Source organism: Pteronotus mesoamericanus, unplaced genomic scaffold, assembly GCF_021234165.1.
Source record: "Pteronotus mesoamericanus isolate MK-2021 breed Mesoamerican mustached bat unplaced genomic scaffold, CSHL_Meso_final contig_20, whole genome shotgun sequence".
NCBI classification, from domain to species: Eukaryota; Metazoa; Chordata; class Mammalia; order Chiroptera; family Mormoopidae; genus Pteronotus; species Pteronotus mesoamericanus.
The window spans coordinates 4,896,107-5,003,408 of record NW_026555085.1 but is presented as its reverse complement, the minus strand read 5'-3'; the positions used below and the strand labels follow the sequence as shown (position 1 = coordinate 5,003,408).

The 107,302-nt window shown below is 40.1% G+C and overlaps 2 protein-coding genes and 1 pseudogene across 4 annotated transcripts; 1 reads left to right on the top strand and 2 right to left on the bottom strand.

Annotated features, from left to right (window-relative positions):
* Nucleotides 1-1,266: 1,266 nt before the first annotated feature.
* On the bottom strand, nt 1,267-65,232 carry BLTP3A (bridge-like lipid transfer protein family member 3A). Of its 3 annotated transcripts, XM_054569242.1 has the most exons (21): nt 64,889-65,232; nt 39,735-39,897; nt 39,610-39,648; nt 38,585-38,676; nt 31,698-31,887; nt 31,240-31,380; nt 30,657-30,827; nt 29,769-29,961; nt 20,282-20,368; nt 19,351-19,521; nt 16,527-16,666; nt 15,988-16,129; nt 15,538-15,731; nt 13,921-15,377; nt 9,824-10,020; nt 6,019-6,173; nt 5,784-5,934; nt 3,915-4,177; nt 3,392-3,500; nt 3,159-3,265; nt 1,267-2,737 (listed from the first exon to the last, which is right to left on the bottom strand). In XM_054569242.1, the coding sequence occupies exons 1-21, from the start codon at nt 64,930-64,932 to the stop codon at nt 2,612-2,614; spliced, it is 4,332 nt and encodes a 1,443-aa protein (XP_054425217.1). In that variant the 5' UTR covers nt 64,933-65,232; the 3' UTR covers nt 1,267-2,611. The 3 variants fall into 3 exon arrangements, with proteins under 3 accessions (XP_054425217.1, XP_054425218.1, XP_054425219.1); XM_054569243.1 differs by lacking the exon at nt 30,657-30,827; XM_054569244.1 differs by lacking the exons at nt 38,585-38,676; nt 64,889-65,232 and having other exon boundaries at nt 39,735-39,753.
* A 15,638-nt stretch (nt 65,233-80,870) lies between these two features.
* LOC129067934 (double homeobox protein B-like) lies at nt 80,871-82,049 on the top strand (annotated as a pseudogene).
* Nucleotides 82,050-84,127: 2,078 nt separating this feature from the next.
* SNRPC (small nuclear ribonucleoprotein polypeptide C) lies at nt 84,128-96,870 on the bottom strand. Its single transcript, XM_054569254.1, has 6 exons — nt 96,808-96,870; nt 96,426-96,468; nt 92,419-92,527; nt 89,563-89,652; nt 87,365-87,469; nt 84,128-84,730 (listed from the first exon to the last, which is right to left on the bottom strand). Exons 1-6 carry the CDS (start codon nt 96,813-96,815, stop codon nt 84,606-84,608), a joined length of 480 nt encoding a protein of 159 aa, XP_054425229.1. The 5' UTR covers nt 96,816-96,870; the 3' UTR covers nt 84,128-84,605.
* Between the last annotated feature and the right edge of the window lie 10,432 nt (nt 96,871-107,302).

Sequence of the window (107,302 nt, the reverse complement as noted above, 5' to 3'; positions counted from 1 at the left end):
ACAAAGAGAATGTACACCAGGCAATGCCTATTAGACATGTTCCTTGCATGGAAGGATGCCAGAGAGAGACGGTGGGTCAGGGAGGAGAGGAAGGGAAGAACAATCAGTGTGTGATTTTAATCTAATTCAGGTGAGCCTAAGGTTGAATACTTCCACTTTCCAGCTACTGAATCTCCTTTCTTCCCTTCCAAGAATGTTATAAACTCCGTATTTGAGAGGACCAGAGATCTATTTTGCTCACCATTCTGCCTTTGAAAGAAGCATTAAGTTAATGGGGAGTTTGTGGACGGAAACCTCTTGAGTTTGACCAAATAGCCCTAGTGGTCTGTTTCTTTTGAGAGGCGTAAACCATACAAGGACTCTTACCCCTCTTGCACCCATGCATAGTTTCTGCCAGTGCCACTTTCTGGACAAGGAATTCCTTAAGTTTCTGATTTACTATGAGAAGGGCTTTCTTTTACCTAAGGCTATGAGGTAGAGCTCTAGAGCTCGTAATTAAGGACCTGGTGAGCATGTCCTTCCTCTTGACTATATTTTTGATCAAATACTACTGTCAGCTTTCATCATTCCAGAATTGGAGCCCTCATCTAAATGCCATTAACCTGGTAACTTTTGCTGTTGTCTGGATCTGTATTTTATAAGTAAGATTGTCCAAAGTGCACAGATAATTTAAGATACTAGTATGGTTCTGTGTGAGGTCTGTTTTCTGTGTTGTCTCCATGTGCCCTTCCTGATGAGGCAGTTGGGCTTTTGGCCACAGCAGCACACTGACCCCACCCCCTCCCAGCAACGGAATGCCTAGGTTTCCTTCCTGGGTTCTAACAGAGCTCACTGCTTCATTGGCTGCTGGTTTTTCTCTAAGTGCATCACTTCACATTTACCTACACCAAACCTCATCTGTCACTTTCTTTAGTATCCACAGTTTGGCTTGTGGCCCTTCTGCAGTTTTGCTTTTTTTTTTAAGTCTCTTCTGGTTTACCTTTCAATGCCCGGAAGTAGTGACATATAAAATTGCATTATAATTTCCTACTTTCAGGTTATTTATAAAAATCTTAAGTAAGGTTAAACCAAGCATCAACCAGGAGGAAACTTCCCGTTAACATTCTCTCCAAAAAGATGTTTATTCTTAAGTTTCTAAGTATGACAAAATATTCCCCACAATCTCATAGTAACTGCTGCTTTTAAAATTGCCTTAATGAAGAACTTGACAAAAGTTCTTCAAAAGTCTGAACAAATTAGATCTTGTTCCTTCTTGAACACGTTTATCATCAAAAATCTACAATATACAAATCAAGCAAAATTTCCCCATAGGGAAAACATTGTATCTTTCCTTCAATAGGTCATATGTGATTAAGACTTTACTGACACTACTGAATCACTAGTTTACAATCCTGCCAGTTCAAGGTGACTTAGCTGATGAATTTCTGTCCAATTAACACAGCTTGAAGTATACAAAACATTACAGATGAAGTTAGAGCATTAGGGAAGAATTAGGTTTAAAAAAAAAAGGAGGATGAGGAAGAGGAAGTTGTACTTTTGGGGGGCAGAGGCAAAACCTTCATAGGTTGAAGGGTATTTTTTTAACTTACATCAAAAATTGCATGATTTTAAAAAGCCACAGTTATAGAGGGGAGTGAGACGCAAAGATTGAGATGTTTGTTACAGTTTAAAACTCATTTTCAGATCCCAAACCAAGTTCTAAGGAGAATGCTGGTAGAAAGTCATCGTGCTGGGGAAACAGATGTGCTAGGGACCCCAGGAAGACAGAAGAAACCACCCCTGAGGTACAGCCATGGAAGACAGACAGGACTCTAGGGGGGCACCTGGGGCTCAGAATCAAGCCCCCTATTGATCCCTACCATGTCGTGCCTTCAACCTAGCTCAGAATGAATACTTTTTTCTTGACTTAAATTTCAAATACATTGTGTTGTAGAAGGGAAAGATGATACAACTGAATCACTACTGTTGTTTACTTTCTACGACAGCATCACAATAATGAAAGCAGAACAAAGGAAGCTTCACCCTGAAAACTCTGATTGTAATATCAGCCAAGATGATATGAGCTTGGTTCCCTTTCTAAAACAAGCAGGGTCCCAGTACCCCTTATTCTTGTGCCTCTGCTGGCTGTTTCCCGTTCGACTCTACGACCATGGTCAGAGTTCAGGCCAAAGACTGTTTAGGTCTGCTACAGGAAGCTTTAGGATATAGAATCTTTGGTGGCTCTGTGGGTGACTGAGGTGGTGAGTACTTTCCCTTGTTCACACAGGTTGTGGAGGCGGCAAATGTCTCTCATGAAACCAGGTGGTGAAATGGCTCTATAGTGTGGAGAAAATTCCACCTGGTGTGTAGAGGACCAAAAGGCTTTATCTAGGCAAGACATGATGCTTGAGCCACACACAAAGCTGCCCCCAATTTCCTGGAACTTGGCCGTGCTTTGCCCTATATGCCATCCAAATTAGAACAGCTGGCAGAAAGGAGTGAGTTAAGCACTCCCAGGTTCCTCTGGCATCCTAGGCCTACTCATTCAACACTGGAGGCTGCCTTCTGTCATAGGTGGTGGTATTGCTGGTGATCTCCTTTCTCCTTGGCACAGATGGCTGAGCCACTGCTATCAGAGCTCAAAGAGGGGGTTATATTTCCTAATCTCCTGAAGAAGTTTTTCTTTATCCTGGTTGGCATTGGCCAATGCTTGTTTAGTTTCTATCAGTTCCTTTTGTAGGGCAGTCAGTTCTTTCACCTGAAGAACAATAAGTAATTCACAGTTAATAAGGTAACACACCTTAAAAAAAAAAAAAAAAAAGAAAGAAAAGAAAACAACACTCCGTAAGGGAACAAGGTGGAAGAATTCAGGCAGAAAGATCTGTACGTTTGGCCAATGGTCAACAGAACCCAACTAGATTTTTTCCTAACAGCCTAATCCCCTCTCCAGAGTTCATTGGGTACAGGAACAACAACAGGTGGAATATATGATCAGCAACCATCCACCTCCAGCTTCTGATTCACATCCTCTATTCACCACTTCTGGAGGCTGCTGCTAGGTGACAAAAGCCCATCTGTACACAGCACAAGAAACCTTCTGAGCTTCTGCTTTTTATCAGCTTCTGTGATTACAGCCCCTAAGGGTTTATGGGAAAGATATTATTCAGTTAGGTCCTCACCTGCTGTCCCAAAGCCTCCCCTGTGGGCATCAAAAACACCTGTTCTTTTGGGGGCTGTCTCTTCTCACTTTTAGACACTTCAGCTGATGTTCTGTCCTGAGCAGCACCTGGAAAAAAAGTAAAGGTTCTAAATAACAAATTGCTGTCAACATGCAGACAATTCCTAGCTGTCACCTATCCCCTCACAGGAGAAAAAAGGCAGAGAAGCCAGGGGGCTGACAAGCCCAACTCACCGCCTACATGGAATACACCATCGTCACTCCGCTTCAGCACAACATGCTCCATGGCCAGAGTGATGGGGATGGGGCCTGGAGACGTAGGATAGATGGGGGGGATATCATCCTATAGGAAAGATGAAAGCACGTGATGCCCCCAACCAAGTTAGAGCAATTCAAATAACAACCCATGCTTCTACCTTTCAGTCTGAAGCATTTTTATGTCATTGTTTATCCATACATTCTTGTAAGGTGTAAGACACATAACTGATCCTGTCCCATTCTAGAGATGCAAAACACATAGTCAGGTGGCATGCCAAAGACAAGGTTAGGGCTACAGAAAAGGTCTGATCTGAACCCAGGATTTTTTGACAGCAGCATATATTTATGTATTGTTATAACACTGACGAAGAATGCTAATAGGATTTCCTCACTCAATCCTCAGCCCCTTTTACAATAAGAAGTCAAGAGGTTAAGAGCTGTCACTGCCAGAATTCCTTGCCTGACAAAATCTAGGGTAAAAGCCAAAATTTCCTCTTACCTTTAGGGTGATCCTGGAGTTCAGGAGCTCAAGCTGCATGGGAACTACCACTGGCATCTCCTCATCCTCTAAGAAGGGCCCCAGACCACTGAGCACAGAGGTGACCAGCTCAAGATCACAGCCTTGAAGCAACAAGTGCAGAAAGCCATTCTTTGTGGCCAGCGGGGAATGAACAGCTGCACCAGGCCCCACCTCAAAGCGAAGGCCCACAGCTGGCCTGATGTGGCAAGTCTTCAAAGTTGAGGATTCTTGAAAGCTCGTACCTTTGAGAAGACAGAAGGAAAACATTAATTAACAGGGACTGTTCTAAACACTTTACATATATTTAATATTCATAACAACCCTATTCCAAAAGTATTATCATTCTTTTCATCTTAGGGGTGAAGGAACTAAGACACAGAGAAAAACTTGTCCAAAGTTACACAACTTATAATAGCAAAGATAAGCTTTGAATACAAACTGCCTAATTTCACAAACCATGGGCTTAGCTACTTCGCTGTAGTTCCCATGGTGGAAGAGAAATTAAGGATGAAAAAAAGCTGGCCTTGCTAATAATGGCCAACAAGAAGCTCTGAAAACACAGAATCCTCAACTCTGCAAAATTTGAATGTCTCTTCCTTTCTTCAAGTCTTGGTCTTCTCATAGAAAGTCAAGTCTCTCTGATAAAGCCAAGCAAAATCTATGCTAATCTCAAAACTCCATGAAGACCAATCTCAGGTGTAGCCAAGGATATGGAACAACTTGAAATTGTACCTCAAAAAAGCTGTTTTTAAAAAGAAAAAAAGAGGCCCTGGCTGGTGTGGCTCAGTGGATTGAGTGCCAGCCTGCAAAGCAAGGGTTGTTTGTTCGATTCCCAGTCAGGGCACATGCCTCATTTGCCATCCAGATCCCCAGTAGGGGGCTCACAAGAGGCAAGCACACATTGATGTTTCCCTCCCTCTATTCCCCTCTAAAAATAACTAAATAAAATCTTTAAAAAAAAAAAAAAAGCAAACAACCTTTAAAAAAATAAAAAAGCTAAAAAAGTTGTATATTTATACAATAAAATATTATGTAGTGAAAATGATTTATAGCTAACTTAACAACCTAGACTATAAAGAATATCATGTTACTCGAAAGAAGCAAATCACAAAAGAATATAAACTATAATTCCATTTAAAATAACTCAAAACCCTCCAAAGCTAAATAATACATTGATACAAACACATGTGGAAGAATTGTAAAGCAAGAGAATGGTAAATACAAACTTCAGGATGCCATGATTCCCTGTGACAGATGAGAGGCAGAAGAAGGTTCAGGAGATAGTTCCCAGGGCTTCAAAGTTAATGGTACTGTTTTATTTATTAAACTAGGTGTTTTATTTATTAAACCTGGGTTCATTGTATTATTATTTTTTATGCCTTACATACAGTTAAAAGTATTCTTTAGTATATACTCAATATTTTGAAAAAAATGTTTTTAAGTGAAGCATGTAGCACAAGCCCAGATTTTTCCTGTCATCTTCTAAAGTATAAACGATAATTTGCAACAAAGGATTTAATCTGAATGACAGATGTTCCCTGGTCAGTTATTTGATGTTAGCTGCCACACATACAATAAGTGGACACTATCCTCATGTAGAAGCTTAAGGAGCATGCAGGAAATAAACATAGAGAATAACCTATTGAATGCAAAACCCCAGAAAGACTTGGGGAAGTTTCTTGTAAGAAAAAGGCTTTGTTAGAGTTCTTCCTCCCCCTAATGGCTACTGGAGAGAAGGGCCACAGGCTTGGCTAGGGCAGCTGCCTCTACAGCAGTGATAGGAGCCAGTTAAGCTGTGGCTGCCCCAGACAAATCCCACCAGCTCTCCTGCAATGGCGCCATCCTCACCCAGGCACTGTCCATGCAGAAACTGCCAGAGTCCCACGGTGCCCAGCTGCTGGAGGCTCAGTTCCTCTGCTTGCAGGGCCACAGTCAGGTCCTCCCCACGTACCTCAATCCCAAAACATACTTCATCCACTTTGAGAACCAGAACTGAGACCTGCAAAAGGAGACACTGTTAGCTGAGTCCTGAGCTTCCAGCCTAGAGCCTACCCTCTGCAGAGAAGAAGAGAGAGCAGCTGACCGGGTGAAAATTGAGGTCTTCCCCACTGGGTGAGACCAAACTGTTGGCCTCCGGTGACCCCTGGTCATAACTATCCACAACAGGGCTCCCTTGAACACCAGCACTATACAAGGCATTTGGAAGAGATCCTGGTGGAAGAGATTCTGGGCCAGACTCTGCGTAAGAAAGACAGCAAAAGAGTTTGAAAGTCAAAAACTTATGTTCAAATACAATCTGTAAAACAATAAAACTGTAAAAACAAAACTTTTATGACACGAGACAACTGGAATATGAAGGCTGACTACATATTTGATTAACTTAAGGGATTACTATTAATTTTTAAGCGTGATAATGGTATTTCACCTAATTTTTTAAAAGTCTGTAAATATAAGCAACCCAAGTGTCCATGGATGGATATATGGATTAACAAAATGTGAAGAAAATTGTGACATACTACAATGTGGATGAAGTTTGAGGACATCACATTAAGTGAAAAAAGCCAGTCACAAAATGACAAGTACTGTATGCTCCCACTCATGAGGCACCTAGGATGGTCATATATTCACAGAGAAAGTAGAATGATGGTTAACAGGGACTGGAGAAGGAGGGAATAACAAACTATTGTTTAAAGGGTAGAGTTTCATTTTTTTCAAGATGAAAAGAGTTCTGGAGCCCTCAGTGGACTGAGCACCAGCCTGTGAACCAGAGTCACTGGTACGATTCCCAGTCAGGGCACATGCCTGGGTTCCAGGCCAGACCCCCAGTAGGCAACCACACACTGATGTATTTCTCCCTCCCCTCTCTTAAAATAAAATCTTTTTAAAAAGGAAGCAAGGGAGGGAAGGAGGGAGGGAGGAGGGTAGGAAAGGAGGGAGAGATAGCAGAAGGGAGGGAGGGATTGAGGAAGAGAGGGAGGAAGGAAGGAGTTCTGGAGATGTGTAATGGTGATGGTTACACAAAATTTGAATGTACTTAATGCCAACTGAATTATAGTTAAAAATAGTTAAGATGGTAAATTTATGTATATTTTATAATTAATAGTCTGTATTCTCCAGAGATGCATAATAAAAATATTTATGGATAAAATGTTATGCTGGGGATTTGCTTCAAAATAATATGGGAAGAAGGGAAGTGGGCAAAAATATGTGTGAAAAAAGAATGACCCCATGAGTTCTTTTTTTAACTCTATGCATCACTTTATTATTTTTCTTCTTTTAATTATATTTGATTGATTATGCTATTACAGTTGTCCCAACTTTTCCTTTTCCCCCCTCTACCCAGCACCCCCTACTCCTCCAGGCAATTCCCACACCATAGTTCATGTCCATGGGTAACGCATATAGGTTCTTTGGCTACTCCATTTCCTGTACTGTACTTTACATCCTGAAAGCTATTCTGTAACTATCTATCTGTACTTCTTAATCCCCTCACGTCTTCATCCATTCCCCATACCCACACCTAATCTGTCAACCATCAAAACACTCTCTCCTTATCCATGTTTCTGTCTCTGTTCTTCTTGTTTGCTTAGTTTGTTTTTTAGATTCAATTGCTAATAGATACGTATTTTTTGCTATTTCATTGTTCATAGTTTTGATTTTTTCTTTTTCTTAGATAAGTCCCCGTAACATTTTGTATAATAATGGTTTGCTGATGATGAACTCCTTTAGTTTTTTCTTGTCTGGGAAACTCTTTATCTGCCCTTGGATTCTAAATGATATCTTTACTGGATAGAGCAAACTTGGCTGTAGGTCCCTGCTTTTCACAACTTTGAATATTTCCTGCCAATCCCTTCTAGCCTGCAAAGTGTCTTTTGAGAAATCAGCTGACAGCCTTATGGGAATTCCCTTGTAGATAACTGCTTTTCTCTTCCTGCTTTTAAGAGTCTGTCTTTATCTTTATCCTTTGCCATTTTAATTATGCTGTGTCTTAAGAGTGTGCCTCTTTGTATCCATCTTGTTTGGGACTCTGAGCTTTCTGAACTTGCATGTCTATTTCCTTCACCAAATTAGGAAAACTTTTTTCACTATTTTTTCAAATAGAGTTCCAATTCTTTGCTCTTTCTCTTCTCTTCTGAACTGATATGATGTGAATGTTGGAATGCTTGAGGTTGTCCCAGAGGTTGCTGACACTGTCCTCATTTTTTTGGTTTCTTTTTTCTTCTTGTTCTGCATGGTTGTTTTTTGCTTCTTTATATTCCAAATCATTGACTGGATTCTTGGTTTTATCCATTCTACTGTTGTTTCCCTGTAAATTGTTCTTTATTTCAATTAGTGTATCCTTCAGTTCTGACTTGGAGATCTTCTTTGTGCTATTGAGGTCTTCACTAAGTTCCTTGAGCATCCCTATAACAAATGTTTTGAACTCTGCATCTGACAGATTGCTTATCTCCATTTTGTTAGTTCTTTTTCTGGAGTTTTGATCTGCTCTTTCATTTGAGCCATGTTTCTTTGCCTCCTCATTTTGGCAGCCTTCCTATGTTTATTCTATGTATTAGGTAGAGCTAATACCATGGACAAATGAACTATGGTGTGGGGATTGCCTGAGGCGGGGGGGGCGTGCTATGTGGAGAGGGGCAAAGGGGGCGAAATGGGTACAAATGTAATAGCATAATCAATCAAATATAATTTTAAAAAAGAAAAAGAAAAAGGATAATGGCCTCTGCCCTCCTTTCCATCTGGGAGAAAAATGTCCCCCAGCTTCTGCCTTGATGCTAGACACTTCAGTTTCTCCATTTGCCGCTGGTGCCTTTCAAGCTGCCATCCCAGCACCGGAGCTCAGAGGGGGTGAGTCTGTGTAGGTGAGTCCATGTGTGGGTTCTGTAAGAGGAACTGCTTGGGATTCCAGAAGTTTCTTCCATCAACTCAATCCCCACTGGTTTTTGTAACCAATGGTTATGGGGACATATCTTTCTGACACTGGAACACTGGGCTGGTGGCCCAGTGTGGAGTTGGGACTCTCCACTTCTGAGGTTTCCCTACTGAATTTTTAGCCACCACAGGTGGATGTGGGATCAGCCCATTCTGCATCTTGGCACCTCCTACAAGTCTGAATGAATGTGGTTTCTTTAATTCTGTACTTGTCAGACATCCATTCAACTCGATTTCTGACGGTTCTGACTGATGGCTGCTCTATATTTTAGTTGGAATTTTGATGTATTTGTGCAAGGAGGTGAGCTGTGTTTACCTCTGCTGCCGAATGTCTCTGTGACCATGCATACTTAATACCTGAAGCTACGTATACAAGGATTCACTACTTCATTCTGTCTACTTTTATATATATTTGAAATTTTCTATAAGAAGTTAATAATAATAAAACAAGGGCACTTACCAGCCAGATTTTATTTTATAGTCTTTTTATTTTTTCATTTAGATATTTAAGGGACACCTTTAAAATCTTGCATTTCAATAAACTGAAAGAACTAATGTAATTTCCAGTGGTAATTGATCTAATTCCTAAAAGCTATTCATTTTATCATAGACAAAAAGCTCCTACTTGTTTTCCAATTATAACATAGTTAGGCAATAACCAGACAATAAACACACACACACCACTGACACCAGCAATAAATGAATCCTACCACTGCAACTAGGTGGCTGTAAGACTACTCTTGCTCTGTGATAAAGGTCAAGCACTAAACAATAACCTAGAAGATGTGGGGATACAGCTGAAGTCACAAATCCATTAAACTTCTGTTTTTAGTTTTGGTTAAGAAAAGATTTACTTCATCAAATGTCAGCTCCTTCTGCATCCTGCCCATCTGAATACAGGCAGCAGAAGGAACCCTTTCTGGAGTTCTAGAATGTTGGCTGGCTCTGCTTCCACTTACCAGACTCCAAGAGCATCACAAAGTTATCACTGCCATCGCTGTCTACTGAAATCCGGTCATCAGGGCCACTGCTATCCAGTGAGACACCATCAAATGACTGCTGAGATACTGTCCTCTTCATGGACATAAATCGGAATCGCGCAGCACCTCCACTCACTGGGGCTGCCACCCCTTCATCTATCTTGGCAATGGGTTCCCTGTTTACAAAACAAAAACAAAACCCACTGTGGCTTCAGAAACACTGTCCCATCCCTTTGCAATACCCATCCCTTTCAGCCCAGTTATTATATACACAAACTTTGATTTCAACTATTACCTGCCATAGGGAGTCACCATTTTTCAACAGCTGGACTTTCTAAATCCTCATATTCCAGCATTTCAAACTGTATAACCAGCTCAACAATAAATGTCAAGGTTATTTAAGGTCATCCCATACAGAGAAGAGACCATATACAACCCTGTGCTAATGAATGGCACCTGAATCCACCCACATTCATTCCACAAGTATTTACTGAATAACTCCTGTACACAAGGCACCATACTAGGCACATGGCAGAGTGATGAATAAGATATCCCCGTCCTTGAAAATTTATAATCTAGAAGGAGAGAGGAGACTCATACATATATAACATTATATGGGAGTAAGTTACACACACCAAAAGAGAGGGACAGAGGTACAAGCCAAAGGCTAGCCAATATCAGAGAGGGGAAAGAATGAGAAGGGAGTCAAGAATGGCTTTGTGGAAGGAGACAGCATTTGAGCTGGTCCCTGAAGGACTGTGAAAGAGATAGGGAAAAGGACATTTAATAAGGAAGAAAAAGCATAAGCAAAGGCACTCCAGAAAACAAAGAGTACCTCTAGAGACTAGTAAGTAACTCAACCCAGCTGGAACATAAATTTTGTTGGAGAAAGTAATGGAAGGTAAAGTTAGAAAGGCATAACATAGTGAAGAGAAGCCTTCAAAGACCTTTTAATTGTACCCTCCCATTTTACAGATGAAGAAACTGACTCAAGGTCACAGTTAAAGGTGGAATTAAGAAAAAATGAAGTCTACTACCTTCTTGCAAAGTACTCTTTTCATTTTACCACATTGCTTGCAGCCAAATTATAGAAAGCCCTAGATAAAAGATTATATATGAAGGTGTTTGGAAAACTATAAAGTGCAAGAGATATATGGGAAATCTCTGTACCTTCTGTTCAATATTACTATGAACCTAGAGCTATTCTAAAAAATAAAGTCTATTATTTCTAAAAAACTGTGAAGTACCATGTAAATATAATAATTGATTTTGCCACACTAAAAAGATCAACTAAATTCAGGGGGTAAAAGGAAAAAACTTGAAAATTTTAGAGTAGGGAAAGAACAAGCTCATACCTGTTTTAGGAAGTCTGGCCTGGCCTCTTCAAACAAGTTAGAAAGGAAAGGCTTCCAATGAGGAATTCAATTAATAGTTTTCTAAAATAATTGACATGTGGGAACAGATAGGAACTGATAGGAGATTCCATAAATAAGGGATTCTCTGGACAGGGTTCAGCAATGCATGTTTTAGCAAGCCCTCCAGCTGATCTTGAGGCATGCTGAAGTTTGAGAATCCCTGCTCTAAGAATTGCGGTCAGAACTTAACAAATGACTGGAAGAGCAAAAATGTAGAACTTGAATGAGCAGACTGATGCTACCAAAAAAAGAAAGGCTGGTCTGGGGAGAGATAAGAAATTTAGTTTGATACATGTGAGGTTCCAGGCACCCCTGGGACATCCATGTGGAACTATGTGCAGTAGATAGTTTTAAAACAAGAGCAGAGGAGGGGGAAGAAATCAGAACTAAAAATATGGAATATGGCAGAAGTGAGAAAACTCACTTCTGGATAAAATAACGTGGAGAAAAAGTATTCAAAAGCACAGACTGATATAAACCTTCTGAAAATTTGGCACATGCGATCAAGAACCTTAAAAATGTTTATAATGTTGGACCCAATAATTCTTTTTCTAGATTTTTATTTTGAAGATTTAGATTTTCATGAACAGTAATGTTCACAAAAATAAGGACATTTAACACAGCGTCACTTATACCTGAGAAAAACTGGAAACATTAAGTGATGGAATGAATGAATAAATTATGATACATTCATTTTCTAGAACATAATAGAGCAATTAAAAATTAAACGCCTAATGAATGGGAAAATATTTACAACAAAATATTAAGTGAATAAAACTGGATATTTTCTACACCCTATAGAAATATTACAATCCCACTGTAAAAACAATATTTGTGTATAAATCTGTATACACATATAAGCATTCACATGGATACACAAATATACGTATAAACATTGGAAGAAACTAGATCCAAATGTAAATAGTGGCTATCTCTGGATAGTGTCATAACAAGTGACTTTCATGTTTTCTTCTTATTTTCTATTTTCTACATTATCAACAATATCATAAGCACAGTCAGTTTTATAACTTAAAAAAATTATGACCAAGGTGATGAGAACATGGACAACCTAGCCCTGTGGAATAGTTACATTTATAGGATACAAGGAAGAAGAGAGCAGCCAAGAAAGAAAAAAAGGTTCCTTCTTCCCAAGAGTAGCTGGGCAGGTCACACATGCTCAGGATGAGCTGACTGGTGGGAGAAACTGCCACAGGGGAGTCCAGCGTGTAAGGAGGGCTGAGAAAGGGCCACTGGCCTGAGCATAGAGGAAGTCATTGTTGGCCACTGTTTAAAAAAGAGCTTGTGTCACACATCTGTCTTGCCTCTTTTCCACCTCTCCTCTTTTCCCATCTCCCTTACTCTTCTACATTTAGAAAAGGCAGCAGTACATTTGGTGACTGGAAGTCCAGGCTTTCAACCCTCACCCTACCACTCACATGCTGTGTGGTCTTAAGCAAGTTTCTTACCTCTCTGAGCCTCAGCTTCCTCATCTGTAAAATGGGGAGTGATATCAGTACCTGCCTTATAGGGTTGTTACAAGAATTCAATGGATTAATATTCTAAGTATTTAAGACATTTCCTGACACATGGAAAGCACTCAATAAATATTGGCTAGAATTCTTATAACATTCACCCTTCTAAGTTTTCCTCTCTCCTTCCTCCTAGACTACCTATGCCTAGCAGGTTCTAGTACACCCCCAATAAATGTTGAAAAACCCACTTAAGACAATCCATTTACACAAAAATGCTATAGCCACTAGTTTTCCTATGGCCCACAAACCACAAAGTGCCCTAGCAAAGATTTCCCATACTCTTCATTATCTTTCCTAAAACCACAAGGCACCCAATGGAAAAAATCTGTACCTTTCTACTCTTCTGTTTTTCTGCTTACTCCCTACTTATCTCCAGTGCCTAACACAGAGAATGACACAAAGTAGGGCTCAAAAATTATTGCTGAACAAGTGGGTGAAACTATTCCTTTTCTATTCCTCCAGCAGGTGTTGATAAGGTATTCCAGAAGGAGCAAATCCAAAGCCCCAGGTTTTTACCCACAACACGGGACTCATGGGCACATTCTCCAAGGACTCAGTTTTCTCAGCTTAAACTAAGAATGCAAATATCTGTAGCTACCTCACCAGGCTGCTGTGGGGATCAAATCAAACTAAATGCTACACTAGAGCCCACTGAAAAGAGTAAAATAGCATACAGATGCCAGGAATTATTATTCTGATATAGCATATCTATATCAATAACAGTGAATTAGAGAAAGAGGAGACAATTTAATTCTAAGCAGCAATAAATATTGACTTGAAAACTGCCCAGAGAACAGGTTACAGTATGTGGAAGCACAAGAAAATACATGGGATTTTGTGTTATTTTAATTTCAGATTCTTCCCCTACCACAGAATTAAATGTAGCCTGAAAATGAGTCTCTCAATTAGTGTTCCTGTATCCTCCAAGTAACCTGAAAATTCCCCCACTGCCCTGTAGGCAGCTCTGAAAACCAAAGGCTTTGCCACATTAAATAGGCTATTCTACACATTCTTCTGGACTATAGAGTATGTTCTAATCTAAAAATGTTCACAGTAAGAGACTCTAAGTCCAATTACCACAACTAGGAGGAAGAGATAGGGCAATTCAAGGAGGCAAAGAACCACTTACTTGGCTGGGGGCAGGGACAACATCTTGTGCATGGTGGAGGTCATTCGGTCTCTGCCCAGACTGAAGGCATCTTTAGTCAAAGACACAGCTTCCTTGGTGAGGTCCATGGTGGCATAAAGAGCCTCCTTGGTGGCATCCTTGGTCATGTGAATAGCACTTGACAATTCTCCCTCAATGTTCTTCAAGGGCAAAATCTCACCCTGTCCATTCGCAGCAATATCCCTAACGCCTGGGGACTTCAGAGCAGCTGATGAGCTAGACGCTTCGGCTCTGCTCAGTCTCTTGGCCTGTAGGGAATCGACCGCCTCACGGCCCTTTCCTGCCAACTGCTGTGCAACAGAATCTGAGTCCTGCAATTCTCCATTACTATGGAGAAACAATGGCCTATCCTGGGATGCATCTGGATTTTCAATGCCACTATCCTCCAGAACCTTCTCAGGGCTCGCTGGGCCCTGGTCTGAGGAGGCATCAGACTTCAGCTCCCGATCCTCTGAAGGAGACAGCTCTGAATCTATAAGGCTGGTGGTATCTGAACCTGCAGAGTCAGCTTCCGCAGCACCAGGGGCAGGATGCATGAGCAGCGCCACCTCAGCAGTAGGGAAGAGGACCCCAATGCAAGCTGTCTGGTCCTGCAGGGGAGACCCAGTCATGGCCTCTGTATCCTTAGTCAGCTGCTCCTGAAGACCCTGTAGCACCTCCTTCAGGCGGAGCAGAGCCAAGTACTGGTAGTGGTCAAGCCTCACACGGACATGTTCAGGGGAATGTACAAGAACGTGAACATCTGCCACATCCTCCTGCTCTGTCAGAAGCTCTTTGTTGTCCGCGCCACCACTGCCTTCTCTCAGAATTTCCATGTCTTCCATAAGGCCTACCAGGCTTTTCAAATCATGCTCAGTCTTTGATCTCAGATGGGACACGGTATTAGGGGCAAGGGCCTCGGACTGAACAGAACTGCCAAAGCTGGCTGAAGGTTTCAGCCTCCCTTCTGCAGCCAAAAGGAGCTTTTGTGCCTGGGCTTGCTGCCAGCGAAGGGGCAGGCAGGCCCAAATGGACAAGGGGAAGGGTGCCACAAAATTAAAGGTACGGCCTTTGAAGTTCTCTGTTCCCTCAAAGTCCAAGGAGATCTGGGGGAAGTGGATGGACCAAAGATCCTGGGAAGCCTTAGGCCTCTGGGGAGGTAAGGTATTAGGATGAGGGAGGCTGGAATCCATCTTGAAGGCATGATGTGAAAAAAGCATGTGCAGGAGGCTGAAGCCACCTGGAACCTTGGGGAACTGAACATAACTGGAATGGAAGAACTCAGCAGCATCAAATCCCTGGAAGAGACTGCGGAAGTCTGGACAGCTACAGTGTGGAGCATGACGTGTATTGGTGGCAGTCATACCTGATGCAGAGAAGACAAGGGCCTGGGGCCGATACAACCCAGCCTGCTCTCTCTTCTCTAGCGGAAAACTCACCTTCAGAGAGAAAATGAAACCCAACTCAGAATGGCCATATGAGTATCTCCACACCCCACCATTAACACACAATGAAAGACCATTTAGGCTGCAATGGGAGAAATGCATCTGTGGCTGTTCTGAGGGAACAAGAGGAACAAAAATCCCACTTTCTCCCTACCTTCAACCAGAGGGCATCCAGTCGGATGTCCAAGTGTTCATCTTTCTGATTTGAATTTTCCAGTTTGTAGATAGCTTTGAACTGCTCCAAGCTACGGTATAAATCCAGGCAGAAGAGGTTTCCCCAAAGCAAGCTGACAGGATCCATAGTAAATGTCAGACCATTTAACTCAATGTAGAGATTGGGACAGGGAACTGGAAAGCAGAGAAAAAAGAATCCCTATGTACAAAGTAGCAGCTTGACTCCTACTTACCAGCTACCATTCCTTTTACTATCAAGAGAGCAAAGGTACATATTTATACAGGGCAGAGTTTGTAACAAAGGTGTGCTAAGCTAACACAAACACCCTAAACTCCTAATAACAAATGAGAATATAAGTAGTAGCTCCAAGTCTGACAAATGGGAAGAACATGCCTTCGACAGTAAGAAATGACCAGCTCCAGTGCTTACCTGGAAGCTCCTGATTATCAGGGAAATAATATTCTGTGAACTCAATATGAATAGCAGAGACCTGAGTGGGTAGGTTGTGAAGTTTCCGACTGCAAGAAAGGAGTGTAGATGGCTTCTTACTGGGCTGTCCAGCTGTAGAAACCTATGCAATCACAAATTGCTGTTAGCATCTATGCTGTGCCCAGAATACAATTTTCTCAATTTCCTCTACTATCCATCCAACATCTGTTCCAGGGAGCATAGTGTTTTTATACATATTTCACACGTATTCCAGGCATTGTCACACCTGCCTAATGTTATCCACAAGTTCATTTTTTCAAAGGAAGGTTTGTACAGTTTGTAGCAGGGTATTCAAAGGAAACTGGGGGAATCTCAAGTCCTGAACTCAGCAGCTATGCTCAGAAGGAAACAAGAGGAAATGTCCACCTATCCCAGAAGTCAGGGAGACAGCCCGCACAACTTTGTTCACACTTGTTGCCTTCCAAATGAACTGCCCCACCACTTTCCAACCACATTTACCTGTGTCCTAGGCTCCTCACCTGGTGGATGTCCAAGTCGTCCACCCGTATTAGCATGCAGCTAGAACGTAAGCGATTCCATGCTGGAGGCTGAAAGGCAGCATGCCGGCCTTGAGGGGGGCTTCTCTCAAGGGGGTTCTTTCGAGGACTGGAGAGAGAATCTAAATAAAAATGAAAAGGTGGGAAAGATTCAGACACATTCATCTCTCTTATTAATAGAATTAGGAAATAAAAATCCTAATTAGGATTACAAAGTAATGATCCTAAAATCCTTAATGCTACAATATACATAGAAAAGATTGCTCCATCTAGCTTCTGGATAGAACTCAAAAATTGTATTCGCCTTAAAACCAGAGCAACAGCCTACTGAATAGAGGTGATAACAACCTCTCTCAACACTGCAGCCATCCCTGGAGACAAACACAACTCCATAAAGAAAAAAGTCATCCAGTCAAGATGGAGGCATACATAGACACACTTCACCTCACTGCACAACCATAAAAAGGATCACAACTAACCTTAAAACAAAAAACACCCAGAACAGCCAAAAAATCGAACTGTATGGAAGTCCAACAACCAAGGATTTAAAGAAGCCATATTCATCCAGACAGATAGGAGAGGTGGAGACAGGCGGCGAGGGTAGAGAGGATATGGTGCAGCCACAGCGAGGCAGTAAGGTGGTGGCAGCGGCAGGTGGAACGGGCGGTCTCGCGTTCACATGTGGCAGATAAAAATCTAGAGGGATAACTGGGGAGCAGGCAATCCCAGTCCCAGGCCAGACTGCACAGCCCAGAGTTCCAGCACCAGAGAAATAAAGCCTCATAACTTCTGGCTGTTAAAACCAGTGGGCGGTGGGGCAGGGGAAGAAACAGCCAGTCTCTCAGGAGAGTCTGTTTAACTAGCCTACACAGTCCTAGAATGGACGCAAACCTAGGCACTCTAGGAATCACTACTAGGGCAATGGCTAGAGGGGCTCAAGTAGCATACAGGACATGGGTGAAGTGACTAGAAATGGGGTAAGTGCCGGGAAAGCCTCCAACAGCCAGGCAGTGGCACTGTCCCTTCTCTGACTCCTTCCCCACCTACATAACCACAAAGCAGTGAAGCAGGCCAGGCACATACCTAAGGTTCTGCCCCACACAACTTAACAAGTGCAATAAGACAGGGAGTCAAAGCAGCTCTATCTAATACACAGAAACAAACACAGGAAGGCTGCCAAATTGAGGAGGCAAAGAAATAAGGTCCAAATGGAAGAACAGGACAAAACCCCAGAAAAAGAACTAAATGAAACAGAGAGACCCAACCTCCCGGCTGCAGAGTTCAAAGCACTGGTGATAAGGATGCTCAGAGAACTGAGTACAGCAAACACATAGGAGAAGAAATGAAGGCTACACGAAGTGAAATAAAGAAAAATTCACAGGGAACCAACAGTGAAGGGAAGAAAGCCAGGGTTCAAATCAATGATTTGGAACATAAGGAAGAAATAAACAGTCAACCAGAACAGAATGAAAAAATAAGAATTAAAAAAAAAGAGGAGAGAATAAGAAGACTCTGGGATATCTCCAAATATGCCAACACCTGAATCATACAGGGAGGCCAGAAGGAGAAGAGGAAGAGCAAGAAATTGAAAACTTATTTGCAAAAATAAGGACAGAAAACTTTCCTAATTTAGCAAAGGATATAGACATACAAGTCCAAAGGCACAGAGTCCCAAACAAGATAGATGCAAAGAGGCCCACTCCAAGACACATCGTAATTAAAATGCCAAAGGTTAAAGATAAAGACAGAATCTTAAAAGCAGCAAGAGAAAAGTGAAGAGTTACTACAAAGGAGTTCCCATAAGACTATCAGCTGATTTCTCAACAGAAACTTTGCAGACAAGAAGGGACTGGCAAGAATTATTCAAAATGATGAAAAGCACAGACCTCCATCCAAGATTACTCTCTCCAGCAAAGCTATCATTCAGAATGGAAGGGCAGATAAAGTGCTTCCCAGACAAGGTCAAGCTAAAGGAGTTCATCATCACCAAGCCCTTATTATATGAAATGTTAAAGGGACTTATTTAAGAAAAAGAAGAAAATCAAAACTATGAACTTTAAAATGACAATAAACTCACAACTATCAACAACTGAATCTAAAAAAACAAAAACTAAGCAAACAACTAGAACAGGAATAAATCATAGATATGGAGATCATTTGGAGGGTTATCATCAGGGAAGAGGAAGAGGGGTAATGGAGGAAAAGTACAGGGATTAAGAAGCATAACTGGTAGGTACTGAATAGACAGGGGGAGGTTAAGAATAGTATAGGAAATGGAGAAACCAAAAAACTTATATGCATGACCCATGGTCATGAAGTAAGAGAGGGACTGCTGGAAAGAAGGAGAGTACCAGGTGGAGGGGGGCAAAGGGGAAAAATGAGGACCCTCGGGTGCCAAGGAGATGCAACAGTCAATGGACATGCTCTAAAAGGTCAAAAACAGTATATTCTGTCTCTGTATATGGCTGCCAAATTTCCAGAAAGCAAAAGAAACTGCAAAACTCAGGATTTAGGGATTCCAATCCTATGTCTCCCACAGACACACTTTACAACCTTGATTGCTTTGTCCCCCCAAACCTAACAATACTAACAAAACTAACAAAATTGATTAATAGCATAATCAATAAAATATACTTAAAAAAAGAAATAAAAAAGTCACCAATGATTCTCAATGGGATAAGAATGTGAAAATTACCTAGGAATAAGATGAGATGATTAGCTAGTCCAGTGCTTTACTTCCACTGGATATTCATAGGTAAATGGCCAGAGACTGACCACCGGAGTCCTCCAGCTCCTCATAACCCACCTGCTTTCCTCCTGAAAGGAGAGTCTACCCTCGGGTGCCAAGGAGATTTCAGACCCATCTCTTCATGCCAATTCCCCATTTTATTCTGAAATTCCGTCACCAGTTTCTGGGCCCACTGGCCTCGGGTCTCCATGGCTTCACAGTGTCGTACCCAGTGTTTGCAGCTATCACCTGTGCAACAAAGAAAGCAAAAAGATTCTAGTCCCAGATCATGTTCCAATGTTCCATTTTTTCCTTTCCACTGGTATAGTCATAGTTCAGATTCTGATCCCTCATCCCCAATCCAGAATTCTCTGGGAAAAGTAAAAATTATCCAGTGAGAGCACTCAAGTTATTCTGGATTCTATATGTGATTTTCCCCTAAGGTTCCTAAAGGCCAGCTTCTCACTGCTGCCATCTTTGACTATACACTATGAGAGAGGCTCTAAAACCGGGGGAAATAAGGGGAAGAGGGTAGAATCAAAAGCAACATCTTTGCCCTGGCTGGAGCGGCTCAATGGATTGAGTGCCAGCATGCAAACGAAAAGGTCACCAGTTTAATTCCCAGTCAGGGCATATGCCTAGATTGCAGGCTGGGTTCCCAGTTGGGGACATGCCAGAGGCAACCAACCAATGTTTCTCTTGCACATTGATGTTTCCCTTCCTCTCTTTCTCCCTCCCTTCCCCTTTCTCTAAAATTTAAAAAAAAAAAAAAAAAAAAAAGGCAACATCTCAGGCTCTATATCCCCTCCCTACATGCTCTCATCAGTGATAAAGAATCATCAATAGACCCTGAAAGTTTCCAGAAGACATCCTCTTGAAGAGGGCTATTTCCAAACCTCATGTGCTGCAATCCCTCACATCTTCCTGTGGGGCATTCAGGGATGAACCCAGGGATCTGCTTTCAATACCTGGACCATGCTAGAACTGCCCCCATTCAGAATTCTCATACCTGCCCAGTGGAAGGGGTAATAGTCAAATGCCATCTTGCGGAAGGTAAGCTGCATGGCACCACCCATGAGTCTGTTTGCAGAGACACCTATAAAAGAAAGATGAAGGAGCTAGCAACAAAAGGAACAAAGACTAAACACTGTTTGAAGCATTAAAAGTTCTTTTGAGGATCTGATACATGGTGCACCTAAAAGGCCATGATATCAGGTGATTTTCAACACTGAGTCTCTCCTTTTTTAAGTTGCAACAGTCAATGGACATGCTCTAAAAGGTCAAAAACAGTACATTCTGTCTCTGTATATAGCTGCCAAATTTCCAGAAAGCAAAAGAAACTGCAAAACTCAGGATTCAGGGATTCCAATCCTATGTCTCCCACAGACACACTTTACAACTTTGATTGCTCTGTCCCCCCAAACCTAACAATACTATATACTGTCCCTCAGCACAATACCTGCAAAAGCAAAAGTCAGATTCCTCAAAAAACAGGACCCATATTATTTCCTCTCATATCTTGGCCTCAGAGCAAAAGCCGTGATATTAGGAAAGCTTTAACTGTACATACAAAATATCATGGAATAGTAAAAGTACTGAACTTAATAAGAACACTATAAAATAAACATACAGAGTACTGTAGGTAAATTGGAACTTTCAGCAATAAATCAAATATTGTATTTTGATCAAGATGGTGATATAGGTAAACAGAATGCTCCCATTTTCCCACAACCATATCAGAATTACAACTGAATTACAGAACAACAATCATTCCAAACTGTCTGAAACCTAGCTGAATAGAAGTCCTACAACTAGGGACTTAAAGAAGCCACATCGAGACTGGTAGGATAAGCGGAGATGCAGAACAGGCTGGTCCCACATCCACATGTGGTGGTTAAAAACTGGGAGGAATATCTCAGCTGCGAAGATCCCCCCTGAGAAGCAAGGGATTCCAGCCCCACACCAGGCCCCCCAAGTCCAGGGTTCCAGTGCTGGGAAGATAAGTTCCTGTAACTTCTGGCTGTAAAAACTAGTGGGGATTGAAGCTGAGTGAGATTGAGGGCTTCCGGAGTCCCAGGCAGTTCTTCTTAAAGAACCAAGGCGTGGACTTACTCTGACTCACTCCCTCTGAGCCCCAGCACTGAGGCAACAGAATAAAAGGCACCTGGGACTTACAGGAAAAAAGTGAATTGTCGGGCAACAGGGTGAGAGCTGGGGTGGGGAGCAGCTTTCTTCCAGAGAAAAGTGCTGGCAGAGATCATTGTTCCTTTGATGAGCCCCTCTCCCCAACAGAGCCAGAAGACAGGTGCTATATCTGAGTCTCCATCAACCTGGCTCACACTGTTGGCCTGCCCTAATAATTCCCTGAGACCCCACCCCACCAAATTTGCAGGCCCACCCAAGCTGTTTCCAGTAGCTTTTCCATAGAAAAGGCCTGTCTTGGCTCATGCTTCAGAGTTTCCTAAAATCTCTCAAAGAAGCATCTGGACTCAGCATGCCCCATACCTATCACTAAGTGGTCTCAGGCCTGGCACAAGCAGCAGCCAGCCTTAGTTTGCAGCTTGGCCTCACCTGGACACCTCCAGCACAAGTAGCAACCACCTGCAGATTGCTCTGTAGCTTAAGCTGTGTGGCCCCTGGCAGAACACTGGTGGCGGCTGACCTTGGCCTGCACCTCCCAGCAGGCCCCAGAGCCAGCACACCCAGCGGACTGCTTCAGACCATGTCAAAGCACCACCCAACCACCTCCACAGCAACACACTGAAGAGGCGGACTCAGCAGGCACCAAAACCCCACTGAAGGAAGTCCTGCTCTGTGGGGTGGGCCCCCACCACACAGCTGATCCTCCATGGTCATTGGTGACCGCAGCCAGGCCTTGCAGCCAATCAGCATGGGGGTAAACACCTCCCATTGACAGGCCAACAGCAGTCAAGGCTGAACTACAACAGGAGGGTGTACAGAACCTAGGGGGCAGGGTAAACCTAGAGTGTCCAGCTTGGGGTAATTAGGGAGACTGTGCCACTGGACCCTACAAGACACTTACTACATTAGGCCACTCTACCAAACCAGGAGATGTAGCAGCTCTCCCTAATACTTAGAAACAAACACAGGAAGGCAGCAAAAATGAGGAGACAAAGAAACATGTCCCATCTGAAAGAACAGAACAAAATTCCAGAAAAAGAACAAAGTGGAGACAAGCAATCTATCAGATGCAGAGTTCAAAACACGCATCTTTTCAACTAGACCCTAAGAACTATAACAGCAGGGAATAATCTGCATACATGTAATGTCTGACCCGTGTTCTGAACTTCCACCCTGTCCCTTACCAGCATAAAGGGAAATACCATGAGATCCTGTAGGTATAAGCTGGTACACCTACAACCAGAAGGGTTCTTTCCATCCAATCTACATCTTACAAGTATTGAACTAATCAATATCCTGCCAAGGAATACACCCATACCAGTGTTTCCGTTTCTCAATCTTTTTTTCATAATTGCCCTAAGGAGTCTTTTTACACACTTTTCCCTAATTGAACCCTCCATAAAATGTTAATACTTCAGATATACTGTATATCTGTTCATATTCTATATGTCTACCTATGTTTTATACATAAAAAGAAAAAATATAAAGTTTATTCCTTTTATTCGATGCAAGGTTAAGAAAGTTAAAATTTAAGTTAAAAGTTAAATTTAAAAATTTAAAGCTAATATTTAACTTTGTATTTGCTGAGTAATTTTTAATGTAATTTACTTATATAAACTATAATTTATCAAATTACATATGTAAATTTCACTTTATATAAATATATAACAGCAATATAATCAAATGTTTAATTATTCAAAATTATTTTTAGCAAAATAAAACTGAAAATTTCAAATTAATTTCATTAAAACTAAGTGATCTGAATTTTAACCTTTGATATGCAAAAATAATCTTTAACTTAACTAGCTGCTAGATATTCATTCAGATATTGTCAGTATTTTTTCTTTTCAGCACTTGACTAAATGATGGGTTGAAAAACACTTGTAGAGTCAAATAATAAAATATAAACTATTTTATTTAGTCCTCAAAGCTCAAACCACAGAAGTACTGAAGATCAAACATAAACAACACTGACAAGGCAGCCAGTGACAGCCAGCAGGCATGTGCAGGCCATCTCACCATATGCTTTAAGATCAAACAATTAACTGAAAGAAATACTTCTAATCATGGCCATCTATTCACCAGTTTGCAATTTTGATCTTCCATACACTTGTGTACCTTTCATGAATTCAATGTCAATGTTACTCATTGTGATAGCCAAGCAAACCCAATGAGAGAAATTAAATACTAAGGAATAAAATCTTGTCACACAGGGTTAAGCTTTGGAGGACCACAAACCATTGTTATTACATAAGATTCTTTTCACCATCCACCAAAAAATGAATTTTCAATGTCTGGAGTAGGCAAACAGCAAGATAGAAAGTATATTGGTGTATGCTTAGGGCTGTGAAATGGGGAATGACAGCTAATGGATACAGGATTTCTTTAGGAGGGATAAAAATGCTCTAAAATTGGACTGTCGTGCTGATGCAAAACCCCAAGAACACACTGAAAAACAGTGAGTTGTATATTATAAATGGGTGAATTATATAGTATTTGAATTATATTTCAATATAGCTGTTCAAAAGAGGAGTCAATTTCCACCTGCTTGGGGGAAATATTAAAATGCAGGAGTTAGGCTACTGGAAGGAGAGGGTTTCACAGCCATGCTCCCTCTGTTGAAGTCACTTGTAGCTAAAAGAACAGCAAATACAGACTGAGCATATAAAAACAGGATCTTGAAATGAAATCAAATATAATTACCAATCATCAACATACTTAATTGTAAACACATAATTATATATGAGACATAAATGATAGTGTACATAAATGGCTAATTACAATTCTTCAACGAGCTGGTGGAAAAGGATGGCCTAGATTTAAGAGACAAAGTTTTGGGCTCACAGGCCTTATCCTGAAGTAAAACAGTTAAAATGAGTCAGGTAACACTCTTCCCCATCAACCATCAACCTCCTCTCTGAAGCCTTTGAAGTGTGAGATGCTCCAGTTTGATTTCTTTTATTGAAATGTAATTGACATATAACATTACACTGATCTCAGTTGTACAATGTAACGAATAACTCAATGTTTGTATAGATTGCAAAATGATCATCACAGTAAGTCAAGTTCACATCCATCGCCATAGTTATAAAATTTTTTCTTGTAATGAGAACTTTTAAGATCTACTCTTTTAGTAACTTTCAAATAAACAATACAGTATTATTAACTGTAGTCACCATTCTATACACTATATCTACATGACCTATTTACTTTATAACAGGTTTGTACCTTTTGACCCCATTCATACATTTTGCCCCCTCCCTCTGGAAACCACCAATCTGTGTTCAATATCTATGAGTTCAATATTTTTTGCTGCTTTTTAGATTCTACATTTAAATGAGATCATACAGTATTTGTCTGTCTCTGACTTGTTCTACTTAGCATAATGCCCTTAAGGGCCATCCATGTTGTCACATATAGCAGAATTTTCTTCTTTGTTACGGTTGAATAATATTCCATTGTGTCTATATATATATATATATATATATATATATTGGTGTGTGTGTGTGTGCGCGTGTGCGCATGCCTTTATCCATTCATTGATCAACAGACATGTAGGTTGCTTTATCCATTTTCTTTATCTACTCATTCATCAATGGACATTTAGGCTGCTTCTGTATCTTGGCTATTGTAAATAATACTGCAATAAACATGGGGATGCAGATATCTTTTTGAGTATTTTCATTTCCTTTGGCTAAATACCCAGAAGTGGGATTGCTGGATCATATGGTAGTTCTATTTTTAATTTTCTGAGGACCCTCCATACTGTTTTCCAGTGGCTGCACCAATTTACATTCCCACCAACAGTGCACAGGGTTTTTTCTCCACATCCTTACCAATACTTAATTCTTGTTTTTTTGGTAATGGCCATTGTAACAAGTATGAGGTGATATCTTAATGTGGTTTTGACTTACATTTCCCTAAAAAGTAGTAATGTTGAACATCTTTTTATGTACCCATGTGCCATCTGTATGTCTTCTTGGGAAAAATGTTTATTCAAATCCTCTGCTCTTTTTAATTTGATTATTTGGGATTTTTGCTATTGTATTGTATTATGTTTTGGGTATTACCCCTTAACAGATATATGATTTACAAATATTTTCTCTCATTTGGTAAGTTGCTTTTTCATTGTGTTCATGGTTTCCTTTGGTATGCAGAAAATTTTTAGTTTGATGTAGTCCTACTTGCTTATTTTTGCTTTTGTTGCCTTCGCTTTGGTATAAAAAAAAAAAAAAATCACTGCCAAGACCCATGTCAAGGATCCGCTTTGATTTTAAGAGACAGTGCTGCCCTAACTCAAGCCAAGCTGTCCCCAACAACCTACCCAGTATCCAATAATTTCATCTCTAATACCAAGGGCTACATGAGCGTGTGAGTCAGGGTCCCCAATACCCAGGCTATTGTGTCCCTTAATGAAAAAGAAGGTAAATGGAGCCTTCAAGGAGTCCCTACAGCAGCACTGTCCAAAAGAACTTTCTGTGATGGTGGACATCTTCTATGGTCTAGAGATTATATTGAGTACTTGAAATTTGGCTGGTGCAAATGAGGAACTCATTTAATTTTTATTTTAATTAAATAACCACATGTGGCTAGGGGCTACAATACTGGACAGTTATATAGTACTACTATCCAACAGAAAGAGAATGTGAGCCACAAATAAGTTTAAATTTTATAGTAGCCACATGAAAAGGAAGTTTTTTAAAAAGTGAAATTGATTTTAATAATACATATTTTGTATTATTAAGTATACCTAAAATGTTATTTCAACATGTAATAAATATAAAAATAATTATCAAGGTATTCTACACTGTATTTTTGTACTATATCTTCAAAATCCTGTTTGCATATTACCCTTGCAACACATCTCAATTTGGGTCAGCCAGTGTTTGAAGTGTCCAACAGTCCCATGGACAGAAATACTCAAGAAAGTCTTTTTTTTTAATATATATTTTATTGGTTATGCTATAACAGTTTCCCATTTTTTTTCCTCCTCTTTATTCCCATCCACCTTGCACTGCCCCTCCCACCAGCATTCCTCCATTTTTTGTTAATGTACATGGGTTGTACATATAAGTTCTTTGGCTTCTCCATTTCCTATACTATTCCTAACCTCCTCCTATCTATTTTGTACCTACTATTTATGCTTCTTATTCCCTGTACCTTTTCCCCTATTCTCCCCTTCCCCCTCCCCTCTGATCTCCATTTCTGTGATTCTGTTCCTGTCCTAGCTGTTCTCTTTGTTTGTTTTTGTTTTTGTTGTTAGGTTCAATTGTTGATAGTTGTGAGTTTGTTGTTATTTTAATGTTCATAGTTTCTGATCTCCATCTTTTTCTTAAATAAGTCCCTTTAACATTTCATATAATAAGGGCTTGGTGATGATGAACTCCTTCAACCTTACCTTATCTGGGAAGCACTTTATCTGCCCTTCCATTCTAAATGATAGCTTTGCTGGAGAGAGTAATCTTGGATGGAAGTCTTTGCCTTTCATGACCTTGAATACTTCTTTCCAGCCCCTTCTTGCAAGGTTGCTTTTGAGAAATCAGCTGATAGCCTTATGGGAACTCCTTTGTAGGTAACTGTCTCGTTTTCTCTTGCTGCTTTTAAGGTTGTCTACTTATCTTTAATATTGGGTAATGTAATTATCATGCACCTTGGTGTGTACTTCCTTGGGTTCAACTTCTTTGGGACTCTCTGAGCTTCCTGAACTTCCTGGAAGTCTATATCCTTGCCCAGATTGGGGAAGTCTTCCTTCATAATTTTTTCAAATAAGTTTTCAATTTCCTGCTCCTCCTCTTCTCCTTCTGGCACCCCTATGATTCGGGCATTGGAACATTTAAAGTCATCCCAGAGGTTCCTAAACCTCTCATTTTTTTTGAATTCTTGTTTCTTCATTCTGTTCTGGTCGAATGTTTATCTCTTCCTTCTGCTCCCAACCGTTGATTTGAGTCCTGGTTTTCTTCCCTTTAATGCTGGTTCCCTGTATATTTTTCTTTATTTCATTTTGAATAGCCTTCACTTTTTCCTGCATTTTGTGTCGGTACGCAAATCAATTCTGTGAGCATCCTGATTACCAGTGTTCTGAACTCCGCATCTGATAGTTGGCTATCTCTTCATGGCTTAGTTCTATTTTTGGAACTCTGATGTGTTCTTTCATTTGGGCCATATTTCTTTGTCTTATGTTGGAAGGGGCTGAATCTTAGGTATTCACCAGGGCAGGGCAACCCAGGTCACTGGGTTGTGAATCTGTATGTGGGGGAGGGGTCCTCCCCAGCTGTTCCTCACGGTTTATCCACATGCAAATGTGGGACCACCTGGACCTCCAGCTGCCACCTCACCCACCTGGTCCTCCAGCCTCCACCTTCTGCTTGCTCTCCACCCTGGCTGCCTGGCTCCACCCCTCCTACTGGTCTGGATAAATGTTTCTTTACTCCTTAGTTGTTGGACTTCCATACAGTTCGCTTTTCTGTCAATCTGGTAATTTTTGTTTTTAAATTTGTTGTTGTCCTTCTTTTGGCTGTGCAAGAAGAAAAAGTGAATCTACCTACGCCTCCATCTTGGCCAGAAGTTTCAAGACAGTCTTAAAGCTCTTTCTGCACCACCTAGTTCTCCTTTTTCCTTTCTTCCTAAATCCAAGGAGAAGAGTCGAAGTCACAAGGACTCTACTTCTTCCTGCTCCTTTATCATCATGTACCACACCTGGGTATAGTAGGCTAAGAGTTATCCCCAGCTAAAAATATCTCATCCAAAACTTCCATAAATTCCACCGAGTAATTTAGTTTAATAAATAAATGGAGGCTGCAGGGAAGGCTACAGTCATTCACATCACAGTGATTAAAGAGCCCTGCCACATGAAAAGCACAGTGCTCTACACTCCTCATCAAGCAAGAGAATGAAACTTTCAAGTGTACTCTTAATGAAGACGTCTGAAAGAATTAAAAATAAAATAGCAACAAAAACAACAACAACAAAAACCAAAGCCTTTATAGTAACACTTGGAAGAAATAGCCACCAAATAAAAGTGATTGTTTTAACATAGAAATTCCAAAACAAACGGGTAGCAAACCAGGGAGCAATTTATTTCCTATGGTGGCAAAAGCAATCCTTATGCGTTCACTGTTCCTTTCAGCTTTCTGAGTAGGAGCAGAGGGGAGTTGAAGTCACCTCAAGACCAAGGAATAGCCAAGCTAGAGAGACAATGCTGCCTGGGTGCCTTGAGAAGCAAAGAAAAGGTAAGTTTCCCCAAGGAAAGTTAGTCTAGGTCTCATTAAAAGGCAAACATAACCTTCAGAGAAAATAAGGCAGCAAGAGACAAATCTACCGTATGAGAGCATGTAAAACCAAGAACTGGTAGCAAAGGGAAGTATAAAGGAAGAACACTCAGAGTACGGAAGAAATAGGCATTAATATTTGCCTATAATTAAGGTTCTCGAAATTCAGTATATATCTCATTTGAGCCTGACAACAACCTGGGAGGTAAACTAGATGTAATTTAACTCAAGTTCACAAATGAAGAAACCCAAAGAGGTTAAGCGAGCAGCTAAAGTGATTTCCCCAAGGCTCATGAAGGAAAGAAATGGGTCGATTACTTTTTCATTCTGAATAAACATATATGTGTACATAATACCAATTGCTCTAATGAACATAAAAGCAAGACAAGAACACAGCATAACTTCTCTGCCTCGGAAGAGCACATATACACATAAAAATTAAATTGATTTAAAAATCTGAAAATTCTGCCCTGGCCAGGTGGCTCAGTTGATTAGAGTGCAATCCAGTATACCAAGGACTGCAGGGTCATTTCCTGGTCAGGGCACATACCTAGGTTGCAAGTTCAGTCCCCAGTCAGGGCACATACATAAGACAACCAATCAATGTTTCTCTCTCACACTGATGCTTCTCTCTCTCTCTCTCCCTCTCTCCCCCTCTCTTTCCCTTACTCTATTCCTAAAATCAATAAACATATCCTCAGGTAAGGATTTTAAAAAATCTGAAAATTCTGAGGTTTCCTAGTTGAATTTCCTTTCCTAACGTTTACATCAGTGGTTAGCATTGCCCAAGGGACTTTTGGAGAAAAAAATAAAGTATGTACTGCTGGGACTACAGTCCTGAAGTTTCTGATTTTAAGGAGCCTGGGGAGAGCACCAACATGTGTATTTTATCAAGTGTTATAGGTGGTCCTGTTGCACCCTAAAGGCTGAAGAGCACTGCTTACACTGGCAGAAAAAGCTACCACGGGACAGCTGAGGCTCCAGGAATGCCTGTGATTAAGGAAAACCAACCAAAGTACTCCACAGTGTCTCTGGAAAAAAGCCTTCCTCCCCCAGCTTTGTCCAGGCTCAGGCCTCCCGGAGTACCTGGCTCTCGGGACTGGCTATCATCACAAATGTGCAGGTCCAGGCGGGAGATGAGCAGATGGTAGGAGGACTCTTTCACATCAAATTTCTCAAAGTACTGGCTGAGTCGGTTGCTGCTGCTGCTGCTGCTGCCCTGGCTGCCACCAAATGCCTGGGCCCAGGACTGCTGAGCACTGGGAGCAGGCGGGGTGATCTACATGTGACAGAAAGAAAAACAAGACATCCACACCCTGAGACTCCTCTGCAGGCTTTTTTAAGCTTTAGTCCAGCCCGAAGAAAAGTACAATTCAGCAAGATCCCCTTCCTCTTGTAACTCTTCACCTGACAACTCAGGTCTGTGCCGCCTAAATTACCCAAATTCCAAAAAGCCTAATTATAACTAGTCTAGTAACTATCATAGTTCTGCTCTGTTCTGAGGTCTGAATTGCCCTCCAAACTCTTAGATCCCAGGACTGGGCTGACAGATGCTAAAACACTTCCTTGGGAACTCTTTCCTAAACGCCCTCTAGCAGCCCAGATAGTTAGATGCCTTGTCTTCGTGCTCTCATAGCATAGTGTTTATCTCTGTTACAGCACTTTTCACACCATATTGTAATAACTTGTTTATGGTCCATATTTCAAGACAGGAGAGCTCCAAGGACAGGAACAAGGGGCTTATTCCTCTTTTCCTCTCCAGTAGCTAGCACTGTATACCTAACACACCAGAGGCACCCAATGAACAGAATAAATGAATAAATCAGAGGCCTAAGCAAAGCCTGTGCACATCGAGAAGTAAATGACAAGTCCCTCAAATAAGCCAAAAACGTCTAGACTCCTCCTATGTTTGTATAAATTAGGTCTGGCACCATTTCCCCAGCCCCACCAAGGGTATCTGTTTTGTCTCTTAACCTGTACAGGTTCAGGGGCCAGGCTCTTTCTCTGCTGGGCTGACTTCTCCATGGCCTCACTCAGTGACTCTGCATACTTCATCATAGCCTTGAGTTGCGAGTCAGTCAGCACCCAGAGCAGGTCATCCAACAGGAACATCAGCTTGGAGGCTACCACATTGCAATCTTTGGTCTGAAGGGGCCACACAGAACACAGATTCAATATCTTGTATCATTCCAACTCCTCAAAATGACTATCACCAAATCAATTTCAAATATGGCTTTCTAATCCCCAGGACATGAAAGTAAAGTATCAAGCACTCTGGAGAGTCAATTTCTTAAAACTTATACTAAGCAGCAAAAGACAACTGCCAGGTACCTATGTCAGTGTCCCTATATATGTGTAAAAACTGTGGTTTCCAAAATTAAGATTACAGGGAGATAGAAATGTTCTCTTATTAGTGGATACTTTGCAACACTGAAGTGCAGGACCTGCTTTTTCAACTGTCATTGCAGTAACGTCAACAAAAGAGGGTACGCTAATTCCCAAGCTGTTTAGGAGAATGGAAAATGGGAGTTTTCATGAGGGCAGAGAACACACTCACTCTTCTCTTGAGGGCTATCTGGATCCTGCCTTGGTTGGTAATGAGCCTCAGGGGGGTGGTAACCAGGTCCTGATCACCACTGTCTGTTGCATCTGCCTCAATCCGAAGTGTTTGCCAAGTTATTTCCTTAAATGTTAAAACCTGGAAGGAAAGAGAATAAAATCCCTTAATTCTGTGGATAAAATTAAGCAAAAGGTGGGACATCCAAGGGGAAAAGACTGGCAAGGCAGAGACTTCCACCATTCTCAGGTGGGATTTTACCAATAAAAGGCAGTAGACGAAAGATCCATAATTGAGGAAAGGATATAGCAATAACCCTGGGCAGAGAAGTGAAGTTCCTACATTCCCAGGAACCGGGAATCTTTGAGGAAATCCGCAACACAGGAATACTATCCTTTAAGAAGTAGTCCTACTTTAAATCCCCCCATTCTCCCCTCTTGAAATGCTAGGGCTGTCACCTCTCCTCGGTGGGGGTCGGTGATGCGGGTGAGGCGGAGGTCACTCTGCTGCCAGTTGGGGTTGACACTATAGCCCTGGAGCTGCCACAATTCAAAAGAAGCGTGGAAGGCCTTGGAGTGAATCTTGATAGTGATGGAATTGACGATGATGAACATCCCTTCCACCACCTTTTCAGCAAAGCCATACTCACTACAACAAACAAGGTAGACCAATGTTCAAAATCATGTGCAACCATACACACTCTTTATACTGAAGACATCAGACAAGACTATTAACAATGCCCACCTTTGGGTGCTAAAACTATACATGATTTTTTTTTCTTTATTTCTCTCCTCCCATTTCTACTTTCTGGTATTTTTTAAATTTCCATTAAAATTTTATGATACAGTACTCTTTCTAATAAGATTTTTTCAACATTTTATTTTTTTAATTTGTTTTAGAAAGAGGAGAAGGGAGGAAGAAAGACAGGGAGAGAAACATCAATGTGAGAGAGAAACATCAATTGGTTGCCTCCCCTATGTACCCAACCAGGGACGAAAGCTGCAATCCAGGCATATGCCCTGACCGGGAATCGAACTGGTGACCTTTCACTTCGCTGGATGATATTCAAGCAACTAAGCCACACCAGTTATGGTTTTTAATGGGATTTTTTTTAATAAAGAAATAAAAGAAAAAGTTTACCTGAAAACAATCTCTCTCCCCTTTCAAAGAATTGAAAAAAATTTTTATAGTCCACCAATTAACTGAAATAAACATTTGAGTATTTCTGTGAGGGGACTATAACTACAGAAAGGAAACACTAGGATTGTATAAAATTTTCAAAGACAGAGCATACCTTGCAAAGATATGGGAAAGAGAAAAGAAATACACTAAGTGAACGAGAGGTATAATACTATAAAATCTATTCAAAAGTAGCCCCACCTTTACACTATCAAATATATCCCGAAGACCACAGCTGTACTTCCACAGTGAGAGGACAGAAATGGCAAGGAGAGGAATGAAGGCCATCTTAAAGTATTTCTGGATGTGGAAAACAAAGACATTCTTGACATGTAGGTGAAATCAATTCTCATTACAAGATGAAAAAAAGGTCAGAAAATTATAAACTAAAACAAACAAACATACACAGTTGACTCTTGAACAACACAGGGGTTAGGAGCACTGACTCCCCCATGCCGTCAAAAATCCACAAAACCCCATGTATAATTTTTGACTCTTCCCAAAACTTAACTATTGGAATATTAAGAGTGTGCTGTTGACCAGATGCCTTACCAGTAACATAAATGGTTGATTAACATACAGTTTGTATGTTATATGTATTATATATTATATTCTTAAAATAAGTAAGATAAAGAAAATAAAATGTTATTAAGAAAAGCATATGGAAGAGAGAAAACATTTACAGTATTGTGCATATTTATGAAAAAATTCCGGAAAGAAAGCTAAAGTGGTGACCTAGGTAAATAAGGCTCACCTCCTCCCACAACCACATTAAAATTACAACTAAACTACAAAACAACTATTATTCAGAACCACCAGAAATTGAGCTGAAAAGAAGTCCTACAACTACAGAATTAAAGAAGGAACCACACCGGGACTGGTAGGAGGGGCAGAGGTGTACAGTGGGCTGGTCCCACACCCATGTGTAGTGGGTAAAAATAGGGAGGGATATGTTGGAGCAAGGGATCCCAGCCCCACACCAGGGCCCCCAGCCCAGATTTCCAGCCAGGATGAGAAGTCCCTATAACTTCTAGCTGTAAAAATCAGTGGAGATTGAGGTTGTGGAAGACAGAAATTGCTAGATTCCCAGGCAGTTACTCTTAAAGGGCCCATGCACAGACTTACTCAGACTCACTCCCTGTGAGCTCCAGGACTGGAGCAGCAGCTTGAAAGACACCAGAGGCATACAAGGAGGAACTCAAGTGTCTAACATCAAGTGAGAACTAGAGGATAACTTTTTCCCAGACAGAAACACTGGCAGAGGACACTGTTCCTTTTCTGAGCCCTCTCCCCACAGAGCGAGCAGCAGGCGCCATACCTGAGTCTTCATCAACCTCGCTCCCACCGTTTGCCCCACACTGGTGATTCCCTGAGCCTCTGCCCCACCCAACCTTCAGGCCCACCCAAGCTCTTTCCAGTAGCTTTTCCATACAAGTGGCCTGTCTTGGCTCACACTTCAGATTTCCCTCTAAAATCTCTCAGACAAGCAACATCTGGCCTCAGCATGCCCCACACCTCTCACTAAATGGCCCCTGGCCTGGCACTAGCAGAGCCAGCCTTGGTTCAAAGCTTGGCCTTGTCTGGACATCTCCAAACCCAGCACAAGAAGCAGCCATCTGCAAATTGCTTTGTAGCTCATGCCACATGGCCCCTGGCAGAACACAGGTGATAAATGACCTTGGCCTGCACCTCCCAGGACGCCCCAGCACCAGCATACCCAGTGGACTGCTTCAGACCATGTTAAAGTACCACCATCCAACCACCTCCATAAGTGACACACTCAAGGGGTTGGCTCAGGGGGCACCTGAGCCCCACTGAGTAAGTCCTGCTCTGTGGGGTTGGCCCCTGCACGGCTGATCCTCCATAGTTATCAATGGTCACAGTGAGTCCTTGCAGCCAATTGACCTGAGAGTAAATGCCTCCCATTGACATGCCAACAACAATCAAGGCTCAGCTACAACAGGAGGGTGTACACAACCCATGGGGAGTGGTGTCAGTGCACACAGAGTGCCCAGCTTGGGGTGGTCAGGGACACTGTTCCACTGGACCCTACATGACACCTACTACATTAGGCCACTTTACCAAACCCAAGAGAGGCAGCAGCTCTACTTAATACTTAGAAATAAACACAGGGAGGCAGCCAAAATGAGGAGACAAAGAAACATGTCCCAAATGAAAGACAGAACCAAACTCTAGGGAAAGAACTTAAAAAGACATGGAGACAAGGAATCTACTAGATGCAGAATTCAAAACACTGGTTATAAGAATATTCAAAGAACTTAGTGAAAAACTCAACAGCATAAAAAAGGACTGGTCTGAAATGAAGAACCTATCAACTGAAATTAACTGTTGACTCCCTGTAAGAATAATTTACAGGGAATCAACAGTAGTTGAGATGAAGCCAAGAATCAAATCAGTGATCTGGAATATAAGGAAGCAAAAAAACACTCAATCAGAACAGCAAAAAGAAAAAAGAATCCAAAAAATGAGGATAGTATAAGGAGCCTCTGGGACAACCTGAAGCATACCAATGTTCGCATCATGGGGGTATCAGAAGGAGAAGAGAGAGCGCAAGAAATATATTTGAAAACGTATTTGAAAAAATAATGACAGAAAACTTCCTTAACTTGGTAAAGAAAATAGACATAGAAGTCTAGGAAGCTCAGAGAATCCCAAACAAGATGAACCCAAAGAGGCCCACACCAAGACACATCATAATTAAAATGTCAAAAGTTAAAAAGTAGATATTAAAAGCAGCAAGAGAAAGCAGTAGGTTACCTATAAGGGAGCTCCCATAAGAATGTCAGCTGATTTCTCAACAGAACCTTTGCAGATCAGAAGGGACTAGCAAGGAATATTCAAAGGGAAGAAAAGCAAGGAACTAAAGCCAAGATTACTCTACCCAGCAAAGCTATCACTTAGAATCAAAGGAGAGATAAAGAGCTTCCCAGACAAAAAAAAAAAAAAGCTAAAGGGGTTTATCACCACCAAACCAGTATTGTATGAAATTGGGCCTTCTTCAAGAAGAAAAAAAGAATAAAAATATGGACAATAAAATGGCAATAAATACATATCTATCAGCAACTGAATCTAAAAAACAAACAAACAAACAAGCAGAACAAAAACTCATAGATACAGAAAACATTTTGACAGTTGCCAGATGGGAGGAATTTTGGAGGAATGTGCAAAAAGGGTGAACAGATTAAGAAATACAAATTGGTTGTTACAGAATAGTCATGGAGATACAAAAAGTACAGCATAGGGAATATAGTCAATACTATTCTAATAATTATGTATGGTGTTGGATGGGCGCAAGATTGATGAGGACGATCGCTTAGCAAGTATGTAATGTCTAATCACGGGCATGTACATCTGAAATATAGTAATGTATTCCAACTGTAATTGAAAAATTAAAAATGATTTAAAATAAAAAATAATAAAATTAATATGTAAACACTAATTATTAATTAAATAAAATATTATAACTCTCAAAAAGCAAACACATAATCAGGATAGTGTCATGATTTATTTTTCCTTTTCTTGAAAATAACTTTTCCCTAGATCTGAACACTAAAAAGGCTTTTAAGCAATGGCCACTCAATGAATACCATTTTGCCCAGACTATAGTCTCTAAACATTTCTCAGTAAAAGGAATCAGGGTCTCTTAGAGAAGGGTCTCAGATAAGGATGTATAGAGACACCTGAAGCATCTTGTACTACCTAAAAGCAGAAAAATTACCAGGATCTTGTCCAAAGGACATAGGTGGTGATTTTGAAGGTTCTCACTGGCCAATGATAGGGACATCTGAACATCAAAAAGAATAATGACTGTAAAAGTATGACATACAACAAATATATTTAAAAAGTAAATATAAATGTAGGATATAAAAATATAAAATGTGAAAGCATGTAAATAAAATATAAAATGTAAAAGGAATGTAAAATAGTAAACCACTCTGGAAAAGTATGACAATTTCTAAAAAAGTTAAATCCTTACCTACCATACCACTCTACCATTTCATTCCTAGATATTTACTCAAGGGAAATAAAAGCACATAACCACACAAAAACTTGTATATGAATGTCCACGGCACCATTATTCACAATAGTCAAAAACTGAAAATAAAACATCTGTCAACAAGTGAATGGATAACAAGCTGTGCTATATCCACACAATGGAGTATTATTACTCAGCAATGACAGGAATAAACTATTGATACACTCAACGAAATGGATGAATCTCAAGATAATTATGCTGAATAAAGGAAGCCAAACCAAGCTCTGGCTGGTGTGGCTTAGTGGACTGAGTGCTGGCCTGCAAATCAAAGGATCGCTGGTTCGATTCCCAGTCTAGGGCACACACCTGGGTTGTGGGCCAGGTCCCTAGTTGGGGGCGTGCAAGTGGCAATCACACATTACTGTTTCTCTTCCTCTCTTTCCTCCTCCCTTCCTCTTCTCTAAAAATAAATAAAATCTTTATAAAAAAAAAAAAAAGCCAAACCAAAAAAAAGTGTATATATTATATGATTTTATTTATATAAAGTTATAGAAAATGCAAACTAACCTATAGTGACGAAGGCAATGTTTGGGGATAGGAGGGAAGTGGGAAAGGGAAGGGAGGGGATACAAAGGAGACCAACAATGTGTGGGGATGATGGATATGTTCATTATCATGGATTGTGTTGACGGTTTCATGGGTATAGCATATTCCAAAACTTATCAAATTGTATACTTTATATATGTGCAGTCCATTTTATGCCCATTATACCATAATAAAGCTGTAAAAAAAAAAAAAAAGTCCATGGATTCAAAAATAAACCTCTTCCTCCCTCTCCCCACTCCCAAAAAAATCTCTTTAGAGATTATTAGGCTATCAGCTCATAAGTATTTTTCTATTTTTATATATAACATTGTGTTAAGTTTTCGATATACATGATTATTATATTTGATAAAGGTCAAGAATCCAGCATTTATCCTAACATACCTGTACAAACTATATTTCAGCGTATTCAAATAGCTGGTTAAAGAAAATGATCTTTTTTAAATTTATTTATTTATTTTCAGAGAGACGGGGAGGGAGGGAGAAAGAGAGGGAGAGAAACATAGATTGATTGCCTCTCACGCACCCTCAACCAGGGACCTGGTCTGCAACCCAGGCATGTGCCTTGACTGGAATCAAACCAGTGACCCTTTGGTTCGCAGTCCAGCACTCAATCCACTGAGCCATAACCAGCCAGGGCAGGTTAAAGAAAATTCTTTATAGAAAATCACAGCAAATAAATGCAATAGGAAGAAAATAATTATAAAATCCCTATTTTGCATCCCACGATAAAACAAAAGATTTAGGCAACTATCATCAATGCTCCTTAAACCATGAGGTGAAAGGTTGATGAGGATCTCATCATAATGAACAAATCAGGCCAACATCATTTAAATCCACTAATTAACCTTAATCAAAGGAATATCATGTTTCTCCAGATATGTTACAACAGGAAATACACAGTACTATTTCTGAAATATTCTTTAAAAAAAATCAAATCAAGCCTTTAAATCTAACTACCAGACTAAATGAGAAACATTTTAAATGACACTTTGAGAATGTGGGAAATTCTTTATAAAAAGTAATCTAGTTTCTACAAAGAATAAATAGAATAGTAAAAAGTGGAGTGGAGGGTAGTGTTTAGAATTAAAAAGTTTTAAAACTCTTATCACCCAAATAAAATGTACAGAGCTCTTAGATCCACATTGTATTGTAAAAAATATTTTAGAGACAATTCAGGAAAATTGAATATGAAATAGATATAGATAATATTAAGGAATTCCTGTTAATTTTATTAATTGTGATAATGGTATTATGGGTTCTTTTTTCTTCTCAGTTCTTGTCTGTTAAAGATACATGATACCAAAGTTCATGTATCAAGGGCAGAATTCTGTGGTGTCTGGGATTTGCTTTCAAGTGCTATAGCAGAAGCACACACGCCACACAAAATAGCAAGAGAAAGGTAAAAAAATGGCCGAATGTTAATAATTGAAGTTAGATCTTGGGTGCATGGGGGTTCATTACCCTATTCTCTCTACTTCAGTGTATGTTTGAAATTTTCAATAATAAAAAGTTTTTATTTTTTAACTAAAAGGTGATCTGGACAAGTTAATGTTTCCAACTAACCTCTGTCCTGAAGCGAGGGCTATGGGAGACTGTCCATTGGGAGGCCGAGGCTCCTCACATGTCTTCATCTCCACCTCCACCTTATCCAGACACTGAAACAAAAGCCATGAAGAGCTAAGCATCTGCACAAAAACCCACATAGTACAGGCTGCTTCTTCTTCATCTCTGTGCTCCAGTGCCTAGTTAAGTGCTATGTTCACAGTGGGAAGACAATATCTGTTGAACGAATGAACAAACAAACTGAAATACAACGAGAGGTTTCATCTTTCCCTCTTTGTTTCCATTAGCAGCAGAACTCCATGACAAGCACAGGATTAGCTCACAACAGAAAACTAAAACATAAATCCAAGTCACAGAGATACTACCATTCCTCTCGGGTTTCCAGTCTTTGGCATAAAGGTACACGTGAATCAGTTCATAAAGAGCTGTCATTTGATAATCATCCAATAGTCAACATGAACTAAACTTCTAATCTTCCCTCCTTTAGGATTCTAAGGGAAAATAAGGAAATCTAAAGGAAGTACCTGGGCAGCAAAACTTGTCATGAAAAACAATAAAACAAAACCAACTCATGCCCTAACCAGCATGGCTCAGTTGGTTGAGCGTCATTCCACAAAGTGAAAGGTTGCTGGTTCAATTCCAGGTCAAGACATATGCCTGGGTTGCAGGCCCAGTCCCCAAGTAAGGCACATGCAAGAGGCAACCGATCAATGTTTCTCTTCCTCTCTTTCTCCCTCCATTCCTGTCTCTCAAAATAAATAAAATCTTAAAAACAAAAACAAAAAAACCCCTGAGGACTCCTGGGTCTTGTGTCTCAATGATAATTCTTATACTGCCCAGCAGTTATAGAGTAAATCCAGACAATAGTCACTCTGTCTCAGAGAGAAGCTCACAGGCCAGACAAAGCACTCACAGCTCCCAATAGGGAAAGCTTATCAGGACTCCTCCCCATCTTCTCTCAGATCCCTTAAAATCCTACCCCAATAATCCCCATTTGATTACTTGCAATAAAGACAAGCCATTACCAAGCAAATTGGGTGTGTCTTCAACTTTGTCCACTGGATCTGAAAAAGAAAAGCGAAGACTCAGGACTGTAGAAGGCAGGCCTGCTGACCACAGAGAGCGACAGCACTCTGACCCCCATTCTTACCCGGATGGAGGCCCTGTTGCAGTAGACTCGAGTGATGGCTAACCAGGTAGGCAGCTCCAGCACATTCTGTAGAACCTCTTCATCCAGTTCCAGGTTGGTCAGTTGACCCTCCCCTTTCAGGGTGCTCAAATTGATTTTGTCTGGGGAAAGATTCTTAGTAAACCTGAAAAGAGTAAGGATTAGAAGTTATTATTTCCATGGTAACCTGCTAAATGGGCATACAGCCAATACCACTTCTGGATTTAGAAAAAAAGAGAACATTAAATAACAAACAGCTGCCCTGGTTGGTGTGGTTCATCGGACTGAGCGCCAGACTGCGAAGCAAAGGGTCGCTGGTTTGATTCCCAGTCAGGGCACACGCCTGGGTTGCAGGCCAGGTCCCCAGAGGGGGACACACAAGAGGCAACCACACATTGATGTTTCTCTCCCTCTCTTTCTCTCCCATTCCCTTCTCTAAAAATAAATAAAATCTTAAAAACAAACAAACAAACAAACATCTAATGACCACTGTCTCTGCTATGTAAAATGTTGGGTGAGACCTGTCATTCTATTCATGATTGTGCCATCTTTCTTTTTTCACTTTTTATAATGGATACATATGTATAAAAAAATCATAGTTATTTATGTAAATGTATAGGTATACTTATTCCAAAATAGGTACTACTAGTTCTCTTTTTTACTGAACTTATTGGGTTGGAATTGGTTAATAAAATTATATAGGTTTCAGGTGTACAATTCTATAACACATCATCTGTATATTGTATTGTGTGTCTACCACCTCAAGTCTTCTTCTATCACTATTCCCCCGTACCCTCTTCTACCTTCCCCCATGTCATCTTTCTACTTAAGAACCTATGATGGAGATTCTGGGGAAATGGCTATAGCATGGCAACATAGCCTTTTGATATTTCTGAATCCCCACATAAAAACAGAGCAATTAGACAGGAACACAAAAAGCCCATGGATAACATTTAAAACAAAACTAGAAGATAAAGCATCCTTATAGCCTCCCATATATAAGCAGGAGGGGAAAAAAATCATCAACAGCCATAGGGCATGAGTGTTGTAAGCAGCTGTGCAGATCAACATAGAGGGAAATAATAGTGCATCTGATGGAACAGAGAACAGAAGAACCCCAAGACAACAAGTGCTAAATGAAAAACAATGTGACCCATTTGAGATAGCAACTGAAACCGGTGGGGTTCTGTCCACTGCAAGAGGTCCCCAGTGAGGCCCAAAGGAGCTAGAGCAGTCTAGCCCTATAAATTCATATGAACTAGCGAAGCCTTCTTCCCAGAACAGGGGCCCTGCACTGAGAAGAAACTGCTGGGAGAGGAATCCATTTTGAGTAAGATGGGATAACAGAAATGAAGAAGAGTCCAAATTAAAATGCAGGGAGGGGGTAGGCCAGGACATCTCAGAAAACAAGCAGTTATATTTTTTAACACTACTTGAAACAACAGAAGAGGGAGCTCTATGAACTTGATATGAAAGAGTTGGACGCTAATTATTAGCTTGTTAGGTAGGGTAAAATGAACCCCTTATACATACCTTTGATGTGATCAAAAAAACACACAACCACCACCTATAGTCTTGCCAAAGGGACTGAACCTGAAACTCATCATGCTACTGGGTCCAGTCGCTAATCTGCAGGAAGTACAGGACAGAGGAAAACTGCTGAATTGTACTTTAGGTGTGCAGTCAGTAAAATCCAGACCACGGGAAACTCTACAGTTCAAGTGGCCTGGACATAAACAGTTCACACAGTCTAGTCTTCTCACTATTCCACATTCACTGTCTAGTCTTTGCTCAAGTGCTCTCGCCACCCACTCCCCTTCCTGGCGCACCCCCATCACAATCTGCCAATCAAGGCCCAACTGAAGACATCTTTACTCACTGAGGTTTTCTTTCCCCAACTGTTGCAATACACATTAAACAATTAGGATCTTCTCTAATTCTCCCATGTGTAACTACCCCTGCACAATTAGATGTTAGGCACTTTGAAGTCAGTGCAGTCTTAAGCCACCCCTCCTAATCAAAATGGTTACCTGACAGAGTGCTCAGCACTGCTTAGCTAACTACTCCCAGCTCCCTTCTCTCTTCTCCTTTGGCTGATCAATTTAAGGCCAGTTTCTCATAGCATAACCTCTTCTCCCATAAGACAAACTGTCTAGATCAATCTCATTCCATAATTCTTTTGTACTGCCTCTCATCATCACTATTTTCCACACATTAATTAATTGCATTTTGCCCTCCATCCATAACTCTACTTAGCCCTTACATATATTAGATGCTAATAGTTGACTTCAGAATTATATATTGTTTACCAACTTTTATTTTTTACACACATCCTTTCTGTGTTTTTAGTTTTTCTTGAACCACAAGATCATGACATTTAAGAACTTTAACTTTTTTTCCTACAGTGACTAAAATGGTACTATGTACAAAGGTCCTTTAACAATTTTTTAAATCATAGTAAAAAAAATTGTTACAGGTTTATAAACATGCAAAACAATACTGTATGATAATAAGTGATATATAGGAATGCACTGGCATGATAACAAATTCAGGAAAGTGTTTATATGTGGGACAAGGGGAGGGGCCCACAGGAAGCTTCAACCATATGGATACTTATTTCTCAAATTGGAAGGTGACTGTATGGCTGTTCATTATATTACTCTTTTTACCTTTTTATATGGCAACTATTTTATAATAAATCTTTCTAAGATTTCAGTCAGTTACCTATTGTATTTACTGTTGGGAAAACTACTTTGCCATGGCTCTCTCACGCTGCTACATGGTCTTGCTGGATATGCCAAAAATGCAGGACCCTCACTACTCCTTACCCTGCGCACTTCTAAGGATTGTGTTACAAAGAGCAGCTTTGAGGGATGAAGTAATGTCCCCCTCCAGGAAAAGAGGAGGATTGCTTATTGCTTACCAAACACAATGGATTCCCCAAGCTCAATGTTCCGTTTCTGTAACACATGTGCAGGCATCTAGCTGGGCTCATTCAAGCCACTCCCATGGGACTTGGGGCGGGGGGAGAGGGAGGCATGGAGGGAACTAACTATAAACATATGCTTATGCTGCTTGCTGGGCTATAAATAATTAAGTCCCTTGTGTCTGATCCAGGAGTCTCATGTGTGCTGCCACATGCATGAACTGTGGCAGGCTAATTAATAGCTTCTAAATAAAGTAAAATAAAATCCCAGACCCTTACATGTACTTTTCATGGTCATGGAAACAGTGTGGTGATTGTGGGCATGGACGGGCATAAGAGGGATAAATGATAAAGGAAAAAAATACAGTGAAAAAAAGAAAAAAGAAAACAAATTAATAAAAGGAAATTTAAATGAACATTTACTAAGTATGAACCAATTTTATTCTCTGAACCAAAAAGACAAGCTTTCTCTAATGTCTCCTATCATCTGGAAACTACACAGGAAAAGAATTCCTCTTTTCCTTCAAGAAATGGCTACCTGCAAGGAAAGAGAATTGGGGTGTAAAACAGAAAAAGAACATCTTAAATAATACTTCCACTACATGAAACAACAACTGAAAGAAAAGGAAGGTAAGTACATGCCCTGAGGAACTTGGAGGATACACAGTCCTGATGGAAGGAAAGGAAGGCAGAAAACAGAACGCAACATTATTTGTACTCACTAGGTAGAGAAAAGCTTTCTTTCTCAAGTCCCTTGGGTATTTAAATGGGATGTTACAATTATTATTTCCTCCTAGCAACCCTTCCTCTATTGTTAAGTATTCAGGAAAGCCACAACAGCTCAGAAATTGGGGCAGGCATCCTCTAGAAGTATTTGTATTAAAGATAAGAATATTTGAAGAAATAAAATTAGTTTGTAAAATTGTATGTTTTTTCCTGTCCTCCCCACAGATTCTAGTAAGATCCCATCTTCTTATCACAGCTGAAACATGGTAGGAGTGGCCGCTGTCAGAGATGGGAGTAAGAATGCCTTTAATACGCAGGAGCGGGGAGAAAGGCTGAGAATCACTAACATAAGTTACTTTTCCTCATGATAAAAGGGCATTTTTTAGGAAAATAAAGCAAGAGACTTTTTCAAAGTTGGCCAAAAAGTTCATTTAATTTTTTTCCGTAAAATAAAAGATACATTTTTCATTCTTACCAATAACTTTATTGATAACTTTACTGATATTTTGAGTATGTTGGCTATCTCCCACATGGTTTAACATTGATTGTTCTCAATTAATGTCTCAATTTGATTGCTATCAACTTTCAGTGGTCTACCCAACCATGGAGCATCATCCAGCAAGAAATCTCCAGCACGAAACTTTGCAAACCACTTTTGACATGTCAATCGGTCACAGCACCTTCTCCATACACTGTACAAATCTTTTTTTGCATTTCAGCTGTTTTCACCTTTCTTGAAAAAATGAAGCATAATATTCCAAAAATGTTGCATATTTTCTTCCATCTTCAATATTGAAAATGGCTACACAAAAATTCACTAATTTTTGTAAGTGTTTTTTAATGCACACTGATATGACAGCTGTCACAATACAATCTTAACAAAATTGTTTCAAATGAAGCTAACGACAACTAAGCACTTAGAGCCATCATACCGAAATCCCGAAAGAACTCTTTGGCCAACCCAACATATTCTTCTCTGAAAAAAGAGGAACATGCTTCAAATAAAAGGAAACATAAACACAGTCAAGAGTAAGTTTCAACTGCTTGTTAGCACTGACATTCTCAGAGTGATTACATTCATAGTTACTACAGATCTCATTTCTACATTGTACTCTATACAAAAATCTAACTCTATTTACAGCTCCAAATAAAATAAATGTCATTTTTGAAACCTTGAATTAAAAAGTATGAGATTGTGTTACATTTCATTGTAACCTTGCCACTATTCAGAGCAATGTGTCTTAATCTATGTACCTCTGATCACATGGGTGGATCACTTTGATATGTTTATTTTAACATGAAGATTATTGGTCCACACTCCAGATATGCTGAATCACAGTGGGGAGGTGGGTAAGGAATCCCATTTTTAACAGACTCAAGGTGATTTCTTCTGTTCTCTAAAGTTTGAGAATAGTTTGAGGTTCCAGTTAACCAGCAAAAATAATTCAAGAAAGAGAACACCAGAGGCTGCAGATGGAAAAGAGATGCAAAAGAGATGCAAAGAACAAAGTTTCTTCAAGAACAAAGTTTTCAACTTCCATTATTATGGCTTGGTGGTTAAGAGCACAAGCTTTAAAGTTAGACCTCGGCTCATAACCTGGTTCTCTCACTTCTTAATACTGTGACTTTAGGCAAAGTGTTCAACCAACCTCACAGGTATGCTGGGATTAAAAAAGCTAACTCTCATACATTAAATACCTGGCATTTATTAAGTGTTCAATAAATAAATCTCAATCATTGTTATATCTGGATTCCACTACCTCCTCCCTTTAAAAACAGCTTACATTATTACCTTTAAAAAAAGATTTAGGTAATCATTTCAAAATGTACACAAACGTCAAATCATTATGTTGTACACCTGAAACTAATATAATATTATATGTCAATTAAAATTTTAAAAGGTTTAGGAGGCTTCAGTTATTATCTAAGGACTCAGGTTTTCTTTTTTTGTTTTTTTTTCCTCTTTTTTTAAAGATTTTATTTATTTATTTTTAGAGAGAGGGGAAGAGAGGGAGAAAGAGAGGGAGAGAAACATCAATGTGATTGCATCTCACGCACTCCCTACCAGGAACCTGGCCTGCAACCCAGGCATGTGCCCTGCACTGGGAATCGAACCAGTGACCCTTTGATTCTCAGGCCGGCGCTCAATCCCCTGAGCCACACCAGCCAGGGCATCCAGGAATATTTTCATCCCTTGCCTTTCCAGTAATAATGTTCACAAGAGAACAAAGGACAGGGAATGAAATTATCAATGAAGCTAGTCAAAAATCAAGCTTGTAAAGGCAAGGACAACCAATTGAAAACAATAGGCCTACAGCAGAGTTCTATGAACTATGTAGCAATGTCAATTGGCAAAAGACAACACTGACTTCCGAGAGTAACCAAGTGGACTTGTCTCTGACTGTCTTTGAAGTGACTGCATGTGTGTGAACACCAGGCAGCCAGGACTGAGCCTAAGCTCAGTGAGGACTGCTTACCAGCCCGCTGGCACACTGCCTCCCCAAACAGCACTAATACAGAGGAATCAGAAAAGCACAAATCTGTCTTCCTTCCCCAACGTGAAATAGGCCCTGGATGAAAAGTGATCATTCGTATTTCCAGGTAGGGCAAAGAATAATAAGCAAGTGAGAGGATAAACTTCATTTTATTGTATAATTTTGACTATTGGAGTAGAGAATTTCTACAGAGATGATTACCTGCGTCAGTCTCTATTCACACAATCACTCTTAACTTTTCCCCCAGACATTTTTATTCTGTCTGGACATACAAGAATGCTGATTTAACATCTTTTTTCTAGGCTACCACTGAATATGGAGATGGACACACAGCTTAAAATAATTTTGTCTTTTTATTCTGCAGGCTGGCCTAGATGTCCTTTAGTCAACTAAGAGGCATTTAAAAACAATTTATTTTGTATACCACAACTGGGGAAATGCCTCATTCCCGGACCTGGACTAGCACAACCAGACTAATGATAATGACATTTTACTTTGTACAAGGCATTGAACTAAGGTACTTAAACACATTTGCCTTCATAATACTTCATTTTCCCCATTTTAAAGAGGAAGAACATGAAATCCGGATGTGAAATAATTTGTCCAAGGTGACAGGGCAGGAAAAGGGAGAGGCAGAGCATGAACCCAGATCTGCTCACTGGACTTCCTTACTTCTACTAACAGCTTCTATTAATATTGTGTTCCTCCAAAACACAGCCAGCGCAGAATGGATTTATAAGCTGTCTCAGAAATGGATGGAAGACATCCTTTCTCTTTTTACAACCTACCATGGACTGCTTAACCTGAATAAGAAAAATAAATCTAAACATTGGTGGGTAAAGTTACAGTTTAACAACATCAAAAACCTTTCTGAACTTCACCAACCCAATCAGATTACTAAAGTATGCCTATGGCTAATTCACCACCATTCCAGCAGTAATGTGCAGTCTCTACCAAGAAACTAACAACAGACCACAGAAGGCACTGTGCCACCAGCTCTACAGTCCAATATGCAAAAGCTGAACAACCACGAATTCTTCAAGGTTGTTCTGCTGAAGGCGCATGCAGGTCTGCTGTACCACCATGGGCTGTTCTCCCATAACAGTAATAATGATACAACACACACTTGCTTATTTACTTAGCAATTTTTTTTAGAATTCAACAAAAAATGAGTATTACTCTATTACTTTCTCAAAAAAGGCAGTAAGAATTCTTCAACTGAATATGTCTGCATTCTATAGTGTAACAAAGAATAGGTAAAAAGGCAATTGATGGGGCCATGGTAGGAGTTTGCAGAGGTTTGCTCAACCAAGGAAACCACTAATCTGAGATTGAATCTAAAATCATCCCACAGTCCCTGGCACAAGTTTTATTCAGCATTTGTCTTCCTAATTGAGGATGCTATCACTGAGTCCAAGGGTGGCTGAAAAGGCTAATGCAAGCCTGCTATTTATTCCACTTCCAGTATGTGGGAAAACATTTTCTGGCCATCTGTTACTGTTATAGAGCATAGAAGCTAAAATGAGTTGGAAAAACAGATTTTGATTAGGTTTCATTTTTGTCAAAGGATTTTGCCAAAGAGACAACGGAGAAAGGCTCTCAGACATCTTTGTGAAAATGTACAAGGCTGAGAAGTGAGAGTTCTGAGATTTGCAGGTTCATAGAATTTCAGAGCTAGAAAGGATCTTAAATAATCTCTAGTCCAAATTTATAATTTGCAAATGGCCAGAAAGTTAAATAACTTGCCCAAGAATCACAGCTAGCCAGTGGTAAAGCTGGGACTAAGTAAATGGCAAAAATGGGACTTAGGTCAGCATTTACTCAAATCTCCCACTATTTGCATCCTGTATTCAGTACCTTTATTGTTAGTAATAGGGCCAATAAACTGCAATAACCAGTCTGCTTCAGCCCCCATAGAAATTGAACCCTCACTGGAGAATTAAAAAGGTCCACCAAGCCCTAGCTGGTATGGCTCGGTTGGTCGGAGCATCATCCAGTGAACTGAAAGATCACAGGTTAAATTCCCAGTCAGGGCACATCCCTAGGCTGCAGATTCAGTCCTGGTTGGGATATATGCGAGAGGTAATTGATTGATGTTTCTTTCTCACTTCAAGTGTTTCTCTCCTTCTGTCTTTCCCTCCCTCTCTCTAAAATCTGTAAACATGTCCTCGAGTGAGGAATTAAAAAAAAGGTCCACAAATATACTTTGCTTCCTTCACTATTTTTTCCACTAAGGCGATCACAGCCCAGTTCTTGGCTTGTAAGCTTCCTATCCAAATCCACATCTAAGTGTTTTCACTGCTCAGACATACCACAGGTTTGTCTTTAAGCAAAGGTAAAACACAACATAATACTGAAGCAGTTTATTTAGATTAAAAAACAAAAAACAAAAAAAAACACCCCTGCAATCTAAACAAAACATTTCAATTGCTAAAGCAGTTAACATTTCATCCCACATAATCCGCTGAAATATGCCATTCAGTCGAGGTAGTTACTCTCAAAACTTCTGCGTGAACATATACATGACTTTTTTTTTTTAACAGTCCCTTTGATTATTTTTTTAAAGAATTTCTTTATTTACTTTTAGGGAGAGGGGAAGGGAGGGAAAATGAGAGAAACATGAATTGGTTGCCACTTCCACACGCCCTAACTGAGGACCAGCCCTAACTGAGGACCAGCCCTAACTGAGGACCAACCCGCAATCCAGGCATGTGCCCTGATCAGGAATCGAACCAGCAACCCCTTCGCTGTGCTGGACAACACTCAACCAACTAAGCCACACCAGATATAGGACCAGATAAATGATTGTAACAGGAGAATACTCTTTCCTTAAGATTTTCATTTGTTGTTTACAACGTTGGGGTTTTTTTAATTGGTTTTGTCTTATTTGAGGTGCAATTTATACACAGAGGCTTATTTCTGAACTTTCTATTTTGTTCTACTGATCTATTTATCCTTACGCCAATACCACACTATCTTTATTACTGTAGCTTCATTTTAAGTCTTGAAAGTAAGTAGTACAAATCATTTTTTTCAAGGTTATATTTTAAGTCAATAGTACAAATGTTTTGTTTTTTTTTTAAAGACTTTATTTATTTTTAGAGGGGAAGAAAGGGAGAAAGAGAAGGAGAGAAACATCAATGTGTGGTTGCCTCTTGCACGCCTCATACAGGGACCTGACCTGCAAACCAGGCTTGTGCCCTGACTGGGAATCGAACTGGCAACCTTTGGCTTGGCAGTCTGGCACTCAGTCCACTGAGTGACACCAGCCAGGGTTGGTTTTTTTTTCAAGATTATTTTGACCATTTTGGATCCTTTTCAATTTCATATAAATTGTTATATTAGCCTGCCAATTTGTCAGGAGAGACCAAAAAAAAAAAGCACCAGCTGAAATTCTGATTGGGATTGCATTGACTCTGTGGCTAATTGGAGAAATTGGATATATTAAACAAAAATGAGTCACCTTATCCTTCAACATAGTATATACATTCAAGGTATGGCATATTTATTTAGGTCTTCTTGAACTCTTCCAGCAATGTTTTGTAGTTTTACTATATACATCTATTCTTAAATTTATTTCTATGTATTTTATATTTTTGACACTATTTGTAAATGAAATGTTTTTTCTAGCTGTTTTCTGCTAAAACATAGCCGTAAAAGTGATATTTCTATATTGACCTTGTTTGTATCCTACGACTTTACTAAATTCAGTTATTTGCTCTAGTGATTGTTTCATAGATTCTTTAGGATTTTTTTTTTAATCGTCCCCCAAGGATATTTTTTATTACTGATTTTAGAGCAAGAGGAAGGCAGAGAGAATGAGAGTGAGTGCTAGAGTGAGAAAAGCAGTTATGTAAGAAACATCAATCGGTTGCCTCCTGTGTGTGCTCAGAGCAGGGATCAAAACTGCAACCTAGGTACCTGGCCTGACTAAGAATTGAACCCACAACCTTTTGGTGTTTGGGATGATGCTCCAATCAACTGAGCTACCCTGCCAGGGCTAGGACTTTTTTTATGTAAACAATTATATCATCTCTGAATAAATAAGTTTTACTTCTTCATTTCCAAACTTTAAGACAACTGACATTTGTATTTTCACCTTGTATTCTGCAGCCTTGCTAAAACTAACTTTTTAGTTCTAATAACTTTTGTTAAGAAGCCATGAGATTTTTGACATAGATATTCATGTTGTCTACATCTTTGTCAAGATTTTGTTACCAGAGTTATTATGATAGACTTATTAAACAAGTTTGGAAGTGTTCCCCCATTCTTTATTTCCTAAAGTAATTTGTGTTAATTAGTTATTAGTTCTTCCTTAAATGTTCTATAGAAATGACCAATAAAACTATCTGGGCCTGCAGTTTTCTTTATGAAAAAAGTTTTGACAACAAATTCAATATCTTTAGTAAATATAGGACTACTTAGACATTCTATTTCATTTTGTCAGTTCTGGGAAGTCATGTTTTTCTAATAATTTTGCATGTTTTATCTAAGTTGTCAAATTTATTGACAAAAGATATTAATATCTTTTAACATCTTTTTAACATCTGCAAAATCTGTCTATATCCCCTCTTTCATCGCTGATAGTATTTTTTTCCTCTTGATCAGTCTTGCTTAAGGTTAATTTTATTGATCCTAATTAAAACAAACCAACAAACAAAAAAACCTTTTGGCTTTAATCTTCTCTATTGTTTATCCAGTTGTCAATTTCACTGATTTCTACCCTTTATTTTTCCTTTCTTCTACTTGGGTTTATTTTGCTCATCTTTTTCTAGCTTAAGTTAGAAGCTTCAATCACTGATTTTTAAACTTCTTTTTAAAAAAAAGCACTTAAAGCTATAATTTCCCATTGTTTATTTGCTACGTCCCACAAAGTCTGATATGTTGAATTTTCACTGTCAAGTAGATAGAAATATTTTCTGACTTATTTTACGATGTTTTCTTTGATCATGAGTTATTTAGAAATGTATTTTAAATATTCCAATCTTTTTTGGGGGGGCGGGGGCTTTTCCAGCTATCTTATTGTTACTGATTTCCAATTTAACTCCATTGTGGTCAAGAATTATACTATGTAAGTTTGCTATATTTTTATATGTAATTGAGACATATTTTATAGTTTAACATATGGTCTATCTTGGCAAACCTACCCGTGCACTTTAAAGAATGTGTATTCTGCAGTTATGTGTAGTGTTCTATAAATGTCAGGCAAGGTGATGCATAATGTTATTCAGATCTTCTATATCTTTATTGATACTTTTCAAGTTGTTCTATCAACTACTGAGGAAGGAGTATTAAAAATTTCCAACGATGATTGTGGATTTGCCCTTTTCTCCTTTTAATTCTATCTGGTTTTATTTCATGTATATTGAAGATCTTTTATTAGGTTCATAAATAGTAAGATAATTTCTGATGAATTGATCCTTTACTATGAAATGTTTCTTTTTATCTCTACTAATAATCCTTGTCTTGAGGTCTATTTTGTCTGATGATAATATAGCCATTCCTGCTTTCATGTGCTTACTGTTCACATGGTGTACTTTTCTTTTCACTGGTTTTTAATACACTGTTTGTTGGTACTCATCATTAATTCATTTCATAAGTTGTGACTAGTGCCAAAACCACCCAACAATGAAGCATTTTCTCTTGTGGAGGAGCGTCATGACTTAGACAATCCTAGCAAGTGTGACAAGTCCTGAGCAAGCACAGAGTGCTGAAACAATTTTTCTCATCAAAATGCGACAACTACAGGGTCTGATGAGTTCTGAAGCTGGCGCGTACTCAGGTATGAATGTATATTCATAGAGTTGTGCAATCTTAAGCTTAATCAATTTTAGAACATTTTCATTACCCACTTCCAAAATAACCCATACCCTTCTGCAATTATCTCCCACAGTCCAAGGCAATCATTCTATTTTCCATCTCTATAGATTTGCCTATTCTGGGCATTTCATATAACTGGAATAATTTATTATGTAGTCTTTTGTGTCTGACTTCTTTTCACTTAGCATGTTTTCAAGATCCATCCACGTTATAGCACAAATCAGCATTTCATTCATTTTTATGGTCACAAATATTCCACTGTATGAATATACCACATATTGTATATCCATTCATCAACTGTGAATATTGTTCTGTTGGACAAATAAGTTGGTGAGATTCATAATCCAAACTATCTCCCCTGTAGTATACAGCAGCTGAATCTCTGCTGAATTCTTTCGGCTTTCTGTTGTTTTTTTTCTAGGCTCATGGAGTCTTCCCCAATGCATGTTAAGGATTTGGATGGTTTAGGTCCCCCCTTCTGTTGCTTCCTCCCTTCTGAGATTTCGCCCTTTGTTTTCCAATCCATTCTCTGACTCACGTCTAGTAAGATTGTGGATTTTTGCTTAAATTATAGCCACCCACCACACAAACTAAGGAGTACCCTCAGGCAAAACACTATATAAATGGGTATCTTATCCAATACAGTTCCCATCTTTCATCAGCTGCTGGCTAATTTGGTCACTTTCCAATGTCTTCAAGAAGCTGTTTTTCATATAATATCCAGAATTCTTCATTATTATCTGAGGAAGGGTTAGTTCTATATAAGATATTCCTCTATTAGAAGGTAAAACTCTTTTTTAATTATTTATTTTTAGAGAGATGGGAAGGGGGGAGAAAGAGTTGGAGAGAAACATCCAAGTACAAGAAAAACATCAATCAATCGTCTCTCATACGCCCCCAACCGGGGACTTGGCCCGCAACCCAGGCCTGTGCCCCAACAAGGAACTGAACCAGAGACCTTCCAGGTCACAGGCCAGCATTCAATCCACTGAGCCACACCAGTGAGAGCGAAAACTCTTTTCTATTAAATCTCATTGGTATTATTTCCTCCCCAAGAGGACACAATGTGACCATGATGTGAGTTACCAAAAACATATATAACTAGAGGTGCACAAATGGACCTCTCAGAGTACCATGACTGAGGGCTAAGTCATCCAGTTGGTCTGCTGGTAAAGCCCCTATCGTAAAAAAAAACAATATAAATTGTTTTATATTAAAACAATATAAAAAAGTATAAAGAGAATATAACAGTTTCCATATAGAGAATTATATATCTAGATGGACAGATGTATAAGATAGAATTATTTCATATATACTCTTCTAAAACTTGATTTTATTTTCAATGAACAATATATTGGGTATTTTATACTGTCAAACTTCTTAATGCTTCTTAATATTTGGAGAGTTATCTAAAAACTACACCTCAGTATAGATTTAATAAAGTTCCTATTGATTTCTCTTTTATATCATAATGTTCTCTTATTTGACTCCTCCTGTAGGATGAATTCATAGTAGAATTATACATTTTGATGGATAATGCCAAATTTCCTTCCATAGACATGATACTGATATATACTCTCAAAAATTATAACCAATTACACACATTTCCCCATTCCCCAAGCCCCTGACTTGAGGGACTCCCATCTACCCTACTCCCCGTGCTAATATACTAGTTGATAGAATAAGGATTCTAGAAAGGTTTTTTCTTTAATTTTCAACAGTAGCCCTGATGAACATTCTAATTCCCTCCTCTAAACCTGGAGGCTTGCTTGTTTAGCTGAAGCCCTATACCCTGTCTGGTTTGAGCCAGTCTTTGTGGAGAACTAAATATTTGCCATCTGGCCCACTAGCAAGAGTCCAGACATATAAATCATGTTACCTATGGACTCTTCATCTAATTGACTATTACATAAGTCATCTAATTTATTATACATTTGACTGTCACCTGAAATTCTGGCTGCAATTTCTTATCCAGTGTCTCCCCTACGTACACTTATATTGATCATTCTAAAATAAGAACTAAGATAGTAGGGAGGTGGCTCCTAATCAACTATAGCTCAGAAATAGCTGCCCTCTGCCCTCTCTTTACCCTTCAACTATTGAGTTCCCATCATGATTAGGTCGCAGGTGCTTTCCCCTATACTGATCTTGAAGGTATTACATCTCCTGACACAAATCTTGGCATGTCTCACCTTGTTAGAAACATTTCTTGTCATGCTAACATATTTCCCTTAATCCTTTACTTCCATGTCTTCACAATTCCCAAACTTAAATCACTAGCAGAAATTAATGAACTCTGAATACTACATTTCTAATTTTAAAACTTACATACAGGCTCTTGGACTAACCAAAGTGAAAATGCACTTGCTAATGCTCTGAAAAGGTGGGCCTATTTCACTAACAGGCATTGTTCGTTATTCACTATTGGATAAGAATAGATTTCTTTATGGAATAGCTTCAAACAGCTAGTTAGAGAAGTGTAGCATGTAAATTATCTGAGCTTTAAAAATTGCCCAAGAAGGATACTGAGGAAAAAGGAAAATTCATATCATACACTAGGCTGTCTTTAATTTTTGACCAGAACTGGCCCTAATTTTGACCAACTTACATGCTTATTTTAAGAAGTACTGACTGCTCAAAATAAGCTAGCTGTCTTTCACATCTGCTGGTGAAAGATAAGCCCTGTCAGATCTTTTAGTAGTTTCCCCTGCAGAGATCATTCAATGAACAAATACCCAAGACAGCAGTATATTCAACTGGCTAGAGACAGCAGGTTCAAACCATATAAAGTAGCTGCAGAGGACACAAAAATGTTTAAAATAAAAATGAAAGTCTCTAACCCCAAGGAGGACTATGAGCTCCTCAAAAGCTAGAGCTGTGTCATTTGGATCTCTGTCCAGCACAAAGTCTAGAATAAGTATGCTCAATTAGTGTTTACCGGTAATAATACAAAGCAAATACATGCTAATTGTCAAACAGGTAGAATGAACTAAAGGGTATATCCAACAATCCATTCACGTTCTCTTATATATTACAAACTGTAATACATCTGATTAACCAGACATGTTAAATCAGGTTTAAAAGTAGCATCTGTAAACACAGAAATAAATTTCTATGTGACACAGACGTAGAAAAGATATCCATTAGAGATAATGAGAAAGTGCAAGGTGTTCAAAAAGAAGAGAGAAAGATCAGTAGCTCTGTCTTTTATAATAAAACTAATATTAGGAAAAATGAAAAATGGTATTTCTGAGAACAAAAATTTTTTAATAATTAATATTTAATAATTGCTTACATTACTCCAGGCAGTGTCCTAAACACTTTTTTTATCCCCACCCAAGGATATTTTTTTCACTGCTTGTAGAAAGAGAGGAAGGGAGAAAGAGAAACATCAATTAGCTGCCTAAGGCCCAGGCCAATGGCAACAGAGAACAAACTAAAACTTTATCCAGATTCCTTGGCATGGTATACAGGCCTCTAGGCTATAACCTATCTTTCCAGTATAGTTTCTAGCTGTATTCCACCCTCACACCCTAAAGTCCAGTGGTACAAAACCATATATAGTCTCGTAACCTCTCAAATCAGGACCACTGCTCACGCAGCTTCCTCTGCCTGGCATCACCTTTGTGCCTCTGACTTTCTGTGCCACTCAGGCTCCACAGATACTTAATGCTTCGCTGGGCTCATCATTTACAGGCCTGTTTTTCTCTACAGGTAGTTAAGTTCCTCCTCAAAGGGAATCTTGTCTCATCTATCTTTGAGTTCCTGGTACTTGGCATACAATGCAGGTGGTCAATGAAAGTTTAATGAAAGAATTAATGAATAAATATTCTCAGAAACAGAGCCCTCAAAGGCAGCCCAGGGCCAGGGACTAGCCAAGGGGAGGGCTAGACTCCCTGAACTCCCTGTTCCCAGGCATCTGAGAAGGGCTAACATACCACCAACAGCTGAATATTCAACCTTCTTGCAGCAAGCCTTCCTCAGAGAGGCTGAAGAACCTCTCTTATGGGCTAAGAGGACTAAGAAGCCACAGCCAACTTTACCTGAAAGGGAGATAGTGAGGACTCTACTGAGGTTCAGCAAAAGGAGGCACTTTTTCCTACAAGATGTATTGTATTTCCTATAATATATCACCAAGCCTCTAACTTCGTATCATTTTCTAAAATAAAAAGCATGCCTGATTTACAGCCCCCTCTTTTAGACAGGTTAAGAAACAGAGATTTCAAAAAGAAAGGAAGGAGAAGGAAGGGAGGGAGGGAGGGAAACATTTATGTTCGAAAAAGGAAATGCATGCTTTCAGCTCTGCATGAGAAAGCACTAGACCAGATGATTAGGGCCAGTCAGCTTGAACAAACTTAGTCCATCCTTATCTGGATTTTCTCCGTACCTGAATCCCCCAATTTTCAAATGACTCATACATACCACAAACAGCTGCCCAGACCTCTGCTCCATCCCCACTACCACTGCAACAGAAATCATTTTGGAAAATCAAAAACAAACAGAACTTCGAGAGTACCTGTGGATTCAGAAGCTATGAAAGTAAGAGCTTAGGGGAGCTGCCAGGGGTGTCCCATCTTTTGGCGTCTCTAGGCCACACTGGAAGAACAGTTGTCTTGGGCCACAGATTAAATACATTGCAACACATAATCACATAAAAATCTCATAATGTTTTAAATAAATTTACAATTTTGTGTTGGGCCACATTCACAGCCATCCTGAGCCACATGCGGCCTGCGGGACACAGGTTGGACACCCCTGCACTGTAGAACATATTCTGAATTAGAGGTAGTCTAATTAGAATAGCATTCCTACTCCAAAATACGTTCTCCACTTTTCCCCCCTGACTTAGCTGAAACATATATCCTAAAGAATTGGGGATTTTGGCAAGAAAGTGAGATGAGCAGAGCATGTGGACCTGGTTGGGGCTGGGAATACGATAACAGATGGGTGAGGGCAGAATCAACAAAACGGGGTACACGAGAAGAGGGAACTTGGGAAGTGGAAAAGAGACATAAAGGAGTGAAAAGAGAGAGCATCACAAGCAAGTTTCAGCTGTTTCAGAATTTAGTCTAAGTCAGTGGTTCTCAACCCAAACAGACTCAATACCAAAGACAAAATACCATATGATTTCACCCATAAGTGGAACCTAATCAATAAAACAAACAAGGGAGCAAAATATAACCAGAGACATTGAAATAAAGAACAAACTGACAGCAGCCAGAGGGGAGGGAGATAATGGGGGAAAGATGGGGAAGGGTCATCAAGGAACATGTATAAAGAACATTTTCTAAATTGGTGAAAAACGCTTGATAAACTTCAAAACAATCTTCACCCAGGGTAGTTGCAGTCCTGGAATTTGCTGTGGTTTAAAGCTGCGTAATACTTTGTGTTTATATGTAAAACAGTTAGATTCTAGGCTTATATAATCTAAATAGGTAATTCACCGGCGTAAACATCAACAAACATTCCAATGTCAAAAAAGACAAAGGATAAAGTTCCTTTGTGTGAAATTATTCTGCATACCGCATGACATCAGCATCTTCTGGTGGCTCATTAATGCTGGTCACATCCCTCAATCACAACCCAAAGATATGATCTTGATGATCTAAAAAATCTTACTCTGAGAAATAGGGAAGAAAAAACTTTTTCTTCTCATTTTTCTCCCCTCCTACTTCAAATGGTGCCTAACAACCGTGATCTAGAACTCTACCTAGTGAGCTTATCCCATATATAATTAATCCACTATGGTTTTTGTGGGTTAACTTCGGACCCTATTCAACATTTATAACACTGTTTCTACTGAACTCTACACTCTAAATTTCAAACTTAGAAATAAAGTTTGAGAGCATAACACTTCCATAAGTCAGAGACTTAAATACACTGACCTCTCACCATGTTTTAATTTTTTAAGTGATGTTTTAATTGTTTAAGTGATGACGGCCAAGCCAAATATTACCAATGCACTATAAGGACTGAACACGCACAAGCAAAATAACCATTGATGTAGGCAAGTAAAACAAATACTTTATAAGACATCAAGTCCTTATTTTTGTGGTAAGAAGATACAAACTACTTACCCTTTACCTAAATTAGCAATACACTACTGTGTATTATCTTTACACTTACAGTTTTCCCCTTTACTATAGATATTGACTGAGTCTGCTGCTTATAAATACTGGAAAATGTTGTTAATGTCTACAATTGGCACCAGTAGCAAGTACTTGCCTCATTCACACAAATATAAAAGGTCCCTTAATGATACTGAATGAACTGGATTTCCTTGCCCTTCAGACCTCTGCACCCACCCATCCCCAGCACTCCTCAGGTCTAAGATTCTCTGAGTTCCTACTATGCACTCCCACTCCACACATCTACTGCACCCACTTCACCCACTCAACGCATCCTCAAATTCCCTGGTTTTTGAAGCAGCCAATCCCTGCCATTACGGAGGACCCACTCCAGTGAATGGAGAGAATTGAGCTGGGAAAAAAGAATGTTTTTTTTAAGTTATTAATGTTATACTTACAGATTATTATTCAACCAGACACTATATTAGGCAAGGGTAACTAAATGACTTCTATTTTTTTTTTCACTCTAAGAATACAATATATGATTGTGCTATCTTCTTAGACTCTCTATATATAAGTAAATCCTCTAAGGAACCAACCTAGTGTATACATTTCAACTATTTCACTTATGCTGAAGTCAGAGTTTCCTCCTTGTAGTATACCTTGAGATGAAAAACATGATAAACAGGAACTGCCCTGGCTCCTTCTCTTCTCCAGTGCTGATACAAAGAGCATTCATCTCTCCTCTCTGTATTAAAATGTTAAGAAATATAATTCCTAAATATCTAAAAATTATACATGCAGATAAGTTAGGCACAATCTTGAAGATGCTGAAAAGCATTATCTCCAGAAACTAACAGTGATCTCTCTTGAGCAATTTTAATAAGTAAATATAAATAGTAATAGTAATTGGTTATTACACATTTTTTTCTCGACCAGCCACTTTTATACATTATTTCTAATCCTCCAAACAACATTAAGCATTATTGTACAGATGCTTAATGTACAGATGAGGAAGTTTCAAGAAGCTAAAAGACTTGCTGAACACACAGCTTAAAAGTAGCAGAGTCAAAATGCACAGCTACCTTTTAGAATACAAAGTCCTGGTTCTTCCTGCTACATTGATGGGCCTCTCAGTCAGTCTTTCAAAGCAGACAATTTCATTATTTGTGAACCGTACAGTAAGCTATTTACATCAAATACATATGATAGTACTGCTTTGAAATTTTTAATACTTTTAAATGCTAGTTTTGAGACACAAGACAACCATTTTACCCTTGGAAAGGCGTAAGGATTGTAATTCAAAATCTATGAAATTCAAATTTTAGTTTCTTGAGTAAAACTGGGGTGTAAGCCCTGGCTGGTATGGATCATTGGATTTAGTGCCAGCCTGTGAACCGAAGGGTCACCAGTTCAATTCCCAGTCAGGGTACATGCCTGGGTTGTGGACCAGGTCCCCAGTAAGGGGCGTTTGAGAGACAACCACACATTGATTTTTTCTCTCCCACTCTTTCTCCCTTCCTTCCCCTCTCTTTAAAAATAAATATTTAAAAAATGGGGTATAAGTTTACAGAACAGGATGAAACTATTAAATATTCAGGGTAGACTAAAGACCAAACAAAAACCCAAATGCCTGAGAACAGCCCCTCCTTTCATTTAATGTACATGACTGTTATTTTGACAAGGAACTAAGCATCACATCCATTCCAAGTAAAAAAATTTATGGGCTAGTAGTTATGAATTACCCTAATTATTTTCACTGAACCTGCCTAATTTGAGCATTTCTCCTTATGTTTCCAAGGTCTGATACTTGTGGCTAAAATTTACAAATAGATCAGAATTTAAAAATTGTAACAGGCAAAAATAAAGTGGCCCTCTGGTTTGTCACAAAGTGAAAAAAAAATAATTCAAAGCACACCCACCAATATGGCTAAAATAAAAAAAATGAAAACTACCAAGTGTTGGCAAAGATGTAGAACAACCAGAACTCCCATACACTTCTGGTGGAAGTGTGAATTGCTAGAGTCACTTTGGAAAACTGTTTGGCAATATCTATTAAAATGTAATATATGCATATCCTAAAACCCAGAAATTCCACCCATATTATATCCCCAAGAGATATGTATATATTTGTTTGCCAAAAAACACATACTAGAATGTTCCTAGCAGCACTAGTCATCATAGTCCTAAACTGGGAAACTATCCAAATGTCCATCAACAGTAAAATGTATAAATAAATACAATACAGCAATGAAAACGGAGGCTCTACACTGTGATGAAACAACAGGGATTAATCTCAAAAAAATAATGTTACCCTGGCCAGGTAGTTCAGTTGGTGAGAGCATCAATGTCCTGATATGCTGAGGTTATAGACATAAAAATCAACCAATGACTGAATAAATAAGTGGAACAACAATTACGTATTCATTCTCTTTCTCTCTCTCTCCCTCCCCCTAATCAATAAAACAATAATAATTATGTTGAGTTAAAGAAACCAGGCATAAAAGCATACATACTATATCTATATCTATCTATCTATCTATCTATCTATCTATCTATCTATCTATATATATGATTCTAATTACACAAAATAGAAAAAGACAAAACTAATCCATATTGCTTGAAGGCAGAACAGTGGTTACTCTGTGGTGGAGGTAATAATGGACAGACACAAGGAGGCTTCATGGGAGCTAGTAATATTATTCCTTCATATGGGCGCTGGGGACAAGGGTATGCTCAGTTTCAAACAGTGAATGGATGAGAACCATTATAGCAACAGAGTAAGTTAAAAAGCAAGGCTCCAGAATCAGAGGGCCTGCATTTTAATTTCAGTTACATCACTTACTAGTTACAATTTGGGGCAAGTTATTTAACCTCTCTGTGCCTCATTTCTTTATCTATAAAATGGGCCTAATACCTACCTCATAGGGTTAGTCTGAGGATTAAATCATCCTAAGACTTTTAAAGTACTTATTTACACAGTTGGCTATTATTATTAAATATCTGCTAGGTAAATGAAAGCTCTTTATTCTGAAGCAACATAAGAAGATGAGGAAGACAAACAAAGACATAAGACTTGGCTATTTCTAGAAAATGCACAAAATAATTATTTAGGAAATAAAGGTGACAGCAAAGGGGCATAACCTGGAACTTGAGACTAGTCCTACAAACCTTCAACTAAATAGACCTTGAGCAAACAGTCAACCTCTCTGAGCCTGAAGGTTGCCACTGTGCACCAGGGACTGGCCACAACGATCTCTTCGGCATAATGAGTACTAATAAACGAAGGCGCTGATCAGGGACTAAAATGGCTGAGTGCACAGCTAGGCTCTCTAATTCTCCAGAAGAACTCTTTAAGTTTTTTATGCCTCTGAATTTCACCTAATACTTACATTTTTTAAATACCTATCATATTTAACAGCTATGTCTCTGTCACTCAGGGTCATATTTCCTGCAGCTATTTGGAGTAAATAATTAAGACTTCTAATGGGTTTCTAAAATAGCCAGTGGGTTGCTGTCATCCTACTGTGGTAGTGTCCCTAACTTCTCTGGCCACGTTATAATAGTTACTCTTTATTAAGCCCTACTTACATGCCTGGCACTACAATAAATATTTTATCCCCAATCCTCAAAAAAATCTGCCAAGTCTGTAGCATTCTTCCTTATTCTCATCTTTTACAGATAAGAACATTAAGGCTCAGAAAGGCTGCCCTGTTGATTAAGTAGCAGAGCTGGAAGGTGAAATCTGGCTTGTTTGGCTCCAGAGTCTATGTTTCCATGAACCATAGTCCCCTGACTTACTTCACAATCAATCAGATTTCCTCTTACTTGTATAACAAAAGGTCATTAGCTAAGGTAATCTAAAAAAAGAAAAATCTAATTTAGTGAAAAATCAATTTTGGATTTTTTTTTAATCCTCACCTGAGGACATGTTTATTGACTTTAGAGAGAGATAGGAAGGGGCAAAGAGGAGGAGACAGACATTGCTGTAAGAGAGAAACACTGACCATTTGCCTTCCGTCCACACCCTGACCAGGGATGGAACCCGCAACCTAGCTATGTGCCCTGATCGGGGATTGAACCTGCAAACTTTTGGTGCAATGGACAACACTCCAACCAACCGAGCCACCCGGCCAGGGCTCAGTTTGGATATTTTTTAAATGATCACCTTTGTTTCTAAGTTAAAGGTCTCCTCTTAGGTCTATTTAAATGAATATTGGGCATCAAAGCTACTTATATTATATAGCAGGCATCCAAACCATAGTTAGAGCCCTTAAGACATTTACGTTTCTTTCCTGCTGAATCTTCAGTGCCCAGATCAATGCCTTGTCCAGAGTAGGCACTTAACAAAAATATCTTGAATACCACCTCCCTCAAATCTTCTTTACCAAAATACTCTACTAATAAGGAAGATGCATTCCAACAACACTTTATATCTGAAACTTCATGACTAAAATTAAACATAATATGAAAGCCACTGGGGTATCTTTCCTGCTATAAAGACACTTTCCTCCAAGTCGAATGGCACTGTCATCATCAGCAATATGTAACTATTAAACACCTATGGATATTTATTTAGCATACTAATTCAGTATCTTTCTCTCTTCTCTCTTTCCTCATCAGTTTAGCAAGTTACAGCAGTTGTAGTTCCCCTCCAGGCAGGCCAGCCTCTTGCAGGTGTAGTAGAGACCACAAAGAGGCACAAATGTCACACATGATTAGACAGTTTTTCCAAGTTAAATATAAAAGCCCCAAGAGTTTGACTTTTCCCTTAACCAAGCATATGTCATAGCACCCCCTTCCTGGACCCCTGCAAATTGCAGCCCTGAACAACCTCCTCTTCCTCCTCCTCCTCAACCAACCACCCCACACTGAGGAAATCCGAAATTTCTCCCAGTGTCTGTCATATCTATTCCTACTCCATCTAAAAGAGATAGTTTGTTTCCTAAGTATTCACTGAATGTGTCACCATATATTATCACAGTTTTTCTTTAAAAACCCTATCCTCACAGAGATAGGAAGCGCACAGCCTATGTGTGTACCACAGGAGAAGGTACACCAGTCAGGAAAATGGCTCACTCCCACTTTACCTTCCATTGCAACTTGGGCAAATCAGTTACCCTCTCTAGGCTTTAGTGGTCTAGTTTCCTCAGCCAAAAAATGAGAGACTGAAAAGGGTTATTCACCTAGGTCCAGGGCGCTTTGTAGGATTCAGGCATTTGCTTTAGGGGGTTCATATTCCTTCTACCTGGGAACTTATTAATATAAAAAATTATCTGTTCACATATGTGGATTTTTCTGGAGAAGTCTTATGGTTTATATCAAACTGTCATACAAGTAGTAGCCCAAAAATTAACCTTGTTTTATTGAGCTCTTGCTATGTGCAAGGCATTGTGCTAAATCTTTACATATATTAACTCATGGAACCCCTCACAGTAACACTTTAAAGTAGATACTATTATTATACTGATTTTCCAGCTGAATAAAGTACACCAGAAAGAGCCTGCGCTCTTAAACATAATGTTATTAGTTAGGTGAAATCGTCTCTAAACCCTAAAATTCTCTGATTCTATGTTCATTCAAATTAATAGTTGTCCTTTAGTTAAATTTTCTGTCCCATTTCACAGTCATTAGTTCTACTTTTATTTAAATCTTTACACAGAACAACCAAACTCATGGAACACCCAGATAACTACTACCTGAAAAATAATTTTTTTGGAGTTAATCCTAGTAAAGGATCCAAAGGCACTTTCTAGCTCCAGTGACCAATCTGCTCTCACTTTTATAACATGGTGATTAACCAAAAGATGTATCTGAATCTATTACTAATTAAAATCTAAAATCGAAGTAACAGTAAATAAGTCAGAGTGCCAACCAAAAGAGGGGACGCAGTGGCAGCAATCGTGTCTCACATACCACTCACCAACGCAATGAGAAGACCAAGAAAGAAATACGAGTGCAAGGCCAGGGTGTCCTGGCTTCCTCCCCTGCTCCCACCTTCTGAAAACCATTGGCCACTGTTGAGCTACGGTTTGAATCACTCTCCACTTGGGATACAAAGCTGGCTAACGGTATTACACCATCACCACCTCCCTCTTGAAATAAGGAGTGAAAACTATGTGAGAGCCTAGCTCCCAAATTTTGTAGACACCAGTTCTGACAACCTGCAACAGTAACACAAGTTACACCTGAGTTACACCTGCAAACTGTATTGCCTGCCACCCCTCTTCTGCCCAAATTACTGAGGGACATTACACTGCTTAATAAATGGCGGCAAAGGAGAAGTGGACATTGTTACTTCTTTTCACAGGCTGTCAAAAAAACCCCACAGCTTAAAGGGAAGGTTGTTGAAACTTTATGCCCAACTCTCTTGACCTTTCTCCATTTAGTCTGTGTAATGAGAAGAGAAGCAAGGAGGGAGAAAGGTGATCAAAGGAACGGCCTGCCTGCAAGGATATCTTTTTCAAGAGTGATGCAACAGGGTCAGCGAGACGAAGGAAAGGAGGAACTGGGAGCCCCCAGGAAGAAGAAACCCAGCGTGGGAACTGGAAATCTGAGCAGAAAATGGGTTATGAAGGACTGGTGCGAGTGTTATTTAGAACGGACCAGGGGATAAAGGGTCTAGTCTGGAGCGGTCTGAGGAAGGACAGGTGGCGGTGGAAGGCTTGGTGGGGCGGGTACCGAGGCTGTCCAAGGGGGCGGGGGGGAGAGCTGGAGAGTCGGGGCGGGCAGGGAAGGGTGCAGTCTGTGGGTCCTCAGAGAAACGGTCACAAGGCCGGCGTGACCTGCTCGGCGGTGTAGGAACTAAGGGAGGGTGTATACAACCGAGAAATCCTTCAGGGTCAGGGGGCTGTTAGGTTGGGGAGGAAAGCCTGAGGCGCTAGCCCAAGGGCAGGAGCGCCTGTAACCGAGGGCCCAGGGCGAGGGAAGAACGGAGTGGTGACAACGGTCGGGGCCAGAGGAGAAGGGAGAAGGCAGTCCAGTTCGGGTAGAGGCGGGGGCTGCCGCGGATTCCGGGCTCGGGCTGAACAGAGGGAGGCCGGGTCTAAGGGGGTTAAGAAGGGCCCCGGGACTGCTGCGGGCCGTAGCTGGCACTCTCACCGGGACAGGTGCTTCAGGATCTGCTTCTTAATGATCCCGGCCATGCCGGAGCCGCGGCCCTTGTGGAAAGCAAGTGAGCAGCTGTGGCCTCCTCGCTTTGAAGAGGCGGACCCTCACGTCTTCGCGGTGCGGGGACCGGATGCCGCCACCATGGCGCTCTCCCGCCCGTACTTCGGCGCTCGGAGTTCCGCCGCGATCCCACCCACCCGCGCGGTGCTGCGGCCGCCAGCCCAGGGCCGCATAGACGTAGCGCACCCAGCTCCGGACTCGCGGTGGCCAGAGGCAGGCGCGGTGAGAGGCCGGGAGCGCGCGGCGAGGCGCGCGGGCGCGCGGGAAGCGGGGGCGCGCGCGGCGGCGCACCCGCGAGCTCCCGCCTTCTGCATCAGCCAAGCCAACGTCCAATACGCCGATAGAGAAATGAGACGCTTCAACCCTCATCTGCCGACTCCGGAAGTCGCCTTGAAGCGTCGAGAGAAAGGCGGCGTGTTTGTAATTTCTTTTAGGAGTTTCTCTATAATTGCGCAGCTTCCTTCACACATTTCACTCATTTGTTGACCACCAACTACTCCAGTAATCAGGGTGGCGAGTGAAAAGTAGTCTCAGGGACCTGAGAGGCCCATAGAACCACTGTTTTGTACTAAAGAACTGAGAGGGGGCGCGTCGTTATCTTCTGTGTGCCCCTCTTAGCCTCTACGCGGTTAACCAGTGTTTCCTGAATACTCAAGTACACCCCTCCCTTAAGTGGAGGACACAAGAAAATGAGATAGTAATTGTTAGAATTACCAAGGACCTTAGAGAACAAGTTCTTTGTTTTGCAAATAAGGAAACTGAAGCCCAGGGAAATAGTTCAAAAGAGCTTGTCCAAGATCACAACTATTTAGTGAGACTCCGGACAAGCATAAGTGTTCTCCCAGTCCAAAGTTATTTCCTCTCTGTTTCATCCATACACTTAACCATAACCCATATGCCAGGGACATCTATAGACCCAATGGCAAAAGCGGGAAGATGACAGTTTTCTAGACTTAAACCATCAAGCAAAAACTTGAGCAAAATAGTACTCTAAGAAAGCCTTATGGGAAATCTAGCCACTAATTAATTTTATTAAATTTATTCATTCTTGTGAATAGGTAATACATGCACATAATATTGTACAAAAACCAAGGAAAACTTCCCTCCCTCTCCTGCCCTTCAGCCATTCAGTTCCCCTCCCCAAAACCTTTGTTACCTAATTCCAGAAATGGTCTAAGCATGGTCAACCACATAAATGTGAAACTTTTAAAAGAAATAATCAACAGACTTCCTGCATGCCAATGCCTCTCTCTTAGTCATAGTAAGTTCAATTTTCCCCAGAAGTAACCCCCAAATTACCTTTTTAAAAGGCAAGCAAATCATCCCCAGCCTAGGTGCTCCATGACCCAATTCTCCCGGACAGGACTATCATTACTTTTTCCTCTGCCCACGTCTCACCTGAATACATACGAACAGATCCTTTGAAAGAGATTTCTTGCTGGGATTATTGATCATATCACTGCTTCCCAATTCTGCTGTCAGCTGCAGGGGCGTCAGGGCCATTTCTTTTATTTCATGCTTTTCCTGGAGCACCCCATCAGCTTATTTAGGCATCTGTCAATAGCTGTATAAAACAAAACTTGCCTCATTCTCAGAGACTTAGCATCCTGTTGAACCATTCATCATGCCTGGTGAATGAGATTCTTGTTGAAGGAAAAAAGCTCTTGCCCTAAAAGAATATGACCTCTTTAGGGATCGTTGAATAGGAGAGTTTATACTCTCACCAATAGTATTAATGCATTTATCTTTCCCTGCAATGCTAAGAATACAAACTGCATAAAAAGAAGAGACATTTAGGGACAATCCATATTTTTTAAATATTAACCATGTTATTTTGAGATGGTTGTAGATTAACATTCAATTGTAAGAAATAATGCAAACATTTCCCTGTACCTTTTACCTAATTTACCAATGGTAACATTTTCCAAAGCTTTAGTACAATATATCACAACCAGTATACAGAACATATTTTTCCTTTCTTATATGAATGCCTTTTTTTTTTATCATTTGAGAGAGACAGAGAGAGAAAGAGGAAAGAAGGGAAGGACAGACAGACAGACAGATGATTGGTCTGTTGTTCCACTTATTTATGCATTCATTGGTTGATTCTTGCATGTGCCCTGACCAGGGACCCAACCGCAACTCTGGCATATCAAGACAACTCTCTAAATAACTGAGAGGCCTGGCCATGGACAAAAGGGACTTCTGTGAATGCCTTTTGTTTCCCTTTTTTTTTTTTCTTTTTTTTTACCTTATTGAGCTGGCTACAACTCCTGACACTTTGTATAACAAGACTGACATCATTTTTTTGTTCCCAACTTTTGGGGGAAAACATTCAGTCTTTATTAAACCATTAAGTATAATATTAATTTTAAATTTTTTGGATGCTCTTTATCAAGTCAAGGAAGTTCTCTTCTATTCCCATTTTCCTGAGAATTTTTATCAAGAATTAATGATTAATTTTTCAAATGCTTTTTCTGCACTGAAGGCTATGTTCATGTGATTTTATCCTATTAACATGGATGATTGTATTGATTGATTTTCAAATACTGAATCAGCTTGCATCCCTGTAATAAATCTCATTTGGACACGGTGCATAATTGCTTTCATATATTACTGAATTCTGTTTGTTAATATTTGGTTAAGAATTTGTATGTGTTTCCTTGACAGCTAATGATATTGAGCATCTTTTTATGCGCTGGCTTGCATATCTTCTTTGAAGAAATGCCTATTCAAATCTCTTGTCCATTTTTTAATTGGATATTTATCTTTTTATTATTGAGTTGTAATAATTCTTTTTATATTCTGGATGCAAATCCCTTATTTGCAAAAAATAATTTGCAAAAAATTTTTCCCCATTCTCTGAGTTGTCTTTTCATTTTCCTGATCATGTCTTTTGAAGCACACAAAAAAATTGGTTTTGATGGTATCCAGCTCATCTTTTTTGTTGTTGCTGTGCTTCTCGTGTTATATCTAAGAAATCATTACCTAATCCAAGGTCATGAATATTTACATCTACATTTTCTTCTAAAAGTTGTATAATTTTAGCTCTTACATTTAGGAATTTGATGAATTTTGATTTAATTTTTGTACATGGTGTGATGAAGGGAACCAACTTAAACATCATTTGTTGAAAAGAATATTCTTGACACACTGAGTTATCCTTACAGTACAGTATCCTTCCTTACAGTAGTAACACAGTGTCTGATTAACTTTGTAAGGTTTTGAAATAAACTATAGCGTTTTTGAGTGTATAGCGTTCATAGCTGTTAGTTGTTTTTCTAGTTATGACATTATTTATTCATAACTTATAGAATCTACTGGTCTTCCCATTTATTTATCTGTTCAAATGAAGTATACAATCTTACCTCCCTTAATGTTCCTTTTCCTTCCAGTAGATACAATTGTCTTAAATATTTCCTCTATAAATGTTTAGAGCTACATCAAGCTGTCACAATTTTTGCTTCAATCATCACACATGATATAGAAAACTCAGAAAAAGTAAAGTCTATTATACTTACCCATATTTTTGCTTACTGTATTTGTTCATCCTTCTTGATGTTATTAGTCATTCATTCATTTTTTTCCTTTCTGTTTAGAGAATTTTTAATCTTTTCTTTTAATGTAGATCTGCAAGCAACAAATTCTCAGTTTTCTTTTATTGGAGAGTGTCTGCTTCCCATTCATTCCTGAAGCATATTTTCACTGGTTAAAGTATTCTGGGCTTAGTTTTCTTTCAGTACTTTAAAACAATTCTGCTACTTTCTTCTGGTGTCCATGATTTTCAGAATTTCAACTCTAACAAGTCTTGGTGTGAATTTCTTTGAGTTATCCTGACTGAAGTTTGCTAAGCTTCTTGAATATGTAGGTTTATGTCTCTTACAAATTTGGAAAGTTTCCAACTATAATTTTTTACAATGACTTTCTTGGCTCCTTATTTTTTTTCCTCTTTTGGGACTCTAACATGAATATTATATCTTTTTTCTAATGTTCCTGTAACAGAGCACATCCAAGGATTCCCAAGGGGTATTTGTGCCGGGGTCCAGAGATTGGGGTGTCCAAGGAAAATATATTCTCCCCACCCCAGGGCGGGCCACCATGGGGGATGGGAGCCTTGAGCAGGGCCAATGAGAGTCACTTTGCATGTCAATAACAGGATAGCTTCATCCCTCATATGCAATGAGGGTTATTTTGCATATCACCAAGGCTAATCAGGAAGGTTTGAAAGATTTAATGCCGAATGTAACTGAGAGGGAAGAGGAGAGACAGGGGCCTGCAGGAGAGACAAAGGGACAACAGACTCTGGGGAACAATGTGAAGACGACGGGGAGAAAGGACTCTTGCTAGTGGGCCATAAGAAGGTGCCACATGTTTATGGATTAAGAGCTGGAGATCGCGGCGACGCAGCGGATGGTACTGAGACCCAAGAGAGGCCTGCCTGGCCAAGCCCTGGACTTCTGTTCTTTTTCTTCTGAAGGACAGTACCCGTGACTGGCCTGATTGGGCAAAGGAGGGAAGGCAGGATGGTGTGTGTGCTGCTGATTGTCTTAAAGGGATTTTGAGGTTTAAGGATGACATTTAGTCATTACTCAAACCTGTATAACTTTTGAATAAATAGTTCCTTTCCTTTTCACCAAACTCTGCCATTCAGAACCATAATTCCAAGGGAGGCGAGCAAAGAACCTACAACAGAGGGACCCCGGGGAAGGGGGGTGTCATTGTTTCAGTAATAGCATCTGGGCTACACATCCCCCACCACGGGTCCTTTTGTTCAGTAACATTCCTACAGGTCCCGGAAACTCTGTTTATTTTTTTTTAAGTCTATTTTCTCTCTTGTTTAGATTGGGTATTTTTATTGATATATCTTGAAGTTCACTGATTATTTACTGTTACCAATTGTTTGCTGTTGACCCATGCACTGAGTATCTTATTTTTTATATTTGGATTCTAAAATTGCCATTTGGTTCATTTTTGTATCTTATATTTATTTTTTTGAGCATGTTCAAAATTGTTTGTTTAAGCATTTTTATCATGGCTGCTCTAAGGTCTCTATGAAATAATTCTAGCCTCTCTGACATCTTGGTGTTGACATCTATTGATTGCCTCTCAAATTAAGTTTGAGATCTTCCTGCTTCCTGGTATGATGAGTGATTTTTTATTTATTGGTATTATTATGAGTGATTTTATATTTTTATTTTTCTTAATTATAAAAATAAAAGGGATGGTTGAGTGCATCCTCCTCTCTTAGTTGAGCCTTGGTTGCTGTTGGCAAATCAATGGGAGGGACTTACACATAGCCAGGGTCCCCCGAAGGGGATTTGTAACAGGATCCAGAAATTGGGGTGTCCAAGAAAAATATAGAATATTCTCACCTTCCCACTTAAAAGCTCGGCTGCCATCGGGGATGGGAGACAGGAAGCAGAGCCACTGAGAGTCATTTTGCATGTCAGTAACAGGATAATATACTTCACATGCAAAGATGGTTATTTTGTATATCAACAAGACTAATCAGGAAGGCTTGCATAACTTTAACCAGGAAGGAACTGGGAAAGCAATTCCCCTAGTTACAGTGCCAGCCGAAGGAGTCGGAGATGGGGTTGCCGGGGAGGATTCGCACAGGGGTTTAAAACCCAGGTGCGGTAGCCGTGCTGAAGGCTTTTTTACCACACAGTTTAGGGAGCAGGATGTAACCAGGAAGGGGAGACAGGGCCTGTGGAAGAGACAAAGGGACACAGACTCTGGGGAACAATGAAGACCACGGGGGAAGAAAAGGGGAGAAAGGACTCTTGCTAGTGGGCCATGAGAAGGTGTCACATGGTTTCGGATTAAGAGCTGGATTATCGTGGTGACGCAGCAGATGGTGCTGGGAGCAGTGAGAGGCCTGCCCAGCTAAGCTCCAGATTTCTGTTCTTTTTTTTCTTCTGAAGGATGGTACCCCTGACTGGCCTGACCTAGCAAAGGGGGAAAGGCAGGACTGTGTGTGTTGGTAGGTGTTTTGAAGAGATTTTGAGATTTAAGGGTGATGTTTAGCCATTAATCAAACATGTATAACTTTTGAATAAACAGTTCCTTTCCTTTTCTCCAAACTCTGCCATTGAGACCATGATTTCAAGGGCAGCGGGCAAAGGACCTACAACAGAGGGACCCCGGGAAAGCAGGGGGGTGCATTTGGTAATAGCATCTGGGAAACCCACCAGGTCCATTATTTGGTAACACAAGGACTGGCTGTGACCACTGGCCACCAACCTCCACATTTCATGGGTGATTGATCAGCTGTGCAGGGAGAAGTGGTGGTGCTCCGACATGGTCTGTATCTGTCCACGGGGTGCACTGGCTCTGGGGATTTACCGGGTGGTTACCAAGGTCAGCCCCCACCCTCTGTATTTTGCCCATGGCTCTATACCTGAGCTATAAAGCAATTTGACATGCTACTACTTGTGCTGGGCTTGGAGATTCCCAGGCAAAGCCAAGCTGTGAACCTAAGCTGGCTGCTGTTAGTGCCAGACCTTGGGCTCACTGAGGCCAGCTGTTGCTTATTTGATAGGATTTAGGAGGTTGTGACACCGGATCCAAGATCAGGCATTCATATGAAAAAGCAGCTTGGGTGGGCCCATAAATTGGGTGGGGCGGAGTCTCTGGGGATCTCCAGGGCCGGTCAAACAATGTTAGCCAGGTTGATGGAGCCTCAGATATGGCAGCAGTTTATAGGCTCTGTTGGGGGTAGGTTTAGAAAAGGGATAATGGCCTCTGCTCACCTTGATGCCAGACACTTCAGTTTCCCCCTGTATACCGTGGTGTCTTTCAAGCTGCTCCCCTGGTGCTGGAGCTCAGAGGGAGTGAGTCTGTGTAGGTAGGTCCTTGTGTGGGTTCTGTTGAGAAACGCCCTGTCTGGTTTCAGGAACTGTAACCTCGCTGACATTCGGGAGAGCCCCAAGGCTGGAAATAATCAGAGAGGCCTTGGAGAAACAGGTCCCTGAGCAGACACAACCTGGCAGGTCCCCCCTGGCAGGGGCATAGCTCCTGCCTCTCTGCTTGGCCCTGTGATGGTTGCTTGTTTGTGACGGGTAAGATCCCTCAATGGAATGGGCAACCTAAGCCAGACATCAACTAGTATGGGAAGCAGATAAGAACTTGGGGGTCATGGAGAAAGGGCAAAAAGGTGCACACCCCTCTGCTTGGCTTGGACATGGCCGGAGTCCTCATTCTATCCGAAAGAAGTCTCCTTGTCACTTGGTGGCTCCCTCCCCAACCTGGCTTAGGCTTGAAACAATACTCGAGACAGTCCTAAACCAGATCTGGTGGTTCCTAGGGAAATCAGGCCTAAAAGTAAATTCTTTAAAGTATGCTTTGTTTTTCCCTCAGAAGTTATAGCCAGCTCATACTGAGAAGGAAGTTTACATTATTCACAGACCCTAACCTCCTGTTCAGTTGTCTCTCTTGTTTGCTAGTCTCCTCTCGGATCCATGTAAATCGGTGTGTTCTTGACATTTGTTTTCTTCAAAACATCACCCATTCTCTAAATATTAACATAAGATGTAATGAGATAACCTGTGCATTCTTGCTACCTAGCCCCACTGATAACCCTTTCAATAAAAGCCTTTGAACAAAGGGACTCTGGGCCTTCCCCACTAGGGGGATGTGCCAGTCCCCTCTCCTAGCAAACAGAAGTGTGTTGTGATGACTCGTGCTTATTCCCCTGACCCGTGACACCCCTGGGATGGGCTCTGGGGGATTCAGAGCCCTGCTCCCATCTCAGCTGGCCCCAGACAGCAACCCTCAGATCCCAGAGCGCCGCGTTCCCTGTAACGTGCTCTGACCCCTGCAGCAGTTGTTGCCGGGGATGAGTGGCGACCCGCCACGCTCCCCTCATGCACCACGTGACAGGGTTCTTTAATAGGAACTGCTGGGGGCTCCAGAAGTTTCTTCCACCAATTCAATCCCTGCTGGTTTTTGCAGCCAGAAATTGTGGGGACTTATCTTCCTGGCACTGGAACCCTGGGCGCTGGGAGGCCTTGTGTGGGGCTGGGCTTCTCACTCCCAAGATGTCCCTCCTGAAATTTTATCCACCATATGTGGGTAAGGGACCAGCCTGTTCTGACTCTGCACCCCTCATACCAGTCTGGATGGGTGTGGTTTCTTTAATTCTGTATTTGTCAAGACTTCCATTCAACTCAATTTCTGACGGTTCTCAGTGATGGTTGTCATACATTTCAGTTGTAATTTTGATATGGTTGTGCAAAAAGGTGAACCATGTTTCCCTACGCTGCCATCTTGACCAGAAGTCTCGATTATCAGTGATATTAGATTGAAACCTGAGACTCCAAGTCTCTCTTTTTTTTAATGTTTTAATTTGAGAGAGAGGGAGAAAGAAACATCGATTTACTTATGCATTTATTGGTTGATTCTTGTATGTGCCTTGACTGAGAATCGAACCCACACCCTGGCATATCAGGATGATGCTCTACCCAACTGAGATATCTGGCCAGAGTCTCAGGATCTTATTTAAACCTCTGTTTTGCTAGCTTTTTTTCACAATGGTTTGGCCAAAGATGATGAGGTGGCCTTTTGTTACTGTCAGGTGGAGATAAAATTCTACGGTGCCCAATTAGCCTCCTTCGATACCCAAAGGAAGGGCTCATTACTCCTAGGGTAAGGTGGAATATTATAGGCTCAATTAATTCTTCCCTAGCAGGAATGGCAGAGTACCTTGTTTCTGCTCCCCCCAAGACCTCCACTGACATAGGAGTGTATACATCTTCACTACCACTGGGCAGTGGTGAAAGTCCGTAAAGCCCTGACTAAGCCTCTTACGATACTACCTCAAGTCAGGAGGTGACAATGCCTTGTTACTGCCAGAGGGGGCTGATAATCCCAGCTCTTCTTTGATATCATGCTGGCAGAGGCCTGGCACACCTCCTTAGTATTGCAAGGGTAGAAATCTAAGCTCCCCACTTGGCATTTGTAGCATCGGTGCGGGTAGGGCCATGGGCCTTTTCTGTGATGTTTGGCTGGAATAGAATGATTTTGTCTAAAAGTTTTGTCTTGTTAAGCTGCCTCTCTCATCTGCTCCTTTGGCTATAGAGAGCGGGCTCTTCTTGAGGTGTTTTTCATCTGTTGCCCATCTGTATTTCTTCATTGCCAACTTCCTCATCTCCAAGTCTGGGATATATGAGGCAAAAATAAAATCCAGAGAACACATGTTGTTTTGGGGATTCTCAAGTTCCCCAACCCAAGGTCTGCTTTCATTGCTCCACCTTTCAGCCTTCTTATGCCTGTGCTATAGAGAGGGTGGGGCAAAAGTAGGTTTACAGTTGTGAATACGTATATTTTTATATTATTTATTATTGTATTACTTTGCATACAACTTTAAATCTATTTTTGCTCTACCCTGTATAAACATATACATATATGTAATGGCCAGGGTTTTAGTTGTCCTTAGCAGTTGGCAGAGACATGTATATCAACTCCATCTTTCTGAAAGCAGGAGTCCATACATTTCTTAAAACTTTTTATTTTGAAGTATAGATTCACAGGGAATTGTGAAGATAACAGAGAGTATTCTTCACCCATTGCTGTACAATGGCTACATCATACATAACAATATAAAACCCAGAAAATTGATACTGATGTGTGTATAATTCTGCATTTTATCATGTGTAGACTTGTGTAACCGCTACCACAATCAAGACACAGAAGTATTCCATCCCCACAAAGATATCCCTCATGCTAACTAACCCTTTATAGTCAGTCTCTGTTCTACCCGCCTTTAACACCTTCCATAATTCCTGGCAACTACTAATTTGTTCATCATCTTGGTATAGATGGTATCACGCAGTGTGACATTTTCAGATCGGCTTCTTTTCATTCAGCATACCTCCCTTGAGATCCACTCAAACTGTTCATTCCTTTATATTGCTGAGCCATATTCCACCATCCATACATCAAAAAAAAGGAAAAAACTTAGCTGATCACTTTCAGACCCAGAAGTCTCTCACCTGATTGGCAGGGTGGCCACATCTCTTAGTTCATGATTAAATATTCATTTGTACATACTGTGCTATGTAGGCAATAAGAGAACATACATAAAGCCCAAAGAAAGACTAGCAAACAGGGAAAAGTAATTTTATAGAAAACTCAAGAGCAAGAGGGTGAGTAGCAAAGATTTGTTACTAGTGTCTACAAGGATTTTTGAGAGTAGTTTCTAGTTTGTGGTAGCTATGAATTTTTTAAACTTTATTGACATATAACAAAGCAGATATTTTTTATAGTATACAATTTAGAGTTTCAACACACGCACACTCACACACACACACAGTCAGTGAAATCATCACAATCAAGATAATGAACATATCCATCACTCTCCACATTCTAGTTCTGAGCTACTCTGGCTTCCCTGCTGTTCCTCCAAGACTCCTGTATCAGGGCCTTTGTACTTGCAGTTCCTTCTGTATCGAAAAGTTGTGCCCTAGACATCAACATAGCATCCCTCTGCCCACCACTCCAGTTTCTTCATGTCTTCCCCCCACAGTAATACCTAATCTGGCACTACCTATGCCCCTGGCCAGCTCTATTTTTCTTCATAGCACATAGCACAGAACATTGGTATTTTCTATCCATCTGTTGTCTCATTTCCATTTTAGCATGTAAGCTTCATTAAGAGGAAGAACTTTGTTTTACTTTGTGTTCCTATCATTTATAACAGTGTCCAAACTCAGAGCAATTATTAGAGTGGCAGACCAGAGGCAAGCTTTTGTAGAGCAAGTTCATCAGTACTACTCTTCTCCTAAGCATCTTTTATGTTAAGTTTTAGGTTCAGCCGCATAACACAGAAAACTCAAAATAATACATGACTCCAATGAAAAAAGGTTGATTTTCCTTTTGCATAAAAGAAATCTAAGGCAGGCAGCTCTTGGTAGCTCTTCAATCATTATTGACCGAGGCTCCCTCTGTCTTGCTAACACCATCCTTAGTTGTGAATTCCTGGTCCAAACTGTTCCTCACGTTTCAAATATATCTACATTCCTGTCAAAAGGAAAGAGGGCACAAAAAGGGCATGTTCTCTCCTCCCACAAGGCCGCACCAAGCTACAAACTATGGGACATATGCCGCTCATTACAGATGGCCATGGATCCAGGGGGAAAAAAAAGGTATTCTATCCTGATTATGAATAGTAATAGACTCTGGGGTGGGCAATTAGTAACATTTGTTTGCTACTCTAGACTCTATTGTGTTACTCTTCCTTTTGTCCCTCTTTACATGCTTCACTCTACCAACAGAGGCCTGAAGAGATAAAATGGATAAAGGGGAGAAATGTAGCATTTGAATGTAGAGGTAAAATTCTTTGTCCTACTTTTTGCTTTTTCATTCAACAGCCACCTCCCCAAAGTACTAGGATGTGATATATAAGCAAATAAGAGGGGGGAAGGAGTAGGAAACCTGTCTTTCAGTGTCATTGTGAAAGATGATTAAGTACTTGCAAAGGGCTTCAAGATCTTGGCTTCCTGTGCTGTGCTCTAAGTCTTACAATTAAATGAGGGCATAAGTCAATGAGCTTAACTGGCAACTGAGGAAAGATATTTATTCAAAAGGAACAACTATGGAGAAGTTGGAAAGTCACCTTGTTAAGTGATCAAAATTACTATGACCAACAAAGCGTAGACATATGGACTGTGTGCGCCTCTGCCTGCCTGAAGATGTGCTATCCTAGGGGCACAGCTGTGGACATGTACCAGGACGTAATTATGAGGACACATTAGGCAAACCCAAAATGAGGAATGAGGGACATCTTGTTACACAAAAGTTTCCTAAGAGACAAAGAGAGGCTGAAGAATTGTTCTAGATCAAAGGAGACTAAGGAGATTTGATGAAAAAGCTAAGAATATGATTCTAGAGAGGATCCTATAGGAAAGGAAAAAAGACTACAAGGGCAATGTTGGCTCAATGGACAAAAATGAAATATGGTTGAGAAATTATTTTTCTTTTTAAAAAATTTTTATTTATTGATTTTAGAGAGAGGGGGAGAGAGGGGCAGAGAGACATTGGTTTGTTTTTCCACTTACTGATGCATGCATTGGTTGATTCTTATATGTGCCCTGACCAGGGATTGAACCCACAACCTTGATGTATTGGAAGATGATCTAAGCAACTAACCTACTTGGCTAGGGCCATGGTTGATAGATTATTGAATCAAGGTTGTATTTTCTGAGGTTGATAATTAAACTATGATTGTGTAAGAGGATGTACACGTTCTTAGGAAATATGCATTCAGGAATGATATATGCAACCTATTTTCAAATGGCTCAGAAAGAAATAGAGAGTGCAAGCCAGCAAATAAAGAAAATGGGTGAAATGCTAACAGCTAACAATAGGTGATTCTGGTCAAAGCGTGTAAGTGTTCTTTGTACAAGTTCTTGCAATGTTTCTGTAAGCTTAAAATCCAATCCCCTTCCCCCCACTGATGAGTAAGGATAATAAATAATATTCAGATTAGTTATTCCTGCACTTGTCTGATGAACAATTCCAGATGCTGTATTTGATTCTGTGTAATAATTCAAACCCTTAAGCTTTCAATTGGGAAAGAAAGAAATGGCTTCAATTAGTTAACATTTATTGAGGTTTTCATGCAAACCAATATACCAGGACAGCCTTCAAGACACTTCTGGGAGACTTCTGGCCAAGATGGAGGCATAGGTAGATACACTTTGCCTTGTTGCACAACCAAAAGGAAAGCAACAAATTTAAAAGCAAAAAATAACAAGAACTGCCAGAAAATATAACTGTATGGAAGCCCGACGACCAAGGAGTTAAAGAAGAAACATTCATCCAGGACCATAGAAGAGGCGGAGATGGGCAGCTGGGGCGGAAAGGATGCATGGCAAGCGGGCTGGAGGACCAGGCAGTCCCACATTTGTGTGTGGATAAACCATGAGGAACAGCTAGGGAACAACACAGATCGCACAATCCAGGGTTCCAGTGTGGGAAAAGAAAGCCTCAAAACCTCTGGCTGTAAAAATGTGTGTGTGGGGGGGGTTGTGGCAGCAGGAGAAGCTCCCAGCCTCATAGGAGAGTTCGTTGGAGGGACCCACAGGGTCCAAGAACATAGACGAACCCACCCGCCTGGGAATCAGCACTAGAAGGGCCCAATTTGCTTGTGGATAGTGGGGGAAGTGACTGAAAGCTGGCCAAGAGCCAATCAAGCTGTACTGTTCCCTCTTGGACCCCTCCCCCACATACAGCTTCACAACCCAGCAACCTGGGTTGCCCTGCCCTGGTCAATACCTAAGGCTCCTCCCCTTACAATGTAACAGGTGCGCCAAGACAAAGAAAGATGGCCCAAATGAAAGAACAGATCAAAACTCCACAAAAAGAACTCAGCATTGAGGAGACAGCCAACCTATCACAGGCAGTGTCTGTCAAAACACTGGTAATCAGGATGCTCACAGAAATGATTGAGTACAGACGCAAAATAGAGGAAGAAGGGAAGGCTACACAAAGTGAAATAGGAAAAATATACAGGGAACCAACTGTGAAGGCAAGGAACCACGACTCAAATCAACGATTGGGAACAGAAGAAAGAAAGAAACCTTCAACTGGAACAGAATAAAGAACAAGAATTTGAAAAAATGAGGAGAGGCTTAGGAACCTCTGGGACAACTTTAAACAACCCATCATCAAAATCATGGGGGAGAAGAGGAAGAGTAAGAAATTGAAAACTTATCTGAAAAAATTATGAAGGAAAATTTCCCCAATTGGGCCATAGAAATAGAACTCCAGGAAGTCCAGGAAGCTCAGAGAGTCCCAAACAAGTTGTACCCAAGGGAGCACACACCAAGGCACATCATAATTACATTACCCAAGATTAAAGATAAGGAGAGAATCTTAAAAGCAGCAAGAGAAAAGGAGACAGTTACCTACAAAGGAGTTCCCACAAGGCTATCAGCTGATTTCTCAAAAGCAACCTTGCAGGCAAGAAGGGGCTGCAGAGAAGTATTCAAAGTCATGAAAGGCAAGGACCTCCATCCAAGATGACTCCATCCAGCAAAGCTATCATTTAGAATGGAAGAGCAGGTAAAGTGCTTCCCAGATAAGGTCAAGTTAAAGGAGTTCATCATCACCGAGCCCTTATTATATGAAAAGTTAAAGGGACTTATTCAAGAAAAAGAAGATCAAAAACCATGAATAGTAAAATGACAACTCACAACTATCAACAACTAAACATAAAAAATCAAAAACTAAGCAAACAAGTAGAACAGGAACAGAATCATAGAAATGGAGATTGGCAGGGGGTGGGGCGGTGGAGGAAGAATGGGGGAAAAGGTACAGGGAATAAGCAGCATAAATGGTAGGTACAAAATAAACAGGGGGAGGTTAAGAATAGTGCAGGAAATGGAGAAGCCAAAGAACTATGTATGGCCCAGGGACATGAAGTAAGGGGGAGGGGATGCTGGGAGGTCAAGCGGTGCAGGGTAGAGGGGAATAAAGGGGAGAAAAAAATGGGAAACTCTAATAGTATAATCAATAAAATATATTTTTTTTTAAAAAAAGACACTTCTGTCAGGGAAACCTAAGGCAAGCCAGGCTTTTTTCTGTTCACCACGTGTGTCTAGGAGCCTAAAAGATACCATCTGACTGAAGCTAAGTAATTGGGACAATCACCACTGGACTTTTTCCACGCAAGAGGACCAAATTAGCTAGTGGCTCTATGCAAGGATCCCATTTCTCAGGCAACTTGGAATCAAGGGGCTTGGCACTCTGACAAGCAATTAAAGCCACGGCAGTGGGAATGACGATAGCTTGAACTTTCACTGCACTCCCTATGGTTTTGGATCTGCCTACAGAAAAGAAAGCAAGTATATTACTCAACACCTACACTAACTTGTCCAGTTCTTGGTATCTAGTAATACTGATTGTACCTATACAAATTCTTACACACTGAAAAAAGCTTTAAGATTGTTCCTAAGTAACTTGAGACTATTTTAAAAACTTAAATAGGTATCTGTGAGCTTCTCTGTACACACACACGACATTCTCTTCATCCTCAGCCTGACAGAACCATTCAAACCAGAAACTTGCTGACTCCCATGTCAACTTAGTGGCCAAGGTTTCCCCTAACAAACTCTTCTTTTTAAAAAGTATTTATTTTTTAGAGAGAAGGGAAGGGGGGGGGGAGAGAAGGAGAGAAACATGAATGGGAGAAATATTGATCAGTTGCCTCTCATACACATCCCCACTGGAGACCCAACCCACAACCCAGGCATGTGCCCTGACCAGGAATCAAACCTGTGACTTTTCGCTTTGCAGGATGACACCCAACCCACTGAGTCACGCCAGTCAGGGCTCTCCTAACAAACTCTTAAGTCTGCAGGAAATTTTAACAACAAACCTGAGCTGTTACATTATTATTAATGAATTATGTTATTTATGAATTCAGAAATATAAACTATCCATTTCTAGATTTAAGTCTTTAAAAGATGTTAACAATGAGAAACTAAAAGTAACAAGTAGTTCTGGCAAAGGCTCAGCTAGGAAGTTGACTCAGGTTCCACAGAGGCCAAGTATTAAGATGATCTCTTGGTCAGGATCTCTATTTCTAGCCTCTTGTTTACCTAGATAAGGTCATTTATTTGTCTAAATTAGCTCCTCTTCAAAATATTCCCAAGTTTCTAGGAAAATAATGCAATCCACTTATTGCCATTTCAATTTCTAGGTATAAATCTATAAAGAATTATAAACATACATACAGCATTATAGTCTTAGATTAAGACAGAATTTGCCAAACCTAATCAAATAATCAAAGTTTCCTAGGGAGATTTCCCAACATGCAATTTCCTAAGCACCATACAAGATAAATTGAATCAAAATCTGGAGCCGTGGCTCATGTCATCTGTGCAGAATCCAGGTATCTCTTCCGGAGATGGGTATGAACAGCACTGCAGGTGGCATTCTACAAAGAGAAACAATGCAAGGCAGGACTGTTTACAACCAGAATCGAAAGGACAGCCTTCAAAAATGGTTTGGAAAAAATGGTTTAAATACGACTACTAGGAAACAGCCAAAAAAAATTAGCATTCTGCAGTATAACTTTCAGATCTGATTTAAAAACTATAGAGCAAAACAGACAACCGGGATCTGAATAATCCTTAGGAAAAGATCAAACCCAGGAACAGCACCAGCATCAGCCTGGGACACAAGAATACTTACCAAAATTAGTCACACAAGATCCAACATTCATCACAAGACCTCAAACATCCTATCTTAAGCCTTTGACAGGAAATGACTCTGATATTGCAACCAGGAAAATACTGGCTTAACAGGCATTCGGGAATCAAGAATTCAAAAACTGAAGATCTCTGTACCCATGTCAGAGAAGTGAGCCTGTGAATTCCCTGGTAGATGGCCCAAGTGAAACACCACAGAGGTGCTGAGCCTCCAGGTCTGGGCCTATTAGGAACCAGGCCTCAAACAGGTGAGCTTGAATATAATGTGCTTGAATCACCCTGAAACCATACCTCCAGCCCTGGTCCATGGAAAAACTGTCTTCCATGAAACTGGTCCCCGGTGTCAAAAACGTTGGGGACTGCTGGCATACCAGATCTGACAGTTCAGCAGCACCAAATCAACCTGACCATTCCTAGGCTGGTCTTTTTTCTGCCTCCAATTCTTTCAGCAAGAACCAAACATCTCTACCTGCTCTACTTCCAACCCACGTCCTTAGTCCCTTGCGTAAGCCAAGGATCAAGTATCACGATGGTGTAGCCCATGCAGGCTTTGGAGGCAGGAGAGAACTGCCCTTCTACTCTGACACACACAACCTGCCAAAACCACTGACTTCATGAGGGGATCTTTCCCATACTCATACTCACTTTTGGCCCCAAAACCAAGTGAAATGCCAGAATTAGAGACTGTCACAGGAGTACTACAGTTGAAGGACTATTCTCAGCCTCATCCTGAGCACAAAAAACATCAATCACAGGATCTGGGTCAGATGGTCATTTCTTACATTATGCAACAGTGGGACGAGAGCTGCCAGGCTCTGATGGCAAAATGGGATCCTTGAGAAGGGACACACCACACACTGTACAGGTCACCTTGAGAACCATTTCATCCCCTTAGCCAATTGCACCAAAAACATGTAGAAATCTCAAGTCTTTAGGTCAACTCCTGCAATTCCTCAATTTTCAGGAGAAGGTACATACCTTTTCTGAGTCCTGGTCCGCAGGAAAAGTACATTCCAGGATTCTAGCTGAGCCTCAATAAAGATTTTCAGGCTCTGCTCCACATGATGCAAAGCCCACTTTCAGGAGGAAGACAGCATCATTCTCATGGACCCTGGTCCAGGCCTCCTTTCTTTGGAGGCAGGATCAGTGCAATTTAAAGGACAAAAAATAAACAATGAAGTTGTCTTGTTCAGGACAAGACTGACGCCGGGGGAAAGGGAAACCACTTGGAAACACAAAGATTTTACTGTATGTGTAAGCAACGGTTATTTTCTATACTTGCTTAACTGATAAAGGATTTTTTCCAAGCACCACACTACCTCTGGAAGCACCCTGAGTACAAGGCAGTGGACACATCTGCTAAATCCTTCTGGACAAAAGCGTTTCACTGACAAGTATGACCTTTCCCCTGTAATCACGTTCTCCAGTGTCTGGAAAATCTACAAACTATAATGGAACCCAAGTGAGAACAGGCCTACAAGGGACACATCAGCACTTCGTTACCTTCTGGCAAAATGGGAAGGCAAACTTGAAATTAGTCTCATAAAAGTGAGCTTTTACCTGAAGTTCTGAGGGTTTGAATTGTGAATTAGAAAAGACCTCAGTAACCACCAATAAGGGAATCATTACATGAATTAGGATAGATCCATAAAGTATTTTTCACATGTATTTTCTCCTTTAACATACCAGAACTTACAAAGAAAACATAGCAGAAACAGCAGTCATTTAATATAGTCTGTTAATATTTCCACATTTTTAGGTTTTTCATAGATATACATATCCATAAAATCCACTTTATTATAAACATGTGAATCTAATACCTTGGTTAGCCATCCTTTTTCCTTCTTTTAAAATACTGACTTCTAAAACTAGACTTTGGTGTATGAAGGTGTATGTGGGTTTCCCTTGGTACAAGTATCTTTGCAAAATATCTAAAAAAAAAAATCTGGAAACTTTATTTTTGATAAAGTACCCTATGATTCTGGTCATCAGCCAGGTTGCAAACTGCTGGTTTATGACACCTTCTGCCATAACATCACTATAGCAATAACCTCAGAAGATAAATGTTAGTTTTTGGTTTTGAAAGAGATAATGACTCCAGGTCCAAAAGATATAAGGTGACTAGCTTTTCTCCTTCACACCTGCTCCCCAGCCACCCATTTACTCTTCATGGGCAACTAGTATTACCAGTTATTTACCTGTCCTCCCAGAGATGGTTATGCATACAAAGTCACATATATTTCCTTTAAAAAAGGACAGCAGCAAACAATACCTTGTTGTGGGAACAAACCAAAGTGCAGAACAGTATGTTATCTTGGAAATCTTTCCCCATCAACACACAGAGCTCCCTTATTCTATTTTAACCAGCATGATATATACCACTTTGTGGCTGTATCATACTTGATAAATCAGTCCCCTTTCATTGGATATGTTTCCAATTTTTTGCTGCAATGCATAATCATGTACACATCATCTCATACATGTGCAAGTGTATTTGTAGGATAAATTTCTAGACATGGAAATGCTAGAAAAGTCAAAGGATGTAGGTAATTCTGATATTGCCAAACTGCCCTCTCCAAAAAGTTATAATTTTCACTCCCACTTGTAATGTGGGATAGGAGTTTAGGTTTTACAATGAGTTGAATTATGAACAGTGCCAATAGCTAACTTTCTAGGTGCTTCTCTGAAAATACCATACCTTTACAGCCCAAGTATACAACAAATGACATTCTAAAGGAACCTTCTGTACCATGGGAATCTGAATAATTCTACCATTGCTATTAGAAAGGGTTCTGACTATTTGAGACCCAAGAAAAAGCAGAGCTGGAAGAAAAGAGAAGGTTAAGGCAATCCCTGCTATCCATAGCTGACATGCATGCATTGTGAAGTCTTTTTCCCTATGTCAGCGAAAAAGGCTTAAAATTTTCTACTCAATACACAAAGTATTATTCATGTGAAAAATTAACCAACTGTGCTGTTTATTACTTCAATTAACAAAATCTTTACAAATGTTATATTTACCAAAGTCTTGCACAAGAGAAGTTTACTAAATAAAGGCAGGGCGCCCAAAGGGTCCCACTCCATAGCCAGGGAAAAAGAACGTCATGCGGAGGGCATGCTGAAGAGAACATGCGAGAGAAACATAATTGAAATAGCTCACCCCCTTTATAATTAACAAATACAGAAGGGAGAAAAAAAAGGAACGCATTTTTAACTAAGTTTACAATTTTATTTTCACATTTCACAATACAAATGGAAAAAACATTTTTTCCCCCAACTACTTCCCTCCAAATCTATCCTCTCTTTGATAGGAAGAGGGAGCGAGTCTTCCTTGTCATGCTGTTAGAAAATATCCAGAGTCACAGCACCAGGATCTCCTGGCAAAGTAGAACAAGTAATACAAAACTGAGAGAAAGAGCTCCCCTCTCTCCTTATCTGTCTGGTCGAGTCATTCCTGGCCGAGTGGGCACCATCATGGGACGGGCAGGAGGTCTCATCATTGGGGGCCCAGGCATCATCGGCATGTGCCCTCCCATAGGTGGCCTCATTCCAGGAGCTGCAGGACAAAACAAAGAAAAGGAAGAAAGAAAGTCAGAAAATACTTGTTATGCCAGAGCTTGATGGGATTTCAATTAAAGACAAAAAAGTAGCCCCCCCTGCAAAATGCTGGAAAAAAGACATACTTGACAGAAGAATACAACAAATTCACCACATCTTTAAAATATTTAGACATTCTCAAACAAAAAAATGAAAAGGTAAACACAAGAACCATACGGGAATCAATCTAATGATAGTAAGGGGGAAGCTATTAATAGATGGCTTTCCAGAAACCACCAGGGACACTAGTTCCCTAAAATGACCTTTTTTTCTCACTCAGGGAAATTCACAACTAAGTCACATGTTACTCAAGTCAGCTCTTTTAATCAGTTCTATCCACCATATTACCAGGAGCTATTTCATGGATGTACACAGGCACAGAGGACAATCTTACCACTAAGCGTTTGTTCGGAGTTGTAGGAAAGGTGAGCAGGAGGCCCATGCTGAGAACCTGTTAGTAACCATACTTAGCTCAAGTCAAGAAAAATAATAGGCAATAATGTGATTTATAACAATTAGCACACACACAAAAAGCTGATTTTTCTAATGCATCTTAGAAACTATTAATGACTTTTTTAAAGTGGCAAATCAATAGAGAAGCCAAAATAAATGAACCAGGAAAGGGATGGCAAGCAGAGAGGTGAAGGTTGGGGAGAAACACAGGCAGTTTCATGGAACTGATAATGTTCTACATCCTCAGCTGGGTGGTGGGTTCATAGGTATTCATTTTATTATTATGCCTCATAATTTTCATGCTATATATCTCCTTTTTAAATATCAAATTTCACTTAATTACTTATATTTAACTAAATCATTTTGATTAAACACTTTCCATAAATTTTTTGACAGAAAACTATATTCAAAGCTGAATATAGCCTTATCACAAAAAATAGAACACAAGTATATGCAAAGACACAAAATCTAACAGGTACAGAATTTTTTTTTAAGATTAATTACAACAGGAACAGAATACTACCAAACTGCTAAATACCTTATTAAAATACCCACATAACATAACCAGTATTCAGCATTTCTTAGAGGAAGCTGATCAAGACCAAAGATTAGAAACAAGGCACCTGAAAACTTGTTTTCTTTAGTTTCCATAGTGCATTTAATTTTAATTAGTTGCCAACATTGGCAATTAATAAGTCTAATTACTAATAAGTCTAGAATCCTTTTTCAACTTATTATAGAAATATCCAAACACACACAAGAATAGAAAGAAAAAAAAAGGTATAATGAACATCCATGTACCCATCATCCAGCATTAACAATTATCCACCCATAGCCAATTTATCTTTTCCCCACCCACGTCTTATCCATGCCCACCTCAACTACTCAATTATTTTAATGGAAGTCCCATAACATACTATTTTATCCTGGCTAAAAATAACAACAACAAAATACTGAGGCGAACTGGCAACACCAACCTGCATTCTCAAATGTCAACCATAGGCTGAAGCTGAGTTCTGGAAGCGTTGGTTAGATGAGTCATGCATTCCCAGTTCATCACAACTAACCCATCTACAAATCTGAACTTGTGACTGATTTAAGAATGCAAAAGAAGCCATCTAAGTCATTTTGATTGTGTTTTGGGTTCAAAGCCAGTAAGGCAGGAACTCTTTTTATCTATACTCTCCCATCCCTATAAATGATACCTGGAATTAAGTATGCTGAAGTCTACCGGCCAGGAAGCTACTTTAATACCTTTGTAACATGCCTTACCAGTTGAATTGTAGGCTTCCTGCGTCAGCTGTATTTACTCTAATTACATAATTTAACTGTTCCGCAAACCATTAAAATGAGTATAAAAAAAGAACTGTTTCTATGAAACTAAGTTGCTATTTAGCAAGACTCAGGCAAATCATTCCCCCAAAGCGCTTGTGTATTTGGTAGGTGAGACGATCATATAAGATTGGAACTAGCTTGCTTCACAAGGTCTCTACCCACTTCAGAAAATGAAACTAAAGTTGGTAAAGGATGCACTACAGGTATAGCTTACTGAATTATGCAAAAAAACATGAAGTGTTCTAATCAGTAGCCTTGTTCTCAAAACAAAGACCCTGGTCATGTATCAGAAAAATTTCCAAATCAATGTACACTTACATTTATGTTAAAATAAGATGTTTGAGGTGTAAGTTTTCACTCCTTCCTAAACAAAACATCAGCCACTAGGCCTTCTTCATATACTAATTTGGCCTAGCTAACATCTAAGATTAAAAATCAGCAAAAGGAGGTTAACTCTGGTCCAAATCAAAACCAAGAAGCAGCACAAGTATATATTTACCCCTTCCATTATGTCCCAGTGGAAAAAGCTCATCTACCTTTCTCTTCATTATAAATGGCCAAAAGTCAGAAGGACACAAGAAAACAGGAGGGAGGGAGAAGAGAAAAAGAGGCAGCCTTATCCTGCTTTTAGTACCACAATGTCTTTTGATAGCATCCAATTATACTGATAAACCAAGTGTTTCTTTATCATTACAGATTCACCAAACTTAATTTGTTGTGATAATACGCTTAGACGGCTATTTAGGACTTCCATTTAAATGGAGAACTAAAACACAACAGAGCATTCTAGGAAATTCAAACTTACCAGGTCCCACTGGCATCATCCCAGGAGGAGGAGGACCCATCATTGGCATCATGGGAGGGCCCCCCATATGGGGTGCTGGCATCATCCCAGGGCGAGGAGGACCCGCTGAAATAACAGGGCCTGAGGTTAAGATATGCTTGTACATTAACATTTTATTTTCTTATTGAAACTAATAGGGCCTCATGATCTATTCCAAATCCTATTACAATAAACTTCTGTCTTTTTTATAACAGTAGATCCACATGAATCAGTTTGCCACAAAACTTTAGTTACTTTATGACTGAAAAACAAGATCATGCCTATCTGGACAGAAGTATAAATGCAGTGAGATTCCCCAGGCTAAAAAAAATACCAAAGTTTAAAATTTTTAAAAAGGGGTATTATAGTGCCCTGGCTGGTGTTGCTCAGTTAACTGGAGCATTGTCCTGTAACCAAAAGGCTGCAGGTTTGATCCCTCATCCTCGGTCCAGGTCCAGGCACTATGATCCCCGGTCCTGGTGTGTACAGGAGGCAACCAACCACTGCTTATCTCTCACACTGATGTTTCTCTCTCCCCCCTTCCTCTGTCTAAAAGCAATGAAAAAATGTCCTCAGTTGAGGATAAAATGTGGTATTCTATCTCCTGCAGAGCTCCTGATAAAAAGCTGATGAACACTAATCTACCTGATTTCAGATCTTTTTTTAAATAAAATCAAAACCCAGATTTAAAAGAATCTTTGAAAATACAAAGATATATATGCAGAGATATTCCTGATGTTTCATTTACAAGAGCAACAACTTGAAATAACATACATGTTCATCAATAAAGAAATAGGTTAATTATGGTACATTCACACCACAGACTATTATACTTTTAAAACAACGGAGTTGAGTGTCAGCCTGTCAGAATAGAGAGGTGACCTAAAAGCTGCTGTGAGCTCAGGCCTGGCTAGGTCCTAGGATGCTGGGAGCCCAAAGTGGTCCACCTGCATGCAACTCTTATAAACAGCCTCCTTACTTCTATGTGTTTCTATCTGCGATCACTTACAGGACATTAGGTCTCCGGGTTTAATTTCAATTGGAAACCTTCCAGGAGAGCCAAAAAACTTATATAGTTACTCAATTTCCTCCTTTCTGTCATGTAGAAACAACAAACCTTCCCAGAGAAGAGAGGCCTTTGATCCACTCCACTTTCAACTATACAATTCTTGTCTTTCACAAGGTACATACAAGATCTGTCTGGAACAAGTCCAGCCATTGTTACTATAATGAGAACTGTTTCCGTGACATTGATGTGAACTGGCAACCAAGGAGAGTGGACTGAAATGCACATGGGTGAACAATGATGACTTCGTTGTACCACAGTGGGGGCAGTAGATGCCACTGAGTGAGATGTGTACTGTGTGGCCATCACATTCAGAAATGACTGAGCAAGTAGAGCAAGAAACGAAGCTGCATGAGCTTTTGCGTTAGGCTTGAACATTCCTCTGCAGAAAGTATTCAGATGATTGAGAAGGTTGCATCTATGGGCAACTGGTGATTGGCAGCTTAATCACAACACACCTACTCAGGTATTGCCTTATGCAGAGTTTTTTGGGTAAGTATCAAATCACCCACATGACTCAGCCCCCCTACAGCCCAGATTTGGTGCCCTTCAACTCCTGGCTTTTCCCAAAATTAAAATCACCTTTGAAAAGGAGATTTCAGACCATCAATGAGATTCAGGAAGATATGACAGGGCAACTGATGGCAACTGGGAGAACTGCGTGAGGTACCAAGGCGTCTTCTTTGAAGGGGACGGAGGCATCATTGTCCTATGTACAATGTTTCTTGTATCTTCTTCAACAAATGCCTCTATTTTTCATAGTATGTGGCTGGATACTTTCCGGTCAAATTTCATATATCAGGTGGGTTAGAAAGTAGAAAGACTAAGGTGTTTATCAGCTGCTTCAATCCTCCTGTGTTGTGTTCATAGCAGTAGATAACTTAATGTACTCAGCACTACCTCTTCATATATTAGCTCATCTAATCACATGAGCTTTCCACTGAACCTGCCTCAGATCCATATGAGATGCCACAAATACAATATCCCAGTAATAATGTAATCAAAAGATAACTAAAGATAATTCAGAAATTATACCACTAAAGTTGTTTTCTCTAACAAGATCCAAGTACAATCTGCCCAGTTATACCCTTAAGATAAAACTTTATAAACTTACGAAGACTGGGGGGAGGTGGGATCATTGCCCCTGCAGGAGGGGGAGCAGAGAACGGAGTAGGAGGTATCTTTCCTTGCTGAAATGCTGCAGCTTTAAAGAGAGTGAGGAAAATAAAACACATGGTAAATAAGAATTTAACAATCCATTTACTAAAATATCTACTTTCTTTTAATCTTTAATGGTCCCAATTATTTCATTCTAAAAAGCAAATCATCTAAGATTATTGTATCATGGCCTCTACAGTTTTAAAATCTACTTTAGGTATTCACCAGCTAAAATTGCAATTAATTGGTTTACTGATTTGGGTTTTTTAAACTGTTTTTATTTATATTTCTATGGCTGAATTAACTATGGGAGATTGGAGTGAAAACCTTCTACCTTTCAATATATTACCAAAAAGAAGCAGGCATTCGGTTTTGTTTGAAAATATGTGATACCTGTCCAAAAAAGCAGGAATTACAAACTTCAATCCTTCCTATGTATATGATGCCCTGAGTCAAGACAATATACTATTTGGTTTACCAGTTTTTAAATGAATGCACTGAGCTAAGGGACGTAAAAGACTTCATGGCAAGAGCCTGAGCCAAAGCAGATTATGATCTTTAAAAACGTCCAATTCCATCAACTTTTAATTTTTTTAAAAATCCTCACCAGAAGATATGTTTTTTTTATCAACTTTAGAGAGGGAGGGGGAGAGAGAAAGAAAAATGTCGATTAGTCGCCTCCTATATGCTCCCCGGCTGAAGTTTACCTACTCACCCCAACAGGGAATCAAAACCACACCCTAGGTTATGTGCTATGACCAGGAATCAAACCGACAACCTTTTGGTGTGCAGGACAATGCTCCAACCAACCGAGCCACCCAGCCAGGGCTCAACTTTTAGTTTTTCTTTCAGACAATATGAGGCACAAATGAAATCAAGAGAGACTGAAGCTCATTTATATTCAGCTTCAAAAAGGAGGCACAAATATTAAAATACACAATCATAAAATCTATTCCTTGAATGTAAGTCCTTCCCAATTCACTACAGTCCACAGCCCAGGCACTCTTCCCCTATCCTACTTCACGCCCACCAGTGCAAAGGAGGTCAAACAATTCAAGTAAATCACTGATAATTCATGAGAACCAAATTTAAAAAATTGACCAAGAGTGGCTATTTATGAACAGCTCTTCATATGACTCTGAATGGTGCCTGTGCTCTATAAGGGATCATATCTCAATAAGGCATCTCCCATACCTTGAGTAAAAAGACAGCTTATAGACTGAAGGGGGAGTGACTAAGGCATTGGCTCAGTACCAGACTCAATGCCAACATAATCATGTTCATGCCGGTGTAGGTCAGTTGGTCGGAGCAACATCCCTGAAAACCAAAAGGTCACGGGTTCAGTTCCCAGTTGGGGGACACGCCCAGGTTGCGGGGTTTGGTCCCCGGTGGGAGTACATGTGAGAGGCACCAATCAATGTTTCTCACACTGATGTTTCTCTCCTTCTCTCTCCCCCTCCCTCCCTCCCTCCCTCCCATCCTCTCTCTCTAAAATCAATAAGCACGTCCTCGGGTGAGGATTGAAAAAAAGAGATGTGTCCCTGAGGTCTGGCCTCCCCCTTCTCCTCCAAGTCTTCCATCAAAAACATTTATTCATGTTAAATTTTTTTGCTGCCTACAAAAATAACTAAATAGGATGCTAACTTTCAGTGCCAAGAAATGTCTAATGTCTTCAAATAAAGAAAGATTACATTATTTATTTTTTCTAATAAAATGGGACAATGTCTGAGATTTGCTCCTTAATAATCAAGAAGAGATAAGGGGAGTAGGTGAAGGTATTTGGTGGCTCTCAACCAGGGCAATTTTGCCCCTTGAGGACACTGGGAAATGCCTGGGACATTTTTGGCTGTCACGGCTAGGAACTGTTATTAGGGAGTAGGTGCCAAGGCTGCTGCTGGACATCCTACAATGCACAGGACAGCCCTCACAACAAAGAATTTTGCAGCACCATTGTCAATAGTGCCAGGTTTGAGAATCTCGGTATAAATGAAACAAGACTGCTGTAGTTGGGTGCTGGGGGAATGGGAATTGGATCAGGGGGATAGCAGGGGAACAGTGGCTATGGGAGGTTTACTCATAAAACTTGTCCTTCTACTATGTTTGAAGGATTCCATAATAGTTTTTGCTTTTGAAAAAAATAAAATCACACCAAAAATCAAAGTCCACGTTTGTCTGCCAGCTCTGAGTAAAATGAATAATTAAGAAAGGCCATGTTTCAAATAGACCAGGATAATCTAAGGTATAAATACAACACCTTCTGTCTGCGTCTTGAATCCAACTGGCCTAAACAACAAAAATGTCTCTAAATAAGCAAAAAGATTATGGCATGTATGACAGGGTTCCAAAACATACCTAGATTATTTTGTCACATCACTTACTTCCTTTCTGACTAGTTATCTTTGTCAGGACTATAAAAAGTAAGAAACTCAAAGTCTTCAAACTCTTTGAAGAAAACTACTCCCTACCTTTTCCTATAACAGGAAAACAGTTCTACAAACTATGGACCACTACAAAAGAGGTTTTAAATAAATTTGCTACAAAAATCTGGTCCATGCCAATAAAGAAACATCAGGCAACTCATTCTTCTCTGCCCCACTTTCCAATCTAAGACCCAATTGCTCTAACATCAATAATTAATATTAACGTGTTCCTATATCCTTGGAAAACCAGTGACCTTCCACTTCTTTGATTCAACACATCAGAATGCTCCTATTTATCATTCAAAATGAGTTGCTTCTGTGAAAACAACAGAGACAGGGACAAGAAAGAATGGGATGATTCTACCACATCAGAACTAGAGACTGAAACGTACTTGTTTTGTCAATCAGGCTCTGAGCCTGTTCTTCCATCCATTTCTGATAGTAGTCTTTCACATTTTCTTTGTGTTTTCTACCACTGCAGTGTGTCTTTCTCACAGATGGCTGTAAAACAAAAAGGTCACTTCAGTCACTGAAACAGATTTCCAGAACTAGCAATTTTATTAAGCCTTACATTTATATAGAGGTGGCCTCGCTACCTCTAGTAGGTTTAGCTAATCCATCACATATAAACATCATCCATGTTATCTACTACGTTTATTATCTAAACGAGGTGTAAACAAACTGTGGCCTATTGGCCAGACATCTGATTTTATAAAAAAATACCGGAACACAGACGCATTTATTTGTTTATGTATTGCCTATTTCTTCTCTCTACTAGAGTCGAATAATTGCAATGAAAACCGTTATGATCCACAAACCTAAAATAATTATAATCTGGCACTTTAAGAAAAAGTTTGTTTGCCCTGGCTGGTGTGGCTCAGTGGATGGAGTGCCTGCCTGTGAACTGAAGGGTCGCCAGTTTGATTCCCCACCAGGGCGCATGCCTGGGTTTCGGGCCAGGTCTCCACTTGGGGGTGTGTGAGAAGCAACTGATCAATATTTCTCTCTCACATCGATGTTCCTCTCCCCCCTTCCTCTCTCTCTAAAAAATAAAATCTTAAAAAAAAAAAAAAGAAAAAGTTTGCAAACCACTGATCCATTTTAATGTCTTCTTAGGTTATTCTATGGCAAAAAAAGAAAAAAGTTTACATACATTTAATATTGTTTATGACACTATATTCTTTTAAGTGACTATGGGTCTAGACAGGAGTGTCCAACCTTCTGACAACTCTGAGCCACACTGGAAGAAGAAGAGTTGTCTTGGGCCACATATTAAATACACTGCAACACATAATCTCAAAAAAATCTCAAAATGTTTTACGTAAATTTATGATTTTGTGTTGGGCCGCATTCACAGCCATCCTGGGCCGCAGGCTGGACACCCCTCGTAAAGACTGTACAGATCTCATATAGACTTTTGTCTCCAGCCCACTAATCCTTTTGTTTTAACAGCTTTCTCAGGGTAAAAATGACATAATATAAACTCCATACATTTAACCTTCTGTTTATTTAATATTTATTACATGTCAGACAGCTATGTACTTTACAGGCAGTTTTTCAATCTTTATAAAAACTACATGTGCACATTAACCGGAATACTAATCGGAAAAAACAAATCACTGATACATGCAATATGGATGAATCTCAAAAACATGCTAAGCAAAAGAAATCAGACACAAGCCCAGTGTACATATTATGAGATTCCATTCATAGGAAGTTTTAAAACTAGGAACACTCATCTTGTTCAAAATACTGTTCCCTGTCTCCCAAGAAACTGCTTACACTATGCTTACAACAATGATGCCTCAAGCCTAGCAACAAAATCATGCCTAAGAACCAGTAAAAGTTCCAAAGTTAAACACTGTTTTATACATTTCAAAGTCCACCACAGGGAGCTGCTTCAATCACCATGGAAATTTCATGCTATTTCACAAACTATCGTGTTAGAACAACAGTATTACAAGGGTTCCTGATGCTTCTCATAAAAAGACATTTATTATAAGAAGATCCCTTTCAATTTTCTGAATTTTGGACTAAGCAAGATGAGTGGACATATGAAAATATATTGCAAAAAAAGGGTAGAGAAGCATAGCCCCCTAACAATTTCAGAAAATTAAGACTCTCCAAATGACTTAGAGGAAGTTAGGGACAAAAATGAAACAAAACAAAAAGATTTGGGACATATAGGTAAGCTACTACTAATACAAACTTATTCAAAGAGTCTCCTCCAGGACATCCATACTAACATTCAGAACCATCCTATTTACATGTTCCACAAAACATGCTAAACTATACAAAACCATGTGTTAGTGTTACAAAGAATTCCAAATGAAGTGTCAATAGAGAAATCATTGGCTAAGTTCCTGCAGCTACTACTCAAGACATGATCACCAAAAAGTTCTGATTTTATCAGGTTTCTGCAAAGGCAGAAAAATGAGGTGCACTTCTCAAGGTGTCGCTCACAGCCACCTATGGTTATCTTAGACCCAACTTTCAGGGGTTGGTGGGTCAGTAAGGTCAAAATAGGTTCATAATAATACTAAGACATTACTTTCTTTTTTTGCTGTATTGACGTTTGCTCTGAATTTGCCCAATGCCTGGCACTGTGGAATGAATCAAGGCAATGGCAACCCAAAGCATTAGTGATCGCTGCATTTTTCAGTAACATGCACTCATGGGGACAGGGGAAGTGGAGCCAGTTTCACTAAGACTGTCCTAGATGAAGCAGTAAAATTGTTAATTTATTAAATCTCAACCCTTGAGTTCGTGTCTTTTTAATATTCTGGCTGACAAAATAAGAAATATGGAGCAGTTCTGCTATGTGCCAAAAATGCTATGTCAAAGAAAATTAGGCGTTCAATTGTTCGAGTTGTAAGCTCTATAAGCCACCTCTTCGATAGAACATCATTTTTATTTGAAAGAACAACTAAAAAACAAACTGGTTATTCAGATGTCTCAAAAATAAATTAAATGAATCTGTTACTTCAAGGAAAACAATCAGTAGTAGTTGAAAATCTCACCTTTCAAACAAAAATTAGGCTTTTAGAAAACCTCATCTGCCACCACAAGCTTGTCAGTTTCTGAATATTTAAAAGTGATTTCTGATTAGATTGTGACATTAATCAATGTGAATTTTTATATTATACAATCAAATGTGTGGACACTTGGAAGACATGCATAACTGAGTACACAAATATTTTCCAAACGACCTAAGCATGTTACAAAATCATGTGTGGTGAAAGATCCCCTCAAACTGTGAGAGAGACCAGTGAATTTTAATGTCACCAGGTATGGAAAGTTTGATTCGTTTTCAGATTCCACACTGCAATTAACCATGTGTTGACTTTTGGTGCAGAAATACATAAAATATTAAAGAATATCTATAATGATCTATAAAGACTATTAAAGTACTTTTTTAAAAAAATCTCTACATCCATGTGAGGCTGGCTTCTTCACATACTTCAACCAAAACAGTGCAACAAATATAATACAGAAGATGAGAATTCTGTCAGCTGTCTTCCATTTAGTCAGACATTACAGAAGTTTGCAGAATATTAAAACAATACCATTCCTTATACTAAATATTTTGTTGTAGAAAATAGCTACTTTTCACTTAAAATGTTATTTGTGTTACAAAGTATGTTATTGTTACCTTTAAATGATTTAGTAAGTCTTTTTAAAATTTTGTTTTAATTTCAAATACTGCAAATGTTAATAGCTTTAAACCACATAACCTAACTTTTTAACAACCCAGTAATTTTTAAGAATGTAAAGGGACTATGAAAGTTTGAGTTGTCAGCATAGAAGCTCTGTAGAACACTGCCTAGCTCCACACAATGTATAATTTTACATCAGTCAGTTATTTATCCACACTTTGCCTCAGTTTCTTCCTCCGTAAAATGGAGATTAACCTCAAAGGATTATCATGAACGTTAAACAAAATAATGCCTGTAAAGCATTTGGAATGCTACCTGACACCATATATATTCAATCTTGGGTTCTGTTATTATTTGCTAAGCAGTTTTTAGTCAAATTAAAGTACTTGGCTTCAAATTTAGGCATTTCTTTCCAATTCTATCAGTTAAATATTTAAGTGCTTTGGCACAAATATTTGAGCTTTAGGACACTCTCCTGGGTTTTTTGTCATATAGTTTTTTTCATCTTCGAACTTGCTAAAGCTTTATTATTTTGGGACTCCACTGAAAACACTGCTGGAAGACTAATAACTTCAAATTCTGAAGACAGTTACAAGAGAGGAGAAAAATAAACGCCTCCAATTATTTTCTCCAAGCAGTAGCCCTTAAACTTCAGAAGATGAAAATCATAAACTTACACCTAAAAAAGAAACCTATTGATTACAAGTAAGTTTTTTTTAAAACTGAAAAGAAATACTACTTACAGAGTCATGGGTGAGGTATGTATCGCAGTAGTCACAATAAAACCTGCAAAGAGGTGGAAGGTAGAGAAAAAGATAACAACCCGTTAATAGATGCCCAACCACCGAAGTGCTGTTCGTTTAAGGTAAAAAAATAAAAGACCTAGTAACGATTCGTACACGTCAAACAAAGCGTCCTGACATAAACCAGGCTTTTTTGTTACCCTACACGGAGTCGATCTCCGCCCTCTAAAAGGGATATCTGGAACCCCCGCTCTCCCTCCCTTCCTCAGACCCTCTCGCTTCCCTAAAGGCTACAAGAGACAGAATCCGCTCCGTGATCCCCCACAGGGGGATAATTAGTGACTGCGACCGCAAACACCTCCAGATTCAGGTCCGCACTCACTTGGGCATGTTGTTCTGCAGGCCGTTGGCCACTCCGTTCCGCACTACCGGAAATGACGCGACACCAAGCGCCGGTGCCGCGGAACCGACGTCTTCAGCGCGACTTCAGAAACCCTCCCCAGTCACCCAATCAGTGTGCCCAGCGGCGCTCTGCCGGCTTTACCCTCGGCTTTGGCCGAGTGAGGGGCGGAGCTTTCCCTTCCTTCCTGCCACCTACCGGAAGGCGGGAGTACTAAGAGTCCTTATGAGGTTCAATCCACGCGCATTAATTTCATCTTGATTCCTGATGCTTCCTGAAGCGTTCTATTCTTTCTCTCCACAGAGAGCTAACGGTTCCCCGCTATGTGCCAGGCTCTCTTCTAAATGCTGAGAACACAGCAGTGGATAAGACAAACAAAACAAAGTCCTTGTCCTCATGTAGTTGACTTTCGAGTTGGGAAAGACAATGAAATCAATATGTAGTATGTTAGATGCAGGGTGAAAAACGAACCAGGAAAAAGGGAGCTCAGCTTTAAGTAATAGATATATCTTGCTGAGAAGGTGACAAGTGAGAAATAATCGGTTGCTTAAAGCAATAAGATCAGGTGCAAGTCGTTTTACATAGTGTCTTTTTTTTAGTCTCATTAACTACAGGAGAGAGTGGAATCCTTAGTTTTAAGTCCCATTTCTCTGCTTCCCAGCTGTGCTGCTTGCACAGTTTCCTCCTCCGAAAAAATGGGTAACAATTCTTACTTGTGGGGTTTAAATTGATAGAAGTAACTTGTGAAGCGATATTACCTGTTCTAACAACACAGGCAAACTTCTAGCCTGGTCTTTCAGACTATATGATGGAACTGGGGAGGAGGAGCTTTAGACTCTACTGCTTCAACATTCTCTGAGGGTGGAAATGTAACCAAAATAATAATTGGTACTTTATTTGAGTGTCTACTATGTCCCAGGCGCATTAAATGCATTAATTTATTTAATCCACTTGATGATCCTATTGGTCACATTTCAGATGAGGAAGCTGAGCTTTAACAAGGGTAAAGCTTCCTGGTCCTAAAAGAAAAGTTAATTGTACAAATGAAGTTATCAAGCATTCACCACCCCAATACAGTGGTAAATCTTAGCATTAGTAATACTAAGAACAATCAGATATTATGTACCTGCTGTAGGGATTCCAACATTAAGTAGACATCATTACCTGTGATGTATTCTTACCCAAAATGTTTAATTTGGTTCTAATCAATGTTCTAGAATAAGCTAGAGGATTAAGCTAAAGGGAAGTAAAAGGCAGTAAGCATATTTAGAAGGTGGGACATTTTATAGGACAACGGGCCTCTTTCCCTCACCAAGGCAAGAAAAGGTGCCATTGTAGATTAAAATATTAAGAGCTATAACAACTAGATTTACTGAATTGCCCAGGGTTAGATCTAGTTTGGAAAAAACAGCTCTAAAGGACAGACATTTGCAGGCAAATGCCTGGGCCTTAATGTTGGAGTTCTAGAAACACACATTTGTGTAGGCACCCTGAGTTGATTCTTCTCAGAGGGATGGATCCCTCAATTAATAGTTTTGGGGTTTTTTTTTTCTTATTTCTCCTTGCTGATCCTGGTACTGTTTTGCCCTCAAGTCCATTTTTCATCTTTCCCCTCATCTTTTCAACATGGCAGTGGGGGCCTGACCCCATGAAGGCTGGATTCCCATGCTTGTTGGCTTCCAGGCTAAGTTGCTAGGCTCCAGTAATGGGAGGCACTTCTGGAGATTGGAGGGACTGAGGGAAATACCAGAGTATTCCCACCCCCAAGACAGAGTATCCATCCCCACCCTCGCCTCCCAACCTTTGGCTCTCTCCTCCAACCTACCTGGCTCCAACCTTTAGCAGATGATCCCAGCCCCTGAGATCTGGTAACAAGATGTTATCTTTCTTCTGTTCCTTCAGTGTAAGGGTGGCAGTACCTTCTTGCTATTGCTCATCTCTCAGCTACTTTACTGTTCGTTTCACTTTTCACCTCTGCCAACACATATATAAAACAATTCTTTGAATTAAATGTCCTCTGTTTTAAATACTTAGAATGTATTCTGTGTTCTAGGACTCAGAGGGATCCAAGGGGGTATCTCCCCCATGTCCTGCCACAGGCCCTATTATCTTGGAAAGCAGTACTTTTTGCACTTTTCCTCTGAGTATCCCAGGCAACTTTGAGAATTCATTTGTTACCTTCATTCCTCTAGGTCTATGGTCAAAAATCCAACGTGGTCATCTAAGCTTGAAATGCCCTTGAACTCTTGTGTGATATCTTAAACATTCACAATGTTTGTGATCTACTGCTTTCTACTACAGAGATAATACATCTATGCTTTCCATTTTTTCTTAAGATATTTTACACATAAAATATATTTTATTTATGTTTAAATAGATAAATAAATAAACATGGTGCAAAATTAGAAAAGCACAATAGACTATGTTCCCCAGCCATATCCCTGTTACCAGCTTCTTGCCTATCTTTCCAGAGAGAGACTATGCAAATACAAACATAAACTTGTATTCTGGTTCCATTATACAAATGCATAGTATTTCATTGTATGACTATACCTCAATTTACTAACCAGTCTTCTGTTGATGAACACCTAAATTGTTTCCTGATTTTTACTATTATAATAATGTATGCAGTACATAGTTAATTGACATATATACAAGTATATTTGTAGGATAAATTTCCAGAAGTGAAATTACTTGGTTAATGAGATTTGCTTTTGTAATTTTGAAAAATACAGCCAAATTGCCCTCTTTTGTATTTGAGAGTGCTTTTTCATCTTTTCAATGATATGTTAAAAATGGAAGGTATTGTAATGATAGGTATTGTAATTTTATTTCTCTTAAGAATAAAGTTGAGCATTTTTTCATATGTTTCAAAGCCTTAAGGAGTCTATAGAGCCTTCTGGGTAGACTGGCTTTTCACGCCATTTGCCCCTTTGTTATGTTAGTCTTTTCCCTTTCTTTTTGATTTGATTTGATTTCTACATATATATATTAAGGAAATTAACTTTGCCTGTAATATGAATTGCAAATGTTTTTCTATCTGTTATTTGTCTTTGGTTCTATTTTGGGTGATTTTTATCATGAAATGATTTCAAATTTCTGTGTTGGTAAAACTTAATCAATTCTTTTACAGTTTCTGCATTTTATGTCATACATAGAGAGGTCTTCCCCTCTATCAGATTTTTTAAGATTCTGTCAATTTTATCTAGTTCTCGTATTATGTTATTTCCCATGTTTATATCTTTAACTATATGGAATTTATTTTTTTAAAGGTTTTATTTATTTTAGAGAGAGGGGAAGGGAGGTAGAAAGAGAGAGAGAAACATCGATGTGCAACAGAGCCATCAATTGCCTGCCTCTTGTACACCCCTAACTGGGGACCTGGCCTGCAACCCAGGAATGCACCCTGACTGGGAGTTCAACTGGTGACCTTTCAGATTGCAGGCTGGTGCTCAATCCACTGAGCCACACCAACCAGGGCTGGAATTTATCTTGAAGTGTGAAATAAGAATCTAACCTATTTTTTTCCCACAAACAGAAACCCAGTTATCCCATTATTGTATCCCATTATTATCACATTACATTTGTCATGTGGTTAGCTAATTATTAATAAGGAAGGAAGCAAAGGAAATTGAACATTGTTGAGCATAATCTACCATGGAGTATAAACCTGTTTACTTCACCAGGAAGCCACAGCTTCATACACTCCAGAGGATCACAATTTTGCCTCACCAAGGATTAACATCCGCCCTTCCCCCCTCTGATACCAGATTATTGTGGGGAGCAGGGGGAAGTATGCACATGCACAACAGAAATCAAAATGGTGCATAGGGAGGTGCTTGACCATAGAGGCCTGTCAATCTAATTAGGGAGTGGACCCCTCAGAAGCCTACCAAAACATGGGAAGTTGACTGGTTATTTTGAAAAAGCTCTTGGTCTGTCTCAAAATCAAAATAATATAATTCCAGGGGAACAAAATAGTGCACACACTTTCTCTCTCTCTCTCTCTCTCTTTTTCTCTCTCACTCTCTCTCAGTGATCCGCACTTGCCCCATGCACTTGAGAATTCTCTCTCCATAGCCATGTGGCCCTAGCAGTCACGTGGCTGATGGCTGCCAGACTCCAAATGCAGGCTCCAGGCAGGAGCCTAGATGCCACAGCACAGCAACAGATTCCAGGTGGGAACACAAGCTAAGCTAGCCAGATGGTAAAAAAGGCTGGACTGGACTAAGCTTTAATATGACACAGGGCCCTGGCTGGTGTGGCTCAGTGAGTAGGAGTATCATTCCATAGACCAAAAGGGTGAGGGTTCAATTGATTGTCAGTCATGGCACATACCCAGGTTGCAGGTTGCGGGGTCCATCCCTGGTCAGGGAGCACATGAGAAGGCAACCAATTGATGTCTTTCTCTTACATTGATCTTTCCTTCTTTCTCTCTCTCTCTTCCTTCCTGTCTCTCTAAAAGCAATGAAAAAATGTCCTCAGGTGAGGATAAAATAATAATAATAATATGACACTGGACACTGGCCTTTGTTTTGACCTTGCTGAAGACACAATTGGACTTTTTCCATGGTGGGACAGATGGAGGTAAGACATGGGCAGACTTCCACCAAAATAAACCTTACCACACCACGGTATCCCATGCATGGGTTGATGAAATGCTTTCCTCTCGATCCATTTAAAGAGCCCCACTTCCACTGGCAACAATCCCAGAACCAGTTATTGGATAATCCATCATTTTTACTACTGATTTGAAATGCTACTTTTATCACATACTAAATTCTTCTATAAATTGTATTTTATTTCTGGGCTTTTGTTCTGTTCCCTTGGTTGTCTATTAATGTGCTTTGACAAGAAAAAAAATTCTGAGATGTTCTAAATTAAAATTGTAGTGCCTGGAAAGTGAGAGGAACAGACAGAACAGTTAGCCTGTTAATAGCTCCGCAGCTATTAACAAAAGACTGCTTACATTCCTGTATATCTGTTGGAATTTAGGGTTAATTTCCAGGTGGCGATTTTAGAGACTATCTAAAAGAGAGAACCACCAGGCACCATCAGACCCCAGGAGTCTCTGCTTCTCATTTACACATGAAGTGTCCAATCTGCTGTCGACAGCTAATCCACAGGAGCAAACACTTCTTCCTTGCTGCTCAGTGCCTATGCCAGAGCTGGTACCGCTTCACCTTCTCCCATCCCCTTTGTCCATAGCTAATGTAAATCCTTTCAGAATGCCCTATATCACTCTTCCCCCTATTTGATGTATAAAAACTCTTGCAAAACTCTGGAAGTAAGAATATGTTTTCTTTCTCATCTAGCCATACTACTGGGGGTTTAGGCTCCAGACCCCAAGACCAGTCTTCTTTTTTGCTATTAATAGCCTAATAAACCCTCTCTCTCTCTTCAAAGATTTTATTTACTTTCAGAGAGAGTGGAAGGGAGGAAAAAGAGGGAGAGAAACATTGAAGTGAGAGAGAAACACCCATTGGTTGCCTCTCACACCCAACTGGGCACTGAACCAGCAACCCAGGCACATGCCCTGACCAGGAATCAAATTGGCGACCTTTTCCTTTGTGGGTGGACACCCAACCAACTGAGCCACACCGGTCAGGGCTAAACCCTCTTTAAAAAGAAAAAAAATTCTTGCAGGCCCTGACCGGTGTGGCTCAGTTGGTTGGGTGTCTTTCTGAAAAGCCAAAGGTCAACAGGTTCAATTCCCAGTCAGAGCACACGCTTCGGTTGTGAGTTCAGATGGTCCCTGGTCAGGGTATGGTCAGGGCACATGCCACAGGCAACCAATCTATGTTTCTCTCTCACATCAATGTTTCTCTCCCTCCTTTTCCATCTCTCTAAAAATAAATAAAATCTTTAAAAAAAATTAAAAATAGCCTGGGTTGGTGTGACTCAGGGAGCTCAGTGCTGGCTTGTGAATAGAAGAGTTGCCAGTTCAATTTCCAGTCAGAGCACATACTTGGATTGTGGGCTGGGTCCCCGGTTGGGGGTGTGTGAGAGGCAACTGATCAATGTTTCACTCACAATGTTTCTCTCTCCCCCTTCCCCTCTCTCTAGAAATGAATAAATAAAACCTTAAAAAATAAAAATGAAAAGGTCCTTCAGCCATGGATGTTAACATGTTGTATAACAGCCTCTACAAACTGTTATGTTACAGTTCATGTCTTATCTGTGGTTATTTTTATATAAAATATTTTTCAATTACCCAGTTCAATTGCTTAACTTTATTCTTTCCTTAAAAACATATTCCATCAGTGACTCATGTGTTACATTTGTCATGTGGTATGTCACATTCTCTGGTACACTTTTGTATATCCCTGTAGGGTAGAGTTACCAGCTAAATACATGATGGCCAGTTAAACTTGAATTTCAGGTTAACAATAATAATTTTTAGTAGAAGTATCTCCCATGCATTGTTTCCATATCTAAAAACACTACTATAGGCTACCTATTAAAAATAATTCTTTTAGTAGCATGTGGCAAAACCAACTTAAACTAGATTAGGCACATTGAGATGTAGAGGCCCAGAAAGCCGAGACATGTAAGGGTAGATTTGTCTCCAGATATGGTCTCAAATAATGTTACTCTGTCTCTTTCTCTCTCTCCTCTTCCTGTCTTCTTCTCTTCGCACATTGACCTTATCCTGTCACATTGCAGCCTGGCTTCCTCTATGCAATCAGGTAAGACAGCCTCAAATATCTCCAAAATTTCATTCTTCTAGCACCACAATGCCAGAAGTCAGAGAGGGACCTGAATGGCCAGGCTTGGGTAGCAAGTCCCCCTTGGGCAGAGATGAGTGGGATATTGTAATCGACAGTCCCACTCAAACCTCAAGAAGTAGAAGTACCCAAGTGCTGGTGGAGTAGTGTTTTCAGAGAAGAAGTAAAGAAGAGCATTCTAGGCCAAAAATGGTATGTACAGCTGCCATCATTGGTCATACCTAACCAGGTCTGCAGAGCCCAACTCAAAGGAAATGCCAGTTTAATGTAGCAATTTTTATTGTTGCCACCAAAAGGATTTGCATTCTTAGTGCCTGAGTAACATATTCCTCCCCTCAACTCTCCCATATCTTTCCCCAATGCAAAGGCACAGAAAGTAAAATTCAGTTATTCAGTGTTTATTCACAAACATTTACTGAGCACCCACTTCGTGTTCAGGCCAGTGTTGGCCATCATCAATGGAAAATGAATAATATGCTGTGCCCACCGTCAAGTTTGGTGTAGGAGATAAACATTTAAACAAAGAAGTATAGCATTATATGGCAAGAACTATGATAAGACAACTTCATCAAGATGTAATATCATGTAGTTGTAACAAGCACAGCTTTAGATCTAAAATGACTGTGTCTGAATCTAAGTGCCACAAGCTATTGCTTTGACCTTGGGGAAGTTGCTAAATCTCCTTGTGTTTCAGTTTCCTCATCTGTAAAATGGGGACAATAATAACATCTACTTCATAGTGTTGTCAGTGAAAATAAGATCTTTTCACGGAGTTGCAAGGAAAGCATTCCAGGGATCCATGTGTGGGAGAATAAGGTTTAGCGGTGAGGATTACTGCAGAAGCAAACTCAAAGGAGTGTCCCAGGTTCAGCTCCAGTATCTCATCTTTGTCCATCCCATTATGGAAAAAGTCCAGCCTTGTTTTCATCATGTCCAGAAATAGGGCCAATGTCCAGAAATGCTGTGTCATTGATTTACTCCATGTCTGTCGCCATCTCTCTAGAGGTTGTCTGTTCCCAGCTGTGCTTCCTCTGGCACTGTGCCCAGGTCCGCGCTTGGAGCCTGCACACGAGCCAAGCCTGAGGCTGCTGCTAGGCTCACATGGCTCCTGTGGAGAGAGAATGCATGAATAAATGGGCAAGCAAATGCTGGCAGGTGAGAGAAAGAGGGGGGGGGAGAGAGAGAGAGAGAGAGAGAGAGAGAGAGAGAGAGAAAGCCCGATAGAAAATCTCATCTTTGTTAAGCTGATTATATTATCTTGGGCTTGGGAAGGGGTAGGTGCTCTTTCAAACTAACCAATCAACTTCCCAGTCCTTTGCGGGCTAGTGATGGACACTTCCCCTAACCAATCCATTTCCCACATCTTCCTGGGTTCTGTGTCCTTATCCAGTAAGATCCTTTCCTCAGGCTGGACATACAGGCCTTTTTGTTTGCCAGCTTGGCTCCTGCTGTGCATGCCATCATAATAGAAACAACTCCCCCTTTGTCACCTTGGCTTCTACTGGGCATGTGACCAGCAGAGGAATTTTTCTCCTGCTGTTTTATCTTTCCCTTGGTAATGCTGGCTAATGACCAGTAAGGATCCTTTCTGCCCACTTTGGGAATTAGGTCTCTGATCCAGTTGTACTCTGGGGAACCTATGAGTGCTGCAACTTTCTAGTAAAACAGGCTCAGTGTCCAATTCAGCTTCTCAGTTGACTAGGCTTGTTAATGTTTGATTTCCTTTGCTCCCTTCCTTTATTAATATCTAGCTACCTATGCTAACAATAGAGTCATGACTATGAGGACTGGATAAGATCTTTCTCATAAAGCGCTTAGCACATGGTAAACACACCAAAACTGGTGGATAGTAATGGCACTTTCAGTAATAAGAGTCGGTACTAAAATCCCAGGTCTCTCGAATGCCACATCTAGGAATCCTTCCAGACCTCTTCATGGCCACGTAAAAGATGAACTGCAGAAGTCAGAAGCATTTTCCTTCACCCCTCAAAAAAGAGACTTCAGCCTCACTTTGGAGACATCATTGACTTCTGACCCTTCTATCTATTTGGCACTCTTCTACAATTCTTAGTTCTAATTCCAGACCACAGGGCCCTGAAATGCTGGGGAGAGGCTGAATCCCAGAAGTGGACTTTCCCTGTGCTCTCAGCTGCACTTCCAGCTCAGAGGGGGCTATCTGTCATCAGATGCCTCACCGGGGAGGGTCAGACCATTGTAGCATTATCCCCTAACTTTTTTTACTGAGCTAAGACCTTGATCCCATGAAGTGGACTGAGAAGGCTAAAACTTGATCTTTGTATTTGGAAACAATAGCAGGCCGTAGGGCCAGTTGTAGAAGATGACACCAGGCTTCCAGGAGGGTGTGAACATAGCTGTGGCTGGGAATTCATGACTGTGGCTGCTGACAGGAATGAGAGCCACAGGACTTCACCCAATCCTCATCCCACTCTACCCTGCACGTGAAATCAGTTGAAAGGTGACCTAGCTACTGTTCAAGGTTAGTGCCTGGAGGCAAGGCACTTGCCACCTCACCTGAACAAGTGAGAACAAAACTGGGACAACACTGAGGATGCTCATCTAGCACCTACAGGATGGCAGCAAAGCCCATTCATTTTTGTCTGGTGGAGTAGCCGGGGCAATAAGTACGCATTAGCTCTGCTGTGATTGTCTTGCCTCCCTCACAGAAAACAGATGGTTCACTGCAGGGAATGGAAAAAACCAAAGTCCCAGGGGAGCAAGTTGTTTTTTTTTTAAGGGTTGTTTTAGATTTTAAAAAATTATTGTTGACATACAGTATTATATTAGTTTCAGGGGTACAATATAGTGGTTCTACATTTATATACCTTATGATATGAGAGCCACAATATGCCTAGTAACCATCTGTTACCATACAAAGTTGTTTCAATATTATTGATTATATTCCCAGTACTGTATTTTACATCCCCATGATTTATTTATTTTATAACTGGAAGTTTATACCTCTAATTCCCTTTCACCTTTTTTTTAACCTCTCATACCCTATGGCAACCATTAGTTTTCTGTATCTGTGAATATGTTTCTGTCTCATTATTATTTTTTTAGATTCCACATATAAATAAAATCATATGGTCCACTTTGGGGTATTTATTTGAAGAAAATGAAAACAATAATTAAAAAAGATATATGTACCCCTATGTTCATTGCAGCATTATTTACAAATAGCCAAGTTATGGAAGCAAAGAAGGTGTGAGATTTTATACACACATACATGCATACATACATACATATACATATATAATGAAATATTATTCACCAATAAAAAAGAACAAAATCTTGACAGTATGACAACATGGATGGAACTGGAGGGTACTATGCTAAGTGGAATGTCCAACAGAGCAAGTTCCTTTTTCACCCTCTTTACTAATCTAAGGCTGTTGGATCAACAAGTCATGGTGTGAGGAGACAGTCAGTGAGGCACTAATCACCAAGGCAGAAGAACTGGTTTAGCAAAGTGGTTTTGAGTAACTCCTTACTGAAAAGAGTTATTACTCACTCTTGGAATGTCTTCTCTTAAACAGATATAATATTTTCTCTGTGAACCAATCTTATTAGCATAGAAAGTTTTCGACCTGACTCTAGGGGATCGAGCTAGAAAGCTGGAAACAATAATGAAAGTGGTGCCTTGGTAGATTAATACTCTAGCAGGATCTGAGGTCATGATTGCGGATGTGACACACACACACACACACACACACACACACACACACACA

What these genes read in the sequence shown, in the direction of transcription:
- BLTP3A (XM_054569242.1), bottom strand. Translation starts at nt 64,932, where the DNA reads ATGGCCGGGATCATTAAGAAGCAGATCCTGAAGCACCTGTCCCG. An exon ending in AGATAGCCCTCAAGAGAAGA is followed by an intron (nt 30,828 to 31,239) that starts GTGAGTGTGTTC and finishes TGGCCCCTTCAG; the next exon opens with ACCAAAGATTGCAATGTGGT. An exon ending in TCCTTTCAGGAGGAAAGCAG is followed by an intron (nt 16,667 to 19,350) that starts GTGGGTTATGAG and finishes ATTTTTATTTAG; the next exon opens with ATTCTCTCTCCAGTCCTCGA.
- SNRPC (XM_054569254.1), bottom strand. An exon ending in CATACCTCACCCATGACTCT is followed by an intron (nt 92,528 to 96,425) that starts GTAAGTAGTATT and finishes TTTGTTTTACAG; the next exon opens with CCATCTGTGAGAAAGACACA. An exon ending in GATGATGCCAGTGGGACCTG is followed by an intron (nt 84,731 to 87,364) that starts GTAAGTTTGAAT and finishes TTTGTCCTGCAG; the next exon opens with CTCCTGGAATGAGGCCACCT.